The 124,922-nt window shown below is 56.8% G+C and overlaps 2 protein-coding genes and 1 non-coding gene across 10 annotated transcripts; 2 read left to right on the top strand and 1 right to left on the bottom strand.

Moving 5' to 3' along the window:
• Positions 1-32,000: 32,000 nt before the first annotated feature.
• On the top strand, positions 32,001-86,091 carry WDR20 (WD repeat domain 20). 7 transcript variants are annotated; one of them, XM_055131326.1, is made up of 4 exons: positions 32,001-32,368; positions 77,132-77,314; positions 79,404-79,496; positions 84,228-86,091. In XM_055131326.1, the coding sequence occupies exons 1-4, from the start codon at positions 32,120-32,122 to the stop codon at positions 85,482-85,484; spliced, it is 1,782 nt and encodes a 593-aa protein (XP_054987301.1). In that variant the 5' UTR covers positions 32,001-32,119; the 3' UTR covers positions 85,485-86,091. The 7 variants fall into 7 exon arrangements, 6 of the variants coding, with proteins under 6 accessions (XP_054987301.1, XP_054987305.1, XP_054987306.1 ...); XM_055131330.1 differs by having other exon boundaries at positions 84,487-84,649; XR_008629202.1 differs by lacking the exons at positions 79,404-79,496; positions 84,228-86,091 and adding an exon at positions 33,992-34,139 and having other exon boundaries at positions 77,132-77,266.
• A 5,162-nt stretch (positions 86,092-91,253) lies between these two features.
• MOK (MOK protein kinase) lies at positions 91,254-108,219 on the bottom strand. Of its 2 annotated transcripts, none has more exons than XM_055132002.1 (12): positions 108,060-108,219; positions 102,258-102,372; positions 99,951-100,040; positions 98,888-98,958; positions 94,718-94,796; positions 94,548-94,596; positions 93,132-93,310; positions 92,926-93,027; positions 92,617-92,790; positions 92,178-92,289; positions 91,730-91,885; positions 91,254-91,658 (listed from the first exon to the last, which is right to left on the bottom strand). In XM_055132002.1, the coding sequence occupies exons 1-12, from the start codon at positions 108,064-108,066 to the stop codon at positions 91,578-91,580; spliced, it is 1,215 nt and encodes a 404-aa protein (XP_054987977.1). In that variant the 5' UTR covers positions 108,067-108,219; the 3' UTR covers positions 91,254-91,577. The 2 variants fall into 2 exon arrangements, with proteins under 2 accessions (XP_054987977.1, XP_054987978.1); XM_055132003.1 differs by having other exon boundaries at positions 93,132-93,307.
• A 9,442-nt stretch (positions 108,220-117,661) lies between these two features.
• TRNAI-AAU (transfer RNA isoleucine (anticodon AAU)) lies at positions 117,662-117,735 on the top strand. The gene has a single exon. It is a non-coding gene; the product is annotated as a tRNA-Ile (tRNA).
• Positions 117,736-124,922: the final 7,187 nt, after the last annotated feature.

The raw sequence follows: 124,922 nt of genomic DNA, 5'->3' as shown, positions 1-124,922 counted from the left end.
GCGGCGACCTGGGTTCCATCCTGGGCACTGCTGGGAGTGACCCACCCCCACACGCCCCCACCGAAAACAGAGCACTTGACTGCGAGATCCTGGGGTCCCCGCCTCCAGGGACGGCCCCCGAGGGCCGAGGGAGGGGGCTGAGACCCCGGACGGGGCCTCGGAATCAAACAAGCAAAACCCGGAGGGAGAATCTGTCCCAAGGTCCCCGCTTGTACCGTGTTTCCCGGCTGACCCCCACCTGCCCCCAAACCTGAGTGCCCCGCACCCCCGCCCCGGGGGCAGCAGGCGCCGAGGGTGGCCTGGGCTGGGCCTCGGGCATCCACAGTAACGTCCTGGGGACACGGGGACCCAGAGGGAGCTTGTGCAGTGCTGTGGAGCCCAGAAGGGCATCAGGAGGCTTCCCTGGGGGTCCCCATCTGGGCAGAGAGGCCCCAGGAGCCCCCCACCCCAGGAGCCCTGGTGGGCTAGAGAACAGGCAGGGCCCCGGGAGCTGGTCCTGGGGAGCCCCGAGACAGGGCCGGTCTGTGGTCACCGCGGACCGGGAAGGAGGACGCGGAGGCGCCAGGGCTGGGGGGTGCCGGCAGGCCCAGGAGGGTGGGGGCGTCTGGTGCGGGCGAGCAGAGGCCCTTCCTACCGCCTTGGCCAGCGCTGAGCACCAGCACCGGGGACTCGGACCACCCCCACCCCACCCCCCGCCCGCGTGCTGGCTCTGAGGGCTGAGCCCAGGGGGGTGGTGGGACCAGTTGCAGCCGGTTCCCGGAGAACCTGCTTCTTCCCTTGCCCCAGGCGGGCCCTGGGCGCTGGTTTCCCTTGAACTCACCTTCAAACGTCCTGAGTCATTTTCGCCCCCAGTAGGGCAGCGGCCACGTGGGCGCAGTTTTCCCTTGGAAAGGACTTTTCCCGCGGTGGGGGGGGACCAAGCGCAGGGCTGAGGTGCTGGTCTCTGCCTGTGGCCAACCTGGGCTTCAGTCCCTGGTGCCACACGGCCCCCTGGGACTGCCAGGTGTGGCTCTGGACACCCCAGCACCCAGAGGGTGGCTGGGAACTCCCTGGTGTGTTCTGTGTGTTGGAGATAGGACGGGGTGTGTTGGGGAGATAGACCGGCAGGGAAGGACTTGCTGTGCACGTGGCTGACCTGGGTTCGAGCCCTGACATTCCCACATGGTCCCTGGAGCACTGTCAGGAGTGATTCCTGAGTGCAACGTCAGGAATAACCCCTCAGCACTGCCAGGTGTGGCCCCAAAACAACAAAATAGGGGCGGAGAGTGAGGGGGTTAAGACACTGGCCAAGCTCAGGTTTGCCCCTGACTCCTGCCTCGTACCCCCAACACACACTAGGAGTGATCCCTGAGTGCAGCGTCACCACACGTGCCCCCCCAAAAAACAAAACCCAACCAGACCAGCGCTCCTGTCCCTGGGCTCAGCCGCAGCAGCTGGCGCTGCCCCGTGTCTGTTCGCATGTGGCTGCAGCGGGCACCAATGCCCAGGGGTGCCAGCAGCAGCCCTCCAGCCATCTCCCCTCTTTTGTCCGCTCATCTGGTGACCCCACGCTCAGCCCCCCAGTGTAGCGGACACCCACCCTGACCAAGCCCTCACTTGGGGGCCACAGAGAAGCAGGGCGTGTTCATCAGTGACCAGGTTCTCTCTGGGCCCCCTCGGACTTAACATCTTCCGGGCTCGTTACTCCACAGCCGCTTCCAGACCCCTCCCACTTCTGCGCCTGGAAGCTTCCTTCCTGACCGCCTCATCTGCCAGGCCCGCTGAAAGTGGCCCCTGGGCCTCAGCCCCAGTGCCTGTCGCCCGGCCCCTCCCCCATCACAGGGCTAATGGGAGTGAGACTGGGGGGGCCCGGGTGGCGAGGCTGGGCTGTGGTGCCACCTGCCGGCCCGCGAGGGCAGTGCCTCCGCGGTGGGAATCTCCCTTCCCAAGGAGGCCGCGCGGCTGGCCAGCTCTAACGCCAGCCTGAGAAGCTCCCGCGAAGCGACAGGCCGGGCTGAGCAGGAGTGAACCCGCCTAAGAAAGAGCACGGCACGAGTGTCTGGAATCCAGAAATGGGGAGGGCCCCTGTGGTGCTGTGGAGCGTGAGCAGAGACAGCTCGGGGTGGGAGAGGGAGTTTACTAGAGGCTCAGCGCCAAGCGCCCGTCAGAGGAGAGACTCGGAGCCCCATCTGCTGAGACGTCTCTCTTTTATCCCGTGCAGGTGGGCTACAGTCTACGTACATTCTTTTTCTTTTCTTTTTCTTTTCTTTTTGGGTCACACCTGGTGATGCACAGGGGTTACTCCTGGCTCTGCACTCAGGAATCACTCCTGGCAGTGCTCAGGGGACCATATGGGATGCTGGGAATCGAACCCGGGTCGACCGTGTGCAAGGCAAACGCTACCTGCTGTGCTATTCCTTCAACCCCTACGTACATTCTTATCAGTGAAATAGGAGATACAGAGGTAATTGGCAAAAGGAAAAGCAAACAACACATCTTTCCCACATGGTCCGGCCTTCAGGCGCGGCTCCCGGGTGCTCCCGTAATCTGTCGGGACCAGTACGCTCCCATCAGCCCGGTGGGCTGGTGGGCCCTTTACTCTGCCAATTGGGGTCATAAAAGGAATGCTTCTCCCTTCTCTTGTTTAATTTAGGGGGTCAGTTTAGTTTCTCAGTCCCCATCACATTTTCTCAATTTTCGTTAGAGTTTCATAATTCTCATTACATACAGCTTTTTATTTGTCACTACACCCCAGAGTGATAGTACAGCGGGGAAGACTGGCCTGGGTTCTGTCCCAGGCGCCCCATGTGGGTCACCGAGCATGCCAGGAGTGATCCCTGAGCACAGAGCCAGGAGTAAGCCCTGAGCATCGCCGGGTGTGGTTCAAAAAATAAAAGAAAAATAAAAAATGCATAGGAAGCTGGTGAGAGTGTAGTGGATAAGGTGCTTGCCTTGCACACGCCCACCCAGCTCTTTCCAAGGCATGGAATATTGTTTCCCGAGCCCTGCCAAGAGTGATCCCTATTTACAGAGCCAGGAGGAAGCCTTGACTACAACCAGCTGTGGCCACAAAACCAAAGAAAAGAAAATAAAAATTAGTAGATATTTATACATAATGTAATTTATATATAATACATAAAATTTATACATTATAACACGCAGGAGCTGGAGGTAGAGCTCCAGTGGCAGAGTCGATGTCTGCATGTCTGAGGCCCTGAATTGTACCTCACATGGCTGTAGACCACAGCCAAGTCTGAATTCATACATCCATACACATGTGAGAATGTGTACACACATAGCTACATACTAGTCCACAATCTATTTTGGGGGGTTCAGGGCTTCCTCCTGCCTTGTGCTCAGGGGCTGCACTGGCTGTGCTTGGGAACCACGTGCGGTACATATGGCTGCGTCTGGCCACCTCCCGGGCAAGCGCTTTAACTCCTGTCCTATCTCCTGCTCTATGATATATTCTTTTTTTTTTTTTTTGGGTCACACCTGGTGATGCTCAGGGCTGACTCCTGGCTCTGCACTCAGGAATCACTACTGGCAGTGCTAGGGAACCATATGGGATGGTGGGAATTGAACCTGGGTCAGCCGCGTGCAAAGCAAACGCCCTACCCTCTGTGCTATTGCTCCAGCCCCCCCATGATATATTCTTATATGGACAATTATATATATATATATATATATGTATATCTCACTGTATCACTGTCATCACATTGTTCATCGATTTGCTCAAGCAGGCATGAGTAACATTTCCATTCGTCCTACCCCTGAGATTTTAGCAGCCTCTCTTTACTTGTTCTTCCCAGTGGAGCCGCATTGGAGGTTATCTCAGGGTCAGGGGAATGAGACCCATCATTGTTACTGTATTTGGCATATCGAATACACCACGGGAAACTTGACAGGCTCTGCCATGTGGGCACAACACTCTTGGTAGCTTGCTGGGAGAACTAGACAATAAGAGGTCATGCGCTTCTGGGAGCTTTGTTTTCTAGTCTCTGGATGTTGGCCGTTGATGGGATTACACGGGCCGGATGGCGCAGTTTCTGAGTGTGACCGCCTAACTACTGGAAAATGGGGAATCTGGGTGGAGGAGGCCCAGTCCCAATCTGAGCAGACTTGGAAATCTCAGTCCCGGGTCCCACATACCTGGGTTCCTCTGCTGATTCCTTCATGCGTGAAGCTCATCTGAGCGTGTGGAGGGTGGCCGTGAGTGTGGCTGTGGCTGGGTTCCGGAGGTCTTGGGCTGCCAAGGCTCTGCTCGGGGCAGGGAGGGAAACCCAACTCGCCTCCTCTGAGGGGCCCCGTGAAGACTGCCAGGTGCAGGGGCAGAGGATTCAGGGTTTAATTCCGGAGAGGGAGCATGAGAAATGGTTACCACATCCAAGGAAGGCAGCAGGCCTGCAAATTACCCACTCCTAACCTTTGGTCACTCTAGATATCCTTGGTCTGTCACACGCCCCCTGTGATGACCCATTTGAACGTCTGCCCTATATATATATATATATATATATACACACACACATATATATATACACACATACGTATGCAAAATATGTTCATAAATAATAAATACAATGAATAGGTGCATTTGAAACTCACTGTGTGTTTCACGCCTAAGTCCCCTTCCTACGAAGACCAGTCGGGCCAGCCAGGCCTGTGATACTTGGGGCCAGAGGGAAAGAGCGCAGGCTGGTGCCTGCTTGCTCGGTACCCACCCAGGCTTGACCCCTGCGCCTGCCAGGAGCGATCTCCGAGTGCAGAGCCAAGAGGAAGCCTGAGCCTCTGGGTGCGAACTGCTTTGGGTTTGGGGCGGCCCGCCGTACAGGACACTCTGCTGGGCTTGCTCCCAACAACATCACGGACCTCACCTGGGTCTCCAACCCGCAGCCCATGTGCTCAGCCCGCTGGGCTCTCTCCAGCCCCTGTGCAGGTACTTGTAAATGATAAACAGGCTGGCACAGAGAATGCCAGGCGTGCCGGGCCCCTGAGCAGGCTGATGGGGACAGCGATAGTAGGACGGCCAGCTTTTCCTCCAGAGAACCCCAGTTCTGGGCTGCCCTGTGAGCAGCAGCTCTGGGGACACTCGTCAGGGTGTGTGGCCAGTGGGTGCCGTTCTGAGGTGACGGCAGTGACTGGCCTCAGTGGGTCTGCAGGCACGGTACGGTCTCAGCTGTCCCTCCACTGTCACCCTGCGCCGGCAGCCTGGAACACGGGGTCGCCACTGTGGGAGACTGGAAGGGGCTCCCACAGCCCCCTTAGCCCAGGAACCGCACCCTCAGCCCCACAGTTTGCCCGCCCCCCTCCGAAGCAGCCGGCTCTCCAGACCGGTGCCCCACTCGTGCCAAGGTGCCCATTCACGGCTCCGTCCCATGCCCGTGCTACTATGGCAGCTGGGGAGAATCCAGAACTGTGGCAGAGAAGCAGGGGCAGGTTCAACTCCCCCAGTCTTCTGCCTGCTTTCCAAATGAGGAAACTGAGGCTTAGCTCTGGGTGAGGCGCAAGGGAGGGGCGGGTGGGCATCTTCAGGCTCAGGAGCAGCCAAGGCGGGAACGGTGGCAGCTGGCAGAGGTCTGAGTGCACCGGGTTCAGAGCTGCGGGAGATGCTGCCTGACTCGTGACAAACCCGGGGTCTGAGGAGAGAGAGCCCCTCTGGGGCCCAGCTGGGCCGGCTGGGCCTCATCTCCCCCTGTCTGAAGCACCTCTGGGTGGGGCTCAGTCTCTCTCCGCGGTCCTGCAAGGAAACAGATGCGGGGCCAGAGCAGTAGTACAGCGGGCCTTGCCGTGGCCCGCCCGGTTCTATTCCCTGAACCACCGATGGCCCGAGTTCTTCCAGGTCTGATCAACTGAGCAGCGCCAGGAGGAAGCCGGGTGTGGCCCCAAATCAACAAAACAGTAAAATAAAGGAGCAGGAAGATAAACACCTGCCATTCCCCCTAGTTTGGGGGCAACCTCCCAGAGACCCCCTGAAAATACCCTCAGGGGAAAGGGAGGGAGGCTCAGACACACCCTGACCCAGACTGTGGCTGAATTTCATTTTTTGTAATTGGGCCACACCTGGCGGTGCTCAGGCCTTTTTTTTTTTTTTTCCATTTTGGGGCCACACCCGGTGATGCTCAGGGGTCACTCCCAGCTCTGCACTCAGGAATCACTCCTGGTGGTGCTTGGGGGATCCTATGGGATACCAGGGATCGAACCCAGGTTGCTGCGTGCTAGGCAAGCGCCCTCCCTGCTGTGCTATTGCTCCGGCCCCAGCTCAGGCCTTACTTCTGCTTTGGAGCTCAGGGGTCACTCAGTGAGGGTCAGGGGCTCATTTGTGGCGCCAGGGATCAAACCCGGGTAAGCCACGTGAAGGCAAGTGCCTCACCCACTGTGCTGTCATTGCACCCCCCACATGGACACTTTAAAATCTTAAATATAGGGGCTGGAGCGATAGTACAGCGGGTAGGGCATTTGCCTTGCACGCGGCCGACCCGGGTTCGATTCCCAGCATCCCATATGGTCCCCTGAGCACCGCCAGGGGTAATTCCTGAGTGCAGAGCCAGGAGTAACCCCTGAGCATTGCCGGGTGTGACCCAAAAAGAAAAAAAAATCTTAAATATAAAAAATAATCATCTAAGAGCCCCTCCCCCTTGGGGCCCGGGGGAAGCTCAGTGGTAAAAGCACCTGCCCGTCAGCCTGAGGCTAAGAGATGAATCCTCAGTGAGGCCACAGGCACTGAGTTTGGTGGCGGCAGCTCAGTGCCACAGCAGAGGGTGCTTTCCTCGCACTCCCCATCAGGCCTGTGCGAGCACCATGGCCATGTGTGTCAGGCCTGTGCGAGCACCATGGCCACGTGTGTCGGTGGCCCTCCACCGTGGACTGTGTCACTGCCAGGGCAGCAGCAAAAAAGAGGAAGGAAAGAGAAATGTTTCCCTGGGGGAGTCCCACCAGGTTGTGCCCAGGGCAGATCCTGGCCCAGAGCCTGGCATGCTCCTAGAAGTGCCTGGGGGGCCATGTGGGTGCCAGGAATGGAACTGGGACCTTCACAGAATCTCCACCCAGCCAGTTCAATCACCTCTCCTACCCAGACTTGGAGGACCATTTGGGCCTTTCCTGGGGGTGCTTGGGGGCGCACGGTACTGGGGGTCACGCACAGTACGGAAAGGCTTTCCTGGGGTTCTGGCTGCAGTCTGCTGCGTGCAAGGCAAGCGCCTTGCCCCTGTGCTGTTTCTCTGCCCCAAACTGGATCTTTTGCTCTGTGTTCCAGGGTAAGCAGCTGAGTACGGGGCAGTCTGCCCTGATACCCTGAGTAGAGCAGGGCCAGCTGCAGGGCTGCGGATTCTTCCTGCAGCAGGGATGGGCACTGCTCAGAGGCCCAGGAGTGCAGACCCCAGAGCATCCCCAGCGTGTGCCTGCCGGGAGTCAAACCTCTGTGTGCCACTGCAGGGCTCCCTCAGGAGTTAACCGGGATAACACAGCTGCCTGCAACTGTGTGGGTTGAGCAGGATGAAGAATGGGCTAACGCTGTCACGTATACGCGCAAGCAGTTAGCCGTGGTCTGGTCTTCCCTTCTGGTAACGTCCGCAGCAGCAGGGTTGCAGGACTGCCCCAGGAGTGAAGTGGGGAAAGGGAGTGAAGCCTGGGACCCAGAGAGGGGAGTCAGGAGGGAATTCCGGGCGGGGCGACTGCCCGCACTCAGCGGGAAAAGGCAGGGAGTGCATGGGCCGCGGGGTCTGGAGGCGTGTCCACGCAGTGGGCGTGGCTTTGAGGTGGGCGGGCCCTGCCGAGGACGAGTACCACAGAGCTTGGCTGTGGGGGGCCGTCGACGGTGTGGGGCGTGGCCCTGTGGTGGGCGTGTGCGGCAGGGCGTGGCTCCTGGGACAGTGTCGATGCTTGGAGCGTGGTCTGGATGGGCGGGGTCTGTAGTGGGTGGGGCCTGCAGAGGCGTGTGCAGCAGGGCGTGGCTCCTGGGAGAGGGTCGATGCTTGGTGGGCGGGGCCTGTGGTGGGTGGGGTCTGAAGAGGGCGTGGTTCCGGGGAGAGTACCGTGGCTTAGGGCAAGACCGTGCTGGGCGGGGTCTTAGAGCGAGCAGCGTGCCCTTGGTGGGCGAGACGGGGGCGGGGGGGTTGTTGGGGGCGTGGCCCTTAAGTGGGCGTGCCCTTGATGGGCGGGGCCTTGGTGGGCGGGACGGCAGGGCGTGGTTCCGGGGAGCGTCGAGGTTTTGGGCGTGGCCTCTGTGGGGCGGGTCTTCGGTGGTGGGCGGGGCCTGGCGGCGCGGACGGCAGGGCGTGGTTGGGGGAGTGTCCGGGCTGTGTCGGGGTGGCAAATGGGGCCGGGGCGGGCGGGGGTGCAGGGAAGGAGACGCCCCCCACGCGCCCCGCGTTCGTTTCTCCGGTCCTTAGGCGCGAGAGGGGCTGGGCACAGGCTCCCGCTGTGCTCCGACTCTTCCTCCCGGGCGCTGGCACAGCCCCGGCTTCCAGGTTGAGGACGCTCCTTCCCCCAGGCCGCAGAGGCTTTCTGCGCGCCTCCCAAGGGGGTCTGCACCCAGCCTGCAGCATGCCCGGGAATCTCTTGCAGGGAAGTGTGGGGAGGGTCTCAAAGGAAAGAATTCCTGGTTTGCTGTTTGTTTTAACCTTGGGTCTGCACCCAGCGATGCTCAGGGCTGATCCCTGCACTCAGGAATCCCTCCCGGCGGGGCTCTGGGGATCACAGGGCTTGGGGACCAGATTGATACCAGGCACCAAACCCAGTGTGCCCCGCGCAAGGCAAGCTCCCCGCCTGCTGAACTGTCTCCGCCCCCCTTCCTGGTTTTAAAAAAATAGTTGTGGGTGGGGCCGGAGAGCTGGGTAGGGTGCTTGCGGGAGGCGGCTGGCCCAGGTCCACTCTCTAGGACCCTTTTGGTCCCCAGAGCCCACCAGGAGTAAGCCCTGAGCACCACTGGGCATGACCCCAGACAAAAGCAAAAGTTCAGTTGTGGGAATCACCCCAGTGTTGCTGGGGGGTGGCCTACCCAGCTCACTCCAGAGTACAGGGGATCAAACCCAGAGCCTCGCACGTGCCCTTGAACTAAGTCCATAGCCCTGAGTTTCTTCTTCTTCTTTTTTTTTTTTTGCTTTTTGGGTCAAACCCAGCGATGCTCAGGGGTTACTCCTGGCTCTGCACTCAGGAATTGCTCCTGGCAGTGCTTGGGGGACCATATGGGATGCCGGGGATCGAACCCAGGTCGGCCACGTGCAAGGCAAACGCTCTACCCGCTGTGCTATCACTCCAGCCCCCCCTGAGTTTCTTCTTGTGTCTCTTCCTAAGCTCCTTCCCTCACCCAAATTTTTTAAAACTTTGGGCCACTCCCAGCAGTTCTCAGGGGAGGAGCCTGGGAGCCCTCCCAGCATCTCTGCCTGATGGCTTGGCCTGACAGCCCCTGCTTGGGGCAACCCGCTACTTGATGCTACTGGGGGGACCATGTGTACTGGGGGTGGGACTTAGGGCCTCGTGCATGCCAGGCATGTGCTCTACCTCTTTTGGGGCCACAGCCAGTGCTCAGAGCCTGCTCCTGGCACAGTGCTCTGGGGTCGCTCCCAGAGTGCTGGGATCATATGCCGGCTCCCGAGTGCAAAGCAGCCCTGAGCCATCTGACCCGCCCCGCCATGAGGCGTTTCCCCACTCATCCCATTACTCTCTGGACAGAACTCAGTATCAGGGGAGGTGTGTGGCACGCGTGAGCCCTGGGATCTGGTCCCGCACTGAGTGGCCCCCCAAAACCTACTGGCAACAATGAAGGGAGATATCTGATATGTCCTGAAGAATCGATGAGGTAGGTGGGAAGAACAGGCAGGCAGACCTCTTGGTGCCCTCTGAGAGCCCGATGCCCCTCTCACTGGCACAGCAGACACCCAGCGCCTGGGCCTGAGCTTCACAAACACAGGATAAGGCACTGCATGTCCTTACCTGAGTGTGATAATAAAAATAGGCTCAGGGTGTCAGCACAGTGCAAATCGCACGGCCTTCTTCGGGCTGGGGGGGGCAGGGAGGGAGGCACAGTGGGAGCAGCCGGCCCTCTCAGGGGGGGCCTGGGCGACCTGCAGGTGGGGCTGCTCTGGAGGGGTTTACCCGAGGGAAACAGTCGGGGGGAGCAGGCGGGGCCACTGCACCTGTGCTTTCAGGTGGTCTCCGTAGCTTGGGGAATTGATTTTAGGTCCTGCTGGGGGTTGATCTCACACCTGCCAGACGCAGTCGTGTGTACTGCTCCGAGCCACGTCCCTACCCACTTGGTGGAATTTAGATCTTAGAGTCACAGTCCTGGGCAGAGGGAAACAACTAGAAAGGAGAAAGGAGGACGGGGCCGAGAGGTGGGACGGGGTTAAGGCACCTGTCTGGCAGGCAGTCCGCTCAGGATTGACCCCCAATAGCACGGATGGTCTCCCAAGCACCGCCAGGAGTAACTCCTCAGCTCACAGCCAAGAGGGAGCCCTGAGCACAGCTGGGAGAGATCCAAAAGCCAGAAAGAAGGAAGGAAAGAAGAAAGAAAAGAAAAGAAAAGGAAAGAAAAGAAAAGAAAGAAGGAAAGAAAAAAGAAAGAGAAAGAAAGAAAGAAAGAAAGAAAGAAAGAAAGAAAGAAAGAAAGAAAGAAAGAAAGAAAGAAAGAAAGAAAGGAAGGAAGAAAGAAAGGAAGAAAGGAAGGAAGAGGGGCTGGAACGATAATACAGCATGTAGAGCGTTTGCTTTGCACGCAGGCAACCTGGTTCGATCCTTGGCATGCCATATGGTCCACTGAGCACCACCAGGAGTAATTCCTGAGTGCAGATCTGGAGTAACCCCGAAGTGCTGCTGGTGTGTGACGAGAAAAGCAAGAGAGAGGGAGAGAAGGGAGATGGGACTGCCGTCACTGGGTGGAGCGTTGGTGTTTCCTGAGAGGGGCCTGGGTCTGATCCCTGCGCCACATGATTCCCTGAGCACCACCAGGCAGGGCCCGAATTCCCGCCCCCCCACCCCAAAGAGGTCTAGAGTGACAGTACAGGAGGTAGAATGTCCGCCTTGCACGCAGCTAGCCCCAGCTTGGCCTGAGCACCATATATGGTCCCCAGCACAGAGCCAGGAATAGCTCCTGCATCTCTGGGTGTGGCCCCCAACACACACACACACACACACACACACACACACAGAAGGGGAGCGACTGTGAACACAGGTGTTAACCCCCAGACCCGTGTCCCCCAGCACTGGCCGGGCAGGACCTGACCGCTCCGGTTCTTGAGCAGAACCCAGGGTCCAGGCTCGGGAAGGGTTTCTGAGGCTTCCCTGGCCTCGGGTATCAAGTTCAGGCTGATCAGAGGATTCCACTAGCTTCTGACCTAGGTGCTCAGGGAGAAAGCCAGCATTTCATCAGCCTTTTGTTCTGTCAGCTGATATCAAGGAGGGAGCTGCTTAAAAAAGAAACCCTGATTATGCCACCATGAATAATCACGGGTGGGGGGGGGGCTGGAGGGAGGGGCCACGGGGAAGGCCCAACGTGTCACCCCAGCCCAGCCTGGGTTCTGAGAGGACAGACAAAAGGAAGAGGCAGAAGGGCCAGGCCAGGCAGCACTGCCAGGAGCAGGCCCTGCTTTGCCGGGCCTAAGGAGAGAAGAAACAGGCCTTTGTTTTATTGTATTCTCCCCTCCCCTCCCCTGCCCTGCCCAGTCCCTGCCTGTCATCATTGTGGTGTTTCTTTCTTTCTTTATTTCTTTTTGGGTCACACCCGGCGATGCTCAGGGGTTACTCCTGGCTCTGCACTCAGGAAACACCATATGGGATGCCAGGAATCAAACCCGGGTCGGCTGCGTGCAAGGCAAATGCCCTACCCACTGTGCTATCGCTCCAGCCCCTATAGCGTTTATGCATTTACTTCTTGTTTTGGGGCCACTCCTGGCTGTGCTTAGGGGTTTACTCCTGGTCATTTCAGCTCCCTCCCCTCCCCTCTCCTTTCCTTTCCTTCCCTCCCCTTCCTTCCCCTCCCCTTCCTTCCCTCCCCCTTCTCTCTCCTCCCCTTCCCACACCTCCCTTCCCTTCCACTCCCTCCTCCCTCCGTCCATTCCTTCCATCCCTCCTGCCTTCCTTCTTTCCTTCCTTTCTTTCAGTTTTGCACCACACCAGGCAGTACTCAGGGTTACTCCTGGCTCTGTGCTCAGGGATCACCCCTGGCAGGGCTCAGGGACTGGGCCTGGCTTGGCTGAGTGCTGCCAACGCCTTACTTGCTGTACTCTCCCTCCCCCCCACTCCTCTCGCAACCAGCACTGTCCAGGCTGGCCGCAGTCCTTATCAGCACAGGGACCGTGCCCTCGTGTTTTTCACACTGCAGGCCTCGGGCCCACCTATTTTCATTTTTCCTAACCCCAGGGAGTTTCCCCTTTGGGTCTGGCCAATCCCATGACTGTGGCCAATTGCGGTCAGATTTCTGTGGGCCCTTAGCACCATGACAACCTGCTCTGAGTTCAGCAGGGACCTCTGGGGCGCAGGCTTTGGGTACTGAAAAGTTAGTTTGACCTTAGGGCAACTGAAACTGAAGCCGTGCTAATGTGGCAAAGCTCCCCCCCAATATTTTATTTAGCACTGTAGCACTGTCATCCCATTGTTCATTGATTTGCTCAAGTGGGCACCAGTAACGTCTCCATGGTGAGACTTGTTGTGACTGTTTTTAGCATATTGAATACGCCACGGGAGCTTGCCAGGCTCTGGCGTGCGGGTGGGATACTCTCGGTAGCTTGCCGGGCACTCCGAGAGGAACAGAGGAATTGAACCCGGGTCAGTCGGGTACAAGGCAAATGCCCTACCCGCTGTGCTATTGCTCCAGACCAGCAATATTTTATTTAATGTAGAAAAAGAGCAACTGTTGGTGCAATTCTAGGATTAAAATTGAGGCCATAACAAAGTTGCAATATTAATATCAATAGATCTAGAAAGTAAATGTACGAGAAATCGCCGTCTCCGACTGCAGGTTGGCAAGGCCTTGCCGAGGCGGCTGTGAAGTTTGCTGCTTGGGCGGTGCCTGCGGTCGGGCGTTTGCAGATGGATGGTCTGCGCCCGAGAGTGGACAAGGCGGGCGGACGTGGGTGGCGGGCGGGGCTGCTGGGCCGCGGGAGTACGGGAGCAGGGGAGAGCCACACACCCGACTCAGAAATGAAACGCAGGGATCTCTTTTTCCTTTTGCTTTTGGGTCACTCCGAGAGATGCTCAGGGCTGGCTGGCTCGGGGGACCGTGGGGTGCCCAGGAGAGAGCCAGGTCAGGCGAACATCCTCCCACTTGCTTTGGCTCCAGCCTGTGGCCCAGGGGTTTCTGAGAAGACGTCAGGCCTGGGTAGGCCTGGAGCGTTTGCTATTTCAGGGCTCCTCCCCAGGCCCCGAGCTCCCCAGGGCTCCTGACCTCTAGGCCCTCGGAAGGGCTGTTTTCTCACCTGACCCGTAGACACACCCTTTGAACAAGGCATTAGCCTCTTTTCCTTTATGGAGATTAATCTCTATTTCTTTTTTTTTTCTTTCCCTTTTTCTGTCTTTGGGTCACACTGGTCATGCTCAGGGCTTACTCCTGGCTCTGCACTCAGGAATCACTCCTGGTGGGCTCATATGGGAAGCCCGGGATGGAACCCAGGCCGCTGCGTACAAGGCAAGCATTTTAACTTATATATATATATATATAGTGCTGTTTTTCTTTTTGTCTGGGAGCTATCCAAGTAGGTTAAGCTCATGGCCTACTCCTGGCTCTGCACTCAGGGATCACTCCTCGTGGGGTTTGGGGGACCCTATATGGTGCAGGGGATCAAATCCATTGTTTACTCTCATTAATTAGCTTTAAGAACTCATGTTACAGGGGCTGGAGCAATGGCACAGCGGGGAGGGCGTTTGCCTTGCACGCGGCCAACCCGGGTTTGAATCCCAGCATCCCGTATGGTCCCCTGAGCACCACCAGGGGTAATTCCTGAGTGCAGAGCCAGGAGTAACCCCTGTGCATCGCCAGGTGTGACCCAAAGAAAGCAAAAAAAAAAAAAAAAGAACTCATGTTACAACATGATGACCTCTTAGTACCTATATTGCAAACCATAATGCAAAGAGAGACAGAGACAGAGACAGAGAGGGAGGGAGGGAGGGCGGGAGAGAGAGATAGAGACAGAGAGAGGGAGAGAGAGAAAGAGAGAGAGAGAGGGAGAGAAAGAGAGGGAGAGAGGGAGAGAGAGACAGAGAGGGAGGGAGAGAGAGAGAGAGACAGAGACAGAGAGAGGGAGAGAGAGGGAGAGAGAGAGAAAAGAAAAGTGCCTGTAGAGGCAGGCTGGGGTGAGGGGCGTTTTGGGGGATGGCTGGAGGGAGACGGAGGCCAGTGTGAGGCCAACGTGGTGGACACTGGTTGGGGGATGGGTGCTGGATCATTGTGTGTAACACTGTAGCACTGTTGTAGCACTGTCATCGGTTGTTCATCGATTTGCTCCACTGGGCACCAGTAACGTCTCCATTGTGAGACTTGCTGTGACTGTTTTTGGCATATTGAATACGCCATGGGGAGCTTGCCAGGCTCTGGCATGCGGGTGGGATACTCTCGGGAGCTTGCCGGGCTCTCTGAGGGATGGAGGAATTGAACTCAGGTTGGCCGCATGCAGTTAATGTTATGCTCTTGTAAGTTGGGAGTTGATTGACTCCGAATAATATTTACTCCTGGGCATCTGCTTTCTCGACTCAGTTGCCCTTAGTTCCTAGTACCCCAAAAGCAGGGTCCCGACAAGGGACGAAATGGGCCCAGGGCAAGCTGTGAGTTACCCTGGCATCGAAATGGGCCAGGCCAAAGTGCCACAATACTCAGCTGTAAGTTGAGAGCATGGTCATGGACAAATGCTGTCATGATCCAGAGGTAACAACGAGATTAGGACCCTGCTGGGGTTAGGAAGACTAACCTGGCCTGAGGACTGCAGTCTGGAATATACAGTGAGATGTCCTCAGGAAGAACCAAACTTTAAGTTTGATACATCTCTTACTGTGTTCATACAGAGTGACATTGCTAAAAATATAGATTTACCACAGCTATTTAAGTGGATTACTAGCTGAGGAAAGAAGAAAGCTACACACTCTTGTTGGGATCCCACCCTTGAGCGGATCTCCTAGTAATCTGGAGTGATCTCCTTAAATGAGATTTTGTCCTTGAGTTAATCTCCTGGAGGAGTGGTCTTACCTCTCTTTGTTGATTTGTTAACGTTCAACCCACCCTTGTATCACCACCCTATGTGATTGCTGTATAAACTAAGACTGTAAGATCGGAGGGGGCTCGAGAGAGAAGCAGAAGGGGATCCAAAGCCAGAAGGAGAATGAAGCAGCATGGGGGAGGGAGAAGCAGGAGGAGAGACAGAGGAGAAGGGAGGTGGGAATGGAATAAACTGCAACTGAGACCAACCAGCCTGGCTCTCAGTCCTTCCTTCGCCTGCCCCGTCATCGCCATCAACCTCCCCAGGGTGGGGGAAGCGGCGTGAGACTCCCGAACTCGGGCGGTGGGAGAGACAGAGCCCCGCTGCCCTTTTGTGTCTACACATTGGTAGGATTGGTGTTTGAATATATATATATATATATGTCCTTTGGCTTTTTGGGTCATACCCGGCTGATGCACAGGAGTTACTCCTGGATCATGCACTCAAGAATTACTCCTGGTGGGGCCGGAGCGATAGCACAGCAGGGAGGGCGTTTGCCTTGCACGCGGCCAACCCGGGTTCGATCCCCGGCATCCCATATGGTCCCCCAAGCACCGCCAGGAGTAATTCCTGAGTGCAGAGCCAGGAGTAACCCCTGAGCATCGCTGGGTGTGACCCAAAAAGAAAAAAAAAAAAGAATTACTCCTGGATGGGGCTGGAGCAATAGCACAGTGGGTAGGGCGTTTACCTTGCACGCAGCCGACCTGGGTTCAATTCCCAACATCCCGTATGGTCCCCTGAACACCGCCAGGGGTAATTCCTGAGTGCAAAGCCAGGAGTAGCCCCTGTGCTTCGCCAGGCATGACCCAAAAAGCAAAAAAAAAAAAAAAAGAGGGGCTGGAGTAAAAGGACAGCGGGTAGGGTGTTGCCTTGCACACAGTCGACCCGGGCTCGATTCCCAGCATCCCATATGGTTCCCTGAGCATTGCCAGGAGTAATTCCTGAGTGCAGAGCCAGGAGTAATCCCTGAGCATCGCCAGGTGTGACCAAAAAAGAAAAAAAAATTATTCCTGGCGGTGCTGGGGGACCATATGGGATGCTGGGAATCAAACCCGGGCCAGCTGCGTGCAAGGCAAATGCCCTACCCGCTATGTTTGAATATTAACTGTAATCAAATATTGTGAACCACCTTACAAAATAAAAAAAAATTAAATAAAAAGAATCACTGCATCACTGTCATCCTGCTGCTCATCGATTTGCTAGAGCGGACACCAGTAACGTCTCCATTGTGAGCTGGAGCGATAGCACAGCGGGTAGGGTGTTTGCCTTGCACTCGGCTGACCCAGGTACAATTCCTCCATCCCTCTCGGAAAGCCCGGCAAAATACCGAGAGTATCTCGCTCGTACAGCAGAGCCTGGCAAGCTACTCGTGGCGTTGTCGGTATGCCAAAAACAGTAACAAGTCTCATAAAAAAAGAATATATGTTACAATTTTTTATTTAAATGTAGGAGTACTGCTATTCATTCAGCCATTGGTTAAGCTGACTGAATTGGGCATGAAGTCTACATTACTTTTTTTTTTTTTTAGTGAATCACTGTGAGATACAATTACAAAGCTTCACTATTTGAGTTTCAGTCATACACTGATTGGACACCCATCCCTCCACCAGTGCACATTCTCTACCACCAATATCCCCAGTATCCCCCACTCTTTACCCCTCCCCCTGCCTCTATGGCAGACAGTCTCCCCTATACTCTCTTTTATATTGCTTGTTACAATTTTCTTTTAAACTGTCATTAATAAACTGGGTTTGATTCCCAGCATCTCATATGGTCCCCTGAGCACCACCAGGAGCAATTCCTGAGTGCAGAGCAAGGAGTCACCCCTGAGCATTGCTGGGTATGACCCAAAAAGCCAAAGGAAAAAATTATCTTACAAGATAACTTCTTGGAAAATTATCCGATGATCTAAATTTCTTATAGTCTAAATCATGCAGATAAGAGAAAGAATTGAGGGGGCTGGAGCGATAGCACAGCGGGGAGGGCGTTTGCCTTGCACGTGGCCGACCCGGGTTCGATTCCCAGCATCCCATATGGTCCCCCGAGCACTGCCAGGAGTAATTCCTGAGTGCAGGAGTCAGAAGTAACCCCTGTGCATCGCCGAGTGTGACCCTCCAAAAAAAAAATGAAAAAAAAAAGAGAAAGAAGAGAGAGAGAGAAAGAGAGAGAAAGAGAGAGAGAGAGAGAGAGAGAGAGAGAGAGAGAGAGAGAGAGAGGAAAAGACAAAGAAAAGATAAGGTGCAGGGGAGAGAGAGATCTGAGCGGCTTGGTGGCTTCCAGCATGCAGACAGGAGCTGGGAGTGACCCCACGGCACTGCTTGGGAGCCCGCTCCCCCCAAAATGATAATGCGACTCCAAACAGAAGGGACACAGGAGATGAAAAGGATCGGGATGCCTCTAGACAGGAGCTAAAAGCAGAAGGAAGATGAAAGCGCTAAAGGCTGGACTTGGGCCGGGGCCGAGCAGGGCGCCGGCCTTGCACGCTGTTGACTGGGTCTGAAGCCCCGAGCGCTGCCAGGACTCGCCCCTGAGTGCCGAGGAGAGCCTGAGGGTGGCCCCAGGCGCTGCTTCCCCGCCCAGAGAGAGAGAGAGAGAGAGAGAGAGAGAGAGAGAGAGAGAGAGGGAGAGAGAGGGGGAGAGAAAGAGGGAGAGAGAGAGAGAGAGAGAGAGAGGGAGAGGGAGAGAGAGAGAGAGAGAGAAAGAGAGAGAGAGAGAGAGAGAGAGAGAGAGAGAGAGAGAGAGAGAGAGAGAGAGAGAGAGAGAGAGAGCGCTCTCATGAGTGGGACAGGCAGCTTAGCCTCCCAGGAGCCTGGACAGAGCAGCCAGACTTCATTTTCGTTTGATTTTGGTTTGGAGGTTACACCCCGCAACACTCAGGGGTTACTCCTGGCTCCGTACTCAGGAATTACTCCTGGCGGGCTTGCGAGGAGCGGGGAGGGGCCGTATGGGATGCCGGGGTTTGAACTCTGGTCAGTCGTATGCAAGGTAGGTACCCTCCTGTCGCATATTAATGAGGGAAGAACAATGTTCTCTTCCTCATCCTCCTTTCTTCTGCCTTGGGAAACTGTTTCTAAATGAGGGTCAGATAGGGCTGGAGTGATAACACAGCAGGTAGGGCATTTGCCTTGCCTGGGTTCGATTCCCAGCATCCCATATGGTTCCCCGAGCACTGCCGGGTGTGACCCCCAAAGCAAAATAAATAAATAAACGAGGCTCAGGAGTTGGGGCTCTTGTCTGGCATCCTGTGGACCCCAGCTCTGGCCCTCGCACCTTCTGTGGCCCCCCAGCACGGCCAGGGGCTTGTTAGGACAGGTGAACACTTAGCTCTTCTGCGTTTCTGGGGGTACTCCCAGCAGTGCCGGGGGGCCGTGCGGTGCTAATGCCGGCCACCTGCAAGGCAAGCCCTGGACAGTCTCTCCAGCCCAAATTCAGAGCTTCCTCCCCCACCCCCCCAGCCCCTGCGTCCACTTCCGTCCGCTCTCGAGGCTATGTGAGCGTTGCTCGGTGACTGGGAAGAAGCATCTGTGACACATCCTCACCCCGTTTTTATTTCGTTATTTTTAAAATTTTTGTTTTTGATGGGGCTGGAGTGATAGCACAGCGGGTAGGGCATTTGCCTTGCACGCGACCGACCCGGGTTCGAATCCCAGTATCCCATATGGTCCACTGAGCACCGCCAGGGGTAATTCCTGAGTGCATGAGCCAGGAATGACCCCTGTGCATTGCCGGGTGTGACCCAAAAAGCAAAAAAAACAAAACAAACAAAAAAAAATTTTTGTTTTTGGGCCACACCTGGCAGTGCTCAGGGATTTCTCCTGCTCTACACTCAGGACTCACTCCTGGTGGTGCCCAGGTGATCCTGTTGGGATGCTGGGAATCAAACCCAGGTCCCTCCCCACGTTCTATGCCTTTGGGCCCCCTCCTTGGTTATTCTTTTTTTTTTTTTTTAAATATTTTTTTTTAATTTTTTTTTTTTAAAAAGCAAATACAATTTTATTTATTGATTCATTTCTTTATTTTTTTTTGCTTTTTGGGTCACATCCAGCTATGCTCAGGGGTTACTCCTGGTTTTGCACTCAGGAATTACTCCTGGCGGTGCTTGGGGGACCATATGGGATGCCGGGGATCGAACCCAGGTCAGCTGAGTGCGAGGCAAATGCCCTACCCGCTGTGCTATTGCTCCGGCCCCCCTCCTTGGTTATTCTGAGGAGAACTTTTGTATTTATGTTTGCCTCTTTTTTGGTTTTTGCTTTTTGGGTCACACCCGACGATGCACAGGAGGGGTTACTCCTGGTTCTGCACTCAGGAATTACCCCTGGAGGTGCTCAGGATGAGATGCTGGGAATCAAACCCGGGTCAGCCGCATGCAAGGCAAACTCCCTACCTGCTGTGCTATCGCTCCAGCCCCTGTTTGCCTTTTTTTTTTTTTTTTTTCAAATTTATTTCTGGGACCCGAGCACATGCTTTGCATGGAGGTGGCCGGTTCAATCCCTAGCACGGCCTGGTTCCTGAACATTGGCGGGTGATTCCTAAGCCCCTACCCTGGAGTAGCCCCCTGAGTGCTACCGGGTTTGGCCCACACCCTCCTCCCCACAAAGTACATACAAAGAAATGTTTCCACGGACCTCGAGATGCAGCAAAAGCAGTTTCCAGAGGGAAAATCGCCACAGGCGCCTGACAGTAAAGATTCTCAGGTCAGCGACTGAACCACACGCGTGGGGGCTGGAGAAGGAGGAACAAGCAACGGGAACACAGCAGGAGGAAGAAGGGAAGGAAAATTCCAGGCAACAAATGAAACAGAGAGAAAGAAGAAACAGGATACAGGGCCAGAGCGTAGCAGAGAGGGGAGGGTGTTTGCCTTGCACACAGCTGACCCGGGTTCAACGCCCCCGAGCACCACCAGGAGCGATTCCTGAGTGTGGAGCCAGGAGTCAGCCCTGAGCATCGCCACGTGTGGCCCAAAAACAAAACACAGGCGAAGCCTTGTAGGCCTAGCGCCCGGGTGCTCATGAACGCCGCAGGGAAATAATGGAAAAGGGTGAATGAAAGCAAGAGCTGTGCCTTTGAGAGGAGTAACAGGGCGCCCGAGGGCGTGCCGCGGGGAAGGTGCTTTCTGCACGCGCTGACCCAGATTCGAGCCTCAGACCTCGTCATCTCGAGCACTGTCAGGAGTAATCCTGGGCCCAGAGCTAGGCTAGGGGTAACTGCTGAGCTCCAAAGGGGGTGGCCCCACAAAACAAACAAAACTATTTGAAAGAAGTAATACGTTTCTGGGCTCCAAGAGAAAAAGAGAAAAATATGACTAAAGAAAAGGAAAGAGATGGAAGAGGTGAGGTGGCAGCTCCGGGCTCAGACCCTCCCGGCCCGAGCTGCAGGTCTGGTATCTGCCAGCAGAGGGAGCAGTGGGATCCCGCCGCCACCTCGGTGTCCAGTGAGGTTCTGCCCCTGGAGTCCTTCTGGACGCTGCCCACCGCCTCTCTCCTGTGCAGGTGTGAAATACGGACGGGGCCAGCTGCGTTTGCCCCGGCTCCCTTCACCCTGTCCCGACTCAGGCACTCAGAGGCCGTGGGAGCTGAGAGGTCCCAAGGAGAGAAACCAAGGGTCTCAGTGGACTTAGCCGCAGAAAGAGGGGTGGACCAGCTGGCCACAGTTCAGCCTGCAGGCACAGATAAGAACCCGGCAGTTGGAACCAGAGCACTAGGGCGGCAGGTAGGGCACTTGCCTTGCGTGTAGCTGACCCGTGTCCGTGCCCCGTCTCTGGATCCCCCGAGGGTTCCACACGCCCTGCCAGGAGTTAACCCTTAGTACAAGCCAGGAGTCAGTCCTGAGCACTGCCAGGAGTGAACTGTTAGCCCAGCCAGGAGTGAGCACCACGGGGTGTGGCCCAAACATTAAAAAAATTAAAAATTGGGCTGGAGCAGGGGCTGGAGCAATAGCACAGCGGGTAGGGCGTTTGCCTTGCACGCGGCCGACCCGGGTTCGAATCCCAGCATCCCATATGGTCCCCTGAGCACTGCCAAGAGTAATTCCTGAGTGCAGAGCCAGGAGTGACCCCTGTGCATCGCCGGGTGTGACCCAAAATGCAAAAAAAAAAAAAATTAAAAAAAATTGGGCTGGAGCAATAGCACAGCGGGTAGGGCATTTGTCTTGCACGCGGCCAACCCGGGTTCGATTCCCAGCATCCCATATTGTCCCCTGAGCACCGCCAGGAGTAATTCCTGAGTGCAGAGGCAGGAGTAACCCCTGTGCATCGCCGGGTGTGACCCAAAAAGCAAAATAAATAAATAAATAAATAAATAAATAAATATGTAAAGGCAAGAAGGAGGGGCTAGAGCAACACAGAGGGTGGAGCATTTGCCTTGCGTGCGGCGGCCAGGGTTCCATCCCTGGCACCCCGTCTCCCTACCCAGCCTGCCAGGACAGATTCCTGGGCGCAGAGTCAGGACTAAGCCCTGAGCATGGCTGGGTGTGACCCCCAAACCAAGAATAACAAAACTTGGCCATCTTACTTTCTAGCCCCGACAGGGTGGCCAGAGTCCCCAGGGCCAGGTCAGAATGGCCACCCCTCCACAGCAAGCTGGAGAGCAAGGAGCATGTGGACAAGAGCGAGCTCCCCGGCCACCAGAGGGTCCCAGCTCCCAGACGTGGGCCCTGCAAGTTTGACGGGTGGCTTGGGGCCCAGCCCGCCCTGGGGTGGAGCCCGGCTTCCTGCACGGGGAGCACGGGGAGCCCTGGGCCAGTCCCGGCTGTCTGCTGTTCAGTAAGAGCAGGAACTGAGCAGTGCTTGGAAGTGCCGGACTTGAAGACGCTGGGGCTCATGCCGGGTGATCTGCGTGAGCACTTGTTGGGGAGCATTCAGTCCAGAAGGCTGGAAATGATCTGAGTTTCCCATGAGTTTCCTACCAATTCTGTGTGGAGAATAAAGGTTTTCCTGAATGCGAGTTTTCACTCACCCCCTGCCTGTTTCCTCTTCGTCCATGACCTGCCCCCTTGTTTGGTTTTACTTCCGTCCAGGTCGCCCTGGGATGAAACTGCTTGCTTGTTGGCATAATGTTGAGCCTTCTTTTTATTTTATTATTTTTTTAATTTTTGGGTCACACCTGGTGATGCACAGAGGTTCCTCCTGGCTCTGCACTCAGGAATTACTCCTGGCGGTGCTCGGGGGACCATATGGGGTCCTGGGGATTGAACCCGGGTCGGCTGCATGCAAGGCAAACTGCTGTGCTATCACTGCAGCCCAGGCTGAGCCTTCCGCTAGGGTGGGGAATGGTACTTGCGAGGACAGGTACCGGGGGACACCAGCGGCACGGGCTCCTCTTCAAGCCCTTCATTCGCTTGTCTGTTTATTTATTTATTTACGGTTTGGTGTACACATGGGATGCTCAGGGGTCACTCCTGGAGTGCTTGGGGGACCACATGGGATGCTGGGGATCGAACCTGGGTTGACGGGATGCAAGGCAAGCGCCTTACCGGCTGGCCTTTCCCTAGGGCCGGCTTTCCCTCGCCCTTATTTTTCCCTTTTTCTACCCTCTCATGCTTTCAGTTAGGAGACCGGTTTGATACCACCCTCCCCCTGAAGGTTAATTAATCCAAGTCTTGGCTACTGATACACAAGGATTTTGTACGATTGCTGTGCTCTGTGTGAATAAACGTTAGGGTTGTCAAAAGTGAGCTTTTGGCCCAGTCAGCTCCGGCAGAAGAATGTACAAAAGCGGGCCATCCTCCAGGCAGGAGCCGGGCCTCAGTCTCGGCCCCTGCACGTCCAGAGTCCCCAGAAGGCACGGCCTTGCCCTGCTGCGGCCTCCCGGGGCCCCGAAGCTCTGTTGAATCCAGCCTTTTGCCTACATTTTAGAAAGTGCTGTGTCCTAATTTGACCAGATCTTTTTCTTTTTATTTTAAAAGTGGTGATTAGCGCCATGCAGAACAGAATAAAATTAGCCTCTGGCTTCTGAGTTTTGGACTATGTTTAGGAAAGCCTTTCCCATTTCTAGATTACACATATTCACATATTTTCTTTTTGAACTCATCATTAATTTTTATATCGAAATCTTTGATCCATCTGGAGTTTATTTTGGAATGAAGAGGGAAGTAGGCATTCACAGTTGCTTTGTTATAAATAGTTGATTGTTCCAGTGCCTCTGATCCCATTAACCCTTTAGAGGCGTAGAGGGGCGTGTCCTTCCTGCAGGTGGTGGGTTTGCTTTAGTCGGCACTCGGCTACTGTGGCGCTCAAACAAGAAGGAGAAAATAAGTTAACCCTTCAATTAGTAGAAGATTAGGGATTAATAAAACTAACATTTCCATTTTTATTGGGGTCTGATTTCATATTTTACTGTGTTCTATTGACATTTTAATGAAAGAGATTTTACAATGTTAATATTATACATCTGGGGGCAAAGCCCTTCCTCAACCTTACCGTTTGCTTGCTCAGAATTTTCCATAGTGGTCTTTTTGTTTTTGTTTTCTCTTTTTTTTTTTTTTTTTTTGCTTTTTGGGTCACACCCAGCGATGCTCAGGGGTTACTCCTGGCTTTTGCACTCAGGAATTACTCCTGGCGGTGCTTGGGGGACCATATGGGATGCCGGGGATCGAACCCGGGTCGGCCGCGTGCAAGGCAAACGCCCTACCCGCTGTGCTATCACTCCGGCCCCTGTTTTCTCTTTTTGGCCATACCTGGTGATGCTCAGGGGTCACCCCTGGCGGTGCTCGGGGACCATATAGAATGCTGGGGGTTGAACCTGGATTGGTTGCATGCAAGGCAAACACCCCTCCTGGTGTACTATCACTTTGGCCCCTGGGAGAGAAAATTGATTTGGATTTGGAGTATACAGTGCTCAGACAGGGCCGGGTAACTACAGTCTCGCCAAAGAATGACATTTGCAGGGTGTGCGGCTGCCAAGAGCACAAGGTGTGTTCACTGAATCATGTTATTTAGAATTGTCCACATTATTTTCCTTTTCTGCTTTTTAGCCACGCCCGGTGGTGCTCAGGGATCACTCCTGGTGGGGCTGAGAGATTGAGCTTGGACCAGCCTGGGGCAAGGCCAGCTCCCTACCGACTATACTATCACTCTGGCCCCAAATTTCCCCCAGATTTTGTTTTTACTCATAATTTTTTTTTTTTTTTTTTTTTTTTGCTTTTTGGGTCACACCTGGTGATGCACAGGGGTTACTCCTGGCTCTGCACTCAGGAATTACTCCTGGCGGTGCTCAGGGGACAATATGGGATGTTGGGATTTGAACCCGGGTCGGCCGCGTGCAAGGCAAACGCCCTACCCACTGTGCTATCACTCCAGCCCCTACTCATAATTTGTTTATCTCGTCTTGGGGCCTTAGGTGGTGGTGCTCGGGGGTTGCTCTGTTGGAACCCGGGACCCCTGCATGCAGAGCGCGGCCTCAGCCTTCGTGCTGCCTCTCGGTGTTTGGGTGGTTTCCGGAGAAGTTTTAGGGATCTCAGAGAACACGGGCAGCTGCACCCCAGGCATTGCTCGTGCTACGGCCGGTGGGACCCAAGCCCCGGGGGACAGCAGCCAGGACTCACTCAGGTGTCTTGTGTTCGTGGTGGCATCTTCTTTACTCATGTTGAAATCGTCACTGTTTCCACCGTCGCTGGTGTTGACTCTGAGCTACACCCTCACCCTGGCTGCCTTTCCAGAACCGTAGGGAAGGAGTGATCCGGGGAAGCAAGCATGTCTCCTGCTAGTTATTGTTTGTTTGTTTTTTCTTTAGGTTTTTCTTCTGGCCACATCCAGAGCGTTCAGGGCTCCCTCCTGGCTGGGTGGGGTGCGGGGTGGGGGGCCACTCCCGCGAGGTTGGATGTGGAGGACGGAACCCTGGCTTCCTGCGTGCAGAACAGGCGTACCAGTCACAGAGCCAACTGGCGTTTCAGGCAGCAGGCCAAAGAAAGGCAAGCATGAATGAGCGTGTTTCGAATACGTGCAGTGCAATCACGTGCAGCGAAGTCCTGAGGGCTGACACAGTGAACGATGAAGAGAGTGCCACAGAGTCAGAGGGTGGGAAAGGAGGCGGGTCACCGGCTGACCTGCGTCTGTGAGTGCAGACTGCAGGCCTGACCCCTTCTGGACAGAAAGCACTGGCAGGAAAGATGACCTGTCTGGGCGGGCACCCGGTGGTCGAATAGGCTTCTGCGGAAGGGAGCTGAGGCAATAGCCAGGGGCGACCCTGAGGCCTGGCGTCTGGGCGAGGCCCGGGAGGGGCTGGGGGGCAGGAGCACAGTGTTGTAAGGTATGCACAGGCACGAAGCCCAGGTGTGACAGGTATGAGGAACTGCAGGGACCCAGGGAGCGACAGAGGACAAAGGCAGACCATGACGAGGGAGAAGGCCGTGTGTAGGGACTTGGAGGCCAGCCCCTTGGCTGCAGTCCAGGCTGGATCCCCCGCAGCCCCCCACCCTTTAGATACCCCTCCCCTTGCTCACAGACATTCTCCCCTGAAGGTTGTCTCCAAGCCCCCTCTCTATCCTGCTCTTGTCAGAAACCAGCTTTTTCGGGGGTGGGATCATACCAGGCACGTTCAGTGCTGACTCCTGGTTCTGTGCTCAGGGATCAATCACTCTTGATGGGGCGCAGGGGATCATATGCAGTGCCGGGGATTGGAAGGAGGTTGGCTGCATGCACGGCCAGCACATTTCCTTCTGTGCTATCTCTCTGGCCCCATGAAGCATCTCTCTACTTGCCCAGAGAGGAACTCCTAAAATAGTCTTACAGGCCCCACCCACTATACTGTCCTTCCAGCTCATTTTAAATGGCAAAGGCACTGACTTCAGAACGAAGGTCCAGCCACTAAGTCCATGCAGGGGTTGGCGCACGCTCGTTCGGCGAATGCCTACCCGTTGCCTACGGCTCGGGTCCTGTTTTTTTTTTCCTGACACAGGGCAGCCACATCTTCAGCATCTTCTTTCTCCCGTTCTCATGTAAGGCTGTCTGATGGCGAGTCAGACGATGTCCTTCGACTATGAGCTTGAACATCCTTGCGCCCACCACCAGAGATAAAACTCACCAAGTTTATCAGGCTGGAGGATTAGCTGAAGTTGAACTTCCAGCCACTTAACAATAAACAAGGAAGCTAGCACATGCTCTGTCTGCAAAAAGTTTTGTCTTGATTTGGAGCTGTTCTAAGAATATTCTAAGTAATAATTCAACTGGTCCTGTGTCTGAGTGAAAAAATGTCACAGCCTCTGACTGATTCCTTTCTCCCCATAATTTTTCCTTCAATACTTCAGTGTGGAATCTACCCCTCTGTCTGATCCCTGGCGCCTAAGGTGATTAAAATAGCACCCATGGAGTTGTGTTTATCTGATGTCTGGGAGACAGCTGCTAGGGTATTTTTTTTTAATGTGGGGGGGTCTGTTGGGCTACACCCTATGTGCTCACGGATCACTCCTGTCGGGGCTCAGGGTCCATGTGTGGTGCTGGGGAACTAACCCAGGTCAGTCGTGTGCAAGCGCCCTGCCTGCTGTACGGTCACTCCAGATCCTGCTCATTTTTGTGCCACACCAGCAGTGCTCAGGGGTTACTCCTGGCTCTGTGCTCAGGGATGGCGCCTAGTGGGTTCATATGGGTTCAGGGGATCAAATCCACGTTGGTCACGTGCAAGGCAAGGCCCTGTTCACTGTTTTTTTTTTTGTTTGTTTGTTTGTTTTTTGCTTTTTGGGTCACACCCAGCGATGCACAGGGGTTACTCCTGGCTCTGCACTCAGGAACCACCCCTGGTGGTGCTCAGGGGACCATATGGGATGCTGGGATTTGAACCCGGGTCGGCCGCGTGCAAGGCAAACGCCCTACCCGCTGTACTATCTCTCCAGCCCCTGCTCACTGTTGATAAGGCTGGATTGGAGAGAAAGAACAGTAGGCTGGAGGGATTTTTTTGTTTTGTTTTTTAATTTTTTTTCTTTTTGGGTCACACCTGGTGATGCAAAGAATTACTCCTGGCTCTGCACTCAGGAATTACTCCTGGCGGTACTCAGGAGACCATATGGGATGCCGGGAATCAAACCCAGGTCTGCCGCATGCAAGAAAACGCCCTACCTGTTGTGCTATCCTCGAGCTCCTAATTTTTTCATTATTGAGGGGTTGCTTGTGAGAAGTGTGTGGGAGATCGATTTAGGGGCCTTATATACACAGTACTCCATCTGCTTGAGCCATCTCCTTAGCCATACAGGTGGCCTGGGTTTGAAACCCAGCATCACACAGTCCCAAGCACCACCAGGGATGACCCCTAAATATTGATCAGGGGTAGGCAGTGAGCTCCACTGGAACTGAATCAATATCCAAAATTAAAACAACTAAGTAAAAAACACATCATAGTTTAGCAATCCTGAGCACTGGTTTTATCATCAAAAATTGATATAGTGGGTTAGAGCGATAATACAGCAGGTAGAGCTTTTGCCTTGCACCCGGAGCATCGCTAGGTGTGGCCCCCCCACCAAACAGAATAAAAAATATTGATATAGAGGGGTTAAAGTGATAGTTCAGTAGGTAGGGCGCTTGCCTTGCGCACAGCAAACCTGAGTTCGATCCTTGGTGTAAAATACGGTTCCCTGAACCTGTCAGGAATGATTCCTGAATGTGGAGCCAAGAATAAGCCCTGAGCATTGCCAGGTGTGGCCCCAAAGTCAAAACCAACCAACCAAACAAAAATATTGATATAGAGGGACTGGAGAGATAGTACAGCAGGTAGGGCATTTGTCTTGCATGCGACCAACCCGGGTTCGGTCCCTAGCTTCCCATATGGTACCCCCCGCCCCAGCACTGCCATGAGTAATTACTGAGTGCAAGCCAGGAATAATCCCAAAGCTTTGCCAGGTAAGACCACAGAAGCAAAATAAATAAATTGTAGGTTTTTTATTGTGTGTGTGTGGGAATACCCAATGAATCTCAGGGCTTATTTCTGGCTCTGTGCTCAGGGACCACTCTTGAGGGTTCAGGAATCATATGGACTGCTGGGAATCAAAGTCGGGTTGGCCGCATGCAAGGCAAATGCCCTACCTGCTGTACTATCACTGCAGTCCTCTGATTTTTTTTTTTTATAAAGTAGTTGTACTATACTGAAGACACAATATTAGGTGCCATTCCCCAAGTCCATTTATTTTTTTCGTTAATGTTTAAACTATTTTTGTCTTTTGAGTCACACTGGTGATGCTCAGGGGTTACTCCTGGCTCTGCACTCAGGAATCAGTCCATGCGGTGCACCCTGTGGGATGCTGTGGCTCGAACCCAGTTGGCCGAGTGCAAGGCAAGTACCCTACCCTCTGTACTATCAACTCAAATTCGGTGATTTCTTCAAAGTCTGTGACTTCTTCTAAGACAGTGCCAAGTACTAACCCTAATCACAGATAAACTATTCCTGTGACACTGACCTAGGGCTGCTTGACAGTAGCCAGGCGTGCTTCCTAAGGAAACCTTTCTCTACCTATTTCCTTAAATGCATTTAGTTTTTGCTTTTGGACCACACCTGGCATGCTCAGGGACTGCTCCTGGCTCTGCACTTAGGAATTACTCCTGGAGGGCTCGGGGGACCGTATGGGATGCCGGGGATAGAACCTGGGTTGGCCGTGTGCAAGGCAAATGCCCTTCCCACTGTACTATGGCTTCGGGTCCTGCCTGCTTCTTTTGATAGCCACTGTGGCATTTTCCTCCAATAGAAAAAAATAGTCTTTCAGCATCTTAATGAATATAAGAAACTGACACATTTGACCTAGAGAGAATAATCTGTATCTGAAACCCAAACTTGCTTGGACTTTACTACCCTTTTACAGAAAAACAAAGTGTCTCCAGGGATCAAACTGGAGTCAGCCTTGTGCAAGGCAAGCGCCTTACCTGTCTCACCATCGCTCCAGCCCTCAAAGAGGCTTATTTTGGCCACCATATATTTCTGTCATGCTCTTAGGCACACCTGGCAGCCCTCTAGGGACTGTGGGGTACCCACTTGGTCCTGTATCAGATGGCAAACTATGCACAACACACTCAAATGTGACTCAGTTTATATAATGTGTATCGCCTTCTCCCTGCAAGAATATAAGCCACACGAGAATCTTGTTTATTGGTGCACCCAAAATGCTGGAACAAAACGCAGAAGTAGGCATTCAAATATATGTTTGAGACAACAAAGAATTGTAATGAGGTCCCTCATACCTTCAAGTGTACGCACAATCTTGCTAAGTGGCAGCAAGAACATGGGGCTGGGGAGATAGCACAGTAGCCAGGGCCTTTGCCTTGCATGTGGCTGACCTGGGTTCGACCCCTAGCAACCCATAGGGTCCCCTGAGATGGCCAGCAATAATTCCTGAGAGCAGAGCCAGAAGTAACCTCTGAGAATCGCTGGGCGTTGCCCAAGGACAAAAAACAAAAAAGAAAGGCAGCAAGTACATACTGAAAGATATTTTGGCCGACCCAAGACAAGTAGCACTGACGGCAGATTAAAGATGACACTTCCTGGATTCCACATGACAAATGGAAGGTCAGAGAAATGCCATAAAAGTTTAGATAGGCAATATTTTAAATTTGGGAGGAAGTATCCGTATCAGTTTAAGAATCTGAAGAAAGTGGGCCTGGAGTGATAGCACAGTGGATAGGGCGTTTGCCTTGCATGCGGCTGACCCGGGTTCGATTCCCAGCATCCCATGTGGTCCCCTGAGCACGGCCAGGGGTAATTCCTGAGTGCAGAGCCAGGAGTGACCCCTGAGTATCGCTGGGTGTGACCCAAGAAGAAAAAAAAAAGAATCTGAAGAAAGCTTAACTTTGATGATAGAATAAACAAAATTTCACATGCAATTGCAAGGAGTTCAAACGCTCTTGGAAGCTGGCCATCAACTCAGGAGTCAAGAATCCTTGCATTCAAGTATTGTTTTTATCACCCCAGGCCCGGGAAATGTTCAGTGAAGAACCTTAATCTAGTCCTTGAAAGCTCTGAAGGAGAGGAAGGTTTTTTCCGAGTAAGAGAATGAGCACAGTGACAACAGAACTGTGTCCAGAATGAATGGAAGGTTTATTCGAGTGGCTGATCTCTGCCCGCCCCCCACCCCCACAGATACACACTGCGGCGGCCAGAAATTGAATCTAGGCCTCACACAGGCAAGGCAAATGGATGCCTCTCAGTTCAGTCTCCAGAAATACCTCATGTTGCCAACCTTGATCCCTGCTATGCTGCCATGTCATGGGGACCCCTGGTGCCACAGGTACCATCTCTAGTGCCTGCAACCAAGGATTGACTGAAAGCCACCAGCGTGTCTGTGTGGACCCCGGCTCACTGCAGCAGTTACCATAGCCGAGGGGCGGGAAGGAGGAAAACTAGAGGTTCACAAATGCACTGTCCAGGGCAGGGCACAGCCTTGTAATGCTCCAATGTTTGCTTGCTCCTGGGGCTGGAGCCACAGGACAGCAGGTACGGCACTTGCCTCACAGGGGCCGGCCCTTAGGGTCGGCAGCTTCCCACTTAGTCTGTCGAGCACCACCAGGAGTAATTTCTGAATGCGGAGCCAGGAGTAACTCCTGAGCACCATGGGGTGTGAGTCCCAAACAAAGCAAGACAAATATTTGCTTGCTAAATTTTTCTCCATAAAGTATCATGCGTCCCCCTCTCTTGATAAGGGAACATGAATGAATTATTTCAGATGATTCAGGAGTTCAGATGACTAAGATTATTATGTATATATATTAACATAACAGGAAGTCAGAATAAAATCCACATCATGATCATGATGCACATCATGTCCATTTATTTTTAGGGAGGGTAGATAATATTTAAATAATTTGGGGCGGGCTGGAGCGATAGCACAGCAGGCAGGGCGTTTGCCTTGCACACAGCCGACCCAGGTTCAATTCCCAGCATCCTGTATGGTCCCCTGAGCACCGCCAGGAGTGGTTCCTGAGTGCAGAGCCAGGAGTAACCCTTGTGCATCGCCAGGTGTGACCCAAAAAGCAATAAAATAAAATAAAACAATTTTATTATTTCATGGATTTGAGGCAGGATTTTTCTGTTTTACACCAGCATGTACAGATGCGACACGCAGGACGCCAGTGTCAAAGGCATCACTACACCATTGGCAGTTTCCACTGGTGGAACGTATGCTTGTGACCGAGTCTGGATCCTCTCACGCGAGACTTGACCTCCCTGCATCGGGGACTCCCAGGTGAGGCTGTGACGCCAGGAAGCGCGGCCTGTCAAACAGATGGCGTTTCCCCCACCCCCCTCCGCCCCCCGCCCCAGCCCCTGCAGGCCCTGGGATAAAGGGGCGCTTTGCCCTGGGTCCTCACTCGCCCAGACCCGCGTCAGCCTAGCCCCGGCCCCGCCAGCCCCCGCCAGCCCCCTTCCAAAGAAGCCGCCGCCCGAGTCCCGGGCAGCCCCGGCTGAGGGGCGCGCGGGGCAGGGGCGGCCTCGCCCGCGCCCCTCCCTCCCGAGGCCGGCGCGGCCGCTCCCTGTTGACATTTGCAGACACACGTGCGGGGTGTGGCTCCGCCCCCGCCCCGCCCCGCGGAAGTGGGCGGGGCCCGGCCGGGTCCCGCGACACCTTCCGGCCGGCGAGCCGGGCGCAGGGGCTGCCCGACCCGGCGTCCAGACGGTCGTTGCCTGAGGTGGCGGAGGGGCAGCCGCGTCCCTCGGGCGGACGCACCGCTGAGGCTACGGGGCCGCCCACGTGCCGACCCCCGCGGGGGCGGCGGCCGCGGCGTCCCCTCCCCCGGCCCCCACGCCCTCCGCTCCTCGAGAGCCCGCGCGGCTGAGGAGGCCGCGCCGCGCCCAGCGCGGCGGCCCCGACCCCGGCCCGGCTCCCGCGCGCTGGCTCCGGGCGGTCGCCGGCCGCCGAGCGCCGGGCCGCGGCGGGCGCGCCTGCGCAGTGGCGCCGGGCTGCGCGGGGCGGGCCGCGGTGGGCGGGGCCCGCGCGACGGCGCCTGCGCGGTGGGCGTGATCCGGGCACTTGGGGCAGGATGAACGCTGCTTTCCAAGATGGCGACGGAGGGAGGAGGGAAGGAGATGAACGAGATTAAGACCCAATTCACCACCCGGGAAGGTCTGTACAAGCTGCTGCCGCACTCGGAGTACAGCCGGCCCAACCGGGTGCCCTTCAACTCGCAGGGGTCCAACCCCGTCCGCGTCTCCTTCGTCAACCTCAACGACCAGTCCGGCAACGGCGACCGCCTCTGCTTCAATGTGGGCCGGGAGCTCTACTTCTACATCTACAAGGGGGTCCGCAAGGTACCGAGCGGGCGCCGGCGGGGCCGGGCCGGGGCCGGGCGGGGGCGCGGGGCCCGCCGGGGCGGCGTCGCGCCACTTCGGAGCGGGCCGGTAACTCCGCCGGGCGCTCCCGGGAAGGGGCCGGGCGCGCGGAGGGCGGCGGCGGCCTGGGCCGGGCGCGGGGGGCGCGGGGGCCGTGACACGGGCGCGGCGCGGGGCCGCGGGGCCCCGGGGGCGGCGGGCGGGCCGCCGGGGGTCGCCCGGCGCGGCGCGCGGGGCCGGCGGGGCCGCTCCACCTGCTGCGGCCGCGGTGACCGTCCGCTTTCCCACGGCGTCCCCCGGAGGTCAGCCGGGCTGCAGGTGCGGGTCGCCGCGGCGGGCCCGGAGGGGGTCCCGCGGGCCTCGCGCCCCCGCGCCCCGCCCCGGGAGCGGCCCCTCGTCGGGCCCCCTGGAGCACGCCGTGACGCCTGTGGCCCGGCAGCAACTCACGGGAGTTTTCCTCCGGCCGGCCACGTCGGCGGCTGGCTCGCGCGGGGCCAGCGGGGCCCCCGCCCCGGCCCCTGCCCTGCCCCTGCCCCTGCCCGGTCCCTGCCCGGCCCGGCCGCTCCCCGGCCGCTCCCCGGCATCGGGCCGGCCCGGCGGCGAGCGCGGCGGCGCGGGGTCCGGGCCCGGCGAGCCGAGGGGCCGGCGGCCCGGGGGAAGTTGGGTCTCGCGCCCCACTCGGCCGCGGACACGCCGCCCGCCTCCTTGCCGGGCCTCGCCCCCGGAGAACGCCGCGGCGCTCGCGGGGCGATTTGCAGGAGTGATGTCATGGGCTCGGGCGGCCTGACATCCCCCCGCGCGAGCGGGCAGCCCGGACCGGCGTGAGGAGTAACTGTCCAGCGGGACGTCGCTAGCCTGGTTCTAGGACTAACGGGTCTGGTTCCCCCCGGAAAAATGTCTAGGATTTTGTTACTGAAACTTGTTTCTATAATGATAAAAGCGCTTAAAAACAGTCACTGCTGTAGGTGCTCACTTTCAAAACTAGTGTTTTTCTTTTCAGAGTATGTGATTTTTGTTTTTTGTTTTTTTTTGGCTTTTTGGGTCATACCTGGTGATGCCCGGAGGTCAGTCATGGCTCTGCACACCGGGTGTTGCTCAGGGGACCATATGGGATGCTGGGGATCTAACCGGGGTCAGCCACGTTTGAGGCAAGTGCCCTACCTGCTCCAACTATTGCTCCCTACTATTGCTCCAACCCCCCCAAAAGTATGTGGCTTCTGAAGCTCATAGCGGCAAACCCTATCTGAATCTACTTGCCCTGATTTGCATCATCAAAGATCTGCTGTCTGGAAGCTAATAGTGTCTGTTAGTGTTTTCTGTCGGTGGGATACTCAAGTGACAGCTAAAAGGAGAGCATTTCTCTTCTTGTTTTTGTTTTTGGGTCACATCCCGCAGTACTCCGGGTTCAACTCCTGGCTCTAGGCTCAGGGATCACTCCTGGCGGTGGTTGGGGGACCGTATAGGATGCCAGGGATCGAACCTGGGCCAGCAAGTGCCTTTCTTGCTGCACTGTTGCTCTGGCCCCGAAAAGGAAAGCACTTCTTAACTACTCTGAAAAACTATTTTCATTTTTTTTTTTTGATTACACCGGGCTGTGCTCAGTATGGGTCCAGGAGACCATATATGGTGTCGGAGTAGAGCCCAGATCAGCAGAGTTCAAGGCAAAGCACCCTGCCCGTTGTACTATCTCTGTGGCCCCTGAAAAATTATTTGAAACAGAATGTCTTAAACACGTGAATTTGAACTTCAGGTGAGTACTTTAGCCTTTTTTGTGTAAAATTTTGTCACATGGTAACATTGCATTACAGGATAAACATTTTAGATATCTTCCAGCCATCATAATCAATTATTTTTTGTTTTCCAGAAATGAATTTTATTTATTGTTTGTCTTGAGGGCCACAACTCAGTGGTACTCAAGCTACTCCCAGTTCTGTGCTCAGGGGTCACTCATGGTGGTGCATGGGAAGTCTGTTTAGTGCTCAGCGTGGATCTGGGCCGCTGCCTGAGGCCATGTGACCATCCCACTGAGCTCTTAAGTAGCTCTTAAGTTCTCCCCCTGACCTACCCGTGGCATATTCGATTTGCCAAAAACAGTAACAACAAGTCTCTCAATGGAGAGATGTTATTGGTGCCCGCTTGAGCAAATTGATGAACAGTGGGATGACTGTGCTACAATGCAGTTACTTCTGAGTGATTTTTTTCCAGCAACTTTTCTGAATTAAAAATAGAGCAAAACTCCATTCTGGAATTACCTTTATCTGAGCTCAGGATGTAATTTTTCTGGGACTCTTTAACTCATAGTTCCTAAATAAAACAGTTTGACTGGGGTTGGAGAGAGAGAGTGGGGGTTAAGACGCTTGTCTTGCATGGGGCCTTCCTTGGTGGTTATGAGTGCCACTGGCAAGAACGCTCCTGGGGACAGCCAGGAGCATCGCCGGGTGTTAACTCCGAATCAAAAAAATGAAACCAGTTATCCTAACAACTGTTTTACTTTTTCTGGGGAGGCTATCCCTGGCAGTACTCAGCTTGCTCTTGTTTTGTGCTAAGGGGTCACTCCTGGCTGGGCTTGAGGGACCAAATGGAGTGCCAGGCATTGAACCAGATCTGGCACGTGCAAGGCAAGCACCTCTCTGTTTTATTTTTACTCAAGCCCCCAAACTTATTTTACTTTAAAAAAAAAGAGAGAGAGAGAGAAGAAAAAGAAAAGAAAGTGCAAATCATTGTCTTTGATCAGAAAATTAGAATTTACTTTTGGGGGTTAAGAATTTCAAATCTGAGGGGCTGGAGAGATAGCACAGCGGGTAGGGCGTTTGCCTTTCAGGCGGCCGACCCGGGTTCAAATCCCAGCATCCCATATGGTCCCCTGAGCACAGCCAGGGGTAATTCCTGAGTGCAGAGCCAGGAGTAACCCCTGTGCATCGCCAGGTGTGACCCAAAAAGCCAAAAAAAAACAAAAAAAAAGAAAGAATTTCAAATCTGAGCACCAGAAAGCTAGTACAGATTGCACATGCCAACTGGGGCTGGATCCCTGTCACCTCATGTGATCTCTGAGCACAGAGCCAGAAGTAAGCACACACCTGAACTCAGCAGGTGTGGCCGAATAACAAAATAGAACCCCAGTAATTCTAGATATGGATGAGCTGGAGAATCACGTAGTAGCTTGGTTCACATCCTGCTGGCCCTGGTTTGAATCCCCAGCACCAGCCGTGGTCTCCTGAGCTAGAACCAGGAATAGCTCTTGAGTACCTCTGGGTGTGTCCCCTCCCACAGTTTTCCTTGGAATCTGGGACTGGAGTGGTCATTCTGTGGACATGCTTTGCCATGCCCAGCAGATGGCCTAGGCTCCATCCCTGGCACCTCATGGTTCCCTGGACTGCTGAGTGAGCCCCGAGCAGAAGCTGGGAGTACCACTTCTGAGCACTTCTTGGTGTGGCCTCTCAGCTACAAAGTCAAAGACTTAGAAAGATCTGTGTCAGGGCTGGAGTGATAGCACAGCGGGTAGGGCGTTTGCCTTGCATGCGGCCGACCCGGGTTCGAATCCCAGCATCCCATATGGTCCCCTGAGCACAGCCAGGGGTGATTCCTGAGTGCAGAGCCAGGAGCAACCCCTGTGCATCGCTGGGTGTGACCCAAAAACCAAAAAAAAAAAAAAAAAAAAAGAAAGATCTGTGTCATTTGGACACCCCACACCCACCCATTTCTTTCTTTGGGGGGGGGGGTATGTAGTTTTAAACAGACACAGTGTTAGAAACCAGTGTTACTTCACTTTAAAAAGCTTTATGACAACTATTCTTCCATCATTCATGAGTGTGCTGTAGCCAAATACACTAATTCTGCCTGTGGACTGAGTGGAAATCGGTCTTTAAAAACACGAGCCATGTGTTACCATGCTGAAGAGTTTGGAGGCCTGAGTGGGATGGAGTGGGAAAGGAGATAGTCTGAAGTCTATTCCAGAAAGTGAAGGAAGTCTTGACCCTTTAAAACAGAGGCAGGAATTGGAGCCTTAGTATAGTGGGGAGAGCGATTGACCCAGGTTTGATCTTCGGCATCCCATGTGGTCCCCCGTCACCGCCAGGAGTAATCTCTGTGTATCCCTGGGTGTGACCCCCAAACTAAAACAGATGTAGGTTAGTTTTCAGAGCTAGAAGGGACCTTTGTGTTTGTATGTTCTTAGCTCCTGGGAGGGAAGCAAGTCTGGAGCGAGGAGTGCAGACCACACTGATCGCAGAGCCCGTCTGCGCCATTGCTCATTTGTTTGGAGGGGTTGTGGGGTAGGTTGTGCCACAGCTGGTGATGCTCAGGTTTTATTCCTGGCTGGGGTGTGTCACCCCTGACAGGCTCCGGTGACTTGTATGTGATGCTGGGAATTAAACTGAGTTGGCCACATGCAAGGCCTTAACCCCGTAACCCCGTGTACTATCTCTTCTGTTTTGATTTCTCTTTTAAGATATTTTTGGATAAAGCTGGAAAAGGTAGTGAATGTTCACCCTCTCTCCTCCCTCCCCACACCCAGCAGTACTTAGGGTCTATTTCTGGCTCTGTGGTCGGGAGTCACTCCTGGTGTACTGGAGGACCGTGTGTGGTATGAGCCCCATGGTATGCATGCAAGCCAAGCACCTTAGCCTCTGTGCTACCTGTCTGCCCCCAACCTTTTAATTTTATGGAGCTCTGTTTATTTTATTTTTTCTGTTGTTTTGGGGCCACACCTGGTGGTGCTCAGAGGTTACTCTGGCTCTGCACTCAGGAATTACTCCTGGTGGTGCTTGGGGGACCATGTGGGGTGCTGGGGACCCACCCTGGGTGAGCTGTGTGTAAAATAAGTGCCCTGCTCCTGTCCCCTGGCACTCTGTTGGTGAGTAAATATGATAACCACCACTCTGATCTCAGCCATCACTTCCCCAGCAAATTGTTTTAAATTCCCAACCTAGTGGTTAGAGAGATAGTACAGGGGTTTAAGGTACCTGCCTTGCATGTGGCTGTCCCCAGTTGGGTACTCTGCATGGTTTTCGGAGCCCTGCTGGGGGTGATACCCCCACCCCAACCCCGCCACTGCCGAGTGGCCCAATTACATCCCCGAATTCTGGGCCAGTACAGTTTACTCTGTTACATATTCTCATAGTGGCCTGTGCTTTGCCTTTCTTGCGCTTTCCTCAGTGATATCCTTGGGTGATAATCTCTCCTGTATACAAAGGGCCCTCAGAGTAAAGACGAGGTCTTTTCTGCTTTCTTTTTCTTCGGAATGACCAGTGCAGTGTCTGATGTAGAGCAGGTCCTTCAGTATGTGTTGAGTAAATGAATAAAGCGTCCGTGTCCAACTATGTCTTTATTTTAATGAAACAAGATTTTATTGAGTGAAACTTGCTTAGAGAGATGTGAGAGAGAAAGAGGAATGATATGTTCAGGAGAAAGCACAGGCTTCTCCAGAGGCGAAAAAGCAGCAAAGAACAGATAAGCAGGTGAGGTACGTGTTCCGGGAGAAGGTCTTAGAGAGCAAGCCCTTTGTAGTCAAGTCTTCAGAAGCTAGAAGCCTATCCACTGTTTCTGTTTCTGGTCACACCTGGTGGTACTCGGGGCTTAGTTCTGGCTCTGTGCTCAGGGATCATGGCTGGTGGGGCTCAGGATACCAAGTGGGGTGCTGGGGATCAAACCTGGGTTAGCTGCATTCTAGGCAAATGCCTTAACTGCTGTTAAGGGAAACCTATTCAATTTTGAACTCTTAAGGGATGTTTTGTAGCTCACATTAAAAAGAAATAGGGGCCACACCCAGCGGGGCCTGGACGGGCCTACTCCTGGGAGAGCCCAGCCTGGCCTCCCAGGTGGTGACTGGAGCCTGTGCTGGAACTTTCCACCTTGCACATGCTTGACCGCTGAGCTCTCTTTTGGGCCCTTCACTTAAACCTTTTAAAGACATTGAAAGTTGCTGATGAGTAACGAATCTGGCTTTCATACAGTCGGGACATTCTGAGGTCAGAGACAGTTAAGTAATGGATAGTAACCTAATTGTGCAGGTTACTTTTGATCTACTGGAGCAGTGGACTAACATTGGTTTTAAACTTTATTTTGAGGCCACACCCACCCAGTGGGATTCACAGGGAGTGCTCGAGGAGATGTGTTCAAGGAGATTCTTTTTTCTTTCTTTTGGTGCTGGGATTGAACCCAGGCCTCCGACAGGACAGGCCAAGGATGCGCTGTTGAGCTGTCTGTCTGGCCCTGACAAACCACATTTCAAAACTTCTCAGCATTAACATCAAAGCCAAAGGACCATTCCTTCCCCATCTTAAGATTGCAGCATATAAATGAACAATATATTGCCCAGAGATGTTATTGAAGCAGTTCCCACAGAAGGTGAACAGTAGGAGACTTGAACCCTTTTGTCTCCTAAGGTGGAATTATTTTTATTTTTTTCTTTTTGGGCCACACCCCGAGTTGCTCAGGGCTTACTCCTGGCTCTGCGCTCAGGCATCACACCTGGTGGTGCTTAGGGGACCATTCAGGGTGCTAGGGAGCTAACCGGATTAGCTGCGTGCAAGGCCAGCACCACCTGCTGTTTTAGCTCTCTGGCCCCCCTAAAGTGGAATGATTTTGTTTTCAATAATTTTTTGTTTTGTTTTTGGCCCCCACCCAGCTGTGCTCAGGGCTTACTTGTAGTCTGTGCTAAGGGATCATTTCTGGCAGGGCTCTGGGGACCTGTGTGGTGCCAGGGATTGAGCTTGGGTCGGCCATGCGCAAGGCAAGTGCTCTACCTGCTGTGCTGTCTCTTTGGTCCCTCCAATAATTTGTTAACAACATTCAGTTCATCTTTCTGCTGGGAAATGTCTTCGTGTCGCAGGGTCGTTGCTCCATGGGAATACGGAAGAGTGGGGTGTTCTGTGAAAGCGCGTGTCAGGTGTGAGTAGGTCTCTACTGCTGAGGAAACTTGGGATGCAGTTAGAAGGAACTGGATTCAGTTGAGGTCCTTTTTATTTGCTTTTGGACCACACCTGGCGGTGCTTAGAGACTCCTGACTCGGTGCTCAGGAGTCGCTCCCAGTGTTGTTGAGAGGACCATCTGGTGCTGGGCTTGGCCGCTGTGTCCCGCTACTGGAGCTACTCTCCAGCTAAGTTCAGTGCTCGGGAAAGCTCAGCAGTGAGGCGAGGCGGGCAGAGCCCCCCAGGAGCAGCCCACTGCCGGATGCCCCACTGTCTCGGTTTTGGGGCCACACCCAGCGGCGATCAGTGACTGCTTCTGGCTCCTGGCTTGGTGCACACTTGGGGGTGCAACCAGAGGTGGGGCTTGGGGCGCCAAACCTGGGCCTCTGCATGGCATGCACGCTAGCCCGATGAGCTCTCTCCCGGGCCCTTCCAAGGTGGGCTTCCTCGCAGACTAGTTTTAGGTGTTAGGCTGCCTCAGAGAAAGTGATGTTCTCACACTTACCCAAGTGTAACCTTTCCTTTTTTTAGTTTGGGATTGTACTCAGCATTGGTCAGGGGTAACTCCCTGTGGTGCTCAGGGACCATAGGGAATGGCGGGGATCGGACCTGGGCCGGGCCCATGCAAGGCGAGCAACCCTCCCCACTGTGCTGTGGCTGAGGCTCAGCCATCGTATATGACTTTCAGACCTCTCTGTTCCTCACTTGTAGTTGACTCTGATCTGTTTTGGCTGTTCATCGTCTCCCCCTCACCTTCTTCCCTTTTTCTGTCGTTCTGTGATGGGCAGGGTGAGGTGTGTGTGGCATGTTGGCGAAGGGCAGCATTGCCCGGGCTCTTAGTCCATGTTCTTGCCCATTTTGTTTTGAGGTGATGGCGATCCAACACAGGACTTTACACCGGCTAGGCCTGTGCTCTGCCACGTCCTACCCCCATTTATACTTCAGAAAGAGAATTAGAAATTCCAAACTTTGGTTTTGGGGCCCCAGCTGAGTGTTGCTCAGGGACAACTCCTGGCTGTGGGCCTGCGGGTCGTTCCCAGCAGTGCTCGTAGCACCGTGCAGTACGACCACCAACACTAAGGCTGGCGTGCGGAGTATGCTCTCAACTCGCTGGCCCCAGAACTTCCTTACAGATTTCCTTTGAAAGCCTTGTACTATCTCTCAGTCTCAAAATAGAAATAAATTTAATTAGTACATGTTTCAGTTTTAGGACATTTAATAGTAACTGAGAGTATCAGTGCTAAGGTTACCTTACCTGCTAAACATGTAGTGTCTCTGTTCCCTAATCAGCGCCAGGGAATACTGGGGCCACTCCTGGTGATGATTCGCCAGGCAGTGCGGGTGGGATGGCTGATGCTCAGCCCAGTGATGTGGTTCTCGCAGACCCAGTGGTGCTTAGGGCCACCAGGGTCACCCCATGGTATTTGGGAGGTAGGGGGTGGCAATGGCGGGTGGAAGCGGTGATGGTAGCATGGATGATTCCAGAGACTATTTGCACTTGGGCTTGGGGCCTAGTGGACTCAAGCCTCTTGAATTATCTCTCTAATCCTGGCTTTTTTTGGTTTCTGGTCCACACCCAGCAGTGCTCAGGACTTACTCCTGGCCCTGTATTCAGTCATCACTCCTGGTGGGGCTGGGGCACCGTGTAAGGTGTCGAGGATTGAACTTGGGTCAGCCATGTGCGAGGCAAGTGTCCTACCTGCTGTATTGTTGCTCCAACCCTGTGTGTGTATTTTAATAATAGATAAGGCTTTAGTTTTGCTTTTGGAGCCTCACCCAGCAGTGTTTGAACTGCTCTTGCTCTGCTGAGGGGCCATGCAGTGCCAGGGGTTGGACCTGGGGCTTCTGTATGCGAGGCATAAGCTCTTCCCCTTTGGGCTACCTCCTGGGTCCCGTTCTTGGGTTTTTGTGCCACACTTGGGAGTGTTTGGGATCTACTCTTGACTTGGTGCTGGGAGTTGCTTCAGGCAGTATTCGGCGATCTTGCAGTGCCAGCATTGAACTTAGGACACTTGTGTTGTGTGCAGAGCATGCGCTCTTGCCCTCTGAACCATCTCCCGGCCCATAGTAGTTTAGCTGTTTATCGGGTGTGCACCGTGCTACTGTCTGTTGTGGATGGTGTGAAGGCGAGTTAAGACACTGGTGGGTCGGAGAGATAGCATGGAGTTCAGGTACCCGCCTTGCATGTGGCTGACCAGCGTCAAGCCCTGGCACCACATGTGGTCCTCTGAGCACAGAGCTAGGAGTAGGCCCTGAGCACACTGAGTGTGGCCCAATTTTTCACCCCAATACCCCATTAAAAGAATTTTTTTTTTTTTTTTTGCTTTTTGGGTCACACCCAGCGATGCTCAGGGGTTACTCCTGGTTCTGCACTCAGGAATTACCCCTGGCAGTGCTTGGGGGACCATATGGGATGCCGGGGATCGAACCCGGGTCGGCCGCGTGCAAGGCAAACGCCCTACCCTCTGTGCTATCGCTCCGGCCCCAAAAGAAGCTTTTTTGAGGGGGTTACTGACTTGTAATATGAAGTACAAGGTGTGTGTTCTGCATGTCGTTAAGTGGTACAAGGGATCAAGTGAATTGAGGAGTCAAGGGAAGTGATATTCCTCTGCCCAGTAAGTGGGAGGAGGATCGCCAGTCGAATTTCAAATCGGTTATTTGCCCTGAAATGTATACAGATAACCTTTTTTTCTTTTCTTTCTTTTGGATAACCTTTTCTCTATTTTTTTTTTTTTGTGGGGGGAGAGGTCTGGGATGGCCTTGGTATACACCTGGCAGTGCTCAGGGGTTGCTGCCAGTGAAGCTTGGGGGACTGTGTTGTGCCAGGGATGGAACCAGGTCACCGGCGTGTAAGTCAGGTGCCCTAGCCTCCTGTCCTCTCTCTCTGTCCCCAGGTCACATTTTTGTTAATTTGACTCCAGTGCTTTGTTTTGGCTCCTGGGCTATAACTGGTGATACTTGGGCCCTACTCATGGCTTGGGACTTGGGTTGCTCCTGGCAGTGGTAGGGGATTGTTTGGTGCCAGGAATTAAACCCAGGGCCACACACTTACAAGCAAGTGCTCTACCACTGAGTCATCTCCCCAGCCTCTGTTGTTTTTTTGTGGTGCCAGAGATTACCATAAAAGAAAAAAAATTCACTTTTCTTTTTTTTTTGCTCTTTGGGTCACACCCGGCAATGCACAGGGGTTGTTATTCCTGGCTCTGCACTCAGGAGTTACCCCTGGCAGTGTTCAGGGGACCATATGGGATGCTGGGAATCGAACCCGGATCGGCCGCATGCCAGGCAAATGCCCTACCTGCTGTGCTATCACTCCAGCCCCTCACTTTTTTTCTTTTTGGGTTATCCCCAGTGATTCTCAGGGCCACTTCCTATGGTGCTGGGGGATTGTGCGCTGCCAGGATGTACTCAGCCATTGAGCCATCTTCTTCCCAAGCTTCTTTTTTGTTTTTAAATTCTTTCTTTCTTTCTCTCTTTCTTTCTTGCTTTCTTGCTTTTCTTGTGTCACTCCCGGCGATGCACAGAGGTTACTCCTGGCTCATGCACTCAGGAATCACTCCTGACGGTGCTTGGGGGACCATATGGGATGCTGGGAATCAAACCCGTGTTGGCCACATGCAAGGCAAACTCCCTACCCGCTGTACTATCGATCCAGCCCCTCTTTTGTTTGACGGGCATTGTGTATGCTTGTGGTGCTCACACATTGGTTGTGGGGGCTTGCTGGGAGTCCCAGCAGAGTAGTTGGGGTCACTCTTAGGCATGTGAGAAGGTGCCAGGCGTCAAACTCTGGCTTCCCTAGCCTCAGGCTTGTAAGACAGGTACTCTGGCTACCGTCTCCGTCTCTTCCTCTTCTCTTCTTTTTATTTGAGCCACACCTAGTGGTGGTCAGGGTTTATTCCTGGCAGGGCTCAGGACCACTTGGAGTGCTGGGCCTTGAACCCTAATCCGCTGCTCGCAAGGTCAGCTCCCTATCAGCACTACTATTGCTCTGGCTCCTCCTTATCTTTTTTGTTTTGTTTTGTTTTGTTTCAGGGCCACACCTGCCAGTGCCTAGGGCTTCCTTCTGGCTCTGCACTCGGGGACCACTCTTGGAGGGCTCGGGGACCATGTGGGGTACTGAACCCAGGTCTGTTGTGTGCAAGACAAATGCCCTACCTGTTGTACTATTGCTTTTATTTCTGATTGAGCTTCATTTCATTTTATTTGTATTTTTTATTTTTATTTTTGGCTTTTTGGGTCACACCCAGCGATGTTCAGGGGTTACTCCTGGCTCTGCACTCAGGAATTATTCCTGGCGGTGCTCTGGACCATATGGGAAGCCGGGGATTGAACCCAGGTGAGCCGCGTGGAAGGCAAACGCCTTTCTCTCTGTGCTATTGCTCTGGCCCTCAATTTAACTTTAATTTGGGGTTGCATATGGGGCAGTGACTGGGGGCTGGGAGGGCCACACTAGGTGGTATTGGTGTGGGGATATATGGTTGGTGCCCAGCGTTACTCTGCTGCTGGAGCCCCAGCTTTAGTGGACAGTTGCTCTTATCTTTTAGATTTTTCTTCACCTGTCACCTGTCGTCCTGTTGATCATCGATTTGCTTGAGTGGGCTCCAGTGATGTGTGCGTTCGTCCCTGTTGCATGCTTTTATCAGCCTCTCCTTACTTGTTCAAGGACGAGTAGTCTTAAGTAAAATATGTCCGTGGAGTGACAATTTGTTATTTGAGTAAAACGTGCCAATTCGCCTGTGCTATATTTAAAATATTTTTTCAGTTACTATTTTTTTCATTTTGGGGTCTTGCCGGCTGTGCCTCAGGGCTTACGCCTGCAGGGTTCTGTGCTCGGGGATCACCCTGGCGTGTGTTGGGGGCTATATGTGGTGCTGGGATTGGCTATATGTGGTGCTGGGTCGCCCGTGCCAGGCAAGTGCCTTGCTCACTGTACTCTCCCACTCCTACTGCACTTCGTGTCTGGCGTGTAGAGGTAGAAAAATGTCCTTAAAACTATAGGTTTTAGAAGAAAGAAGAACCACGCAGGGATGAACTCACAAGGCTTTGCTGGTTTAGAAGAGTAAGACTTGACTGCGTTCTCGATAACCGTGCTGCGGTTGTGGTGGCCGGAGCTGCTTTTCCTTTGGCTGCTCCCAGCTGCTTCCCCATGGTGGTGTGACTTTGCTTATTTCATTTTATTTCCCTGAGGTGGTAACACTGATTCTGGTGCTCATTCTCTTTCCTTCGATCTTCATTTCAGAGACCTTCAGTCTTAGTGTTTTAGTCAACAAGTGCTTGAGTGGTTTTTATGTGAAGATCAGTGTGGCTGTCGGAGAGGTCTTAGTCGCGATCCTTAAGATCCTTAACCTTGAACGGTTTATCATCTAACCAGAGAGATTGGATACTCTCACACTGAATCATTGGACCGAGATTTATTGAGTGTTGTGATAGAATCTCTGCCATCATGGCATTTACAGGCCGATGGAATAATAAATGGCTTGTTTATTCAGTTAACATTTACTGGACCTAAAGGCAGGGAAGACATGGAACCTTGCCTCAAGTGCCCGTGGTCTAGAGGGGGATGGTGCTGAGTCATGAGAGGCACATGGTGTCTGCTGTGTCATCATCCGGCAGGACTTCTTAATCGGAATGGATTTAGAGGGTATACCTACCTGTATCACTGTATCATTGTCGTCCCATTGCTCATCGATTTGCTTGAGTGGGCGCCGTAACGTCGCCATTTGTCCCTGTCGTGCTCAGGGTCAGGGGAATGAGGCCCATTATTGTTACTGTTTTTGGCATATCGAATACACCACGGTTAGCTTGCCAGGCTCTGCCGTGAGAGAGTCTGCATTGCTCTCTTCCAGGAGCTTTGTTTCATAGTCTCTGGATCTTGGCCGTTGATGAGATTACATGTCAGGAATTGCTCCTGGCAGCCTCAGGGTGTCATACCTACCTAGAGAGGGAAAAATCATTCTTTATTTTTACACCGCCAGCGAATATAGGTGACAGATGTCAGTAGTGACAGACTTGTGGCTTTATCGTCAGGGAATCACACAGATGGTTTGCATCACAGTGTATTGTTGTGGCCATACCAGACACCATTCACATCCGCCACTGCTTTGCTTTGTGTCTGATATATGTGTTTCTTTGTTCGGGGCCACACTCAGTGTGCTCAGGGCCTAGCTTAGTCTTGGCTGGGCCTGGACCGTATGGGATACGGGGGTCGTCGATCTGGCCCCTTGTCACTGCTGTGGAATCACGGTGCAGTCACTAGACCTGCTCCTAGCGCTTGTTAACAATGGGAAGTGAGTCACCAGCCCCATTGCCAGGGTTCAAATCCAGGGCATTATCCATGCAAGGCTGTGTTCTGCAACTAAACTGTACCTCAACTCCTGAAGAAATCTTGGAAATCTTTAATTTAGTATGCTATAATTATATTGTAATATCACGGATTCTTTTTAATCTTCTTTGGGGGGGGGCACATCCCACTGTGCTAAGGGCTTATTCTTGGGTCTGTGCTCAGGGATCATTTCTGGCAGTGGTTGGAGAACCATGTAGGGTGCCAAGGCTTGAGCCCGGTTGGGCATGTGCATGTGAACATCTAACTCACTGCGCTTTCTTTCGGCCCCATCTTTGTCATATTTTTTTTTTTTTTTTGGTTTTTGGGTCACACCCGGCGATGCACAGGGGTTACTCCGGGCTCTTCAACCGGTCGGCCACGTGCAAGGCAAACGCCCTACCCGCTGTGCTATCGCTCAGCCCCCATCTTTGTCATCTTTCATGTTTAATAACATTGTGTAAAGAAGTCCAATGCACAGAAACATTAAAGCACCTTGATTTAAAGAAATCTTAAGCTTTTTATCACTATGTTTGTGATTATATAGGAAGGTAACTGGTTTCTCCTGTCCTGTTAAGTGAAATTTTCAGCTCTGTTGAAGAGACTATTGTGATTCTTTTTGGTGACTCAGCAGTTGATGATCTAGTATTTTTTTTTTTTTTCAGGTGGGGTTGGGGATTGACACACCTGATGGTGCTCAGGGCTTACTCCTCCCTGTGTTCAGGGATCACTCCTGATGGGGCTGGGGGGACCAGATGGGGTGTTGAGGATAGAATCCAGGTCAGCCATGTGCAAGGCAAGCACCCTCCTCGCCCTACTATCTCTTGGCCTACATTGGCCTTCCCATCTGCTGCTTTCCTTTCTGTTTTTGCCTTGCTGCCATAACCATAGGGAGGAATGTGAAGAATTAGCCTGTGTTCCAGTTGGTTCCTGATAGCGGAGGGTCACAGTGGAAAGTTTGTCCATCTCACTAGCAATGGGAACTTGGAGAGGCTCTAACGGGATGGCAGAACTGAGTTCTAGGGGCTATGTGGGCTGGAGAAGGTTCTAAGAGTGGAATGTTCGCCGGGTTCTTTGAGATGTGTGAGCCACACGTTGGGCTTTCAGCTCACCCAGTCTTGGGCGACTGGATTATCTTCCTCAGTGATAGCCACTATTTAATGTTAGCTTTCAAAATGCTTAGTATGATTTTTGCTTGTTTGGGGCCACACTCAGCAGTGCTCAAGCCTCATTTCTACCTTTGTGCCAGGAATCACACCTGGCAAGTGTTCAGGGGACCATATATGGTGCCCAGAGTGGAACCTGAACCTCTTCATGTAAAGCCTGCACCCCGGCCCGCTCAGCTCTCTCTGGCGCACTGTGTTTTTAACGGTGATGGTAGATCCAGTTGGCACCCCCCTTGCACTGCTCTCAGTTCTACCCCTGACTAAATGGAGTCCACAGCAGACAGGTTGCAATTTCCTCCTCCTTACAAAGATGCCAACCCTCTCCCCCTTTGGGCCCTGCTGCCCCCACCCACCCCCTTCAGTCTGGAATCTTTGTATTTGGCAGCTCCAGCCCCGTTTTTCAGCTGCTCACTCCTGTCCTTGTTGGAGTTGTCCGGACCCTTCAAGTGTGAGGTGGGGCTCGTGCCGTCAGCCTCATCACCTGGGAGTTTGTGCAAGTACGATCAGCCCCCCCCACCCCGACTTTCTGAGTCCGAATCTGCCTGCCCACCTGCCCCTTCCTTCCCTTCCCTCCACTCCCCTTTTCTCTGTTGTTTGGTTTTGGGCTATACCCTGCTGTGCTTAGGACTTACTCCTAACTCTGTGCTTGTGGGGCTTGGGGGACCATGTGGGGTGCTGGGGGTGACGCCGCAGGAGCCCTCCCTTCTGTACTGTGGCTCTGGCCTGGAGTCCGCAGTTCTGGGGGGATACATGTGCTCCAGGTTGGAGAGCGTTGATCTTTACTGCATTCTTTAATTCTCTGGCCGCCTCTTCACATTTCGTCCTGTCAAATTATTCCATCTTCCAGCCATCTAATTTAGTGTCCAATTGAGTGTTTTTTAGCAAATTTACAAGCTTTTACAGCTATTAACATAATCCAGTTTCAGAACATGAGGAATTGTTTTAAATCATGTGTTAAATTGTCTGCTACTTAAATAAATTCTGAAGATCTACTGTAGAACGTAATGCTTGTAGGATATTGTGTTCTGCAAAATTGGTAAGAACCTAGGTGTCATGGTAGAGAGAAATAACAAACACCAAAGGCAAACGGACTCCAGAAACTCTGGGAGGTGCTGGCTGTCTGTTACCTTGATTATAGTTATGGACCATGGTTGTTTGTGAATGCCCAGAATAATGTACACTGTCGACATTATGTATATCTGTTGGTCAGTGATGCCCAGTAACATTAAAAAAAGTTTTAATTTTAATACATTTACATGGCTTCAGCCCCAGAGTGCGCGCTCTATATCTGTATCTGTCTGTGTGTAAATAAAAGGCTAATCAGAGACCTCGCTTCTGCTTCTGTTATCACCCCTTCCTTTCCTCTCCCTGTTATTTTGATTTTGGGGGACCGTACCTGCTAGTGCTCAGGGCGTACTCTTGGCTCTGCACTTAGAGATCACTCCTGATAGGGCTTGCGGGAACCATCTGGGGTGCCGGGATCAAACTCGGGTGGTCGGCCATGTGCAAGGCAAGCGCTCTACCTGCTGTACTATTGCTTTGGTCCCACAAAGAACTAAAAAAAATTTTAAAAATTGAATCACAGTGAATTGCAGCTTTATAAAGTTATTTATTTATTTATTTGCTTTTTGGGTCACACACGGCGATGCACAGGGGTTACTCCTGGCTTTGCACTCAGGAATTACTCCTGGCGGTGCTCAGGGGACCATATGGAATGCTGGGATTCAAACCTGGGTTGGCCGAGTGCAAGGCAAACGCCCTCCCCGCTATGCTATTGCTCCAGCTCCTGCAGCTTTATAAAGTTATGATTAAGTTTCAGACGTATGATGTCCCATCACTTATCCCTTCACCATTGTCCACTTTCCTCTACCCAATATCGTCCCCAGTTTCCCTCCTGCCTCCCCGCCTGTCTCTGAGGCAAGCTCCCTCTACTCCCCCCCACGGCACCACCACCCATTGTCCTGCTGTTCCCTCCCCTGACTGCCCCTCCCACCCTTGCCCAGTGGCAAACTTCCTACTGAAGACCAGTCCTCATGCTCTTCTTTCAGTTGTCTCTGGGCATTTGTTGTTCCCCTACTGTGTTTATTTCCCACATCTGAGTGACACCACTATGTCAGTCCCTTTCCCACTGACTAACTTCACTCGGCATGATACTCTCCAGGTCCATTCAGGCAGCGGCAAATTGCATGATTTCATTTTTTTCTAATGACGGAGAAATATCCCATTGTGTATATTTCCCATAATTTCTTTATCTAGTTCTTGGGCACTTGGGTTGTTTCCAGATTCTGGCTATTATGAATAGTGCTTCAGTGAACATAAGGATGCAGATGTGCTTTTCTGTATTGTGATTTCTGGCCCTTAGGGTATATTCCCAGGAGCGGAATTGCTGGCTTGTATAGAAGCTCAATTTCTCGTTTTTTGAGGAGTGTCCATATTGTCTCCCAGAAAGGCTGGAGCAGTTCAGCGTTCCCACCAGCAGTGAGGGAGGGTCCCTTTCCACTGCATCCATGCCAGTACTGGTGGTGGTTGTTATTTTTATTTATTTTTTGGTTTTGGGGCCATGCCTGCCAGTGGTCAGTGTTACTCCTGGTTCTACACTCAGGAATCACTCCTAGCAGTGTTCGGGGAACCATACGGGATGTCAGGAATTGAACCCCAGGCTGGCAGTGTGCACCCCACCCTCTGTACTACCATTCTGCCCCCCAAACACCACTTATTGAAGAGACTTTCCTTGCTCCGCTGTTTCCCACCTTTATTGGACATTACGTGCCCATATACCCTAGGGTCTGTTTCTAGATTTTCAGTTCTATTCCTTTGATCTGGGGGTCTGTCTTGATTCCGGTACCACACTGTTTTAGTCACTGTCTCTCTGCAGTCGGCTTGGAGTTGTGGGGAGTTAACGTGTAACCAGAGCAGCTGCAGGTAGGCTTGCCGGCCACTTTTGCAGTGGTTGAGAGAATTCTTTTTTGTCGTTTTGGACCACACCCCGACGTACTTAGGGCTTATGCCTGGCTCTGCACTCAGGAATCACTCCTGTTGGGCTCAGGAGACAGTGTGGGGTACCCGGGGTCAAACCTGGGTTGACTACATGCAAGGCAATGCCCTACCTGCTGTACTGTCCCTTCAGCCCCAGTTGAGAGGATTCCCCCATCTCCCGGATTCAGGAGACTTATTTAGGGGAAGGGAAAAGAAGGCAGGGAAGTGCCTGGATTGTGGGAAGGATCTGCTAAGGGATTCCCCTAGAGAATTGGTTTTGTTATTTTATTTATATTTTGTTTGGGGGGTGTTTAGGCCTTACTTTGGCCCTGAATTCAGGGATCACTCCTGGAGGGCTGGGGAATTGAACGTTGGGTCTGCGGCATGAAAGGCGAACACCCTCCCTGCTATATTATCTCTCTAGCCTGAGAATTGGTTTTAGATATTACTCACAGCTTCAGGTCTTGTGCTGGTAGAGTGTTCTGTGACCCTGGCTCGGGCTGCCTGGTGTGAGTTGCCTGGAGCTAAGCTTGTTTGGAAGCTCTGTCTGCCTTTCCCTGGTCCCCTCATGCTCACGCTCTCCCTTCTGCAAGGAAGCGGCTGTGCCACTGCCCCCCACCTCACCCCCTTCTGCGAAAGTGGGGGACATGCAGAGCTCCTGAGTGTTCTTCCTGCTGGATTTTGGAATGGATGTATGTGCAGTTAGCAAGGTTGAGGGCAGTACTAGCTCAGTCATTTTAAAAATTGTTGTCCGGCAGTGGCCCCTAGGTCCCCGAGGGGAGGCCCCTCTCAGAGTCGTGCTGAGTGATAGTGCTGTCCTGGGGTGTCCCTTGGTGCAGTGGTTGAGAGCAGGGCACCGGGACTGCGTCCCGCGAGCACAGCCTCCCACCGGGCCTCCCGGCATGCCCACAGACCAGCCCGGCCAGCCCCGCCTCAGGGCCGCGGCTCTCTTCGTGTCCTGTCTGTGAGAGGCGTGGGGCTGCCTCGGGCTGCTCTCTCTGCTCTTCTGTGGCCTCTATCCTGTGTGGGTTCCTGTCCAAGGAGGACGGCCCTTTGGGTGTCGGTTCCGTGTGTAGTGCCAGGGGTCTCCGGTCTACCTCTGACACTGTCCCATAGTGACACTCTGGGCCTCGTCATCCGCTGAAACGGCCTTAGCTCCAAAGTCACCGATACAGAGACGGCGTCCTTCCATCCGGAGAGCTGCGGTTCCCCACCAGCGTCCTCCGCAGAGTGGAAGCAGCAGTCTTGCCCCGGAGTGACCTCAGCCCCGCTGTTCTCAGCGCTCCGGGCTCTTGCTCCCTGGGCTTCTGCCACGCCCAGTGGACGCACGTGGTCCACGCTTCTGACCTCTCGGTGACACTGAGCACACACACTGATCTCCGTACGGAAGCGCTCCTTCAGAACTCCTTCCCGTCAGGGCGCTTTGCTCTGCCTGCCTTTCTGGCCCACGGAACTCTGACCCCTTACTGCATCTCCTCCTGTGCCAGTTTTTCTGCTCTACCTGGTCTTTAATTGAATTTCCTGATGACTCAGTCCCATTCCCTCTTTTCTCACACCCATTATAAGTCTCTACTCTCTTTTGTTCCTAAATTGTTCCTACCTTTCCGTCTGTGTGTACAGCCCCCACCCCCACATCAGGAATAAGAATTGATTGCAATAAATGAATCCAGTGGGTATTCCCCTGGAAGCACAAATCTGTTCATCAAAGGGCAATTAAAACTTACACTCCAGACACTCGAGCAAAGCCTCGTTCCTGGCACTGTCACCTGAGTGCCCCCAGCTCTTCCTTCTTGCAAAGGATTTTTTGTTGTTGTTTGTTTTCTGACAGTGCTCAGGGGTTATCTTTGGCTCTGTGCTCAGGAATTAGTCCTGGCAGTGCTCGGTGCTCGGTGTTTAACCCAGGTCAGCTGTGTGCAAGGTGAATATCCTACCCAGCATACTGTCACCCTAGCCCTTGCTAAGGACGTCTGCCACTTCTTCCTTTTGCTTTCTGAGGCTTTCACTATTTATTTATTTATTTATTTAGCTTTTTGGGTCACACCCGGTGATGCACAGGGGTTACCTCCTGGTTCTACACTCAGGAATTACTCCTGGCGGTGCTCAGGGGACCATATGGGATGCTGGCATTCGAACCCGGGTCGGCCGCGTGCAAGGCAAACGCCCTACCCGCTGTGCTATCGCTCCAGCCCCCGGCTTTCACTTTTTGATTAAAAATTGTTTGGTTTTGGATCACACCCAGCAGTGCTCAGGGTTGACTCCTGGCTCTGTGCTCAGGGATCTCTCCTGGAAGGGTTCTGGGGACCATATGGGTTGCCACGAATTGAGCCCCAGTTGGCTTACCCTGTCCATTATACTATTGGCAAGGCAGACATCCTATCCATTGTACACGCGTGCACGCATGCGCGCGCGCGCACACACACACACACACACACACACACATACACACACACCAGGGGGTGGTAGTGCCTGGGCTCAACTCTTGGCTCTATGCTCGGGGTTCGCTCCGGTGCCAGGACTGAACTTGGGTCCCCAGCATCTTTGCATGTGCTCAGCCCGTTGAACCGTCTCTGTGGTTCTGCACTTGACTCTGGACCATCGTGTATGACCGTCCCACGAGGCACCCTGGGCGCTTCCCTGTGAGGGTGAGGGCACCTTCCTCTGTAGTGCTCAGGGGCGGAGCCCTGCTGGGGTGCCGAGGAGCGCTGTTGGCTCTGTGCAGCCTTCCCTGCTGCCCGTTTCCTGCCCTGCCTTGGCATACCTATTTTACCTATTTACCTATTTACACAGCATCTTACACTGGGTACCCTGGTTGTGTCTCAGTTCTCAGGCAAGAAACGGTCGTGAGTGGAAAAGTTTAGAAGTCCTGCTAGAAGCACAAGTTATAAGGCTAAAATGATAAAGATTTGAAAGGTGATATCCTCTTTTTTTTTTTTTTCTCTTTTTGGGTCACACCTGGCAATGCACAGGGGTTACCTCCTGGTTCTGCACTCAGGAGTCACTCCTGACGGTGCACAAGAGACCATATGGGATGCTGGGAATTGAACCCAGGTCGTCTATGTGCAAGGCAAACGCCTTACCCGCTGTGCTATTGCTCCAGCCCCAAGGTGATATCCCTCTTACCCGCACCCCTACACTAGGTTGCAGACTCGGGATGACTTTTTATCGGATCTGCTTCTCCGCTTCCTCCCTGTGTGTAGCTGCCGCTTTCTGCAGTAGGAATGGCTATGCATATGGAAGGCTTTGTTGATGGCACATTACTGTGTGTAGCAGATTGTCCTTTATTTATTTTTTGAGTAAGAACAGGGTTATTTGAAGTTCTGAGGAAGGGGGTGGTGAGAGAGAGAGAGCAAGAATGAGTATGCATTTCAGCATTTCCATTGCACATCTCAGGAGGGGAGATACAGCGATATGTGCTTGGACAGCACGGGTGTGAGCACACCCGTGCACATACATGCCATATATTAGTCCCTTGTATGGAACTGGTATTTGGTTGACTATTTGGAATGAGTCTTCCTCTCTGATCTTTTTTCTCCCTGTTTTTCATGAGATGCAGCAGGTTGTTCATTTACCCCATGTCTTTATTCCTCTGCTTCTCCCAGGTGCACATGCGTGCACACACACAAGCACTTACATATTTCCTGTTCATGCCTCTTGGCATTGGTGAGAGGCAGAGGAGGCATGAAATGAAATCTCTGAGGTCCACTCTGGCATTTTCTTAGGAGGCGGAAGGTTTGCTAATCAAGTCATAAATAAGTTTGCCCTATAGAATTTTTTTTCTCCATTGGTATTTTTCTTTCTCTCTCTCTCTCTTTTTTTTTTTTTTTCTTTTTTTGGGTCACACCCGGTAATGCACAAAGGTTACTCCTCCTGGCTCTGCACTCAGGAGTTACCCCTGGTGGTGCTCAGGGGACTATATGGGATGCTGGGAATCGAACCTGGGTTGGCTATGTGCAAGGCAAACACCCTACCCGCTGTGCTATTGCTCCAGTCCCTCCATTGGTATTTTTCTAATCCTTTCCCAGTGCTTGGTTATATGTTTGAAGCATAATATTTGGTCCCAAGCTTCCACTTTAATGTCTGGCACAGTGTAAGATGCTTATTTAGTGTTTAGAGAATGAACCTGGATATGGTTCTCTTTTGGGGGAGGTGGCCCCACCTGGCAGTACTGGGTACCCCCAACTTTGTGTTTTTTGGTTGCTCCTGGCAACAGTTTTTAAAAGTAAAAGTGGGGAATAGTCATGAATGGTTTCTATTCACTGTATCACTGTCATCCCGTTGCTCATCGATTTGCTCGAGCGGTTATCAGTAACGTCTCCATTGTGAGACTTGTTACTGTTTTTGGCATATCGAATACGGCACGGGGAGCTAGCCAGGCTCTGCCATGCAGGATGGTATCTATTAAAATAAGGGGGGGGGGAGTAATAATGTAATCCCCAAGACTTTGATAGTGAGTGCTGTTTTTGAAGATTGATAAGCTTGCATTTATGCCTGCCATCACACCTGGCAATAATTCAGTTTAAAAAAGCCAATGTTCTCTAATCCAGGGCACCCAGACCCAGGTAACTGTTGTTGAGGTTCCCGAGTCTTTCCTGTGAGGTATTGAACAGCCATTGCAAACGTTAGCTGAATGATCACGACTGCCACAGGCAGAGGACCGTATGATGCTGGCGTCGGATCACTGCCTCCCACTGCAGACCTTGTGCCCTGGCCCTTTGGCCGTCTCCCTGTCCTGGGCACACAGTTTTCTCGTTGTTCCTGTTTTAGCATGTTGTCCAGCATTGCTTTTTGTAAAATATTTCTATTTTATTTTGGCACTGTTTTTTTGTTAATGGTGTTTATCACCTGCTTCAGGAGTAGTTGAGCTACCTGTAAAGGGGTGTGAACTTCTGGTGGAGGGATGTAAACGAAATGCAAACATGAAAGTTCATAAGTTTGTAACTGTACCTCACGGTGATTCACTAATAAAAGTTTTTTAAAAAAGGGGGGTGTGACCTTTCTAGTTCATGAGCATGTTAGATCATCGCAGGAAGTTGTGTGGGCTAAACTGCCCTGGAGTCAGCTGTGACATTTCATTTTTTATTTTCTTCCAGGCCTTTAGGAAACTTGTTGACTCTACCTTAAAATGCATAATCACTGGAGAAATTTTATAGGGGTTAGATCACATGCCTTGCAAATGGCCAACCCCAGTTTAGTCCCTGATACCACATGGTCCCCCAAGTGTCACTTGGGTGCAGTTTGGGTCCTGGACCACTGCTGAGGTGGAGTGGGTAACCCCTAAGTTCTACAGGCGTAACTAAGCAGTATTGCATCTTGGGCCCTTGCATTGAATTGCTAGTCTGGGAGGGGCCCTCATGCTTCGTAAGCACCCTTGGGAGCCTCCCAGCCATCTCCACCAAATATATATCTGTAGGATCTGATTACTTCCCACTAAGGCCACAGTCTTCCCCAGGTGTTGTTTGGGGACCATGCCCTGTGGTGTTCATGGCTTACTCTTAGCTCTGTGCTCAGGGACCACTCCTGGTGGTGCTCAGGGAACATACGGATGTCAGAGACGGAACCCAGATTGGCCTCATGCAAGGCGAGTGTTCCGTCTGCTGTCCCAGAATCTGCCGATTCACAGTAGTACTGCCCCTCACTGGGATGATGACAGTGGTCTCTGGAATGGGCCCCCTGCCCTCACCATTCAGTCAGGGGGGGTCTTCCTAACCACAGGAGGGACTCTGGTTGGTTGGTTTTTGGGCCACTCCTGTGGACTGTGGTCAGGTATCACTCCTGGCCTGACTTGGGGGACCACATGTGGTGCCAGGGATCAAACATGGGTTGGCTCTGAGCAGGGCAGGTGTCTTCCTGCTGTACTCTCCCTGGCTCCTAACTCATTTCCACTGGCCTGGTGCCTGCAGGCTTAAAAAGGTTGAAAGCCACTGGTTTGTTGTGGTCATTACTCTGGTTAATGACCTGGGCGGCTGCGGGCCCACAGGTTAAAAAGAATGAAGGAATGTTTTTGTTCATTGCCGGAAGTGGTGCTTAGGGCAGTTCCCAGCTGTGGGCCAGCCCTGGGCTCCCGCATGCAGAGTGTGCTCTGGCCTTTGAAACGCCCATGGGGGCACAGCAGGTGTTCTGTCACTAAGCAGTTTCCAGTGCTTTTCTGTGTCACTTCTCAGTGTCCTTTCTTGGAGGGAGAACCTCGCAAGCAGTGTGCAGGGTGGTCTGGATCCCCTCCAGCGGGTCAGTGGTTAAGCACAGGGCCTGAGGTGGGCCTGGGGCCTCTGCCTATCCCCTAAGCACTATACTTTTCTAAGGTATGGTTTGGGGCACATCCGGCAATGCCCATGGGTTTCTCCTGGCTCTGCACTCAGGAATTGCTCCTGGCAGCCTCAGGGTGTCATTTGGGGTGCAGAGATTTGAACTCAGGTTGGCTGCATACAAGGCAAACGCCCTCCCTGCTGTACTGTGGCTCTGGCCCCACCACTGTACTAATCGGATCCCCCCCTTTCCCAACTCCCAGTAGGATTTGCTCCAGATTTTTGTCTTTTCCTCAGAGAGCCGTGCAAGTGGCCTCAGGCAGCCCCGGCCCACCAGAGGTGCCCTGTCAAAGGAGCTGCCTGCTCCTTACGGCACAGCCTGCCCTGCGCCACCACCACCACCACCGGCTTCTGAGGCAGTTCACAAGGTGCAGGGTCAAGGAGCTGCAGTACACGGAACTGGTTTTAGGGTCTTGGGTTGAGTGTTAGGGACTGGACTGTGGTTCAACATACAAAATCAGGTAGAATCTTTTCCATGTAAAAAATGCAAACTGCAGCTTGTTGTGTTTTGCACCTTATTTTTGTTTTATAAAATCTGTTTTGGAGGTCAGTCTTTGTCAGTGTGTGAAGAATGCCTTTCTTGTGTTAATTGCTGCACAGCATCCCATTGTGTGAAGGGACCATAATTCCCCTTTGATGGACACTGAAATTGTTTCCAGTCTTTAGCTGTTACAAATGAGGCTGCAACAAATTTTCTTGCATATGCCAGTTTGCCATATTGCTAAGTCAGAGGATACATAGGCATTTGTAATTTTGAGAGGCAGAGTCAAATTATCTTCAGGTTGGACCAATTTATATTTCTGGCAAATATGCTGGTATTTGATCTTTGCCAGTTTGACAGATGAAAAATGATCGAGCACTGTAATTTCATATTTGTGTCCTGAGCTTAGCATCATTTACTACATTAAGAGCCATTTGTGCTTTCTGAGGTACCCGTGGCCTGCACCGTTGCGCCTCACTTCCTGCTAGGAGTTGACTCTTGACTCTGGTTTGCTGTTGGGCCACACCTGCTGGTGCTCTGGGCCTACTCCCAGCACAGTGCCTGTGGCAGCAGGAATTGAACTCAGATCAGGCCTCCTGCTTGCAGATCATTTGCTCTAGTTTGAGTGCTCTCTCTTACCCCTGCCCCTTTGGGTTTGGGGCCAAACTCTGATACTCGGGCTGCCCCTGGTTGGTGGTCAGACGCTTGGGCAGTGCTGGTTGAACCCTGGCCTCCTGCACACCGAGCATGCGCCAACCCCAGAGCTGTCACCCTAACTCCCCTCCCCGCCTGTATTAAAGCACTCTTACTCCTCTAACTTGATTTTTAAAAGTGTGGGTTCTTCTTGTACGATGAGATTTTTTTGTTTACACTACATAGCCCTTTAATACTGCTGAGATGTATTTAGGTGTAGAATTTGAGCTTTGAGCTGGAATTTTAACCACATTTCCGAGGGGTAGGATAGAAACAATCAAAATGTTCTTTTTTCCTTTTTGGGTTATACCCAGTGATGCTCAGGGTTACTCCTGGCTCTGCACTCAGGAATCACTCCTGGCGGTGTTCAGGGGACCCTATGGGATGCCGGGGATTGAACCAGGGTTGGCCGCGTGCAAGGCAAAGGCTGTCCCTGCTGTACTATCGCTCTGGCCCCAAAATGTCTTTCTAATTTTAGTTTAGACCGCACTGCTCCCAGCACACCGTGGGGTACCAGGGATCACATCTGAGCGCCTGTGGGTGCCGTTGAGCCATCTCCCACCTCCCCCTGCTCCCTGTGTGTTGTAGATTGGAGCCCGGCAGCAGCTTCCTGCTGGACCGCAGGCTGCGACAGGTATTTTTCTGGTAGGTTTTAGTGAGCTTTATTTTAACCACTGGTGGCCCCCCAAATAGTGATTGAAGTAGAGCCTATCAATGAGCATTGTTTTAGAACAAATTTTATTAAAGAATTTTAAGTTAGTAAATGATTGATAAGGTCAGTCTACAAAAATTGGTTAAGACAGATAATTAACATTATGCACTACACTTTAAGGAACATGTTTATTAATACATTATGAATAGCCAGAGAGATAGTACAGTAGGGAGGGCACTTGCCTTGCACGCAGCTGACCCAGGTTCAATCCCTGGCATCCCGTACAGTCCCCTGAACCTGCCAGGAGTGGCTGCTGAGCACAGACCTAGGAGTAACCCCTGAGCTTGGCCTGGTGTCGCCCAAAAACAAACGAAACAAAAAATCTGAAACTAAAGAAATAAGATTTGCCTCGGTTTGAGGGTTTAATAGACTCAGCTGTCAGACCTACTAGGGCTTTGTGTGGGCCATCATATCGGTCTGCCAAGGGGACTGGGTGGCACAGAATCAGGGACCTCGACAGCCTTTTCTTTTGGCTCCTTTACCCTTGCCACAGGACGTGGCTGACACATTGTTTTCTCTGCTTGCAGTTGGTGTTCCCTTATGGCATGGATCTAGCGACAAGTCAGTGGCTTCTGGGAACTCCCCTCCCCTCTCCTGCTGGGATTCCTCGGAACCCTTGTGCCCGCACACTTGCTGGGCTCGCCTCTCTCGAGGGCCATTGTCTTTAGAGCAGATGCCCCTGTCTGACTTCCTGTCTTTACAGAAACTCTCCGCTTCTTCTCTCTTCTCTCACATAGTGGCTCTTCCACCTCTGGTTCTCAGGCAGCAGAGGCAGCCGCTTCTCCTGGGAACCATAGATAGGAAATTCGGAAACCCACTCTTGACCTGCTGAATCAGAAATGGCAGGACCAGCGCCCAGCACATCGTGTTTAGTTTGCTCGCTGGCTGATTCTGATAGCTGACCCCCGCCTCACGGATGGGTTCAGGACTCCAGAGGCAGCAGCGGCTGATTGGTTCTCCCATGAAGCACAGCCATTGCTTGGTTTTTGCATCATCTCAGCTAGTAGTACTCAGACTGTCCTGTGTGGCACTAGATACTTCCTTGTTTGGGCTTGAGGGGGTTTAGGCACACCTCACGATGCTCTGGGGTTACTCCTGGTGATGCTCGGGACCATATGGGGTGCCGGGGATTGAATCTGGTTGGCTGCATGCAAGGCCAACGTCCTCCCGCTGTATATGTAGCCCCTGAACCAGGCCCTTTCACAGACATCTCTTGTCCTTAACAGCCGCTTAGCAGTGGGTGGGGAATTTCTCACTCCATAGACAGCTGACTTGGAGGAGGAGACGGGAATGAGGGGCTAGAGTGGGGGGCTCAGAGAGTTGGGGCAGGCGCATGGGGAGAATAGAATAAACGGCAACTACTCAACCAGCCCGCTTGGCCCTTGTTTCCTCCTCTGTCTGCCCCATGGCATGGGCCACCCCGGCTGGGCGGTGAGGGGGAGAGCCGTCGGGGCCTTCTCTGGCCTCCGGAGTTTATCCAGCGGGGCAGTGGGGCGTCGTGAGCTCTGTCGGCCCCTCAGCCTGGCCGCTCCTCGTGCACCGCCTTTACGTGGGTCCTCTGCCCAAGCCGCAGTGGCCATGACGATCAGTGCTCTGCAGCTCCCCCACATTTATAAGTGTCCCCTCGTTTTTCAGAGGCCTATGAAGAAAATACTTGTTTTCATAAGATATACTCAACTTCCTGGTTTGATTGCGTTTGGCCAGTAACAGTAGTACTGTTCACTCAATAATGATGTTAGTTCGTACAGAGAACTGTTCCATGGCAGTGCTGTTCTGAACACTGAGATGTTAGCACCTTACAGACACTGAGCATGGGAGAAACCTTTTTATTTCCTCCATTTTCCCATGTTGTAGAAGCTGATTTGGAAAGACAGATAACTTGGTCACTTTCCCAGGGCTAGGGTGACAAGTGGCCGGTCAGCCTGGCTTCTTTTTTTAATTTATTTTTTATTTTTTGGTTTTTGGGTCACACCCGGCGACACACAGGGGTTACTCCTGGCTCTGCACTCAGGAGTCACCCCTGGCAGTGCTCAGGGGACCATATGGGATGCTGGGAATTGAACCCGGGTGGGCCGCGTGCAAGGCAAACACCCCACCCGCTGTGCTATCGCTCCAGCCCCAAGCCTGGCTTCTTGATGCCTTGGATTGTGCTCACTGCTCCTGCTGTGACAAGACTCAGCCAGAGCTTTCTCAATAATGTGTCACTTTACAACCCTCTCTCCTCTTTCTCTCCCCCCTTTACTCCCTCTCTCCCTCTCCCTCTCTCTCTCCCTCTCTCTTCCTCTCTCCCTTCTCTCTCCCTCCCCTCTCCCTCCCTCCTCCCTCTCTTCCCCCCTCCTGCTTGCACTCTCCTCCTTTCCTTCTCTCTCTCTCTCTCTCTCTCTCTCTCTCTTTTTTTTTTTTTTTTTTTTTGCTTTTTGGGTCACACCTGGCAATGCACAGGGGTTACTCCTGGCTCTGCACTCAGAAATCACCCCTGGCGGTGCTCAGAGGACCATATGGGATGCTGGGAATCGAACCCGGATCAGCCGTGTGCAAGGCAAACGCCCTACCCGCTGTTCTATTGCTCTAGCCCCTCCTTCTCTCTTTTGAGGGGCCAGAGGGGAGTGTCACTCCTGGTGGTGCTCAAGGGATCAAACAGTGTCAGGAATGAAACTCGGGGGCTTTCCCCTTCAAAGGATGTGCTCCAGCCCCCTCCCCCCTTGTTTTTGTTTTTTGGGCCACACCCTGTAGTGCTGTGGCTACTCCTCATTGTACTGGGAATCATTCCCTGGTAGGCTTGGGGGACCATATGGGACTGAACCCAGGTTGGCTGTGTGCAAGGCAAATGCCCTCCCCGCTATAATACTGCTCTGGCACTGGGTCCCTACCCTGGGTTTATAGTGCGTGATTCTTGTGTACGTGGTTGAGGTTTGAGAACTTCCTAAGAACAGCACACCAGTGCTGGGTTAGAACATTTGGGGGTGTATCTCTTTAAAAGACAAATCTAGGTGCAGTGCTCTACATAGAGAGATGGTCTTCACTTAGACCCTACAGACTGCTATTGGGCTTGTCACCACGGGGGCTCCGATGAATCTTTGGAGCCTGAGCCCATCATTGCCATGTGCACCACCAAGCAGAACTGCTGGGAGGCACCAGGGGTCACACCCAGGCTCCACATGTGCACAGCATGTGCTCTGACACGAGCTGATCCCTGGCCCCTGAGCATGCATGTTTTAACTTCCCATGTGTGTGCGCCTAACTGTGATGTTTATCACTGCCTTTTCTCGCCTTTGTTGATCTGTATACGTCCCGTTATTGCCATGACTTAATTAGGAGGCTTTGATTGGCCTGCAGAGGGCAGATTTTTCTGGAAGGCAGGCAGGGGCTTTGGAAGAGCCTGAGTGGGCTCTTTGATTCAAGCCCACTTTGAATCACCACTCGCGCCTGACTCAGCACCGGTCTGCGCCGCTTACCCTGAGAGCTTATGGAGGCGGGAGTGTTGCTTGGCGGGTCCCACCTGGGTCTCCTTCTGATCTTGGTTCATTCTTGCGTGTCTCCCCACCCCAGCCCCCTCCACGTCTCAAGCTTTGACCCCACCCCTTTGATGCAGTTTTCACCCATGGCTCTCCTTGGGAAGCCGGGAGGACCACAGAGGGTTGGAGTTGGGTGTGTTCACTTCTGAGGCAGAAGTCAGAGGCCCACAGAGCGGAAGCAACTGCCACCGGGAGGGCTTTGGCTCAGGCTTCCTGCCTTTCCCACAGTTCACTGGACACTGCTGAAAGCGTGCAGTTTCGTGCAGAGTGAGCGGGTGGGTGTTTCAGGCAACTCCTGGTTCTTAAATCGCAGCATCTTGAGAGCAAGTGTGACCTCTTGAAAGCTCCTTTCCATTTCTCTTCATCGCTGCTCCCTGAAGCTGAGACTTTACCTCGTTGAACACCTTCCTTCGGGGTGGGGCCGTAGTTCAGAGGGCGAGTGCACATGCAGGAGACAGCCCCTGAGCCCCTAGCCGGGGGTAGTCCCTGCGCACAGCTCAGTGTGCACCCCCGCCTCCCCCGAAAACCTTTGTAGAGGTAGATAATTAGAAAATTATTCACAATGGGAAATCAGTTGCTTCAGTCCTATTTTTGTAAGTAGGTTTATATTTAGTTTTAAAGCTAGTAGCTTTTTTTTTTTTTTAAACATTAGATAATGGAAAAGCTTTGAGTGGAGCAAATGTGCAGCTGCTGCCAAGTGTTAATTCTCGGTGTGTGGTTAACTTCGCCTCAGTGTGGAGCTTCTTATCCAGTTCCAAACTGGTCGACCTGCTAACCCACATTCAGAATGCAACACTGTCCCCATTAAGACAACAAGTGCAATTTGTCCCGATCAAGTCAATGTTTTTGTTTCATAATTCGTTTTCCTTGGATTTTCTAGAAAAGCACAGAGTTGATAAAATCTCAGCTCAGTTTTTGTGAGAAGGATGGGAATACCATTTTAGAACTGCGTTGAAGAAAACTAGGTAAACTTGAAGCAAATTGTATTTTGCACAGCTGACTAGGAAAAGACATCTCTGTTTGCCACTGCGCCCAGCGACCACAGCGGACAGGCTCCGCAGGGTGAAACAAAGGAACCAGCTGTGGCCGCCTCCTCTGCAGCCTCTTGAAGAGTTTTCTTGTCCCTTCCCTTCCCGCTGAATGAGGTCATTGGCATCACAGAAGCACCCACAGCAGGGCTCCCGCTCCTAACGGGTAGATACTCTGCCTTGGCCATTTTGAAATGTGTCCCCGCATGTATCATCCTTGCTCATGCATGTCCTTGATGTCCGTGTGCTAGGCCATGGCATGTTTTAAACTTCTAGAATAATTCTGAAAATTTTTAGTAGCTTTTGGGTTTGGGACCAGTTTAGAGCACAGGGTCCCCAGCTTCCGTCCCTGCCTCTTCCCGGGCCCCTAAGCACCTCAGGGCTTCATTCGTTTTTTAAGACTTGTGCTTTGTTTTCATTTTGGGGACACACCTGGTGATGTGTAGGGGTTATTCCTGGCTCTGTGCTCGGGAGTCCCTCCTGGCAGTGCGTGGGGATCGTAGGGATGCTGGGGATTGAATCCAGGTTGAATATGTGCAAAGCAGGTCTCCAACCTGTGCTATCTCTCCGGCCCCAAGTGCTTTTTTCTCTCGTGATGGGGCTGGGGCTGGAGTACCACGCACAGTGCTGGGACCCACCCTCGCCCCTTGGCCAGCACGGCCGACACCCTTCAGCTCTCTCCCACACTCCTTTCCTTCTTTTTAAAGTTCTGTGCAAGTAATATTTAAACATTGATGAAAAGTTAGAAATAAAGGAAGGCAAAAAATTGTCACTTAAGGGCCTGAGGGATAGGGCAGTGGGTAGAGCATTTGATTTGCATGCAGCCGACCTGGGTTCAATCCCTGGTACCACACATATGATCCCCCAGCACTACCAGAAGTGATGCTAGCTAAGCATTGCTGGGTGTGGCTCAAAAAAAATCACCTAAATGCTGCCCCGCCCCTTTTTTTTTGGTTTTGGGTCACACCTGAGTGTGCTTTGGCGTGCTCCTGGCTCTGCACTCAGGAATTACTCCTGGCACTACTCAGGGGACTGTATGGGATGCCAGGGATCAAACCCAGATCTGCCACGTGCAAGGCAAGTGCCCTTGTAAAGGACCACGTTAGCATTTTGGGTGAATATCTTTTCAGGTTGTTTTCTTGGCAGATTTGTACATATAACTAAATTCATGGCCCAAACAGTGTATGTGTGTGCACTGGGGATTGAACCCAGGCCCTCACACCGGTGAGGCAAGTGCTCTGCTGCTGAGCTCCCAGCCCAGGGCCCTGTTACTGCCATGGAGCGGGGGTCATTGAGCCCAGGCTCTCGCAGGCGAGCACCCTACCCCTGCTCTAGAGCTGTACATCCGGGGGCCTGGGGTGCTGTCCTGGTGGAGCTGGGGAACCTCCATGTGCCGGGATTCACACCGGGCAAGGCATGGCCTTTCCAGTCCAAGGAGTTAAAGCCAAACCACAGCCTCTCTTTGGTACTTCTTCTGTGGATGGTTTTGGGAAATAAAGCCGTATTTTCACAAAAGAGATGGTGTGGGGTTATGTGGCCAACGTCAGTTAGATCCCCAAGTCACCGGGCATGGCCCTGGAGTCCGCAGAGCGTGGCCAGCCCCACGGGCACCAGCAGCACTGCGTTTTTCAGCCTTTGCATTGTGCCGCCGGCCCAGTTGTCTGAGAATTGCCCACAGAGCCTCCGGGTTCCCTGTGGGCAGCTCTTGGGAGCCCCTACCTCGAAATTAAAAAAAAAAAAAAAACACCAAACTTTCCTATACTTGATATGAACACTGTGGTTTACAAGGTTGTTTGTGATTTGTTACATTCAATATCCCAGCCCCCGTCCCATCGCCATTACACCTTCCCGCCACCGTTGTCTCCCGACCACCCCTCATGCCTTCCATAGCAGGCCCTCAGTCATGAATTTTATATTGCTTGTTACAAATAATTTGCTAACAGAAAGATCAAAAAATGTTTCCTTAGAAGAAAGTTAGTGAAGATTTTTTTATCTCACCATGAGCCATTAAGGCCTCGTGTAAGAGATCACTAAGATGCTGTTACGGTTGCGCCTTCTGTGTTGGTGTTTTGTTAGTGGAGGTTGGTTGCTCTCTGCATCCCATCCCATCCCATCTGGCGTGCTGCACCTGGTTTGCTGCCGTGTGTTCCAGGAAATCCAAAATTTTTTACGGGGTGATATAGCTGAACTTAAATGTTTCACTGGGTGGCGGTTTTGGGGCGTGTGTGACTGCTGCTCCTACCCCCCAATTTATATTTGGATTCAGTCTGTTCTTTTAAGACATGTTTTAAGACATTAATAAATATTCTTAATAGTTGGCTTTCTTCTTACAGGATGAGTGGGACTCGGGCCACCTAGCAGTGCTTGGGGACTGGCTTGGGGACTCTCCCCTCAGTGACCCTTGACCATGCTAGGGGACCGTCTGTGATTCTGGGATCATTGCTCCAACCCCTATTCATATGTGGTGGTGTTTTTGTTTTTGTGTGTTTTGGGGGCCATGTCTGGTGATGCTCAGGGCTTACTCCTAGCTCTACACTCAGGAATTATTCCTGGCGGTGCTTGGAGGACCCTCTGGGATGCCAGAGATCAAACCGGGTCAGCTGCATGCAAGGCAAGCTCCCTACCCACTGTACTATTGCTTTGGATCCCTCAAATACATTTAAAAAGTTGTTTCCAAACCAGGATGGCTCGTTGCCTTCGGAGTACAAACCTCTTAAGTCTCTCTTTGGTATGGAGGGGCACACACCTGGCAGCACTGGGATTGGAGGGCTTGAACCCAGAGTTCCCGTGCAGAGTGCTCCTGCCAGCCTTTGGGCATCTTTCTGACCCGCTCCGTCTTCTCTTAAAGAATTATTTTGCTGTGGGGCTGGAGTGATAGCACAGTGGGTAAGGCATTTGCCTTGCACGCGGCCGACCCGGGTTCGAATCCCAGCATCCCATATGGTCCCCTGAGCACCGCCAGGGGTAATTCTTGAGTGCATGAGCCAGGAATGACCCCTGTGCATTGCCGGGTGTGACCCAAAAAGCAAAAATTTAAAAAAAATTTTAAAAAAAGAATTATTTTGCTGTAATTCTTCACACGTAGAGAAAAGTGACAAGAATAGTACAAAGCTCCCATATGCCCATTGCGAGTAGATGGGCTGCTTGGTCACTGGCATGCCGTCCGCTCCCTCCTCCCTCCTCGCCTCTCACTCCCGCCTTCTTTCTCCGTTTCCCCTCTCTTTGTGTATGTCTGTATGGTATGTGATATTTGAGAGTAAATGTCATGCCCATTTATCCCTATAAAATTCAGGTTTTCTTTTCAAGGACAAGCATTTTCCCTTCTGTAACCACCCTGCGTGTATCAAAACCAGAACAGTAACATCGTAGCTTTCTTCCCTCAGGCACGGCTCATGTGAAAGCTCGTGCCTGCCCCAGTTCCCCCTGTAAGTCGTTTTCCTGGGGTGGGGACCCAGCCCAGGCTCACTCACTGTCTCCGGCATGCTCACAGTCCCATAGCTTGGTCTTTGCTTTCATGACTTTGACTTTATTTTTTTCTTTTATGGTTTTTGGACCAAACCAGAGTGTACTCAGGGCTTGCTTCTGGCTGTGTGCTCAGGGCTCACTCCTGCCAGTCAGGGGGCCATCTAGGATGCTGGGATCAAACTTGGGTTGGCTGCATGCAATCGTACTTTCTCCAGCCCCCAGATCTTGGCATTTTAAAGAGTACAAACCAGTTATTTTGTAGCTCATGTTAAATTTGTCTGATTTTTTTTCATGATGGGATGCATAGTCTTCGGTGGGGGACTGGGGGGCTGTCACAGGATCGATAATCATGCCCTGCTCAGGTGGTACATGGTGTGGCTTGCCCGCTGTTGCTGCTGTTGGCATGATCAGGCTCATGTTGGCTGAGTCAGCCCCAAGCCGGCCCTTCACCTTTCCCGTGTGATATCTGTGTGATTCCCGACTGCGTGCATGCCCTGATCTCCCCATACCTCCACGGCCAGTCCCGACATTCATGATTCAGACTGAACCAGTCATTTCCATCTAACTATAATGTGCTGATTTTCAAATTTCATTTTTCTGTTCTTGTACACTAACTAGGTGTTCCCTCTACTGCAAGAAATACTTTTGTTTTTCAAATACTTGGTATAATGAACTCAGATTCTTACTTTATGAAAATTCTGCAGTTTTTTTTTTTTTTTTTTTGGTGGTTGTTCTTGGGCCATACGTGGTGAAGCTCAGGGGTCACTCCTAGCTTTGCACTCAGGAATCACTCCTGGTTGTGCTCAGAGAACCATACGATTTGCAAGGGATGGAACCCGGGTCAGCAGCTGCAAGGCAGGCGCCCTCCCCGCTGTGCTATTGCTCTAGCCTCTGCAATACTGTTTCCATGTTTTGGTTGCACTGTCTCGGGGCTGCAAAGATAGTACAACTGGTAGGGTGCTTGCCTTGCCCATGGCCGCCAGGGGTTTGACTCCTGGCTCCCCTGTCTTCCCCTGAGCACCGCTGTCTGTGGGCTTTCTGCCAGAAAAAAAGCAATTAGATGTTCTAGGCCATTGGTCTCTTGGAATCTCTTGAACCCAGCTTCAGTAGTCGTTGTGGTTTTTGTTTTGTCCAGATTTGGGGGCCACATTTGGTAGTGCTTGAAGACCACTCTTGGCTTTGAGCTCAGGGGTCACTCCCCGTGGTGCTCTGGGGACCCTGCAGTGTCGGGGGCCTAACCGGACCGCTGCGTGCAGAGCATGCACCCGCTTGTTGAGCCCTTTCATTGGCCTACTGCTGATTGATGACAGTGCGACTGCTGACGGACAGTTGTCTTGTTCAGAGATGCAGAGATGTTCTAAATTCATGTTGTCCAGCCCCAGCCTGCTTACTCCTGGTCCCAGAGAGTGAATCTTTACTTTTTGGGGGAGTGAGGGCTACTCCCACAGGTGCTCAGGGCTTAGTTCTGGCACTGCACTAAGGGATCATTCCTAGCAGGGATTAATAGAGATTGAAGATTTCTTTGCAGTTCTTTTTTCTTCTTTTTTTTTGCTTTTTGGGTCACACCCAGCAATGCACAGGGGTTACTCCTGGCTCTGCGCTCAGGAATCACCCCTGGCGGTGCTCAGGGGACCATATGGGATGCTGGGAATTGGACTAGGTCAGCCGCATGCAAGGCAAATGCCATACCCACTGTGCTATTGCTCCAGCCCCTCTTTGCAGTTCTTTTTAATATTTTTGGACACACCCACCAATGCTGGGGGTGGGGAGGAACGACCATATGGGAGGTTGGAGGTCAGATCTGGTAAGAACACGGGCAACGCAAGCTCCTGCCTGCTGTACTATCACTCTAGTCCTGCTGTTCTGTCTAATTCGCAGTGATTTGCAGTAAAAACACAACCCTGGTGGTATTTTTCTCACTTGATAGATCATTGACACCCATTGCTGCTCAGTAAATCCCTTCATTTTAAAATACTCTATGCTGTTATTTACCCATTTCCTTTTTGGAACAAAGGATGCTAATTCTTTTTTAGTTAAAACTGAGTTGACTTCACTTGTATATTTGCTTAAATTTTCTTCTAATAATTTTTCCTTTCTCTTTTTTTGCTTCTTTGATGCTGACTGCGGGTGGGTGAATTAGGAATAAAGGGCAGAGGCAGGTCCAACTTGGGATCTCTCCCTCGCGCCCCTGAGCTGTCTCCCTGTCCCCTGATCATTCATTTAATTTTATTTGGGGGAGGAGTTGGCCACAGCTGTTGAACCTCGGGCTGTTTCTGGCTCTGTGCTCAAGAGTGGTGCTGGGGTTCAAGCCATGTCAGCAGCAGACAAGGCAGATAGGTACCTTACCTCCTGTAATGTGTCTGGCCTCTCACTTAAAATTTTTATTTAAGGATGCATACAAGTAGGAATGCTTATAAGTGTGGGTAATTTTATTTTTGAGGCCACATTGGGTGGTGCTCAGGGCTGTTCTCATGGATCAGTCCTGGCAGGGCTTGATTGAATCGGCTGATCATGTCCAAGGCAAGCGCCCTACCTGCTGTACTCTTGCTACAGCCCCTAACCATTCCCCCCTGCGTTTTGGGTCACACCCAGCGATATTCAGGCATTCATGGCTCTGCACTCAGGAACCACTCCTGGAGATGCTTGGGGGACCCTCTGGGATGCTGGGGATGGAACCTGGGTCGGCTGTGTGCAAGGCAAACTCTAATTGCTGTACCATCGATCCAGCCCCTGACCATTTTTTAAATAAAGTGATTATTAATAAAGTGATTAATAAAGTGATTATCCCCAGATTAAGAAACAGCTGGACGGGTAGGGTGGTTTGCCTTGCATGCGGCTGACCTGGGTTTAATTCCCAGCATCCCATGTGGTCCCCTGAGGACCCCAGGAGTGATTCCTGAGTACATGAGCCTGAGTAACTCCTGTGCATCGCCAGGTGTGACCCAAAAAACAAACAAAAGAGCTGAAGAGCCGGGATCCCCCAGAGTTGGGGTGGCCTCCAAAAGCTTTGATGCTAAACCTGAACCCCTCAGTCCTAGCAGCTAACTATCCACTGCCCGTGGTCCCTCAGCACCCCAACAGAGCTGAGGAGGGCCCGCCCAGAAAGAGCGGGGAGAGGAGGCTTCTGCTCCAGGCTGCCAACTTGCCCTGTCTAGGAGCTGTTCCAGTAACACACCCTGTGACTGTGTGTGCCAGTCTTACCGGTCCACATATTACCAGGCTAGGCCAGTCCTGACACATTTTAGGCACCGAAAAAATTGCTTCTGATTCAGTAAGAAGAAAATATCAAGGGGCTGGAGTGATAGCACAGCGGGTAGGACGTTTGCCTTGCATGCGGCCAACCCGGGTTCGATTCCCAGCATTCCATACGGTCCCCCGAGCACTGCCAGGAGTAATTCCTGAGTGCAAAGCCAGGAGTAACCCCTGTGTATGGCCAGGTGTGACCCAAAAAGAAAAAAAAAAGAAGACATCATATGATTAGATGGCTGCTACTGAGGAGGCCTGAGGTGTGTTCCTGGAGTATTTTAGATTCTTGGGGGAGATGAGACACAGCCCAACTAAGGAGTTCTTGAGGTCCTTTAAAACCAGATTAAGGGGCCAGAGCGATAGCACAGCAGCTAGGGTGTTTGCCTTGTACGTGGCCAAACCAGATTCAATCCCTGGTACCCCACATGGTCCCCTGAGCACCACCAGGAGTACTTCCTGAGTGCAGGGCCAGGAGTAACCCCTGAGCGTTGCCGGGTGTGACCCAATAAATATAATGATGCACTATAGCATTGTCATCCCGTTGTTCATCAATTTGCTCGAACGGACCCCAGTAACATCTCCATTGTGAGCCTTGTAGTTACTGTTTTTGGCATATCGAATACGCCACGGGTAGCTTGCCAGGCTCTGCCTTGCGGGCAGGATACTCTTGGTAGCTTGCCGGGCTCTCCGAGAGGGACAGAGAAATCGAATCCAGGTCGGCCGAGTGCAAGGCAAACACCCTACCCGCTGTGCTATTGCTCCAGTCCGAATAAAATTTAAAAAAATAATAATAAAACCAGATGAAGGATTGGGAAGCCCCCTCGGGGTTGGAGCGTGTGCTTTGCAAGCAGGAGACCCGCTCCCCTCCCTGGGCACACAGCAGCAGCAGCCGCCCCCCAGCACCAAGCCGTGAGTCCTCCGAGTATTGGTACTTCCTTCAGTTAAGATTACGGCTTACGGCTGCTGAGGCCGGGCTGGGCAGGGACTAGCTCGCCTGGTTCGGAGGGCTGACAAGTCACTTGGCCACCTCTGTGGGATCCATCTCCTTTAATGTGTAGGATACAGTCTCACTCATTCCCGTGTGAAAACACGGTGATGTTCTGGCTCTGAAGTGCTGTCATTTGGTGTGAAACTGCTGGTGTACAGTCAGTGTCATGTAAAAATGCTCCTGTGCTAGAGTGAGTAGTTCATTGTTCCACCAGAAATTTGGTTGGCTGAGAAGCAGTGACAGCTTGAGTTAAGTCCTGTGAACCCTTGGGTGGATAGCGACCCCTTCCTGGGTTTCACTTTCTCCTAAATTGAGTAAGTAGGGCCAGGTCATTTTAGGAATTTGGGGGGGCAGGAGGGAGGGCGGCACGCCCTGTGGTGCTCTGTGCTCAGGGAACACTACTGCTTTCTTTTTTTTTTTTTTCTTTTTGGGTCACACCCGGTGATGCTCAGGGGTTACTCCTGGCTCTGCACTCAGGAATCACTCCTGAGTGCTCAGGAGACCATATGGGATGCCGGGGATCAAACCCAGGTCAGCTGCAAGCAAGGCAGATGTCCTACCTGCTGTGCTATCACTCCAGCCCCATCAGGAAATTTTGCCTCGAGTGGGAGCTCTTTCACTGAGCATGGCTGCTACTGAGAACATTTGCAATCATCTGCGTATGCCGTGTCAAGCACATAAGCTCTTGGGTGGCCTGAATGTCGGGAAACAGTAGTAGATGCAGCAGAGCATGTTGGAGCGGCTCAGGCCGAGGGATTGTCTTTAGCGCTTTACCAGGTCAGATACACCCCCAGCCCATCCACATCTCTCCCTTTATAAGGGGCTCTTTACAAAAATCATTTTCTAAGAATTCAGACACGGATCTCTGGCAGAAATGAAAGCATTTGTCTTTCAGTTGAGACATTATTCCTTTAGGAACAGGAATACATATTTCTATGCATATTTAACAGAAGCATTTATTAAAATAGGTCATTTGAATATGTCAGCATTTTAATGGGATGATATCTGGTATTAGAATGTGTGCAAATCGAAACTTATGTTTATTCATAGTTTTTCTTTAATGAAGAAATCAGCGTTTCATTAGCCTGATCAGAGCAGACCACGGGCACCACGGGCACAGCCGTTTCTCGTGGTCCGCCGGGACAGGGGCACCCGTGAGGGAGGAGCGGCAACCGCCTGCAGCCCCGCAGCTTCTTGAGCTCGTTTCTGAGGGATGCACCGAGGGCTGATCTAGTTTCTAAGTGACAGGCTGCCTGGGGGGAGGCGGCACGTCTGTGCCAGTCGCTTACTCCAGCAGGCCTGTGACTGACAGGGCGCCCCTCCCGTGCCGTGCCCGTGAACCGCCTTTCCCTGGGCCCGAAGTGGCAATCGGTGGGGCGGCCGCTTGCCTAGGTTTGTTCCCCAGAGCCTGGCCTTACCCCTGAGCGCTGCCAGGTGTGGCCCAGAAACCAAAAAAAGAGGGGGGGGGTTCTCATCTTGTGGGTTTCGCTGGGCGAGCTTCATGCAAGAAATTTGATCTTGTATTTTCTCATTGTGCCTCCTCGCTGGAAACCGAGATGTTGCCCTGGAACGGTCCCTCTCGGCATCTGCCTTGTGTGGGAGGAAGTGGGTGTCTCCCTCCGAGGGTCTCTGCCGCGAGGAGCCCAGGGTGTGTGCGTCTTCCCCAGGGCACGGCCCGCTGCGGTGTGCCCGCGCAGGCGCAGCTCGTGTGTCTGACCACGGGACCCGCGCAGGGCAGGAGAGGCAGCAGCTGGTTCTGGAAAGTTACACTGAGCAGAAACACGCCCTGCGCGTGCCCGCTGCCAGCTGGGAAACGTAGAGCCGTGCGCACCAGTGCTCTGCCAGCGCTCTTGGGTCTGCGGGGAGGGAGAATGGGAGGGAGGGAAGGGGGGAGGAGAGAGAGAGAGAAGAGAGAGAAAAGAGAAAAAAGAGAGAGGGGAGAGAGAGAGAGGAGAGAGAGAAAAGGGAAAGAGAAGAGAGAAAAGAGAGAGAGAGAGAGAGAGAGAGAGAGAGATTCTCTAGGCGTTGGGTGAGGAGCGTGAGGGTGTGAGGGTCTCGGCCCGCCAGCAAAGCAGCCATACGCGAAGGCGCCTTCTCGGGAAGGAAGGCCTGGAATCTGGGCCGCCGAGCAGGGCTGGAATATTTGATCCTGTGGTCACACAGTGATAGAATTCAGAATTTGCAAACTAGGTGTTACTGCAGATGTTATCTTGACTCCTGGGAGCCTGGTGCACTGGAATGCTCCCTGCCCCCTTCCCAGAGGGGCGGGTAGTGGCGCTGAGGCCAGGCTTGGCTTGGCCCAGGTGCTGTGTAAACTGGAGGGCCCTCACCGCCAACAGGACTCTCCTCCCTCCCCACCCTCCCCCTTTCTTTCCTTCCTTTTTCTTTTCCTTCCCCCTCTTCTTTTTCTTTTTCCCTCTGCAGTCTTGTGTCCTCAGGGTGGGGTTGCCGGGGATCCAGACTTAGGGCCTCACACCTGTGGCAAGTGCTGGCCGTGGCTGGCCACGCCCACCGTTCTCTTCTATTCTTGTTGCTTTTCTTTCCCTCGTCTTCAGTGTCGTTGGATTTCTACAGTAGATAATAAATGACCTTCTGTGCCAGCCAGTGATCAGTGCTCCGTGTTGGAGACGGTGTGGCAAATGGGGAGGAAGTGCCTCCTTTTCTGAGACATTGAAACTGACGATTGACATTCCCCCCTTCTGGGAGGAATGATGCCAGCCTGCCTGACTCAGTACCACTGATCGCTTTTTAAAAATGAGTATTAGATGTGAGTATGTGTGAGTGTGAATATTGGCATTTCAGCACTGCTGATGCCAGTGGTGCAGGGATTCTGGATGTGATTGCGGAGCTGGGCAACGAGAGAGCTGGATGTGTGGGTGTTCTACAGACGGAGCCTGACCTTGTTTCCACGTCAAGGCGGTGGGTTGGACCATAGAGTTGGCGTCTGTGCAGCATCCTCCAGCGGACTGTCACCCCAGCGTGGAACTGTTGACACATGGAGGTGTGGGCAGAGATGCTGTTGGAAGCACCATCATTTTCCACTGTGTTGAAGAAAGTCTCGCTTCCGTGACACACGGAATTGTGCTAACAAAGTGACCGTATCAGTTCTGAGCTGACTCATTTCACTCTGACCTTGACCCTTCCCAGAATTAGCGCCTGAGTTGGTGGAATGTCTCCCCCCAGGAAAACCTGGGACACATTCTGTAATGCCAGGGACTCTGGGCCCCAAGGCCCCCCCCACCTCCCATTTTGTTTTATTTCTGGCTGGCCAGGCACAGGTCCTGTTCTCCTGACCCTGCGCTCGGGGGTGACTTCTGGGGGACTCCAGGGATATCCGCCCCGGGCTGCGGCGTGCAAGGTAAACGCTCTGTGGGTTGTACTGCTGCTCTGGGCCCCAGGTCTTGAGCTGAGACTGCACCTGTTCTGTTCCAGACAGGTGAGCCCATGTGGCCCCTGTTCCCGTGGGGCTCCCGTTCTGGCCATCTGAGGGTCACAGAGCACGACCCTGCCCCTCGGGCATCTGGGAGGTGACGGCCAACGGGAGTGTGCCCAGGCTGCTCCCGCTCCTCTGGGTGAAGGCGCCCTGCGGCGGTGACTCAGCAGATGCCTGGCTCTCCTCCTTCCGGAAGGCACTGGACTTTACTCTGAGGAATGCATTGGTGTATGCAGCTAGTAAAGCGACAGTGGCCGGCGCGTGCGGGCTGGGCAGGAGACGTGACCCTGCGGTGAGAGAGCAGGAAGAAGGGGCACGGTGATGGGCAGATTCCGAGGGGGCTGGGGCGGGACAGTGTGGAGGGAGAGACCCTTGGAGCCAGGCCAAGCAGTGAGGTGTTCGGCCTGACAGAACACTGGGTTTTGAGTGGCTGGAGACCCCGGGCTCCTCCGGGGAAGGATGTGGTTTTGGGAAGGAAGGGGAGAAGGAGAGCGGGCTGGCAGGGGGGCCAGACAGGAGGGAGAGTGAAACCCACCTGTAGTTTCGGGTTTGGATTTGATTTCTGGGAGCCATTACCCGGTGGTGCTCAGGGGTCATCCCTGACAGTGCTCACGGTACTGTGCGGTGCTGGGGATGGTGCATGTTCTTAGCCCCCGGTCTGGCTAGGCCGTCGGTGTTGACGTCTGCTCTCCCCTTAGCCATCATAGCGGACACGCCTTTCTGAGGACTTCATTTACTTACTCAGGCTTCGGGGCCACAGTCAGTGATGCTCAGGGCTTACTCCGGCTCTGTGCTCAGGGAGCACTCCTGGCAAGGCTCGAAGAACAATTTGTGGGTTGGGCGTGTTTTATGGGGTCATACCTGGAGAGGTTCGGGGGTTGCTCCCGGCGGGGCTCCGGGAGAGCGTACGAGATTCTGGGGCTGACCACGCTGCCTGCTGCAGTCATTCCAGCCCCAGGGGCGATGTCTGCTCTTAGCCTGGAGCCTGGACCGGGCTTTGTTCTCTGAGACTGGGGAGAAGAAATGAGCACTTTGCTTGAGACCACCTCCTGTCAGGGCAAGCAGGCCTGGGCCCTCGGTCTTCTGCACGCAGTCTAGCCTCTGCTCCAGACTGCTCCTACTGGGGGCATGTGCAGGGGGCTGGTATGGTAGCAGGAGTGGGTTCGGGCCGAGTTCCGTCCCTCCTACCCCTCCCCTCCCCCGCAGACACACACAGGCAGCTCCGTCTCGGGGCCAAGGAGCCAGAACGTGGTGGGCGCCCAGTGGCCCAACTTTGCTCTCTGGTGGACACCAGTGGTGTACAGTCAGATGGCCGCGGGGGTTTCAGCTGTCAGCCTCCCTTCCTGGGCCTCGTTCTCCGTGCTTGTCCGACAGGGACTGTGGAGAGGTGATCCGAGAAGAAAGTTCCAGAGAAGAGGATGTCATTGGAACCTCTCCGTGGCTTAAGAGTAAAAGTCAGCTAGCCGACATCTGTGCAGGGGAGAGGCTTGCAGGTTAGGTACGCGGGGCTGGGGAGGTCGCACAGGGGTTAAAAAGCTTTATCCCTGGGTTGGGAGCCGGTCCAGGGGTTAAGGCACCACGTGGCCTGTGGTCAGTGCATATGGTCCCCCAGCCCTGGCAGGAGTGCCTGCGCCCTGGGCACAGCTGGGTGTCGTCTCCGTCCCTCCCCAAACAAAAGCTGTGCCCAGCCTTGCTTCGTGACGTGCAGCAGAAGTGCCCTGGGTGTCCCCAGCTGTGGCCCTGGAGGCCGCCAGCAGTGTGGGGCCTGACCACCTGCACACTTGGGTCGGAGCAGTGACCTGTTGGCCGCCTACTCGGGGGCCCCAAGCCGAGCAGCAGCAGCTGACGGGGGTGGGACAGGCCGACCTGGGCTGAGACACCTGGGGGAGCACTGCTGGGATCCGCCGTGAATTTGCGCCTTGAAATTTATCACTGGGCCCGAGTGGTAGTACCGCGGGGCGGGCGTTTGTCTTACATGCTGCTGACCTGGGTTCGATATCTGGCATCCCATATGGTCCCCTGAGCATCACCAGGAGTAATTAGCACCACCATGTGTCCCCCAAAACAATAATAATAATAAGTGTATCACTTTTCTCTGTGTTTGTGGCCTGTCCTTGAATTGATTTTTATATTTCAGTGCATAAATTTAAGGGTATTCTTTTAGGGACCAATTCCCAGGCAGAAAATTTTATGCCTTAAGAATTAGTGTATAAAATTAATATACAGTAATTCATGTAGACATGTTTTATTGGTAGTAAAACACCAAATAAGTGCCACATTTGTTGTAAACTCTAAACTAAAAAGCAGTACTTTTAGGGGCCAGAGGGCCAAGGTGACTCTGCAGGGGCCAGACCCTGCCCCCCCCCCCAGGGCCCCCTGAGCACAGAGCAGGGCGTGGCCCAAAACAGCAAGACATTGTCATGCTGTTGTAGAGATCACATAATCCTGTGACTGCTCACACCTCCTCCCCACTCTCACCTGCCCCACCCACCTAGCTCTCCCTCCTCCCCACTCCCCCCCACGGCTCTCCCTCCTCCCCACTCCTGCACCCTCCCACCTGGCTCTCCTCCCCACTCCTGCACCCCCCCCTCCTCCCCATTCTCGCCTGCACCCCCCCCAGGCTCTCCTCCCCAACTCTCCCACCTCCCTGGCTCTCCCTCCTCCCCGGGTCTTTGTCCCCTCCACTCTCTCCTGCTCCCCTCCAGCTCTCCCGTCTCCTGGGTTCTCTGTCCTGCCGGCCCGTGCTGCTGCTGCCACAGTCTTCCTCTCGCCACACCTTACTCAGCCCTTACTTTATATTGCACTCTGTTGATTGAGTTTGGGGGCCACACTCGTCAGTAGCTTGCCGCCCACTGTCCACGTGGCCTGACTCTTCCTGCCGTGGCAAGGTCGGGAGGCTGGTCTGCCTTTGTCTTGGTACTGACAGCCCGGCAGGTGGCTGGCCCGGAGCTTTCTCAGAGACAGCCCTGCGTGAGGGGCGCGGGCAGAGGAAAGGCGTGTTTGGCGGAGCCGTCAGAAGAGCGTCTGACTTAGGGTGTCGCTCAGATTTGCCTCCCAGAGGAGCTGCTGCGCGAGCTCGGCAGGTGGCCTGACCTCAGCAGAGTTGCCTAACTCCTCAGCCGGCTTGTCAGAGGGCTGTGGCCCTCGGGCGCGGAGGCCACATGCTGAGGATACAGGCCAGGGACCCTGAGGGGCCAGGTAGGCCCTGGGTGGGGATCCTCCGGGCTGGGAAACGCCGGGCCTGAACGGTGGTCTCCGGGGGGCCACCCGGATCCATACACCGTGCAGGACAAAACAGACTTGAAGAGGCGGGGGCAGTGACCACGACGTCACGGAGCATCTAAGGACATCACGTTAGCCACTGTGTGTGAAAGTGCTTTTGTGAAATGCTAAAACCTGAAGTATCTATGTTTAAGACAGAAACGTCGTAATGGAGTGTAAAATAGTGTAAATGAGATTTCTCGTCTCAATGTGCTGTTCACCGTATCTATTTTTCTCTTTCTCCTCCAGGCTGCTGACTTGAGTAAACCAATAGATAAAAGGATATACAAAGGAACTCAGCCTACTTGTCATGACTTCAACCACCTCACAGCCACAGCAGAAAGTGTTTCTCTCCTAGTGGGCTTTTCCGCAGGCCAAGTCCAGCTTATAGACCCCATCAAAAAAGAAACTAGCAAACTATTTAATGAGGAAGTAAGTAGCACCCTGTCGTGGCTGCTGAGCCCCTGTAAGAGTCTCTCCGTCCTCGCCAAGGCACTGGGCCTTGCTTCACTCTTTAAGCCTCGGCCTTTGTTCATTCTTCACTTGTCATACCTTAGTGTTTCCAAGTTTAAATGGAGTGAATTAACTTGTTGACTTTTACCTGTTCTTTTTTGGGGTAACTGCTTTGTGCATTTTTGTGGAATATGTTCACTTGTCTTACTGGGTATTTTTAAAACTCGATACTGGAGTTAGGGACTTGATACTGATTGTTTACGTCAGAAAATAATTTCAGGCTTTGTCTACATCATCAGGAAGTTCTGTGCACACCAAGGAACTTGATAACTTCTCCTCAGGCTGTTTTAAATGGTAGCTGAAATCTCATGTGTATGTTTGACAGGTTTCTGGCTAAGGACTCGTTCTCTTGCTTGTGAAAATATTTGCTGTCGGGTCACCTTTGACATAGTTAGGAATCCTGGCACTTCACTGGCTCCCGTGGCGAGCCCTTGGCAGTGCCGTGTACTGCTCCGGGCTTTCTGCTGTCTCCGGTTTCCTTCTGGACAGAGCTGAGGTGTCTGCGTTGCCTGTAAGGAACGTGTCAGCACCGTCAGCTGTGGCTGTCAGGGGGACGCGTGGGCCAGTTCCGGCCATGCTGACCGGCAGGCCCTGGGTTTCAGGATGGCTCGGCCTCCTGTTGGGGCCCGTCTGGGCAGCCGAGTGGCTTACTCTCGGCGCATATTTCAGAATGGATCCAGTCTGGTTTCTCAGAAGTAATTTTGGGGAAGAAAACTTGACAGATTGCAGTTACAATTCTGATTTTTTGTAGTGGTTAGGGAATTGCTGCCTTCTCATGTCTAGCATCCATCGTCCGAGGCCCTGGTCTTCCAGACTGTCAGTGGACTGGGTCATCTTTGGACCCATCGGCCGAGGCGCTGCTCGTGGACGTTGCTGGACTGGGTCATCTTTGGAGCCGTGCCACCTTCTCCCCCGCTTCATCGGGGCTGACTGGGAACAAAAACTTGCCATCTGGACTGACATTTAGTGCTATTTTTTGTTAAAAAATTTTTTGGGGGGTTTTGTTTCTGGTTCACATCTGGCAGTGCTCAGGGCTTCCTTCTGGCTCTGCACTCAGACACTCCTGGAGAGCTCGGGGACCAGATGGGGTGCCGGGCGAGTGCCCTGCCCCCGGCACTAGTGCTTTTGCCTCTGTTAAAAATGTAAGCAACAAATTCTTCTTTCACGTAGCTGTTCTACTGTGTGGAGGTGTGGCTTCTGAAGAGTTGAATGTTTGGTTGGTTTTGTGGGGGTCGCACAGGTGAGTGCAGGATTGGCAGAAATTGGGCATCATGGTGGGATTTGGTTGTGGCCTAGACAGGGGAGAGGGTTGGGGCACGTCAGGGCTGCTGGGCGAGGGTGGCACAGAATGCCACTCAGAGAACAAATGTTCGTGTGTCATCGCTGAGGGGTGGCTGGGTCTCGTGGGTGAGCGGGCAGGCGGGGCCTCCTCAGCCAGGAAGCCCTCATTCTGCACGGTCTGCGGGGCCCACATTCTCGCTGGTTTAGCGGTTTCCCTGAGTCCTTCTGACGTCTTACTGAAGAGTGGTTATTCAGAACGCCAGGGCCGGAGGGGCTCCTGCCAGCATGGCGAGCAGCGCAGGGCCGACCTGCCTGCCGCCCGCCGGGGGAGAGTTCTCGGGCTGATGTCTGGTTTGGGTTCGGTGGCTGGACGGGCGAGAACAGCCCGTGGCTTCCTCCAGGCTTCCGCGGGCTGAGTTGGTTGGGGGCCCTCCGGGAGCCTTGCGCCCGTACTGCCCGAGACTCGGGGAAGGTAGCGGCAGGTGAAGCGTGTCCTGTGAGCGCAGGCCGCGCCCCGCCACACGGGAGTGCGCGGAGGGCTCGGGGCGTGTGGGGTGACCGGGCGCGAAGGGGCTTGGTCCTCCCGGGAGTGCAGAGCCGCCGGTAGTGCGGCGAGCCCCGGGCACCGGGAGCCTGTGACGACCCGCCAAAAAGCGAGTCTGGCCCTGGCGGCCGTGGGGACCCCGGGTGCGGCAGGGGAGTGACAGGATCACCTGTGTTTTTTTAGAACTCTTGTCAGCACTTGTGGAAGGTGGAGTGGAATGAAGAAAGAGAGAATGAAGGTAGCGAGACCAGTGAGGAGTCCCTAGTAACGGTCCAGGTGAGAGCTGCGGGCTTGGAGCGCCGTGGCCGCGTCTCCCCGCCCCCCCCACCCACTGTGACAGCCCCCACACACTCACTCACAGACTCTCGGGAGCCATGGCCCGGCGAGGGCTCTCAGCTGAGCTGTCAGGTAAGGACCAGCCAGGGCCAGCGAGGCACGTTCCCGAGGCGAGGACGAGCAGCGGGAGGAAGGCCAGCGGCGGCTTCCAAGGGTTGCCTTGGCCGCTTTGTGCCTTCCTTCCTTCCGGGCCTTGAGACCCTACCCGGCGCTGTGCCTCGGGGTGCTCCTGGGGCTCGGACCAGGCCTCCGACAGGGACGCCTGCGCTCCTGCCCTGGGCACTGCAGGCCGGCTCGGCCCTGCTCGGCTTAGGCGACAGGGGGGAGCCAGAGAGGCTTAGCCAGATGGTGGGAGACCGTGGGGGGGTCGCGTATTAGCAGCGGTCACAGCCCTGAGGAGAGGCGTGTGGGAAGCCGGGGAGAGCAGCGTCCGCCAGTCAGGCCCAGCCCGGGGGCTGCTGAGCTCGGCCTCCTCGTCAGACGGCCCCTGAGGGTCCGAGACCCGCGGCTCGGGCCGTGAAGCGGAGACGCCCAGACTCGAGCCTGAGTCTGGCGTCCCGGCACCGCCCGCGGGAGGCCGTGACTGCAGGCCCGTTTGAGCCGCCACCTTGGAGAGCAGGTAAGGCCCAGCCCCCCGCAGGGCCGAGGAAGGGGCGGTCCCTGCAGCGCCCAGAGAGATGGTTCGAGAACAAGAAGGGAAGCGCAGGAAGCCTCTGTGGAGACTCGGCCCACGGGACACCTCAGTGGGTCCGTCTGTCGCTCTTAGCTGCCAGCCCAGGCTTGCGTCACCGGGGGGCTCAGCCCGCAGAAACGGGGTGCGTGTTTAGATGAGGGGGACTGGCTGAAGCGGCTGTGACTGAAGAGGGCCGCGTGTGCCTGGGAGTCGGGCCTTCTCGGGGGGCTTGTTGCGACTCGGCCACCGGACAGTCGGGCGGTTCGCCTGGAGCGCCCGTCTGTAAGTCCCGGTGCTCACTGCTGGGGGGCTCGGGGTGGGGCGTCCCCCCTGGGGTGCTGTGCACCTCTTCCTGCTTTGGGCTCGGCTTGCTCCTGGGCTCCTGGGGGTGACATGCGGTGCCAGGACTCGAACCTGGGCCTCCCACGGGCCAGGCTTGCGCCCACCGGGCGTTCGGGCTGCTCCTCTGTGGACGGAGGTGGGACGGCGGGGAGCTCTGTCAGCCGAGCTGGCCCCTTGTCCCTGCTCTGGGCCTGTCTCTGCTGTGGCCCCAGAGCCTCCTCCCCGTGCTCTGTCATCCAGCCCTCGGGAGTAAGTTTAGGTTCCGCCACAACATTCCCTGGGCTGCACGACGAGCCCTGTGAGAGCATTTTGCTGCGTCCCATCAGGAGCTTCTGTACCAGGCCCGGGCGTCCCCTTCAGCACCCATGGGCGCCGCTTCCCGGGGGGTGAGACTGATAAGGGGAGCACTGCCCGGGCCATTCAGCTCCAGATGACGGCAGGCTTGTAGCAGTGAGCAGGAACTTCAAAAGGTTTTCAAGTGTGTTTCGATTGTTGCTTCAGATGTAAAATCTGAAAATAACGTGTCACTTGACTTTGTTACTGACAATGACGTCTGTGTTCTTGCTCCTCTCGGACAGAATTCAGAGCCAGCACCAGGCGAGCGTCTCTAGGCAGAGTGAGGAGTGACCCCGGGAGGAGCTGAGGGGCCCAGCTTGGCGACCCCTCGAGGTCTGTGGCCCGGGGTGGAGGAAGTGGTGTCCGAGTGGTGCCTGGCGGGGCCGGAAGCACTGGGCCGGCGGCTGCTGTGATGACTTCTTGCTTCTTGTTGTTCTTGTTGTTTATTTTGGTCTGGTTTGGTTCTTGGGCCACACCCAGCTGTGCCCAAGGCTTCCTCCTCGCTCTGGCCCCAGCGGTCACTCTGGTGGTGCTCAGGGGCCAGGGCTGGAATCCCTGCAGCGCCAGGCAGACAGCTGGGCCCGCGCTGTCTCGGCCTCGCCGCAGTGGGTGCAGTGCTGCATCGTGGCGTGATGTCTGTGGCCTCTCTGGGTGCTGGCGGCGTGGAGTTTGGGTGGTGGTCAGCTGGTATCGGAAGGGTGAGTCTCTCAGGGCGTGTGAGGACCCGCCAGGGAGTCGCGCTTTGAGCGGGAAGGGCACCCAGCACGGCCAGGTGGGCCGCACCCCGCTCCCCCTCGCTCACGCCCTCTGCTCGCTGCCTCTCCCGGTGTGGCTCTTGGGAACCCGCGTGCCACAGGGCTGGTGCTCGCTGAGGTGGGGACACAGTAGGTCCCGGGCAGCACCATCCCCCCCTGCCCACCCTGCCGGGCCTTTCGCTGTTTCCTCTCGGGAGCATCGCAGAGGAATGTGGCCCCGTGGCCACGCCGGCGACTGGCGCCACAGAGAACTGCGGGCGGAGGACATTGGCCTTTGCAGCTGTGCCCGCGACGGAAGACGCTGACGCTCAGCTTCTCCCGTGCGTGAGAGGCTGCGTCCTGCTCGGGTCCCAGAGCACAGCTGAGCACTGCTTGAGCCTCACCCTGAGCCTCACGGCGGAGCCCAGGCGCGACTTCCTGTCTGCCGGGCGCCGTGGCGGGCGGGGCCGCCTTCCAGAGGCGTTTTCTGTTCTCTTTTTCTTTCTTTCCTGGGGCTCCTGGCTCTGCACTCGGGGATCCCTCTGACGGGGCTCTGGCCATTTGGGGTGCTGGGGATCGGGTACCAGCCGACTGTGCTAATTTCCGGCCCCAGAGGCGGTGTGTGGACCCTCCTCCCGGCCAGCAGCTCCCAGTCCAGCCCTGTCACCGTCTGGTGCCACGCGCTGAGCCGCGCGCTGAGTAAATTCCGCGGCCCCTCACGTGAGGCAGGAGTCGGCGGATTCCCCGTCTCTGCCGCCAGGCCTTGGGGTGGGGGTCACTCCCGACACCGAGGGCCTTGGTCCACACCTGTGCCCAGCAAGGGTGCCCTGCCCAGTAGGGTGCTGTGTGCTCTGTGGGCTGCCACTGCAGGCATGTCTCCCTCGCCCTCACATGGCGTCTGCACCCTGGGCCCGTGTCCCCCTCACCCCGCTGTCCGCGCCCATGGGTCCGTGTCCCCCCCACCCGGCTGTCCGTGCCCATGGGCCCGTGTCCCCCCCACCCGGCTGTCCGCGCCCATGGGCCCGTGTCCCCCCACCCGGCTGTCCGTGCCCATGGGCCCGTGTCCCCCCCACCCGGCTGTCCGTGCCCATGGGCCCGTGTCCCCCCCACCCGGCTGTCCGTGCCCATGGGCCCGTGTCCCCCCCACCCGGCTGTCCGTGCCCATGGGCCCGTGTCCCCCCCCACCCGGCTGTCCGTGCCCATGGGCCTCTTTGGTCTCCTCAGCTCTCACTTCCTGGGGCTCTTCTGTCCCCCGCGTGCTGTGGTCGTGTCGCTGCTGGCTGTTGCGTCTGCGGCAGGAGCGGGACCGGGGGAGCCTGCTGTGTGGCTCGTGGGTCTTTGGTCTCTGGCGGCAGCAGGGCCGGGCCGGGCGTCCGGTAGTCAGGAGCCTGCGCACAAGCTTGTCAGTCCTCCCCTGCCACAGCGGGGGGGGGTCACCTGGGACCCCAGTACAGGACACTTTGCTGCTCCTGAACAGCAAAGGGTGTCAGGTGGGGCTGAGCGAGAAGCCGTGTGGAGAGGCGAGTCTGGGCCGTTGGCGGGGGCGTGAGTGTCCCTGTTGGGCCAGCCCCGTCACCCCTGCCCACCCCTCGCCTGCAGGCGGCTGTGCTTTTGCCAGCTGCTGCTCCACGCTGGAGTCTCCCTCAGCGGGGGCTTTTGCCTTGCACGCGGCCCACCCTGGGTCTGATCCCCGGCATCCGGTAGTCCCCTGAACACTACCGGGAGTGACCCCTGAACATCACCGGTGTGACCCCAAAACAAATTCTTCAGCAAAGCAGTTTGGGGGCGGGAGGCTTAAAGCAAACTGTAGAACTAGAAAATTCTGTGCTCCTGCAGTTTTTCACACTCGGTAGAGCCAGCGCGTGGCCGTGGCAGACGGAGGTGGTCTGGGTGGTGGTGGGCAGGGTGCCTGGGAGGGCCCCTGGGGCCCGGCGTGGTATCGCTTATCCCCGGGCCTCCTGCTCCGTGCTCACGTCCTGGCGGCCCCCACTGTCTGCCTGCAGCGACAACCCGTCGTGCGCTCTGACCCCAGGCGGTGAGGCAGCCTCTGACGCACCCTGCGGACGGGCAGCTCAGGGCTCTGGGTCTGCGGTGGCAGAGTGCCAGTGGTGCGGAGCGCTGAGTCTGCCCGCGGCCTCCTGTTCCTCGGTTTCCCAAGGCAAGACTTGGGTGCCAGTAGTTAGACACGCCCAGGGCTGGGAGGAGACAGCAGGGAGGTACATGAGCCTAGGTGTCGGCTCCGGAGTCCCTTCCACGCGGCTCATAGACACACACGTGCCGCATCAGGAGGGGCACGGGGTGCCCGGGAGGGACTGTGGTCGGCGCCCCCACGTTGTAGCGGCCGGGGCAGGAGGGCTCGGGGCAGGAGGGCTCGGGGCCAGCAGCGTGGGCCACTCGGCGCAGGAGGCGGGAGGTGTCCTGTGTGTGCAGGGGGGAGGGCGGGGCTGCCGCGCCGTGACCCGGCAGGGTTTGGGAGTGACTGGCACCGGGGCTGGGTGCGGGGGGCAGGTGGGTGCCTGGCCGGGAGCTCTTGCTGCAGAGGCCCCCTTCTCCGTGGTGATAACGTGTTCTCCTTTGTCTTCACAGAGACTAATAGACAAGTCACGCGTAACCTGTGTCAGATGGGTTCCCGGTTCGGAAAGTCTTTTCCTAGTAGCCCACTCGAGTGGGAACATGTACTTGTATAATGTGGAGCACACTTGTGGCACCACAGCCCCCCACTACCAGCTCCTGAAGCAGGGCGAGAGCTTTGCCGTGCACACTTGCAAGAGCAAATCCACGAGGAACCCTCTCCTTAAGTGGACGGTGGGCGAGGGGGCCCTCAACGAGTTTGCTTTCTCCCCAGATGGCAAGTTCTTGGCGTGCGTGAGCCAGGACGGGTTTCTGCGGGTGTTCAGCTTTGACTCGGTGGAGCTGCACGGCACCATGAAAAGCTACTTTGGCGGCTTGTTGTGCGTGTGCTGGAGCCCCGACGGCAAGTACATTGTGACGGGCGGCGAGGACGACCTGGTGACGGTCTGGTCCTTCGTGGACTGCCGGGTGATCGCCAGAGGCCACGGGCACAAGTCCTGGGTCAGCGTGGTGGCGTTTGACCCCTACACCACCAGCGTGGACGAGAGCGACCCCATGGAGCTGAGCGGCAGTGACGAGGACTTCCAGGACGTCCTGCACTGCGGTCGCGACCGCGCCGGCAGCACGCAGTCGCGGCTCTCCAAACGGAACTCTGCCGAGAGCCGCCCCGTCAGCGTCACCTACCGCTTCGGCTCGGTGGGCCAGGACACGCAGCTCTGCCTCTGGGACCTCACGGAAGACATCCTTTTCCCTCACCAGCCCCTCTCCAGGGCAAGGACACACACGAACGTCATGAACGCCACGAGTCCCCCCGCCGGGAGCACCGGCAACTCGGCGCTCCCCCCCCTGCCAAGGTCCAACAGCCTCCCACATTCCGCCGTCTCCAACGCCGGCAGCAAAAGCAGCGTGGCCGACGGGGCCATCGCCTCCGGGGTCAGCAAGTTCGCCACCCTCTCGCTGCACGACCGCAAGGACAGACACCACGAGAAAGACCACAAGCGCAACCACAGCATGGGACACATCTCCAGCAAGAGCAGCGACAGGCTGAACCTAGTCACGAAAGCCAGGACGGACCCCGCGAAGACGCTGGGGACAGCCCTGTGTCCTCGCATGGAAGACGTTCCCTTGCTCGAGCCGCTGGTCTGTAAAAAGATCGCGCACGAGAGGCTGACGGTATTGATTTTCCTTGAAGACTGTATAGTCACTGCTTGTCAGGAGGGATTTATTTGCACATGGGGAAGGCCTGGGAAAGTGGTAAGTTTCAACCCTTAATGCCGCGCCTCGTCTCGAACTCGAGTAGGTAGTGATTCCGGTTTCCTTGCGGGCGGGGGGTGTGCGATGAATGTGAATGACACTTCTTATTCTTAATGTAAATCTAAATGCATCAGAGCCATAATTTTGGATACTGCATGCCATGTAATTCTGAATCATTTGATAATTCACCTTAGAGCGTTTCAAAAACTAGAATCAAACTAATTGCCAGTGCAGTCACCCACCCTGGGGCCGCACCCCGGGCCAGGCGGTTCCAGTTCAGAGAATCATGGCGGGAAACACGACTGTAAAATGCTAGGGTGAAAATTTCTGCTTTAACTGGAATATTTCTGCTTAACTACTCAATTAGGATATTGTACACCCGATCAGAGTGTTTATTCAGTGCGGACGGCCATTGTCATTTATAGTCCAATTTTTTATCTTAATCATAAAATGTTTAGGAATCTATGAAATTTAACTTTAGGAACAAAGCGTTCAGCAGGGTTGATTGATATTATTTTTACATTGTTCTGGCAATCCACAGAAAGAGAAGAGCCTTAATTTTTAAAACCCATTTTAGTCATTTTATGACAATTAAAATTGTTTAATAAACATCTTTTTCAAAGAAGCAGTTTGTAGCACTTGATTGAGAGTCGGTGCCGGAGCCCGAGGCCCGTCTCTTCCTGCACGAGGCGTTTTGCTGGGCATTGTCTTTTTTGGGGGGGCTCCGGCCGTGGGCAGGCCCCGGCTCTGTCTGTGCAGCTGAGGGACTGGCGCTGCGCGTGGGGGCGGGCGGGCACTGTGGCCTCCCCCTCTGCAGGGGCGGGGGGCTCCCAGGAAGCCGAGGCTGGTGGCCCCCGTGCTCACGGTGAGGCCCCGGCTTTTCTCGTGTGCGTCCGTGCGGCCTGAGGTCTGAGTGTGTCTGGCCTTTGTGGTAGGTGTGGAGGTGAGTGGGACAGGCCCCTGCCCGCCTCAGCGCCGCGCTGTTCTCTCCTGGGGAGCCGCTGACTGAAGGGGGTGGAGGCGCGGGGGCACCCGACCCTGCCCGCGGCTGCCCCCAACCTGTCCTGCCAGCACTTGGGAGGAGCACTGAGCCAAAACGGGACCGATTCCCGGCGAGCCGCCTGTGTGACCTGCCCCCTGCCTCTGGCCTGGGTGCCTGACCCCTGACTGCTCGCCCTGTGCCAGCCTCGGGAAGCCGGCTGCCGGGAGTCGGGCTCAAGCAGGGACCTGCACGAGGGGCGCCCTGAGCCCTATTGTAGACACGAAGCATAGGCCAAGGTGCATGTGGCCACCGCTGACCGTGGTTCGAATCTCAGGCTCCACTCTGGCCCCCGAGCACTGCCAGGAGTGGCCTCTGAGCCCCCCGAGTGCGACAGCCCCTAGGGTGAGCCACCAGGGACAAGCCTGGCCCCGTGGAAGCCGGGTTGCCGGGGGGAGGGGGGCACTCGCTTAAATGGTTCTGGCGTCCCCACTTCTTTATTGCTCATGGAACCTTCTAGCATTTTCCTCCTTTGGGAGCTGGGGGAGTTAGCCGCACCTGGCAGCACTCAGGGCGGGCTCCTGGCGGGCCTGAGGGACCCTCTGGGGTGCCCCGTCCCCTCCTGGGCCCCGCGTTCCTCCAGCGCTGCTTTGGGAGGACTCCGCTTTCCTGCTCTGGGTGGGCAGCGGAGAGGCGGGCCCAGGACTGGGATTCGCAGCAGCTCTGAGGACGCCCTGGGGGCGGGGGCGAGTGGGCACCTGGGGCAGCCCGTGTCCCCCGGGGCCAGCAGCCCATCTCCCACCTGCAGTCCCCAGGGCTGTTGTGCCTGTGGAGCCCAGGGACCTCCACCTGCCGTGTCCGTGTCTGCCAGCTTGTCCCGAGGGCGCCCATCCCCGTGGGAGCCTTGGAACTGTCGCTCGGCTCTGGCCCACAGGGAGAGCTGGGGGGAGCACCGAGAGCGGAGCACCTTTGCCTGCAGCTTTGATTCTGTGTCCGGGTTTTGCTGACACGGTGACCCCAGTGACTGTCCGAGCCTCCGTGGGGACCAGGGCTGTAACGCCTGTGTATCTCCTCCCGTTCTCGTCTCCGTTTTGACGACTGGAGTAGGTGGGACTGTCCTAAGTGAGATGCTGGTAACCCAGCCCGGCTGGGCCGTGGCTGGAATGTGGGTGCTGTGGCTGCCAAGTGCCAGCAGGGGGCATTGTCCTGCGGGCCCTCAGTCGGCTGCAGTGTCTGAGTCACGGCCCTCGGGACGGGCAGGAGGCCAGGAATGGCTACGAAAAAGAAGTGAGTCGGGAAAGAAATGCGCCTCCCGAGGCAGGGGTGCAGGGCTGGAGGGTGAGGGGCCTCCGGAGGGAGCAACCACCCGGGGCTTTTACAAAGTGCTCATCTGGCCTGAGCCAGGGCACAGCGGGCGGCGCCTGCCTGGCACAAGGCCTCCCCGGCTGCAGTCCCCGCCCTCCCGTAAGGTCCCGGAGCACTGGCGGGGTCGGCCTCATGCCCCCAGAGTCTGCCTGGGAGGGCTGAGGGCACCGTGCGGGGCTCCCTCCACCCACGGAAGCACAGAGAGACCCATGGGAGGCGGCTCTCCTGCCCGGGCAGGACAGGCCTGAGGGGACAGCGCCCGCCGGGAGAGGGTGTCCCCGGCCCCTTTCTCCAGGGGCCTGTGTCCCCTTCAGTGCGGCAGGGGGTCCGGGAAACCGTGGGAGGCTCCCAGATGGCCGCGGCGAGCCTTCCTGGACACCTAAGGCAGCGCTGAGGGCTGTGGTGGACGGTGGTGGCGGGCACCGTTTGTGCCTGCGGTGTTGCCCCTTGCCCTCCCACTGGCCCCGAGGCAGGGGAGCTCCAGGCAGGGTGGGGGCGAGACTGAGTCCAGATCAGATTTTGAGAGCAGAAGCCGCCGCGTGGCAGAGCTGAGGGGGCTGCAGGGCGCCCGGAGAGCTTGTCCGTCGCCCTCCTGCTTGGGGAAATGGACCTGCTCCTCGGCGATGCCCGGTGGGCGCCCCCGGGGGGCTGGAGGGAGCGCACAGCGGGCAGGGGTTGGCCTGGCATGCAGTCGGCCTGACGTTGATCCCCGGCACCCCCGTGGTCTCCCGAGCCTGCCGTGAGTGATCAGCACTAGCAGGTGTGCAGCCCCCCAAAAATCAGCAAACAGAAACTCCCGTGAGCCACTCTGCCTGCCGTCCAGAACACGCCCTTGGAAAGTGCCACTGACCGTGGCCGTGACAGGAGCAGGTGCTGAGAGCTGAGGCTACCTGGGCTCTGGCGTGGGAGTGAGGGGCTGCCCTGGGCCTGGGGACAGGCCCTCGCACGGCGGCGGGTGAAGACGGAGTTTCCAGCGTGCTGGCCCGCAGCCAGCCCCGCTCTGACCTGGGCACTTCTGGAGGCGGCGGAGCGGCAGCTGCAGCGGGGTGGGCCGGGTTCCTGTGAGCTGCTGTGTCTGCAGGGTTTCCTGTCACCCCCAGACCAGACCCGCTCCCCAGGGAACGGTAGTGTAGCTTAGCCGGCGCTGCGGGGCCTCGGCGGCCGTGCCTTGGGGCGGCCAGACCTTGAGGGAGGTGGATGTCGCCGGAGGCACGCAGAGCTGACCTGCAGGCCACACGCTGCCCCCAGGAGGTCGCCCACAGCGAGGCACTCGGGCTCTGGCCAGAGGAGAAACGGGTGGTTTTTGCTTTTCACGCCCAAATCTGGTATCATGAGAAGCGTGTCTAGACACACTGTCAGCAGAGACCTTTGCAGGACACAAGAACGTGCCCCGCGCCCAGCCCTGAGCCCACGAAGGCGGTTTGCACGTCAGACAGTCCTGTGCTGGCCATACCCCTTCCAGAGTGTCAGTCTGTGCCACGGCGGGCAGCGCCCGCCCCACGGTTTCCTCCTGTTCGAGTAATATTTCTGGCTCAGGGATATTAAATTATCCTGATCAGACTACTTGGCTTTCTTGATTGCACTCCCTGATGCGGTGGGTCCAGCCTTGGAATGGGAGATTGCGTTGGGTTAGAGAAGCGCTGAGGAAGAGCTCTGTCCCTCCGCCCACACCCCCCTGCCCTCCCGCCTGTAGGCTAGTGGCCTCTGCCTTCAGCTCGCACAGGGAACTGGGCCCAGAAACTGCTGGTGGCACCTGGAGGCCCAGCCCGAGTTAGATCAGGCCCCACGGACCTTTGGCCAGTGCCCGGGTTTGGTCTCTGAGCCGCTGCCCAGGGCTGGGGATCAAACAGCCCTCAGTTTGTCCCGGGCTCAGCTGTGCACAGAAAGTGCCCTCCCCCGCGCTGCGCCCAGCCCTGCCTTCGGGAGCGGGGGCACAGGCCTGGCACGCTCGAAGCCTGCCTCTTCCCCAAGCACAGCAGTGAGTCAGCCGGCCCGGCCGGCCCAGCTTTTCCAGGAGTGGCCCCTGGGCCCCGAGACTGCTGGGGAGCCCCCGCCCCGGCCCCTGCGCGATGCAGAGCCTGTCGACTGCGCACTGGAACAGGGGAGACCTGGGGCAAGGGGCTGGGGCAAGGCCACAGTCGCTGTGCCCTGGGGGAGGGTGGCAGACATCTGGGCCCCAGCACGTGTGACCGTCACGTAGGAAACCCAACTTGTCCTGGTCCGAAGGTGCGGAAGCCCCACTTCTAAAGGTGCAAGTGAGCTGCGCTGGACACCCAGTCTGCAGGAAGTGACCGGAGCACCTGGGCCATCCAGCGTGTCCAGCCCAGAACTGTGGCCCTCAGCGACCAGTCCCAGCTCTGCCCGCCAGCTGTCCCGGGGGTCCGTGAGCAAACTGCCAGAGCCACAGGGTCAGTGGCCGGGGGGCACGGGTGGCCTCTGGGGTGGCACCCCACTCGGAAGCGTTGGGAGAGCAGAAGCTGGCTCCATCTTTTCTGCTGGAGCTGAACCTTTCCCAGTAGGAGCACCCGCGAGGGGACGCAGCAGCGAGCTGGAGTGGGGAGCCTGGGTACCCCCCAGTGAGCCCTGCCACACGGCGAGGGGACAGGGAGACCCCCTTCCTTCTGGAGTTTGAAAAGTTTGCCGGGGAAGACTGTATTTGGAGTGTGGTGGACGTGTTTTGTTTAAGGAGGGCTACACCTGTCATGCTCAGGGGTTACTCCGGTGACCTTGCGGGGTGTAGGGGACCCAGCCCGGGCCAGCCACATGCAAGGCAAGCGCCCACCCCACAGTACTATGGCTCTGGCCCAGAGCCCTTCGTTAGTTTTATAGTTAATTTTAGGGGGCTGGGGATAGAAGTGGGCAAAGGTGCTTGTCACGTGTGGCCAGCCCTGGTAGGCTGCCAGGGACCACACACAGCCCAGGAGCCCTGAGCACTGCGAGGACTACAGCCTCGCTCCCCAAAACGCCCCGGATCCTGGGGCCACACCCGGCAGTGGCGGGGCCGGAGCTGAGGCATCAGCGCGGCTGGGACGCAGCGCCTGGCTGGACTCCGGGCCCCCCCGAGTGACCCCCAGTGTGCAGCTGTCCCCCACCCTCCTACGGCTGGTGGCCCCAGCACAGATGTCAGAGTTGTCCCAGAAAAGGGAAAGACACAACAAAACCTGGGAAATTGAGTCTTTTCCGGAAACATTGGTTGGAGAAAGCTGAGAAAAGTGCTGACTTTTGTGGGGCGTCCAGAGAGGGGCCGGTGAGGGTCCCCTGTCCACCACCAGCCAGTCCTGCTGCACCGCCCCCTGTGCCCACTTACTGCGGCTCCCAGACCAGCCTGACACTGCAGGGTAGTGACGCCCGCGTCCACCTCCACCCGGGTCCCCCGCAAGGTCACCGGCCCCAGAGCTCACGGCAGCAGGAGGCGGGTGCAGACGGACGCGCCAAGACACAGGCGAACTCTAACGATGCTGCTTTAATCGAAAGCGGCTCCCACCGTGCACGCGCCCGGGAGGTGCCCGGCGAGCCGCGGGCACCAGGCCTGGATCCTGCGCGTCCATCCCGGCATCTGGGTCTCGGGCCACAGACGGAGACCCCCAGAGCTCAGCGCCCACGTCTGTGTCCGGAGGTGCAAGAAAGGCCTAGAAGGAGGCGGTCTGAGACCTGGGCTCAGCGGGGCCCCACCGTCCGCGGCTTCCGGGTGCAGCCCCACCGAGGCCGTGCGTGTGCGTGGGGCCGGCTCCGGGGGCCCCCCCAGGCTGTGCTCGCCCCTCGGGGCCTCAGTGGTCGCCACCCTTCCTCTCTATGGCCGGCAGGCGGCACTGCCTCAGGCTGGCCTTCAGGTCCTTCTGCGGGTCCAGCTGCCAAAGGAAGGGGGCGGCTCAGCAGGAACCCGGGCCCCGGGCCCGCGGGGAGCCCACCGAGGCGCTACCTTCTGGCTCGCGCCCACACACTTGAGGGGCCTCAGCACCGTGACGCGCGGGCCGGCTCCGGGGCCCAGCATGGACGGCAGCGCCGGGCTGGAGAAGGACAGGGGTTTGCTGCCGCCCGCGCGCCGGCCGCTCTCCTCCTCGGGCTTGAGCGGCTGCTTCTCGGAACAAAACAGAGGTCAGTCGCACACGCCGGCGGCAGCGACGGGGCGGAGGGCAGGCGACGCGCTCGGATGGCCCTGCCTGGGGGTCTCTGCACCCAGCCCGCCACCACCTGGACCACATCCAGGGCCGGGGCCCCACCGTGAGCCTGGCCGCTCCCGTGGCTCAGGGCTGGGGCCACGGCCCACAGTGCCCGGGGTGCAGGCGGCGGGCCTGCCTCTCCTGGAGCCCGCCCACCTCGGGCAGGGCCGGGCAAGCCCCCCAACCCCGGGGCATCCCAGGCAGTACCTGCTTCCCGCCGTCCGGCGCCACCTGCCAGTCTGGGCCCAGGAGCCCCGGGGCCGCTCTCTCGCTGAAGAAGGCTCTTCTGTGGCTGCTCAGGGCCAGCTTCTCGGCCATCCTGTGGAGGGACGGGCCCCGCTGTGGCCTCAGCTGTCTCCCCAGCTCCACAGCCACCCAGGGGGCTCCCCGAAGCACAAGCTTTGGGGTCAGGGGCACCCGCTCACACGCGGGAAAGGATGTGACCGCAGTGTGTGGTACCCGGCCTTCACAGACCAGGCCCCCAAAGTAGCTCACTCCTTCATGCCTGGCACCCCAAAGTCTCTCACCCCTCACCCGCTGGCACCAAGTCCTGTCCACCTCTCCACACTCAGGGCGCCCCCCGCCCCCCGCCCCGCCAGGACCCCCGAGAGGGTCAGTGCCCCTCGCTCGCGCCCAGGCCGCCTACCTCTGCTCCTGGAAGTAGGGGTGCTTCAGCGCCTGGTGGGCCGTGACCCGATCCTCAGGATCGTACGCCACCATTGCGTGCAGGAGGGAGAGGCAGTGAGGGGACAGACTGCCCGCCACTAGAGGAATTCCCGATCCCTTTTTAAAAGGAAAATCAAAACTCATAGCTCTCGACCTGTATTGAAAGCCCAATGACAGTCGGTCACCCCGTGACTCCAGCACCCGCGCCGTCCTGCCCCGCAGGGCTCCCTCCCAGGGGCCGACCAAAGGCCCGGGCGGGGGGCAGGGCAGGGGCGCGGGCGTCGCTCACTGCTTGAACTTGCACAGAGTCTTCTCGGCGGGGCTGCCGAGGACCTCGTGGATCCTGGAGATCTGGTCCAGCTCGTTGGCACCGGGGAAGAGGGGCTGCAGGCTGGGGGTGGGGCGGCCGTGAGGCGGGACCCGGGACCTGCCCGGCCCCGCCCGCCGGTCACCCTGTGGCCCCAGAGGACTCGGGGGCGGGGCCTGCAGACGCACCAGCTGATCTCGTAGAAGACGCAGCCCGCGCTCCACAGGTCCATCTTGTGCGTGTAGAAGCCGTCGGTGAGCAGGCACTCGGGCGCGCGGTACCAGCGGGTGGAGATGTACTCCGTGTACGGCTGCTGCGAGTACACGCTGCGGCACGAGCCGAAGTCCCCGAGCTTCAGCGTGTCCTGCTGCGGGGACAGCGCCGGGCGGTCGGCGGCCACAGGAGCCCCAGCTGCCCGCCCCCCAGCGTCTCCTGCTCTGCACTCGGGGCCACTCCTGGCGGTGCGCGGGGACCACGTGGGTGCCAGAGAAGGAGCCCGGCAGACTCCCCCCGCCCCGCCAACGCCTGTCTGAAGGCACAGTGAGCCTCGCTCAGGCGTCGGTCTCAGGGCTGTCACAGGGATCTGAAACAACCAGTCACCGTGTCTGCGGCACGAGCCGGTGGATGGGGAGCGCCAGCTGAGCACTGGGGACTCCGAGAGTCAGGCCAGAAAGGTCCTCGTGCCAGATCCACAGTGACGCGCGCCGTGGCTCCATGGGCCCGTGGCCGACGCAGCACAGCCAGCGGAGGGGCGCGGACACACCCGGGGGAGGAGGGGACGCAGACCCGAGTCGCAAGGACACGGACTGCTGCAGAGGACAGAGCAGAGGGGCAGGCACGAGTCAGTCCCACGGGTAACGGACACCCGAGAGAGCCCAAGGCCAGGGCCGGAGAGGCAGGACGGCGGGGAGGGCAGCCAGCCCCCGTGCCCGCCACCCCGAGTGACGTCAGCCCTGAGCACCTCTGGGTGTGGCCCCTCCAAAATCAAAGATCCCGGCCCGGGCAGAAGGATGGGCCGAGGGCACAGGAAACCTCAGGCTGGTGCCAAGTGAGCGGGACCCGAGTCCTGAGGGCACGGTGCGCTCCCGGCCTGCCACGCCGCCTCTGGGCTTGAGGCTGTCCCCAGTGTTCACGCCCAGGGCTTTCACGAGCAGAGCCGCGTGCAGTCGGGAGGTGGCTCAGTGCGCGAGCACGCGTGTGGCAGGGTGCCAGGTCGGATCCCTGGTAGCACATACCCACCCCGTTCCCAGCACTGCCAGGGGCGACCCCGAGCACCAAGCCAGGAGTAGCTCCTGAGGACCACCAGCCGTGGTGCCCAAGCAAACAGCCAGCCAGCCAAAAAGCCCGGAAGAACTTTGCTGCACGATGGGGGCAAGGCCAACGACCTACCCCAGGCCCCTGGCATCGAGGAGGGTCAGCAAAGGTGCCCAGGGTCAGGGGCAGAGTCCTCACAGGAGTGTCCCCATGGCGGCGGCCGAGACACACCGCGGGGGCTGCCAGCCCAGGGCCCACCCGGTGCCCCACAAGGCTGAGTGCAGAGCCAGAGTAAGCCTGGGCACTGCTGGGTGGCCCAGGAAACAACAAGATAAAGTCTGAGTTCTTACCTTTATTAATATATTTTCTGGTTTTACATCCCTGTGAAATATTCCGTTTCTGCAGTCAACACAGAACAGTAGAGTTAATTGTGCTCATGGCTTCGAATTCTTTACACCGTACTCTCAGTGACTGTCCGTTCCTTCGGGCCGGGAGCTGGGGAGCCCGGCCCCGCGCATACCTGTGCATGTGGTCGAGGGATTTGCAGAGCTGGTACATGTAACGCATAATTCTTTTTTCTGGCAGTGGGTGTCTTCTCCCTGTGCAGTGAAGCAGACGGCCAACAGTGGTCACCAGGTCCCTTTGCGTGAAGTCGAGACTGAAGCCCGTTCTTTCCCGCGGTGTGTGAAAATCTAACTTCCTCCAGGAGAAAGGGCTGAAGGGGCCCAGGGAAGAGGCACACACACCGCGTGGCCGCGAAGCCGGGGGCACCACCCACACACTGCCACGGGCACCTCCGGTCTGAGAAGCCAACAGGAGCTGGAGGCCGTCGGGAGCCGCTCAGGCCAGGCCCCGGCCCCAGGGCACTTGGGGGCTCACGGCACCCCGCTGCCACCATTGTCCTGGGGATCCACCCGCCCCTGCGACATCTGGGCACGGGAAAGGCGGGCCTACATGCTAAGGCCAGCCAGGCCCAGCCCCAGCCAGGACCCCTGGGAGGAAGGACCCGGCGCACGGCTCACCCTGGAGTCCCCCTGCAAGGGGACCCCGCTGCACCCACCCACCGCAGTTCCTCCGTGCCTCCCCTGAGCCCGGCTGAAAGCTGTTCCCCCATCTGTTTGGGGGACTCAGCACCAGGGACCTCCCAGTCTCCTCACCGTCCCCCGGACAGGGCAGTATGAGACCCCCGGAGGGCGTACTGCCCCAGCCATGTCCAGGCTGGCCCCAGGGGGTCTCACCGAACAGTGCTGTGAAGAGCATTCTAGGGGGCTGGAGCAGTAGCACAGCAGGGTGGGTGTTTGCCTTGCACGCGGCCCACCCAGCTTCCTCCCCAGCATCCCATAGGGTCCCCCGAGCACCATCAGGAGCAATTCCTGAGTGCAGACTCGGGTTACCCCTGAGCATCCCTGGGTGTGGCCCAGAAAACAAAAAAAAAACAAGCCAAAAGAACTTTCCAGGGGCCAGAGTGATAGTACGGAATACGGCATTTGCCTGCCTGCAGCTGACGGGGTCCAATTCCGGCCCCCGACTTGGTCCCTGTGCCCACCAGGAGTGATCCCTGAGCATGGTGGGTGTGACCCCCCAAAACCAACACAAAACACAGGACTCGGCCAGTCAAGGCACTGCCCCACTACACTCAGCACCCAGCACCCAGCACCCCGTTTCCTGGCTCCAGCCCACGGCTCAGGCCTGCGTGGTCACCCACCCGCTGGGGCCTCCCTGGCCTGGCCCCTCGCCCACTCCCGACACCTGTCTAGGGCTCACTCGCGTCTCTCCGGGCCCCTCCCCCCCTCCCGCCCAGGACGCAGATCCTGTCCCCACGGGGTGTCTGGCCACTCATGCAGCAACTACCCCAGCCTGTCACCTCCCCCCGCTGCCCACGGCCAGGGACGGGACCCCTCTGACAGCAGGCGGTGGCCCCACAGCAGGCGTAGCTCCGATGCCCGTCCCCGTCCCCTCTGTTCCCGGAGCCCGCGGTGAGGGCTGAGCCAGGCTGTCCACTCCCCAGACAGTGCTCCTCAGGGCTGGAGCAGGGTCACAGACCCCTCCGGAGCCTAAAAGTTCTGGGGCCGGAGCAACAGTACAGCAGGGAGGGCGTCTGTCTTGCACGTGGCTAACACGGGTCCGATCCCCGGCATCCCATAGGGTCCCCCAGTCAGTGTCAGGAGTGATTCCTGAGTGCAGAGCCAGGAGCAACCCCTGAGCATCACCAGGTGTGACCCAAAAAAAGCCCCCCCCCCAAAAAAAAAGTAAGAAGAATCTATGGGGCTGGAACAATAGCATGTGGCTGACCCGGGTTCGATTCCCAGCATCCCATCCCAGCACCCCGAGCACTGCCGGGAGTGATTCCTGAGTACAGAGCCAGGAGTAACCCTGAGCATCGCTGGGTGTGATCCAGAAAGCAAAAAAACAAAACAAGAGTCTAAGGGTTCGAGAGACTCACTGGGATCCGGTTTGCTCCCCTGGTGTTGAGCCCTCTGATCCACATCCCATCTCGTCACTGTCACCGTCAGCGTCATCACCAATATCACCGTCACTGTCACCATCAGTGTCTTCACAAGTGTCACCATCAGTGTCACCACCAGTATCAGCATCAGGGTCACATCAGGGTCACCAGCAGTGGCATCAGTGTCACTGGCACCCACTTCCCCGGGCATGGAGAGGGACCCGGGGACAGGGGAGCCAGGCGAGGCTGGGTCAGGCTGGGCCCAACACTGCCGCTCTGGGGACCACGCGGTCCCTCTCCGGGCCTGCCCTGCTCCCCGGTGAGGCACCGCAGGCACTCACGGCCTGACCCCCGAACGCTGACGTCACTGCAGCCCCTCGTGCCCCTGCGCCCTGAGCCAGGCTGTCCACTCCCAGGCCCCCTCCAGCCACCCACTTCGGCATCTCTGGAATGGGGGTCCCCACCCTGGCATCTCCCGCTTGGTGAGGAAAGGTACCGGCCCTCCCCCAGGATAGCCGTTCCTGCAGCCTCTGCGGGCAGAGACAATGGACTCCGCTTGTCCCGCCGCGCCATTCCCTACTGCGGGGAATTCGGGGGTCGGATTCTGGATTTCGCCTTTGGGTCACAGCCAGCGATGCTCAGGGGTTACTCCTGGCTCTGCACTCAAGGATCACTCCTGGCGGTGCTCAGGGACCAGGCTGCCACGTGCAAGGCGAGCGCCCTCCCCGCCGTGCCCTGCTCCAGCCCTCGGGGCGTCTGGCTCCAAACAGCTCACTCCAGGCCCAGACACAGCAGCCTCCGGAAATCACCTGCCCCCTGAGTTGCAGTTTCATGCCTGGGAGTAGTAATACAGCGGGGAGGGAGCGGACTCGGGTTCGATCCCCAGCATCCCATAGGGTCCCTGAGCACCGCCTCTGAGCACTGACAGGAGTAATTCCTGAGTGCGAGCCAGGAGTTAGCCCTGAGCACTGCTGGATATGGCCCCAAGACAGAAAAACAAAGGAACTTCGTGCCCCGGAGGCGTGCGTCAGAGCTCTGCCGTCCGCCCGCGAAGCTGGAGAGTGGTGTCAGGCTCCGCGAGAAGTGCTCCGGAGGGAGCCGGGCCCTGCGGGGAACAGCCAAGAGACTGGCACCATGGCCCTTGCCGAGGCTGCACCCAGGGCCCCGCAAGGAGCAGAACCACGAGGCCGCCCCCTTTGCGCGCGGCTGCCAGGGCCCCTCAGCTGCTCTGGGCCCTCCTGTGGCTGCTCCCACCTCCCTAGCCGTCGCCGTCCCACCGGGCCCGAGCTCGCTCTCCTCAGCCCTCCCGGGAAGAGGCTTCTGGCTGACCCCCCGGGGCCAGAGACACGGGGCGCGGAAGAAACGCCCCTGACAGGAATCACCCATGGCTGCCAAGGACCAGGATAGTCTGGGCCCAGGCACAGGTGGTGGCACTCCCAGCCCGCCACCCTCGGGGGACTGAGACACCGCAGCCGCCCCCAGGCCCCGGGGACCCTGGCACTGCCCTCAGGACCTGGGCCCACCGCAGCGCCCCCCACTCCCCGCCCTGCCCCAGCTGACCTCCGAGCCCACAGCTCCCACAGGAGCACCCAGCGTCCACTCTCGTCCTGTAGGCCCAGGGGAATAGCCCAGCGTCCACCCTCGTCCCACAGCCCCCGGGGAATAGCCCAGCGTCCACCCTCGTCCCACAGCCCCCAAGGCAGCAGCCCAGCGTCCACCCTCGTCCCACAGCCCCCGGGGAATAGCCCAGCGTCCACCCTCGTCCCACAGCCCCTGGGGCAGCAGCCCAGCGTCCACCCTCGTCCCACAGCCCCCGGGGCAGCAGCCCAGCGTCCACCCTCGTCCCGCAGCCCCCGGGGCAGCAGCCCAGCGTCCACCCTCGTCCTGCAGCGCCCTGCGCAGAGTGTACCCATCAGCAGAGGCAGTTTCCTGGGCAGGTTAAAGCCTGGGGCATCCTCACGCTGCTGTCGGGCACCTGTGCCCGGGCACCCTGGGGCTCTCACGGGCGGCCAGCGGCCTGCCCTCGGGCCAAGAGCAGGTGGGGCCACTCCGTTAGCGCCTCTTGCCACTCGGGGCGAGAACAGCAGGGCGGGAGCAGGGTCCGGGAGGGGCAGGGGCCACAGGGCCAAGCGCTCTCTGAGCAGCAGCCAGAGGACCGGGCCAGCCGGGGGGGCAGGTCTAAGCAGGTGCCGGCCCGGGGTCCACCGCGACTTCGGGTCTCAGGGGCCCGACTGTTCCACGTACCTCGGATCAGCTCATAAATATTCATGTCCATGAGCTCGCATATCAGCGCCAGAGAGCCAGATTTCCTGTCGCTGAGGAAGAAGGCAGGTCTGTAAAGGCTTTTCCCTTGTCTCCATGAAAGGTAAAATCCAATCACTCATTTGTGAACATTGCGGCGAACGTGAGTTTCCCACATCAGACAAGAGCGAGAGGGAGCAGGCAGGCGGGCCCCGCCCTGAGGCACCGCCGGGGGTGACGCCTGGACGCTGCTGGGTGTGGCTGGGTCACAGGAGCACCCACAGGACCCGTACTGTGATTCCGCAGGACAGGAAAGCCCCCTCCCACCACCCAAAGACTGACCCCGTCAGACACCTGACAAGGTCGGCCAGCCCCTCAGCATCCTGGCGGGCAGGGGGTCTCGGGCTGCAGGGCTGAGTTCAAACCCTCCCAGGGTCCCGGGGCCTGAGCAGGGGAGCTGTGCCCCCAGGCTGCTGCTCTGCCCTGCGCCCCGGGGTCGGGGTCTGGAGACACCTCTGCTCACCACACTGGCATCAGAAAGGCAGGAGCCTGCAGGGGTGCGGGGGGTGGGGGCGCCAGCACTGGGGAAGGGTGTGAGGCGCAGGGAACGGGAAGGTACTCCCAAAGGGCCGGCTGGAGGGCCAGCGAGACCCCTGGCACCCCAGTGGGACCTTCCACAGCCTCAGAGCCCACGAACGGGCTCCTCAGCCACACGGCACATGGCTGCCATGCTGCAGGCCTTCCCGTCTTGGTGGGGGGGGGCAGAGAGGGGGTTGGGGCCAGAGCACTGTGGGGAGGGCACTGGCCTTGTCCTTAGCTGACCAGGTTCGATCCCCGGCAGCCCATATGGCCCCCGAGCACCACCAGGAGTGAGCCCTGAGCACTGCCAAGTGAGGCCCCACACCAAGGAGAAAGAAGGGAGGAGAGGCCGTTCAGGCACTCGCCTTGCACGGGCCATCTCTGAGCTCCACCCCAGCACTCCCGGGCCCCCAAGTCCTGCCGGGTGAGGGTCAAACCCCCCACCAGAAGAGACCAAGGCCGAGCCCTCGAGGCCCGAGATACTCACAAGACCACCTCGTGCAGTGTGAGGATGTTGGGGTGCGGGTTCAGGCGCCTCAGAGCTTGGATCTCGCGCAGGTTGTTGACCTGCTCGATGCTGGGGTGGGTGGACACAAGGTGGCGGGCGCGGTCAGCTTCAGGCCGCGCTCGGCGAGCCGTCACCCGCCCTCCGGGCCCAGTGCTCCGGAGAGGGGACGCCGGCCGTGTCCCTGCAGCAGGGACCCGGGGTGGAGCCGCAGTCCGCTCCCCCGCCCCCGTGTGGCCCTTCTGTCCTGTGACGCCAGTGCAGGGGTGTGGACGGCAGCCTGCGGGGGCACCTCCGCTCCCCTCCACGTGTGCCCGCACCCGCCAGTGTCCAGGAGGCCGGGTGGGGGGCCACAGAGCAGGTGCAGCCCAGCTGCCCTTCGGGGGGCTCCGCGCCCCCCACTGTCAGGACCGGCCTGCCCCCAGGGGCCCCCACGACAGGCCCCCAAGGCGGAGCCCACGGGGCAGGGTCCCTCTGGGGAACTCGCAGGAGGGGTTTCGGGTTGAAAGCTCGAGAGAGGCCTTGGCCCAGAAAGGGCCCCACGCCCTCCCGGTGGGCGGCGTCCACCTTCCTGGGGCAGCCTGAGCTGTACCCACCCCTACAGCCGGCCCCACCCCCAGCACTCAGCACCCCCGAGTCGGGGGTCCGGGCAGGCCTCCCGGGTTTCCTGTGGGGACCCCGCCCATGGCACAGTCCGGGCCACACGCGGGGCGGCAGCAACCCCCCCGGCACAGCCAGCCTGGAACACGCCCGTTTCTGGGCCCAGGTCCCCCAGGGCTCACGTCCAGCTTGTCCTGTGAGACGCAGGAGCCCCCTGGGCTGCGGTGCCTGCCCGGGGACAGGGTCTCTGCCGCCAGGCGCCCGGGAATGAGCAGTGGCGAGCACTGGGACAGCGGAGGGGCCGGGGGAGTCGCCGGCCGAGGCATGGCTAACCGGGGAGTGACCCCCGAGTACAGAGCCAGGCTGAGCCCCAAAAGCAGTGAGTGACCCGGGCACCGGAGAAAGGGCCCAACATGCCCAGTGCTGGCCACACCCCAAACTGGATCGAACCCTGGGCTTGATCCCTGCGGAGCGGGGCGGCTCCTGAGTGCACACCCAGGAGGGTGTCATGAGCATCACCGGACGTGGCCCCCAAACCCAACCCAACCCCAAACAAGGAAAAGCAAACAGAGCCAGGCCTAGAAACCGGAGAGACACGACAGCACAGCCAGAGAGCACAGGTGCCAGAGACACGCCCGGGGTCGTGGCAGACCCCTGCCCCTGCACTCGGACCCGGGCCACAAGCCACGGGCGCTGTGTCAGAGAGCCCGGCAGTGCCAGCCTCCACGCGCCCAGGCAGCCCCACGGCGTCACCACTGAACGACCTTGAGCAGGGCTGTGGGTGCAGCTGGACCCTCAAGGCCCTGGCAGCCCCCCAGAGCGGGCCCCGGGGCCCTGGAAACGCCACTCGGCGCAGTTCTGGGAGGGGATGGAGGGGAAGCCCCAAGGACAGCGGCCTGGAGGCCGGCAGGAGCTGAGAAGGGACGCAACGGCGTTTTCTCTGTTGGCCGGAACATTCCGGCACAGCTGGGCGGGGATTTCGTACCTATTCACACGACCAAGAACCGCACGGCCCTCCGAGAGCGCACAGCGGGGCTACCCTGAGCCCAGGGGAGGAAGGCTGTGCCCATGGGCAGCAGAGACCTCGGCTGGTCTCCCCACACCGAGACGCTGCCTCGCCCACACGTCACCCGGAGCTGGAGGCAGTTAATTAAGCGATTGATCTCTTACTCCTTTCGACCGGGGGCCGCCCCTGGGCTGCTCGGACTCATCCCGGCTCAGTGCTCAGTGCTCGGGGCCGGCATCATATGTGGTGCCCCCGGTCCCCCTGGTTGCACTGGTGCGAGGGGAGTGCCTGCTGGGACAACCGTCTACACCCCAGCACAGGCCCGCCCCGGCCCCCAGCACTTCCCGTGTGGAGCTCCCACGCAGCGGCCGGAGCACAAACCAGAGCGTCCGCCCTCTGCCCCAGACCCGCAGCCGCCCGCTCCATGCTCGGGGCAGCCTTGTCCCCTGCAGTGGCTGCCCTGGCCGTGTGACCCTGACGACCGGGCTGGGGGTTCTCCAGGGACCACGCCAGACCCATTCTGAGCCTCCGGTCCTCCCCCGTGACACGGACCCCGGGTCAGCTCGGGGGAGGTGCACGATCAGAGTCGGGCCGGGAGAGGGCTGCCCCAGCCCCGCTCTGCTGGACAGCGCCCCCTCCCCCCCGCCCCCCGCAGGCCCGGCCGCGCCCTCCACGATGCCTACCTTTCAAAATGTTGCTTCATCTGTTTACAGGCATAGAAGTTCCCGTCTCTCAGGTTCTGCACCTTCATGACTTCGGAAAACGTCCCCTCTCCTATCTTGCCAATTGCTTTATAGTCTGCGGAGAGGAGCGAGAGGAGGTCGTCCACGCGCGCGTGCTGGACACGTCCAGACAGCGGGCCTTTGTGACGGAAGTGCCCCCGGGACGTACTGAAGAGCTGCCTCCCTCCCTGTGCTCGGGGAGGGCAGCACAGCCCCGCCAGGAGGGCAGAGGCCGGGGCGACGCGGCTGGTGGGAAAACCAGGGCTGGGTAAGAAAACGTGCCCAGCCCAGCGGGGCCCTTCCCGGGCACCCGGGGCAGCCTGAGAGAGAGGGAGTCACCAGCCCTCGGCTTGCTCAGGAATCTCTCCCAGGTCGGAGCCCAGCACACCCCCCCGGCACACCCCCCTGGCACACCCCCCCCCGGCACACCCACCCGGCACACCCCCCCCCAGTGGCGCACCGCCTCCCCCCTCCCCCGCAGGCCGCAAGCCGAGGCCACTGGCTGAGTCGGCCCAGGCACCCCACAGACAAGCGCGAGAGGAAAGGCCGCGGAAAGGGGGAAATCATTTAAAATTAAAATGGGCCTGCCGGCTCAGTAAGTCCTCGGACAGGGGCTTCAGAAACACCACTGTGAGGGTCTTGGTTCTAAAGGTACCAAACAAGGAAGCCAAAGTTCTCAAACTGCTGCATACTTTGACAAGGAAAATCTATTTTTGTCTTCTGATCTACGTGTATGACCTAAGTCAGGTAAATACGCCTGGTTTATTTCTTTACCAATTTTATGCAGTCTGTTATGCACTGTGGTTTCAAATGTGCAATAATTTGTACAATGGCTAATTCCCCAAGTATGCCTTAAACAGAACAAATGTTTTTTTTTCTATATAGTTCCTTGCCTTAATAAATATGCAATATAAATTTAAGCAAACTTCTATATATATATATATATATATTTTTGCTTTTTGGGTCACACCCGGCGATGCTCAAGGGTTACTCCTGGCTTTGCACTCAGGAATTACTCCTGGTGGTGCTCAGGGGACCATATGGGATGCCGGGGGTCGAACCCGGGTCAGCCGCATGCAAGGCAAACGCCCTACCCGCTGTGCTATCACTCCGGCCCCTCAAACTTCTATTTTGTATATTTGTAAACTACAAAGTAAAAAATGAACATTTTGTGGAGTTTGTATTTTGCATACTCAAGGTGAGAATTAAGTTTTAAATAAGCCTATAATATTCTATCTGAAAAAAAAAAAAGAAACACCACTGTGAAATGCAGTAATTATCACAAACTGCCTTGGCTTGATCTGACTTTCCACAATTCCATTTGCTTGTGTGTGGTGACAAACAATATGAAGCAGGTGTCCTGGTGCCTGCAAGGGGCAGCTGGTGACGGGTGGGCAACTGGACACTGCGGCAAGGACGACACACTGGTGGTGGGATTGGTGCAGCTGGAACATTTAGCGCCCGGAACAAATGTCTTATAAGCAAGTTGGTAAGAGGCCGGAGCAGCAGTACAGCGAGGAGGGCGTTTGCCTTGCAAGCAGCCAACCCGGGTTTGAGTCCCAGCATCCCATATCCCAGGCACCACTAGCAGTAACTTCTGAGTGCAGAGCCAGGAGTAACCCCTGAGCATCGCCAGGTGTGACCCAAACGAACCCTTGCTAAATCAGTGTTATAATAAAAAACATTTTTTAAAATAAAAATTAGATGCTGGAGCGATAGCACAGCGGGTAGGGCGTTTGCCTTGCACACGGCCGACCTGGGTTCGAGTCCCAGCATCCCATATGGTCCCCTGAGCACTTCCAGGAGTAATTACTGAGTGCAGAGCCAGGAGTAACCCCTGTGCATTGCCGGGTGTGACCCAAAAAGCAAAAAAAATTTTAAAAATAAAAATAAAAATTAGAACAGAGTAAAAAAAATTAGGACAAAGTAAAATTCAAACTGTGGGCCTGGGAGATGGCTCAGAGCGGGAGTCGGTGCCCCAGCTCCATCCCCAGCAGCTGCCTCCTCGTCCACGGTCCCCTGAGCACTGCCAGGGGCAACCCCAAAGCAAACAAAAAGAAACGATACTCAGACAACATTGGTACGGGAAAGTGTTCAGTCAGAGTTTATCGCTACAGGGCCGGCTGCGACAGTAAACAGGAAGGGTACTTGCCTTGCGCGCAGCAGACCCAGGTCTGCCGTGGTCCCTGGTTCAGCCCCCAGTACCACGTGTGGTCCACTGAGCCCAACAGGAGCCGTCCCTGAGCCCAGCCAGATGTGGCCCCAAAACCAAACAACAAAAAACCTTACCTTTCCATGCAAAGAGGCTGGTCACAGTCACCCACACACGTGGACACAGGATGGAAACGCTCCTTGTCTGGGGGCCGCACTCAGAGGTGCCGGGGGCCTTCTCCTGACTGTGCTCAGGGATCACTGCCGCTGGGGCTCGAGGGTCGAGCCCAGTGAGCATGTGACGGCAGGATACAAGGCCATGTGTCAGGCATCGATGCTGATACACATGTGTGGACACCACGCAGCAGAATATCTCTACGTGAAATGCTACATACAAGCTAACTGTGGAGAAGTGGATGCGTGTTAAAGGCACGCGTGCCTCGACATACATGTGGAGAGGAGGGCACACATGCACACATGTGGGGAATGGACAGCACCGGCCGCTGCCAGCGGGGGCGGGTCTACGGGGCAGAAGTGAGAGAGCAAAGACGCGAGCATCACTTCACCGAAACTGAGGCCCGCCGCCCTGGGTCTCCAGCGGGGACAGAGGACAGCTCCTGACGCTCCTCACTAAACTAAGCTGCAGGAGCTGGAGGGGTGGCTCACAGGACCGAAGCACAGGCCGGCAGGGGAGACCTGGGTCCCGCTGCGAGGAGCCCCAGGAGCACGGCATGCAGAGTCCCCGGGCACCTCTGGGGTGGCCCCAGAACAAAACAAACCGGCTGGAGAGCAGCTGCGGCTAATTAAGAGGGAGCAATCAACACACCCAACTTGAGAACTAATCCGCAAAATATGCCTGAGTTCTCAAAAAATGACATTGTGAAAGACACGGAAGGCAAGAGACTGCGCCAGGACAACAGTCTGAGGACAGCGAGATGCAATTTGTGGTTTTCGGTTGGATCCTGGGGAAAAAATAACAAACCTCCAGCAGAACCTACGGGGGTAAATTGGGAAAGGATCAATATAGACTGTAGGAGACAAGAGTTGTCGTGTCCTGTCTGCCCGAGACTACAGAGGCCAGTGTCCTTGGCGTAAGCAGTGAAACGTCGTGATGTCAACTCTAAGGACAGCGCAAACAAGCCATCCTTTAGAGAGACGAAAGCCAGAATGCAGGCAGGAAGCAGACAAAATGACCTCAAAGATAAAAAAGAACAGAATAGGGGGTGGAAGACAGTCTAGAAATGCCTGTACTTGCATCGTACACGCTCAACCCGGGCTCAATTCCCAGCATCACATATGGTTCCCTGAACACAAGTGATCCCTGAGCACAGAGCCAGGAGTAAGCCCTGAGCACCACTGGGTGTGGCCCAAAAAATAAACTAAAAGAAACAGCAAAAAAAAAAAAGTGTCCACACTGTAAGTACAGGTTAAAAGTGTAGAGTTTTTTGCAGGCCTGGTATTCAAACTACGGTTCTGGGCACATGGGTGAAGAAGGTAAACACAGAAACAGGTTCTCACAGAAATAAATATGTCTTGCAAAGGCTGAATATTTAGTCTTTGTTGCACCACAGCTGCCATATAGAATCATGAACTGACAATTAGGTCACAGCATAAACTACACTCCGCCTACATAATTTAAACTTTCCACAGCACCTCTGGCTCATGACCGTAAATGACAATTGCATCTGTACAATGATGTTTAAAACGACCCAGGCTGGGGAGATAGGACAGGGGATAGGACATGGCCTTGCACGTGGTGGGCCCAAGTTCTGCTCTGGCATCACAGGGGGCCCACAGAGCACAAGGGGCCCAGGAGTGAGCACTGGGTGCAGAGCCAGGAGTAGCTCTGCACCGGGGTCATCCATAACACCCATAAGGCATGGGTGAATTCTGCACCCCCTCCGTTTCCTAAGGTGCCTACACCCTCCACAGCTTTCAGGAACACTCCCCTTTTTGTGTGTTTGGGCCACAGCCGGCTGGCTCAGGGTCACTCCTGGCTCTGTGCTCAGGGATCACGCCTGTGCCCTATGGGATGCTGAGGGGCTAGATCAAATGGTGGCTGTGCGCAAGGCAGACACTCTCGGTCTCTCGCTCTTAACCTTGCTGGAAGGCTGCACCAAAATCCCTCCAGGAAAAGCGCCGGAGAGGCGCAGGTAGGCGCAGAAGCACATCCAGTCTCGGACCGGACAGGGGCGCATGGACCCCAACAGGAGGGCACTGACCCGACAGGAGTCCACGGACCCCGACAGGAGGGCACTGACCCGACAGGAGCCCACGGACCGCGACAGGAGTCCACGGACCCCGACAGGAGGGCACTGACCCGACAGGAGCAAACGGACCCCCGACAGGAGCGCACGGACCCCCAACAGGAGCGCACCCCGACAGGAGCGCACGGACCCCCAACAGGAGCGCACCGACCGGACAGTAGCGCACGGACCTGACAGGAGCGCACGGACCCCCGACAGGAGCGCACGGACCCCCGACAGGAGCGCAGGGACCCGACAGGAGCGCACGGACCCCCGACAGGAGCGCACGGACCCCCGACAGGAGCGCACGGACCCCCGACAGGAGCGCACAGACCCCGACAGGAGCGCACGGACCCCAACAGGAGCGCACGGACCCTACAGGAGCCCACGGACCCCCGACAGGAGCGCACGGACCCCAACAGGAGTGCACGGACCCGACAGGAGCCCACGGACCCCCGACAGGAGCGCACCGACCAGACAGGAGCGCACGGACCCGACAGGAGCGCACGGACCCCCGACAGGAGCGCACCGACCCGACAGGAGCGCACGGACCCGACAGGAGCGCACGGACCCCCGACAGGAGCGCACCGACCAGACAGGAGCGCACGGACCCGACAGGAGCGCACGGACCCCCGACAGGAGCGCACCGACCCGACAGGAGCGCACGGACCCGACAGGAGCGCACGGACCCCCGACAGGAGCGCACCGACCAGACAGGAGCGCACGGACCCGACAGGAGCGCACGGACCCCGACAGGAGGGCACGGACCCCGACAGGAGCGCACGGACCCCGACAGGAGCGCACGGACCCCCGACAGGAGACAGGAGCGCACGGACCCGACAGGAGCGCACGGACCCCCGACAGGAGCGCACGGACCCCCGACAGGAGCGCACGGACCCCCGACAGGAGACAGGAGCGCACGGACCCCAACAGGAGCGCACGGACCCCGACAGGAGCCCATGGACCCCCGACAGGAGCGCACGGACCCCCGACAGGAGACAGGAGCGCACGGACCCGACAGGAGCGCACGGACCCCGACAGGAGCCCACGGACCCCCGACAGGAGCGCACGGACCCCCGACAGGAGCGTACGGACCCCCGACAGGAGCCCACGGACCCCCGACAGGAGCGCACGGACCCCGACAGGAGCCCACGGACCCCCGACAGGAGCGCACGGACCCCCGACAGGAGCGTACGGACCCCCGACAGAAGCGCACGGACCCGACAGGAGCGCAGGGTCCGACCCCTCCGGACCCGCACGGGGCAAAGCAGCCGCGACACTGAGTCAAGCCTGGCCGCCGACCCCGACCCCGACCGGGACCCCGGCCCCGGCCCCGCCCCCGCCCCGCCCCCGCCGGGCCACTCACTCTTCATCCTGGCCGCGGGCGCCGGCCAAGCCCCTCGAGACACCGTCGGAGGAACTCGGCCCGAAGGCGGCCCCGGCTCCCACTCGCCCGGGTACGGACCCGCACTAGGGCCTCCGCGGGGGTCCCTGGATGAGAGCGTTAGGACCTGCCGCCATGTTGTATCCCGTCACCTAGCAACCGCCGCCGCCGGCGCGTGCGCAAAACGCCCGCCGCCTCCGCGCGTGCGCGGCGGGACGCGGCGCCGGGCCCGGGTGCTAAGCAACCGACGCTCGGCTTCTGGGCAGCAGTTCTTCCGGGGCTGCGGGCGCGACTCGCCCTGCGGTGCTCGGGGCTGCCTCGGGGCCCCGTGCTCAGGTTGGACCCGGGACCATATGCGGTGCCTGGGACGAATCGGGGCCGCTGTCCTGACCCCCCGGCCGTGTTCTTACGGGAGTCCGCGGGTTCCAGGCCCCTCCAGTTCCTGCGTGCCGGCAGCGGCGGCCCGGGCACGGAGACGTCACTCGGGACAGGGGTGCGCGTGAAGCAGGCCGGGTTTCCGGGGTCTGCGGCTCACCCCTCCCGCCCTCCCAGCTGCAGGCTGAGCTCCCGCCGCTGAGCTCCTCGTCTGGCCCAGAACAGGCCTCTCCCCACTGAGACCCCCTCTTTGCATCGCTGTCCCTCCAGCCTTCAGCTCCTCTGCACCCCGCCCCAGCCAGGGCAGGGCCCTCTGCCAGGACTGGGCCTCCCACAGCTCCCCACCTTTCTAGCCACCCTCCCTTAATTCACTACTCCCGCAGGCAGACACTGGGGCGCCCGCCAGTGCTTTCACCTCCAACATTGCCTCTAATTCCCATGAACAGCTACCAGGAATTTATAAAGTGAAGCTGCTGAATCAAAGACAATACAAATATGTTTTTAATTGAATCACCGTGAGAGCGCTGGGGCGATAGCGCAGCAGGTAGGGCGTTTGCCTTGCACGCGGCCACCTGGGTTTGATTCCTCCATCCCTCTCAGAGAACCCGTAAGCTACAGTATCTCACCCGAAGGGCAGAGCCTGGCAAGCTCCCTGTGGCGTATTCGATATGCCAAAGACAGTAACAACAAGACTCACAATGGAGACGTTACTGGTGCCCACTCAAGCAAATCCAGCCATGGGATGACAGTGATACAGTGAATCATCGTGAGATAGTTACAAAGCTTTCATATGTGAGATTCAGCCTACAATGATTGAACACCCATCCCTGCACCAGGGCACACTTTCCACCACCAGCGTCCCCAGTATATCCCCCCACCCCAGTCCTCACCTGCCATGGAGGCCATTTCCCCAATACTCTCTCTATTTTGGGGCACTATGTTTTGCTCAAATTTTCTCACCAGTGTAAAGAGAATATGTTTTGAGCTGGGCTTTTGTTTTTGGTTTTTACCGATGTGTCGTGGTTTATAAAGTCTGATCTTACTACCACACACCTAAGTGCAATCCCTCTAGCATTATTCAAGGGCTCTTCCTTCCCCCCATTCTTTCACTTTTAAAAGGAGTCCAGGGGGCTGGAGTGATAGCACAGCGGGAAGGGTGTTTGCCTTGCACTCAGCCAACCCGGGTTCGATTCCCAGCATCCCATATGGTCCCCTGAGGACCGCCAGGAGTGATTCCTGAGTGCAGAGCCAGGAGTAACCCCTGAGCATTGCCTGGTGTTACCCAAAAAGCAAAAAAAAAAAAAGAGTCCAACATGACATAGGAGGGCCAGAGAGATAGTACGAGAAGTAAGGTGCTTGCCTCGCACACACCCAGCCCGGTTCCATCTCCAGCACCACCAGGGAGTACTCCTGAGCACTCCTGATGTTCAGGAGTAAGCCCTGAGCACCACTGGGTGTGGCCCCCATACTAAAGCCCAACAAACAGGGCCCGGAGCTATAGGGCATCGGGGAGGGGGTTTGCCTTGCAAGCAGCCGACCCAGCTTCAATCCCTGGCACCCCAAATAGTCCCCTGAGCACTGCCAGGAGTAATTCCTGAGTGCAGAACCAGGAGTAACCCCCAAGCATCACCAGGTGCCACCCAAAAAGAAAAAGTACAAAAATAAAACAACAAATCACGTACCATAGAGTACAGCTTTTCCCTTGCTGGCAGCTGACTCAAGTTCGACCCCTGGCACTGTGTATGGTGCTCCGAGCACCACCAGGAGTGATCTCTGAACAGTGTGGGGTGTGGCCCCTACCAGAACAAAAGACAAAAGATATATATATATATTTTTTCAAGTATTAATTCTACTTGCACCTATTTAGACTAATTTTTTTGTCTTTGGGCCCACCGAGCAGAGTTTGGGGCCTATTCCTGGCCTGGATGTTGAGACTACGCAGTGCCAACATCGAAACCAGGGAGAATCCAGACGTCCTGCATGCAAAGCCCGTGCTCAGCCCTTGGGGTCTCCCCAGCCCTCATCAGGGACCTCGAAGAAGAAAATCTTACTGTGCAGTTTCCAACTAGCTTGTGCATCTGTTACTTTTCTCTCTTGAAGTTACGTGTTCTTTTCTCATACAGCCCAGGTTATGTGTAATTGCCAACATTTTATTGTGCACATAAATTTAAAAAATGATTATTTTGCACAATCATTTATTATGTTATATTTTTAAATTATTCCTGTCATCAGTTTTTAGTAATATGTCACCAAGTACTACTTTCTCTCTTTATTAACAGCAAGACAAAGCCTTCGAAAGCCAGCGTGGGGAGGGGGCTGGGGGCCTAGAGCAGGCACAGGGCGCGGGTTCAATCCGGGCTGGAGTCTGGAAGCCCCAGGTTCAGTCGCAGGCTCTGCACGTCCCCAGCACTGTGCCGGCACCCACTGCTGGTGTGTGCTGTTCAGACCGTAAATAAAACAACACAAAGTGGGGAGTGCAGCGTGGGGTGCTCCCCTCGCATGCTGCTGACCCCAGGCGTAGCCCCCAGCACTTCGAAATCACCCTCTGAGGCATCTGCTAGCATAAAGGCTGGCAAGAGAGACACTCCCCAGGCTGAGCCCGCCCCGTGCACACGGGCCCAAGTTGCACAATTGTTACTAAATGATTTTGAAATGCAAATTACTTTAGGGTCACCTCCAGGAAAAAAATCTTTTAATTTTGTTCTGTTTGGGGCCACACCAGGGCAGTACTCAGGGGCTACTCCTGGCTCTGTGCTCTCAGAGGCCAGGCCATCTGCAGAGCAGGGCAGGCGCTCCCCCCGTCCCTGCGCCCCCGCTCCTGGCTCTGGATGCCCAGCCCGCCCCAGTCCTGCTACCAGGATATAACCCAGACGGTCCTCTCGCCCGGCCCCCGGCCCTGGGGACACCGCGCACAGCTGCGCCAGGTCCTGGCCCTCCGGGAGAGGAGGACGTGACCCCAGATGGAACGCAGGCTGGACCCCAGGAGAACGCAGAGGTGGGGGACAGGCCGCCCTCTGGCAGCAGCCAGATGCTGGGGCCACACTGCGTGAGCCTATTGGTAGGAAGTGTCCAGGAAGCGTCAAACCATCAAGGAAAAAGCAAAGCGATTGGCGCTGGAGCGATAGCACAGCGGGGAGGGTGTTTGCCTTGCACGCGGCTGACCCAGGTTCGAATCTCAGCATCCCATATGGTCCCCTGAGCACCGCCAGGGGAGATTCCTGAGTGCACAGCCAGGAGTGACCCCTGTGCATCGCCGGGTGTGACCCAAAAAGAGAAAAAAAAGCAAAGCAATTTAGCAAAGTGCTAGCAAAGGTCTCAGACGGGCGTGAGGACGGCTGAGGAGGGGGCGTCCTTGCTGCAGCGTGGAGGACGGGGTGGTGGGAAGTCACAGATTCCACGAGAGCACTCAGAGTGAGCTGCTGGCGCAGATGCTACCCGAGCGAGCGAGCGCGTGTGGCGCCCGCATCTCCCCTCGCGAGGTGTGGACTTGCATGCCCGCATGCCCAATGCTGGGGTGTGTGTGGCTCTCTCGCCCTTGGAGAAGCCCAGGTTCTCTCAGCACGCTACTCTCCTCCCTTCCACTTTCTCTTCCTCCTTCCCTTCAAAAACCTCCAGATAAAATCTGCTTGACTCACTGCTCATCTGCTCTGAAATTCTTTCTGCCAGGTTAGACAAGAACCCAGTAGCCCTGGGTCCCGGGAGGCAGGGGCGGCTGGGGAGAAAGTGACCGTCTCCCTCCTCCCGCCTCACAGACACCACCCCTGGGGGTCCACTGACATCAGGGAGAGCGGGGAGGTGGGGGGAGGAGAGACAGAGCAGGCGGGATGAGCTGTTTGGGCCCAGAGAGCTGGGGAGCAGGTGGGTGCATGTGATTGCCCCAGATTCCATCCCTGGCACCCCATAGGGTCCCCTGAGCATGGCCAGGAGAGAGTCCTGAGCACAAAGCCCAGAGTAATCCCTGAGCACCACTGGGTGTGGCCCAAAAATAAAAACCAAAATGAATAAACACACACACCCTTAGACACACACACACACACACACACACACACACACACACACACGAAGCCGAGGTGATGGTGCCAAGGACTGCAGAAAAGCTTTAAAGCTTTTTTCTCTTTTTTCCTCCACCCCCCGGAATGTACTTGCTGACCCCCAAACCCTCGCCCCGGGCTGCACCTAGAGATGCTCAGGGGCCCAGGTGGGTGGGGCGAGGATCGAACCCAGGTAGCCAGCTGCTTCGTGTGCTATTCCCTAGCACCTGGAGCACAGATTTTGTATGTAGGAGGCTTAGGTTCGACCCCTAAGCACCACATGGTCCCCCCAATACTTTTTTTTTTTTTTGCTTTTTGGGTCACACCCAGCGATGCTCAGGGGTTACTCCTGGTTCTGCACTCAGGAATTACTCCTGGCAGTGCTTGGGGGACCATATGGGATGCCGGGGATCGAACCCGGGTCGGCCGCGTGCAAGGCAAACGCCCTACCCGCTGTGCTATCGTTCCGGCCCCCCCCCAATACTTTTGAGAGGGACCCCTGGGAAAACCAGCTGGGAGTGGGTCCTGAGCACTGCTGGGCGTAGCCCCAAAATAATAAGCAGAGGTGAATGCTGCTGGGAAACTCTCTCCCCTCAGAACCATGCCCCCCAAGCGGGACGGGGCCCAGGGCGCGGGCTCCGTGCAGTGCCCAGGCTCCACGCCCAGCACCCCGGAGAAGAGAGGAAAGCGAGCCGTGCAGAAGGGCCAGCCTTGCCTGCCCACGGCTGTGTGGCCTGATGACAGGCAGGGCAGAGCAGACTCGCCCGCACCCGGGTGCCAGCAGCCAGGCGCCTGGCACCTGCCGGGAAGCCGGGCATCGAGCCCCTGGCACGCGGCGCCTCCTCACCACAGCCTGTCGGATTAGCGGTTCTGCCCTTCCCGTGTTAGCTCAGCCCTGGCTTCCCGGCCGGCGGCCAGCGTGTAATGCATTCGCGCGGGGGCGGGGGAACACAACACACGCGATTCCTGGACTGCGAGGGACAGGAAGGGATGCTTCAGGCCCCCCTCGGAGGGAGGAGCACTGTGGGAAACACTCCAGGAAGGAGCTGAGGGGGGCTCAGAACAAGTGCAGGGAAAAGTATCCAAAAAGAATAGAAAGTCACTGGGTGGGGGGCGGGGGGGCACCCAGCAGTGCTCAGGGCTTACTTGTGGCTCTGCATTCAGGATCACGCCTGGCGATGCGCAGGGCACCCCATGTGGTACAGGGAATTGAACCTGGGGCAGCTGCATGCAAGGCGAGAGCTGTACAGACAACTCAGTTCCTACAGTGGCTGTGCTGGGCCACCTCGGGGACCCCTGTCAAGTCACGGAACCATTCTGTTCCGTTCACTGAAGATAAGGAGCGAGTAGCTCAGCGGGGAGGGCGCTGGCCGTCCATGCAGTTCCATGCCGGGGACGCAGCTTCAATCCCCAGCAGCCCCTATGGTCCCCCAAGCCCCACTGGGAGTAATTCCTGAGCTCAGAACCCAGAGTAAGCCCCGAGCACAGCCCACGGTGGCCCCAAACCTGTCACTGTCACTGTCATCCCATTGCTCATCGATTTGCTTGAGCGGGCACCAGTAACGTCTTTAAATGAGACTTGTTGTTACTGTTTTTGGCTTATCAGATACACCACGGGTATCTTGCCAGGCTCTGCGTGAGGGCAGGATACTCTCGGTAGCTTGCCGGGCTCTCCGAAACGGACAGAGGAATTGAACCCGGGTTGGCCACATGCAAGGCAAACGCGCTACCCACTGTGCTATTGCTCCAGCCAAAAAGAACCTTCTCCGAAGGACCTTCAGTTGTGAGCTCTGACACCTGGCTGATGTCTCTTGGGGAGGGGGGGTCGGACCGGACCCGGAGCTTCCACAGGCAGAGCCCGCTCGTGGCCCTCTGAGCCACGTGGCCACCAGGTCTCACAGGCTGGCTGATTTCTGCAGGACCCAGGCAGGCGCAGGATTGGTGCTTACCCAGAAACCTCTGCGTCTGCTGTCGATCCTTTCTGATGGGGAAGAAGGGAAACTCAGCCGCAACTGCACCCCAGGACATGTTCCAAGCTTGATCCGAAGCAAAGAAACAGACAGCCTGACCCCAATAGGTGCCTCAGGGCCTGTTGCAGGGCTAGGAGGCAGAGGGCCCAGGGCTGTGCCCCGGGTCCTGTCTGCTGGGGTGCCCCAGGCGCCTCATGTGCTGGGCTGTGCCCAGGTCCCGTCTGCTGGGCTGTGCCCCAGTCCCGTCTGCTGGGCTGTGCTCCCGGCTCCTACCTGCTGGACCGTGCCCCGGGCTCTGTCCCCTGGTCCCCGGGCTGTGCAGCCTCAGCCTGCCACTTCTGCCTCTCGGGTCTGTTGTGCTGGCTGATGTCTCACAGCGATGTTGACTTAGGGAAATGTTGTGGCTGAAGCCAGGCCTGCTGTGGCAGACTGGGAGTCTGGCCAGAATGAAGGCCTGGGTGATCCCTGGCACCAGCAAGAAAAAGAGAAACAGTAAATCTACATGCTCTAAGGAAGGGCACGCCTCTTGGAGGGTGCAGAAAAAAAGGTTTTTTTTACCTAGCCATGCTCAGGGCTTACTTCCTGTTCTACATTCAGGGATCACTCCTGGGGGGCTTGGGGGACATATGGGGTGCCAGGGGTCAAGCCCCCTAAATGATTGCTCTGACCCCAGGAAGGGCACTTTTTTAAAAATTAATTAATTTTTTTATTTGCTCTTTGGGTCACACCCAACGGTGCACAGGGGTTACTCCTGGCTCTGTACTCAGGAATTACTCCTGGCAGTGCTCAGGGGCCATGTGGGACGCTGGGAATCAAACCTGGGTCAACCGCGTGCAAGGCCAAAGCCCTCCCCGCTGTGCTGTCGCTCCAGCCCCTGGAAGGGCACGTTTTAAAGTCCCTGGAACCAAATGATTTGTTGTCACAGACCAGAGGCAGCGTGGGGGAGCTGTTTCTTTTCCTCCCTCACCATCTAACTGCACGGACGCCTGGAACTGTTCGCTCCGCGCTTTGCCCTGGCGCTGCCCCTTTTCCAGAGCTGGTCAGCCTGGTCCTGAAGCCTCCCAGCAGGCTGGCTGAGCTCACACTGCGTGCAGGGGGCCCAGGGCTCACCCCCGCCAGTACCAGCCCTGGACCCGGCTCAGCAGCCCCCAGAGGACTCAGAGCCGGGGGTCTTCACCCACCATGATGCTGGCACTTGTGGCCCCTCACCCTGTGGACCCAAAACAAGGTTAGAAAAGTAGAGGCAGTCCAAGCAGACTGTTCAGGAGAATAACAAGAGCCAGGGGCAGGAGAGATCTCACAGTGGGTAGAGCTCTTGCCCTGCACGCGGCCAACACGGGTTCGATCCTCAGCATCCCATATGGTCCCCTGAGCACAACCAGGAGTGGTTTCTGAGTGCAGAGCCAGGAGTAACCCTTGGGCATTTGTGCGCCCCCCACCCCCAACGCAAACGGAGCAAAAAACAGCCAGACACCCAGACTCCAGAAGAGAGAAAGGAAACTGGAGACCTCCAGATTCTGTGGGTGCCAGAAAAAGGGGAGTGGGGAGCGCGGCCGCGCACCTGGACAGAGACGGGTCACGGCCGGGCCTGACTCAGTCCCTGGCACCCCACCCGCAGCCAGCAAGCCCCCGGGCCCAGGGCCGCGGAGGGGGCTCTGGGGTGGAGCAGACTCCAGGCCGGTCCCATCCGCACCCCGGCGCCACCCGGTGTGGTACCCACTCCGCGGGTGTCGGGCGCCCCCTGCCGTCGATGACCTGAAGCGCGAGATCCCCCGGGCCCACCCCCGAGAACGTCCCCTGCACTGCGAGGGAGTGGGTGTCCCTGGGGCTGGCAGGGGGCGCAGGCGCCGGGTGACCGGGAGGGAACGGGGAGACGGACCGGGCGCGGGGAGGGCGGCGGGACAGCCCGGAGGGGCGTCTCCCCTCTCTGCGCCCCGCGGCGCTCGCGTACCGCGCGGGGACCAGCGGGCAGACCCCCGCCGCCGCCCGCGCGCCGCCCCCCGCCGCCCCCCGCGCGCCACCGGGCGCCCGCGCTGCGCTCGCAGGCCAGCGGCGCGGACGTGCTTCTGCACGAACCCGGCCACCGGGGCGTGATGCCCGCGCGGGAAGCGGGACGTCCCCCTCGGCCCTGCAGCCCGACTCGGGGAGGGGTCCCGGGAGGCACGGCCGGCCTCTGTCCCCAGCGCAGCGCCCGGGCGCGCTCTCGCCACGACTGTCCTCCTCGGGGCGGGGCGCGGGTCCGCTGCCTCCTGCGTGCTGCCCGCCGGGAGCCTTGGTACCCCCTGGGCACCGGCCACCGCAGGCAGCGACACGCCGGCGGCAGGATGCAAACGCGTGTGCAGGAAACCAGGGTCCGCCCCCCTGGTACGCCCCACCCCCCCCAAGGGGCGTGGGGAGGCGCGGGCGGCCCCGTGGCAGCACAGGCCGAGCCCTCCAGCCCCGGAGCAGCCGCACCCCCGGCCGTCAGGACCCCCAGCACAGCTCAGGTGCCAGAGCGCCAGCAAGCACCAAGTCCGAGTGTGCAAACGCCCCCACCGCCCTGCCCCCACCGGCCAACGCGACGACGGGAGGAAGGAAATGAGCACAGAGAGTTAAAGGCGCTGCTCTCCACCGAGCCCAGCACTGCTGACATTTGCGCGGGCCGGGGGACGTGCTTGTGATGACAAAGACGTGCGACCTCATGGTTAGAAAATTATGCCTAAAAAATCCTATATTCATGACGCTTCAGTAACTGGCAGTGGACCCCAGATACACGTGACTCGGCCGGCAGACGGTCGGACTCGGGCCCAGGCGCGGTGCTTGCGCCGCTCTGAGCTCAGTCCCCCCCCCAAGGGCACCCACCCCGACACGGCAAAACGAAACACCCGACCCTGAGAGATCTGGGTGTTGCAACCCGGGGGTCGGGACGCACGCCGGCCCCCTCGCGGGCGCTGGTGCGGCGGGGTCCCCGGGGTCCTCTCCCCGGCGCTGCCGGTCTCCGCCCGCGCGGCGCCCCGGGAGCAGCGCACGGGCCGCGCGGTGCTCGGAAGCCGCCGGCCGCGCCCCGCAGGCTCCGACCCCGTCCCAGGTCGCCCCCGCCGCGGTCCGCCCCACCCCGGCCCCCGGGCGCGACCCCCGCCGCGTGCAGCCCAGCGGGGGAGCCCTGCTGAGCGCGCAGCGCGCAGGCGCACCAAGCTCGTAAGTGCCGCAGCGGCGCTCCGGGACGAGTGGCCGGTTAGCTCAGTTGGTTAGAGCGTGGTGCTAATAACGCCAAGGTCGCGGGTTCGATCCCCGTACGGGCCACGGGCGCAACTCCTTTTCTCCCCTTTTCAGCAACTTGGCACTTATTTTAAAAACGTGAGACGTGATGACGGCAAGTCTCAGAACCTTTGTGCGCCGCGCCCGGAGGAGCGTGGGGAAAGGTCGGGATCCTAGGGTCGGCTTGGCTGCTGCTGCCCCCCGGCTGGCTAGTGCAGGGCTCGCTGGGGGCCTCGGGCCGACCCCCAGCTTCCGTGGGCTTCTGGCCGGAACCCAGGGCTGCGCGCCCGGTGCTAGGCGGTGCCCCACGCCGCGGCGGACCCAGGCGCGCGCCTGCGGGGCCGCTGGCTGCGCCCCGGGCCCAGCGCCGCGGGAAACGCCCCACACGCCCGCCAGGGCCTTTCCCACGAGTGTCCAGGCCAGGCCGCCTCCTCTCTTCACCGCCCCGGGCCGTGGCTCGACAGGCCGGGGCACCCTGGAGTATAACTTGCAGACATAGATGTAGATACTGATTTGGTTTTGTTGCGTTTGCTGGGGGTGGGGGGTGACCATACCGGATGCCGGGACGGAACCCGGGTTGGGCATGTGCAAGGCAAGCGCCCTACCCACTGTTACCCCCCAGCTTGCTCATGTTTCAAAGGAAGGTTTTTTAAATTTTTTTTATTGAGTCACCATGTGGAAAGTTACAAAGTTTTCAGGTTTAAGTCTCAGTTATACAGTGCTCGAATACCCATCCCTTCACCAGTGCACATATTCCACCACCAAGAATCCCAGTATAGCTGCACCCTGCACCCCCACTCAAAGGAAGTTTTTATTTCAATATTGCCTCACATTACAGTTAATGAAGTATTTTCATATTTAAATAAATAAATAAATAAAGGCCGGTGCCGCTCCCTGCAGTGGTAACTTGGCACAAGACCCGCTGCCTGCTCCCGAGCCCTTAATAAGGTGGCGTCCTCCCTAAATTGGCTCGATGAATTGTTGAACCATTGGTTATTGATCACCCTGCCCCTGGCCTCCTGCGGCAGGCAGGGGCGGTGGGTCCCAGCCCCCTTCATTGCCTTCGTTCCTCTAGCTGCCTCACAGCCAGGGGCACGCAGATCTGTTGGGCACTCAGGCTGGGCGCTGGCCCACGCCCCCCCCCCCCCACAACGCCCTCTTCACAGTCCCCTAAGGCTGGGTAGAAGGGGGTACTTCCACGTGGTGCTCCAGAGGAAGCGATTTCAGAGGCAGAATTGCGGACCTCGACCTTTCTCCGAGTGCCCTTCCTCCCCGGCCAGTGACCCACGGCCTGCTCTGAATGCTGTGCAGACACCGCGGGCTGTCCGCAGACCTGGGCCTCAGCGGGCGGGTCTGCTGATGAGACCGAGTTAGGAAGCCGGGTTGGAGGGAGAGCCAGGCCTATGACAGGTGCAGGAGCCACCGGGGCAAAGCCAGATGCCACCCCTGCATCAGGGACACCGAGGGCAGGAGCTGGCTGAGACTTGTTCTTGGGGTGCAGGGCGTGAGGGGTCCAGAACAGGTCTCCAGGGAAAAGCATGAACATACTGTATGTGTCCGTTCAGGGCATTTGAGTCTCTGGAAAGTCTTCTCTGCCTAAAAGCAGAATCTTCTGAAGAAATCAAGAGGGACCAAAGAGATAGTACAGCGGGTGGGATGCAGCTGACCCGGGTTTGATCCTCGGCACCCCATATGGTCCCCCGAGCACTGCCAGGAATGACCCTTGAGTGCAGAGCCAGGAGTAAGGCCTGACACCCCTGGGAGTGGCCCCAAAACAAAACAAAAACAAATGATAAAAGAAATAAAAAATAGTAGAAATCTGTAACTGTACCCTCACAGTGATTCACTAATTAAAAATAATAAAAATAAATTAATTAATTAAAAAAAATAAAAAATAATTTGTTGTCAATCCCCAGCTGCAAGAGCAATTAGGGAAGACTGGCTCTTGCCACAGGCGAGGGGATGTGAAGGCATTGTCCCCAGGCTGTCACTCCACGCTCCTAAGGACCTGCTTACTGATTCTATAGGTCCGTTCCAAAGCACTGGTCCAAAAAGGACTGCCAGGAGAGATCCCTGAGCACGGATGCAGGAGTAAGCCCTGAGCACCACTGGGTGTGGCCCAAAAATTTTTTTAAATAATAATAAGGGGCTGGCATGATAGCACAGTGGATAGGGCGTTTGCCTTGCACGCGGCCGACCCGAGTTTGAATCCCAGCATCCCATATGGTCCCCCAACACCGCCAGGAGTAATTCCTGAGTGCATGCACAGGAGTAACCCCTGTGCATCGCCGGGTGTGACCCAAAAAGTAAAAAAATAATAATAATAAAATAAAATAAAATAACCCCCAAAATGCCTTAAATAAGCACCAGTTATAATGGCCTCTTTAACATTTTTACATACACTCTGCAAGGTACATTAATACAAATATCACCTGGGGGCCAGAGAGACAGTGCAGTAGGAAGGGCACTTGCCTTGCACGCAGCCAGCCCTGGTTTGAGCCCTGCACCCAGCGGTTCCCCGAGCACTGCCCTTGTGGTTTGCAGTGCTCAGGGAGCACTGCATGGTTTTACAGGTACTGAGAGGCCACCGCGTTTGGTCCTTTACCTACTTTCAGCACACACCTCCCACCCGGGCGATCCCCCCAGCCATTATTGACTCAGCGGTCCCTTCTCTGTCCCCGCTGCCTTCTCCCCAGCTCACGGGGCTGCCACCGCGGGAGACCGAGAACAGCGAACAGAGAAAGGGCAGAATCCCCCCGGCTCTCCGCCGCGGGGCGGGGCAGGCCCGCGAAGCCCCGCCCACTGCCGCGCACCCGGGGCGGGGCGTTCGCCTTGGAACTCTTTTGGCCCACGGGGCCCCCGTAGCCCCGCCCCCTCCGGTGACGCACATTAGAGCCGCCGGCGCCGGCGGAGCCCGGGTTCGAGTCCCTGCGTCGGCCGCCGTGGCAGCTGCGGCGGGCCCCGGGGCGGGGGACGCCGTCGGCGGGGCGGGACCCCCGAATCCAGAGAAGTCTCAAGTGACATAGTGAAATGAAACGTGGCTCTTTGCCTAGTAAAGGCCAGCTGTGGGCGGCTTAGCGGCCCCAGGGCCGTGGCACAGGAGGAGCTCTCCCGGGCTCCAGGTGCGAGTCCCCAAAGCCATGCAGAGCACTGTGGGGGGCGCGCAGCGAGAGTACCACAGGTACCACACTGCCTGAGTCCAACCCCAGGCCCTGTCTGGACGCCCAAGCACCACCAGGGGTAATTCTGAGCACTGTGGGATGAGGCCCCCAAATTTAAAACAAAAACACCAAAACCTTCCCCCAAAAAATACCCAAGATAGGGGCTGGAGCGATAGCACAGCGGGGAGGGCGTTTGCCTTGCACATGGCCAACCCGGGTTCAATTCCCAGCATCCCATATGGTCCCTGAGCACCGCCAGGGGTAATTCCTGAGTGCAGAGCCAGGAGTAACCCCTGTGCATCGCCGGGTGTGACCCAAAAGCAAAAAAAAAAAAAAAAGGAAAAAATACCCAAGATGTACGGAGTACGCACCTGTCACCTGATGTGCACCCCGGGAATGGGGGACTCGCGACGTGCCTGGGCTCTGCGTCCGTGTGCTGAATCGCGTCTGCTGTTTGTAGAGGGGTGACATACAACCCAGAGCTGTCCCCACCCTGATCTCTGACTCTCCCCGGGGGACACTTTATCGCACCTCTCCTTGGTAGAGAGAGGCCTGGCCCAGTGCGGGCCTGCTGGTGGCCCTAAGTCAGCGGTTCTCGGGAACGCGGGGTGGGAGGGCAGTTTCAGCCCAGGAAGAACAGTCAGTGACTCCCGGTGGGGGGTTTGATTGTCCCTACTGGGGGGTGGCGGGTAGAGGCAGGGAGGCTGCACCCTGTGCAGAGCACAGCTGCCGGCTGCTTCCCTGCGAGGGCTGGAGGGGGTGCACTGCACGAGGGGCTCGCCCGCTGCCCCCTCGGCCCCAGCCACCAAGCCAATGCTGGGAGCTTCCTGACACGTGACCGTTACCCAGAAACTCGGGGACTTCCAGTAGGTGCTTTGCCAGATCAGACAGTGCTGCCTGGAACCTTCTAGAGCTCCTCTCAGCGCCTGCCTGTGTGGGTGTGTCTTACAGAGCCCGAGAGGCAGAGACTCTGGGTGAGAGACTTCCTTACATAGGGAAGAGGGAGGTTGTTGGTGTTGTTGCTTTGGTCACACCTGTCTATGCTCAGGGCTCAGTCCTGGGGGGACTTAGGAGCCATATATGGTGCCAGGAATCGAACCCGGGTTGGCCTTACCCACCGCACTATCCAGCCCCGGGATGAGGGAATGTAGCAAGTTGCGGGCAGTGTCTGTTGGGGTTCGGGGGATGGTGTGTCAAGCCTGTTTGTTTTACTCTTTCCGCCTGGGGCTGTGCCACCCCCTGGGGTTGTCAGTGTGTGGACGGGGGAGAGGCACCGGCGTTGGCGCCAGAAGGCAGGAGTTACCCAGCCCCTGGGGGAGCAGACGCCCCTGCAGGACCTGAGAGAAGTGCGTCCTCGCCCCCAGACTCCCTGAGGTGCGTCCCGGCAGGGTGCGGGGCGACCCCTGGGCGCTGCTGTCCGGGCGGGGCCAGGTGCTGCGGTGAAGGGCTGCCCGCTCTGGAGGCTCTGCAGGGCGACGGCGTTCCGGGAAGCCGCGTGTGAAACCGGGCGCGTTCCTCTGTTCCTCGTTTGGGTTTGGGCCCCCCAGGACTCAGGGGACGTGGTGCTGGCGAGGGGACCGGGCCTGCTGCATCGCGGCGTCTCCCCAGCCAGGGGCTGTGAGGCTGAAGGCCGGTCTCCACCGCACCCTGAGAAAGGTCAGTGGGCCTGACGGGCCGGCCGACTCCTCCCGGGCTCGGCGGGCAGAAGGCCGTCCACTGCCCCGTCACGCTGCACGGAGCGTTTCTGACCGGCTGGGCCCCGCATCCCTGCCCGCGTGCCCAGTGCCCGGTTCCTTAGTCGCCGCCAACTCGTCCCGCCTTGAGGATGGGCCTGGGCTGGGGTCTCCGAGAAGGCGGACGCACACGTCCTCGGGCTGTGGGCGCCACACCCCGTGCTTTGAGTTTGAAGCAAGGTGGGACCGTGCTGTTCGGACCCACGGCGAGGAGGGCCAGGTCTGAGGCGGCGCTGAGAGGCCGCGGCATGCCCGCGCGTGGACACGTGCCGCAGTGCGGACAGACGAGCAGGAGAGAGTTCTGCGCGGGTGTTTCCATGGTCTTGAGGTCCATCTCCTGAGTGGGCCCGCGGGGCCAAGGGTCTGTCCGTAGCCCGCCTGCCTTTCATTTGGGGCCGCACCAGGAGGTGCTCAGGGATTACTCTGGTGGTGTTTAGGGACCGTATGGTCAGCACAGCTCCAACGCAGGTCGGCTACGGACAAGGCAAGTGCCCTACCCACTGTACTGGCTCTCGGGCCCTGGCTTTTCTGTCTTTCTCTCTTCTCTCTTCTCTCTCTCTCCTTCCTTTCTTTCTTTCCTTCCTTCCTTCTTTCTCTCTCTCTCTCTTTTTTTTCTTTTTGGGTCACACTCGGCGATGCACAGGGGTTACTCCTGGCTCTGCACTCAGGAATTACTCCTGGCGGTGCTCGGGGGACCATATGGGATGCTGGGAATCAAACCCGGGTCGGCCACATGCAAGGCAAACGCCCTACCCGCTGTGCTATCGCTCCAGCCCCTCTTTCTTTCTTTCTTTCTTTCTTTCTTTCTTTCTTTCTTTCTTTCTTTCTTTCTTTCTTTCTTTCTTTCTTTCTTTCTTTCTTTCTTTCTTTCTTTCTTTCTTTCTTTCTTTCTTATTTTTGGGCCTACCTGGTGGTACTCAGGGCTTTTTCTGGCTCCGTGCTTAGGGGTCACTCCTGGCAGGCTCGGAGATCATGGAGTGCTGGGAATAGACCCAGGTAGTCCAGATGTAAGGCAAATATCCTCCCCCACCTCGTACTATCGATCTGGCCCCCTGGATGTAGCTTTTATGTTTTGTTGCTTATTTTGGGGCCTCACTCAGCAGTGCTCAGGGGTTACTCGTAACTCTGCACTCAGGAATTACTCCTGGCAGGCTCCAGGGACCATGTGGAACGTGAGAGACTGAACCCAGGTAGACTCCCGCAAGGCCAATGCCCCACCCACTGTACTATCTATTGCCCCAGCACCTCTTTCTAAGTTTCTTAAGGACAAGCCCTTGCCTCTAAGATAAAATAGTGATTTTCTTGGTCCCGCCCTCCCTCAGCCATGTCTGTGGGAAGGAAGCCGGCTGTCACCCTTGCCTGGCACACGCTCCGCCCGGCACACGCTCCGCCCTGGGCCTGAGCCTCACCCCTTGACCTGAACCTGGAAGCTCTGGAGTATTTGCTTTGCTGAAGCGGGTGATACCCTGCCCAGGGTCCGATCACAGACCCAAGGACATGCAGTAGCCTTGGGCTGGCCGTGTGCGTGCGTGTGTGTGTGTATGTGTGTGTGTGTGTGTGTGTGTGTGTGTGTGAGTTTGCTAAACAATGTGTGTGTGTGTATGGGGGGGACTTTGTGTTAGTTTGATTTCAGGGGGGCTCTGGGTGATGTTTTCTGGGAGGGGCTGGTAGACGGGACATGTCCCTGAGTGACCGCGGCTCCTCGTCCCTCCCCAGCACCTGGGCTGCCCGAACCCTGGGCAGCGCCTGCTCTGCTCTGTTGGTGCTGGCGGGCCTCTGGGGGGCTCCTTCCCTCGGGCCCCGGGTGGGGCCTCCCGGGTACCAGCCTCTCTCTGTGGCGGCTTCTCCAGCAGTGCGGCCGGGGGAGCTCGTGGCACTGGTCCTGCCTCGGCTGGCTCGGGCTGTGACTGTGTACGAGCTTCTTCAAGGGCGAGCCCCCGTGTGCCGAGGGGGCGGCACCCTCCAGGCCTCCTGGGCTCCCGGACAGGCCCCGTGCGCCTGCAGCCCCCCCAGCGGCCTGGTGCCCGGCCCGTCAGCCCCAGGGAGAACTCAGCGGAAGGGCTGCCCTGCCGTCCCTCTCAGCACGCTGGGTGCTGGCCCCTGGTGGCCTCCTCTCCTGCTCCAGCCGCCGGCACCCCTGCGGTGCGCAGGGCCCTCCGGCACGGCCCGCCTTCCCCGCCGCGTGCAGGGAGCGGGAGCTGCTGCACAGATGCTGGTGCCGCTGTGTCGGGACTACGTGGACAGCGGGGACAGCCCGGAGCCCCTGGGCGTGAGCGACAGTGAGGTGACTCGGCCCCTCGGGGCGGGGTCTGCGCTCAGGGCTGACGGAGCCCCCCTA

The sequence above is a fragment of the Sorex araneus genome, chromosome 3, assembly GCF_027595985.1.
Source record: "Sorex araneus isolate mSorAra2 chromosome 3, mSorAra2.pri, whole genome shotgun sequence".
Classification (NCBI taxonomy): domain Eukaryota; kingdom Metazoa; phylum Chordata; class Mammalia; order Eulipotyphla; family Soricidae; genus Sorex; species Sorex araneus.
Note: the sequence above shows the minus strand (reverse complement) of the source record. Positions and strands in the feature narration are given on the sequence as shown.

Coding starts and splice junctions, on each gene's coding strand:
- WDR20 (XM_055131326.1), top strand. CDS start 32,120: ATGGCGACGGAGGGAGGAGGGAAGGAGATGAACGAGATTAAGACCCAA. Junction 32,369..77,131: donor TCTACAAGGGGGTCCGCAAG/GTACCGAGCGGG, acceptor TTTCTCCTCCAG/GCTGCTGACTTGAGTAAACC. Junction 77,315..79,403: donor GCAAACTATTTAATGAGGAA/GTAAGTAGCACC, acceptor GTGTTTTTTTAG/AACTCTTGTCAGCACTTGTG.
- MOK (XM_055132002.1), bottom strand. Junction 98,959..99,950: donor ACACTGCACGAGGTGGTCTT/GTGAGTATCTCG, acceptor CTTCTTCCTCAG/CGACAGGAAATCTGGCTCTC. Junction 94,797..98,887: donor TATTTATGAGCTGATCCGAG/GTACGTGGAACA, acceptor TTCACTGCACAG/GGAGAAGACACCCACTGCCA.